We start from the raw sequence: 118,148 nt of genomic DNA, 5'->3' as shown, positions 1-118,148 counted from the left end.
CTCTAATGAGGGGAGCCCATCATTTCCTAAAGAAATCCATTCCACTTTTGGATAGCCCTAATCACTAGCAAATTTGGTTTTTGTTCTTATCCACTTAGAGTGGATAACCTCAATCCTAAATTGACTTCTTTGCAGCTTCCACGAATTGCTCCCAGTTCTGCCCTGTGAAGTCAAGTCCAATCCCTTTGACATGTGACTGCCCTTCAAATATTCCAAGATATCTACTGACTCACCCAAAACTTCTCCAAGATAAACATCCCTCATTTCTTCAACTAATCCTAATATGGCAATGTTGCAGATCATTCACCATCTCCTTTCCCCTCTGCTGGATGTTGTTCATCCTTTATTCTTGAAGAGGACATTGGAGTGATGTCATGACTTGCAGTGAATTGGATTTAAGTGAGTGTGGGCTGTGCAAAGTCACCAGCCTCACTTTCTCCTCCAGAGCCATCTGGGTCCAGTGGCAAGTTATAAATCAGAACCACTGGAGATGGCCTCAGATGTTTAAGGCAATTGAGGATAAGTGACTTTCCCAGGGTCACAGAACTAGTGTCTGAGGTAAAATTTGAACTCAGGCCCTCCTGACTCTAGGGCTAGTGTTTTATTCTCTGGATGCTGAACTCGGAAAATCCAGGTTCAAATCCTAATTCTGCCTCTTACTTGACCAAATTGCTATTTTCTTGGACTTTAATTTTCTTAGATGTAAAATGAAGGAGTCAGACTAGATGATCTCCAATTTTCATTCAATTAAACAAATTTTTATTAAGCATCTACTATGTGCAAAGCACATTGTTAAGCATTGGGGTTTTACTGCTTTGAAGTACTCTCTCACTTTAAAGAATTTACACTCTACAGAAACAGGTGGCACAGTGGTTAGAATGCTTGACTTGTATTCAAGAAGACTAATTTAAATCGTATCTCAAATGTTTTGTAGTTATTTGACGCCAGGCAAGTCAGTTAACTTATTTGCCTCAGTTTCCTTATCTATGAAATGGGGATCATGGTAGCACTTCCCACTCAGGGTTTTTGTGAGGATACAAAAAAATTAATATTTGTAAAGCACTCTATAAACCTAAAGTGCTATGTACATACCGGCTATTATTATTATTATTATTATTATTATTATTATTATTATTATTATTTTAGTGAGGCAATTGGGGTTAAGTGACTTGCCCAGGGTCACACAGCTAGTAAGTGTTATGTGTGTGAGGCCGGATTTGAACTCAGGTCCTCCTGACTCCAGGGCCGGTGCTCTATCCACTGCGCCACCTAGCTGCCCCCCAGCTATTATTATTAATAGACAATGTATACACGGATAGGTATATACAAGGCAATTTGACAAAAAAGAGAAAACACTAATGACAAGAAGGATTGGGACAGGTTTCTAGCAGCAAGTAACTGTCCTCAAAAAAGAAAAACAACAGCACCAAAAACCAGAGAAATAGTATGGTTTAATCTGTATCCATATTCCACAATTCTTTTTTTTTTTTTTCTGGATTTGGAGAGCCTTTTCCATCATGAGTCCTTTGGAACTATCTTGTACCATTGTATTGCTGAGAAGAACCAAGTATATCACAGTTGATCAATACATAATGTTGATGATACTGTGTACAATGTTCTCCTGGTTCTGCTCATCTCACTCATCATCAGTTCATGCAAGTCCTTCCAGGTTTCGACAGAGGAGATTCTTGACCTGGGTCAAGAGGCAGAGGATAGAAGAACATCATAGAGAAGAATAAATTTGAAGTAAAAATTAGAAGGGGCAGCTAGGTGGCACAGTGGATGGAGCACCGGCCCTGGAGTCAGGAGGACCTGAGTTCAAATCCGGCCTCAGACACTTGACACTTACTAGCTGTGTGACCCTGGGCAAGTCACTTAACCCCAATTGCCTCGCAAAAAAAAAAACAAAAACAAAAACAAAAATTAGATACAAGGCTCTTCTCAAAGAGGAAATAGATAAACCCCCTAAAAAGAAAGCAACTGCTTGTTCTCCAAGAAATGATACTATTGCTGCAAGTAGTGAAAGCATCTAAGAGAGACCAGAAGAAGACAGTGGTTTTTGCTAAGTTGCAACTGAAGGGTGGTGTCATTGGTCCTCTTCGAAAGCAAAGGACGAAAACAACAACTGAAGGGCACTAAAGGCAATTTAATAAAGAAAAGACAGAGAGACCTGCTGTTTTCCTAAGGAAAATAGCCAAGACATGATAGAGATCCTTCCAAGAGTCACTAAACCAGAATACCTTCTTCTGATGACTCACGTGGGAACAAATGACACAGTCAGAAGGAACTTAGAGACTGAAGACATTTGGGGCACAAACGGTGTTTTCCCCACTGCTTTCCACTAAAGGCAAGGGATTCAGAAGCAAAAGGCCTGAAAAATGAGCATCTGATTAAGGAAGATAGTATGTCTAATGGTATCTATCTCTATGTTGGGGGTGGGGGAGAGGAGGAGGAAAAGGGGGGGGAGGGAATACATTTACATAATAACTTTATCATATATTTAAAAGGAATAGCAAGTAGCACATGATAGATTTGCAATTTCATGTTGTGAGGGGCTAAAATTCTAGCTAGTCTGTCTAAAATATCTAATGAGTGGTCGCCAATAAATGATAAGCTTTAGCAAGAGTTAGACTTTTAAGCATTTATCAAGGAGAATAAGAATTTGGTAAAGAGAGAGAGAAAGGCCTGATTCATCTATCTATTAAAGGGAGAGAGCATTCCTAGCTCCACTCTCCACCAGAGTTCTTAGGCAAGAGAGAGAGTCAGAGCGCTAGGCTCCCTCTTCTTCCTCCCACAAGCAAACGTCACTTCCTGACACCAAAGAAAAGACGCATGGTCTTGCCCTCAAAGACCTTCACCTCATGGCGGAGCTTTTCTATGGTAAGTCTCCAGCAGGTGGTGTCATTCCAATTGTTACAATGTGCAATCATCTTTGTTTTACTATGCTATGAAATTGCTTGTTTTATTCCATAAATTAAAAATTAAATAAATAAAAATTAAAAGAAGAAGAAGATAGTGCCAGAGAGTAATATTTGGATTTCTGGATCACAGTTCAAAATATAGGAAGGACAAGTTTCTGCCAATAATGCTATGAACTCGACAAGAGCTAGTATGATACAGTGTTGTGAATCTAACCTAAGGGCTTTAAACTAAAATGGAGGATGCCAATAGATAATAGCTATCAAGTTAAGAAAAATAATAGCAGTAAAAATACTCAGAAGTTTACAGGAGACAAAAGCCAAGAGAGAAACCTATAAAACCTATGGCCTTGGCCTTGTTATTGTTTGTCCTTTGTTCTTGAAGAGGACCATGACATCTGGGTGATGTCATGACTTGCACTGAATTAGATTTAAGTGAGGGAAAGCTGTGCAAGGTGGTCAACTTCACTTTCTCCTCCAGAGCCATTTTGGGTTCAGTGGCAAGATATACATCAGGACCACTGGAGATGGCCCCAGACATTTTAGGCAATTGGGGTTACTTGCCTAGGGTCACACAGCTAGTAAATGTCTGAGGAAAGAAGTCAGGTTCTCCCAACTTCAGGGCCAGTGCTCTATCCACTGTGCCACCCAGCTGCCCCCATGACCTCAGGAAGTTATACACAAATTCACAAAGTGCAGCTTATAAGCAAATTGAACTAGCAAGTCTAACAAAAGGAGACAAATAGGATGTTACAAGTATCACTGAGACTTGGTGGGGGCTGCTTTTTAGTGGAATATGCTCCAAAATATCAAGAACCCTAGGTTTTTAACCAAGGGTCTGTGAGTTCCCACCTCCCACTCCAGGCAACTAAAGTTAAGTGATTTGTCCAAGATCACACAGCTAGTAAGTGTCTGAGGCCATATTTGAACTCAAGTATTTTTAAGTGTAAAATGGGGGGGGGGGCGGAGTAAAGGGGGTACTACAGGTGTGGAATGTTCCAGGCACTTTCAGATGAAGTCACTGAATTACTAGTTTTCTTAACTATTTTATTTTGTTACAAGAGACTTTTCACAAAGTGGGAGTAATCTATAAATGTTTGTAATGTGAAAATAAACACATCAATCGAACTTAAAAACAAAACCCCCGTTCCAATTCTTTGACTACTCCTTACCTATTTATGATAACGACAAGCTGTCTTTTTCTAAACACTCTTCCTTTTTGTCTTTACTAACACATTCTAAAATCTGGGCCAAAGATGGAAATCAAGCTCTCTAACTTAAGCTTTGTGGTTCTAATCTCTTCCAGGAGTTGGCTGGAACCAGTTAATCAGGACTCTTAAATTTTCAATGTGGGGGCAGCCGGGTGGCTCAGTGGATAAAGCACTAGCCCTGGATTCAGGAGTACCTGAGTTCAAATTTCAGCCTCAGACATTTGACATTTACTGGCTGTGTGACCCTGGACAAGTCACTTAACCCTCGTTGCCCTGCCCCTCCCCCCCAAAAATTTCAGCATGAGCATTTACACTGTGGAAATCTATACACACTACAAATCAGGGCTTGATTTACTCTTTTGTTGATTGTGTAGACAAGAAAGTGGTGGCAAATATATTAATAATGATAATTAAACTATAAATTGTGCCCATGGAACTTTTTTTTCAGCCATCTGGTTTTAAACATTTATAAGCATATCCCTGCTCTCTTCCCTCTTAAAAATCATGGACTCTTTTCTGTGTCATCTCTCAAATTCTCTGTGTTCTTTCAAAGATGAATAACATTGGCTTGGAAGTTTCATCTGTTGGCTCTTTCGTTATCCTGGGATAAAGTTCATTTTAATCTGGTGTATAATTCAGGGTAACTAGGTGTCCCCTATTAATTCCTTACTTAACTTAGATTTTAATTCCCTATTAGCCATTTTAATATGTTCTTTTACATTCCACAGATTATCTTGCTTGGAAGAAAAAATAGGAAAAAAAAACCTCAATAATTGATTGCTCATTCTTCTCTTTATTGCCTATTATCATCATCCAAACCACATTAGTCAACAGGCCTTTCCCTTCTTCAACCATACTTAGTATGGCTTTAAAAAATACTTTTTATTGGCCTTAGTACTCTTCTCCAACCTCAGATTATTCTGAGTTTTAGTATTTGGGGCACTATTCTTTCATTTCTGTGTCACACTTTTATATTCGTCCTTTGTTACCTGATACCTTTTGTTTATTTTCATTTTTAAACAATGTAAGTTGGAAAATTAGTTCCCTATGAATCCACATCCATTTCCTTAGACAATTCCCTTTTCCCCTCTCACTGAATTTGTTTCGCTTTGTGTCTTCAGAGTTTTATTCTTGACAGATTCCCATTTTCCCTGGACTGACTTCTCCCGTAGAATTTTAGTCCCTAGCATATTGACTCTGAATCCTTTAAAGTCTGATTCTTAAATGTAGGTTTTATGATTGATGGAGCTAGGCTTTCCTCCCCTCTGTTACAAATTCTAAGATGGAATAATGACTTCTCCCCAAGGTTGTCATTTTTTTTTTTTGCAGGGCAATGAGGGTTAAGTGATTTGCCCAAGGTCACACAGCTAGTGTCAAGTGTCTGAGGCTGGATTTTAACTCAGGTCCTTCTGAATCCAGGGCTGGTGCTTTATCCACTGTGCCACCTAGCTGCCCGGTTGTCATTTTTATAATAAGATTTTATTGGTATCTTTTATTTTTTACATTTCTTAAAATTTCCCCACATCCTTTCCCTTCCCTTCTCCTAGAGAGATATTCAGTTTAACAATTTTTTTTAAGGAAAAAAGAAGAAAAAGAGGAAGAAGAAAGAAAAATCAACAAAACTAATCAATATGGGGGAAAATCTGACAATAAATGCAATGTTCCATATCAGTGGACCTCTTATCTCTGCAAAGGAGTGTGTGTGGGAGTGGTGGGGGGGGGGAAGGTTATCTTCTCACAGATTATCTTTGAGGCTATGTTCATTCTTTGTAATTTTGCTGCATTAATTGTTGTTCTTTTCATGTATTTGTGTAGTTGTGTGTAATGTTTTCTTGTCTTTTGGTTTTCTCTTTACTTCAAATAAACTCATATTTGAGCTTCTTATAGCACAATACTATTCCATTAAATTTATATACCACAGTTTGTTTAACCATTTCCCAATCAATAGGCATCTACTTTGTTTCTAGTCCTTTCCTACCACAAAAAGTGAATATTTTGCTGTAGACAACGATGTCTTTGGGGTATATTCCTAATAGTGGAATCTTAGGGTTAAAAGCAATGGACATTTTAGTAACTTTATTTGCATAATTCCAAATTACTTTCCAAAATTTGCACTTCTACCAACAATGCACTAATATGCCCATCTTTCCACAGTCCCTCCAACATTGACCTCTCCCGTTTTTTGTCATCTTTGCCCATTTACCAACTGGTGTGAGATGAAACCTCAGGATTGTTTTAATTTGCATTTCTTTTATTATTGGTGATTTAGAGCATTCTCTCTTATTGTCAGATTTCCCTTATTTCTACTTTTGCAATGAGTTCTTTCTTATTGGCAAGAATTAGATCAAGAACAGCAATTCCTATCTTTGGTTCTTCAACCTTTTGTAGATGCTTGTTGCAATTCAGAGGCAAGTCAATAAGTGATTAACTTTACTGCTTTCAGTAAAAACAGAGCTCTAGCAGATCTCTGGATAATGAAAATCCCCATCACTATTATAACATACTTCAATGATGAGCTTGTGATTGGTTTTTCAGATTGCTCATCTCTCTCCTTTTTGTTGTTCAAGTGGTCTTTAGTAACTTTTGTGGCGGTATCATTTCTGTTCTACCACAGCTGATCATTCAAATGCACTTCACCAACCCCCCTCTCCTCCAGTTCCTCTAAGTCTTCTGTAATGCCAGGTTTTGCTTTGTAAGCCCAGAGTCCCACTCTCCTTAATGTCCTGAATTACACAGAAAAACAACAGGCTAGGCTCATAATCTACTGGAACAGAATGAAATGCCCAGGATCATAGTCATTCAGCTCTTGGGGGTTTAGTTATTAAATACATGAATGGCACATGATTATGCCCTGAGTTAGAGAAAAATATACTCTCCAACAAAAGACTGGAGTTGGGATTTCAACTTTTTACCAGGAGAGAGTCTTCTGTGTGGCTGAGAGAGTTGTCCCTTATACGCAAATTAAAACAACTCTGACATATCACCTCACGCCTATCAGAGTGGCAAATATAACCAAAATGGAAAATATTGGATGTTGGAAGGGATGTGGGAAAGCTGGGATGCTACAATAAATATTGGAGATGTGGGAAAATTAAAACAGTACTGCATTGTTGGTGGAGTTGTGAAAAGATCCTACCATTCTAGACAGCAATTTGGAACTATGCCCATAGGGCTACAGAACTGTGCACATACCCTTTGATCCAGCAATACCACTGCTGGGTTTATAAGCCAAAGACATCCCCCAGAAGAGAAAAAGACCTATTTGTACAAAAATATTTATAGCAGGGGGCAGCTAGATAGATGGTTCAGTGGATAAAGCACTAGCCCTGGATTCATGTGGACCTGAATTCACATCTGGCCTCAGACACTTGACACTTACTATCTGTGTGACCCTGGGCAAGTCACTTAACCCTCATTGCCCTGCAATACATACATACATATATATAATATATATATATATATATATGTATATTTATTTATTTATTTATTTGTAGCAGCTCTTTTTGTGGTGGCTAAGAATTGGAAATCAAAGGAATGCCTATCAATTGGGGAATGGCTAAACAAACTGTGGTATATGATGGTGATGGAATATTATTGTGCTATAAGAATTGACAAGCAGGGGGGCGGCTAGGTGGTGCAGTGGATAAAGCACCGGTCCTGGATTCAGGAGTACCTGAGTTCAAATCCGGCCTCAGACATTTGACACTTACTAGCTATGTGACCCTGGGCAAGTCACTTAACCTCCATTGTCCCACAAAAAAAAAAAAAAAAGAAATGACAAGCAGGATGACTTCAGAAAAACCTGGAAAGACTTGTATGAACTGATGTATAGTAAAGTGAGCAGAACAAAGAGAATGTTGTGCACAGAGACAGCAATATTGTATGATGAAGAACTGTGAAAGACTTGGCTATTCTCAACAATACAATGATCCAAGACAATCCCAAAGGACTATTGATGAAACATACTATCCATCTTCAAAGAAAGAACTGATATTGATGGAACACAGACTGAAGCAGGTTATTTTTCACTTTCTTTTCTTTTTTTCTTTTATTCAAGTTTTCTTCTACAAAATGACTAATATAGTAATGTTTTACATAATCATATATGTATGACCTATATCTAATTGCTTATCACCTCAGTGAGGGGGGAGGGACAGAAGGGAAGGAGGGATGAAAATTGGAACCCAGAACTATAAATAAAAATGTTTATTACTTTAGAAAAAAGAATCAGTGGACACAAGGAATACACATGCCTCATTCAATCACAGGAGTTTGTGAAGGTTAAAACCTATTTTGTAAAACACAGTTTTTAACAGTGTAATGGAACATGCCTAAAAAGGGGTGGTGAATAGGAATAGTTCATGATAAGCCATTAATCAGAGCAGTATATACCTCTTTGGTCAAATCCCCACACCTTGCATTTTTTTTTCTCTGTGCCATGGAAACAGAAAACCCACATTTGGCTGAGCTTCAAATTGTCATAGGAGCTTACTCACTGCAGGTTCATGGTGTCTGCCATGAGAGAAGCACTGGGCCCTCTCTTATCTGGATGGATTCCTGGGTACCTTTCTAGTCCCACCTCCTTCCCCAAACCCTATCATAATTCCTTGATTCAGGACATAAGAGAAAATTCCGAATCCAAGCAATCTATGTGGGTCCAGGCCATTCCACTTCTGTCTAGGGGAGGTATTATACCATTTTCCCACCATTCCTTTAGAATAAGGAACCAAATCCCAGACTTCATCTAAGGGTCTAATGCCACCAAGTCTCAGTGATAGCTAAGAGATCAAATGTGTTTCTTTTTATTAAGATCTCTAGTTAATCTGAAGTTTCCCATTCTTTATACATTTATATATAGGCGCCTGAGTCCAAGACTCCTTTTTTTAGATTTTCTCATAAATTTCTAGGCATCTCTCAGTCATTTCAGTCATATTTGACTCTTTATGACCCCATTTGGGATTTTCTTGTCAAAGATACTGTGGTGGTTTGCCATTTCCTTCTCCAGCTTATTTTACAGATGAGGAACTAAAGGCAAACAGATTTAAGTGACTTGCCCAGGGTCACACAGCTAGTAAGTGTCTGAGGCCAGATTTGAATTCATGAAGATGATTCTTCCTGTCTCCAGGCCCAGAACTCTCTCCACTGCACCGCCTAACTTCCCTACTAAATAAATGAGGTGGCATTTGATCTCACATATTCTTGACTCAACATTCAGTGTCTCTCTTAATACCATGTTTCTTAATGACATAAGAATAAAAAAGAAATAGAAGGGGGCAGCTTGGTGGTGCAGTGGATAAAGTACCAGCCCTGGATTCAGGAGGATCTGAGTTTAAATCTGGCCTCAGACATTTGACACTTACTAGCTGTGTGACCCTGGGCAAGTCACTTAACCCTCATTGCCTCACCAAAACAACAACAACAAAAATCCAAAAAGAAATGGGAGTCACAGAGGCCTTATTTATTCCCCTAAATCAGCCTGCATAGGCTACATACCAGGTCAGATCTAGTGCCTGTTTGGAAAATAGGGACAACCGGTTAATGAATGAGACCCTGTTAGTCACCTTTGCAAAGCTAACAAATCCATTCATTGGTCCCAGTCATTGAACATTCTGATGCTGGTATTTGGTGGTCAAGCATCAAAGCATCTATATTATCTGGGAACCAGGGCTTCACATCTGTGTTCTGAAAAGGAATTCAAACATTTCAGTGGTGGCCTAGTTTTTTTTTTCTTTAGATACACACAATATCCTAAAACAAAATAAAGCAGCAAGTGTCTGGTAGCAATTATGCAAGAAATAAGGAAAAGTTGTTTCTTCTGGAATAAACTTTTCAGATTCACATTATTTGGCTTAGGAATTACAGCCTGCATACTGTGCACTCCTGGCAACAGGAGAGTTCAGGACCTGATTGATCCTAAACTGTTCCTTGGAATTGCTATGAAATTAATCCAAGGCAGGGAAGAGATATGTGGAGAAATCCATAAAAATGAGACTGCTCATTTAATACTGTCCTACTCAACCACTGGACACCATTCTTAATTGATTTTAAAAGGTTTTCAAGGAACACTGAAACTAGCATTCATTCAACAAACATGATCACGCCTCTATTATCTACATAGCACTGGGGCTACCCAGACAGACACAACTTGGACTCCAATCTCAAGGAGTTTGCAATCCTTCATTCTTTCCATTTGTATCCCCATCGTCTGGCACAAAGTAGGCACTTTGTTGGTTAGTGCCAATGGGGAAGGACAAGTATATAAATAGCTATCTTACATGGGAAATTGAAATAGATGCAAAGGAGAAGTTGGGTCAAAGCTCTAAGCAATTTAAAGAGGTTGCAAGAGGAGTAAGGAAGGCTTCCTGGAGGATGTGGCTCTCAAGTTGGACCTGAAGGAAGTTAAGGATTTGAAAAGGTGGAAATCATAGGTGTCAGGGCCAGAGTCCAGCAGTTCTGCTACCTTTCCCTTTAGGGAGATTAAGACTCATTAAAAAGCCCTGGTACCTTTCAAAAGTCTTATTATAACCTAGCGTATAAGTGCTCCCTGAGAGACAAACCAAACCAATCCCCAGCCACTGAACATTCCAATCCCAGACCTATAAGAGAAGAAACCCAGATTCCTGGTTTGCTCTCCAAATGATATATGTAATTTAACTGAGTAAAAAATGCATTAAATGTCGATTAGGGATTGAAATTTTGGACAGATGAGGTTTATGTTATCATTATAGTTCCCATCACAACTGGGTAACTTTTGGAAGGAGGTGGTGAGAGTTGTATCCAGGAAGCTAGAAAATTCTTGAGCAGAGTAGTACAGTAAAATGAGCACTTCTATGGAGTCTAAAGACCTGGTTTCAAATCCCACCTCCAGTGTTTACTACCTTGTGACCTTGGGTCAGTCACTTAACTCTCTGGGTCTCAGTTTCCTTCTCTGTAAAAAGAAGAGTTTAAACAGATGTCCCTTCTTTGTCAAATTTTCCTAGAACCCTTTTTTCTAGATTTCTTCCTTTTCCTCATCACAATCTACCTTATTTTATACTTACCAATATACTTACTCTATCCCCTTCCCTTCAGAAGACTGTAAGCTCTTTGAGAACGGGGACTGTTTCATTTTTGTCTTTGTATCTCCACGGTAGGTACTTAATAAACGCTTGCTCGATAAATAAACAAATGGTCTGAGTATCCCCCAAGTGGAGCTATGTCCCTAAATCCCTCAGTGTAGCTAGAACTCTGATACCATTCCTCTTCATTGAAATATTTCAATGACTCTACACTCTCAACCAACACTTATTAAGCACCTACTATGTGCCAGGTACTCTGTTTGGTGCCAGGGAAACAAAGACAGATGTAAAATAATAGCTACTTTTGAGGACTTTACAATTTAGCAAGGGGCCATAATGCACACACACACACATACATACATACCTATGTATACACACACACAAGGACATATAAAAATGTGCCAAATAAATGCTAGATAATTTGGGGAGGAAGTCAATAACAGGTGTGAGGGGACATGAAAAGGCTTCATGGAAAAGGTGGTACTTGAGATGAGGTTTGAAGGAAATAAGGGATTCTAACAGGCAGAGGTGGGAAGGGAATGCATTCCAGGCCTGGGGGGTGGGGTGCAGCCAGTGCAAAGGTGTGGAGGTGGGAAATGGGATATGAGAAATAGGGAAGTCATTTTGACTGAATCATAGTATGCAGGTAGGTTAATAATTGTAATGTCTAGAAGAGTCTGTTGGGGCCTGGCTATGAAAAGCTTTAAATGCCAAACAGAGTTTATATTTGATCCTGAAAGTAACAGTCAGTCAATAAACATTTACTAATGTGCCAAGCACTGGGATACAAAGAAAGGGAAAAGCACAATCCCTGCTCCCAAGGACTTCATTGTCTAATGAGGAGATGACCCAGCAAGTTATATACAGGGTGAGCTGGAGACAACAGAGGGAAGGAATTAGAATTGAGAAAGATTGGAAAAGACCTAGAAGGTGTGATTTTTTTTTTGGTGAGGCAATTGGGGTTAAGTGACTTGCCCAGGGTCACACAGCTAGTAAGTGTTAAGTGTCTAAGGCTGGATTTGAACTCAGGTACTCCTGATTCCAGGGCTGGTGCTCTATCCACTGCACCACCTAGCTGCCCCTGTAGAAAGTGTGATTTTAACCAAGATTTGAAGGAAGCTACTCGACAGAGATGAGGAAGGAGAACATTCTGAGCATGGAGGAAGCCCAGCAAAAATACCCGGAGTCAGGAGGTGGAGAGTTTTGTTCAAGGAACAGCAAGAGGTCCAATGTTGCCAGGTTCCAGAGGGTGTGATGGTATCGGAATTGTAGTTCATTGAACAGCAGAATAACATGGTAAGACTTGGGCTTTAGGAAAATCCTTTTGGCAATGCATAGAGAATGAATTTGGGGACAGCTAGGGGGCACTGCAGTGGATAAAGCACCGGCCCTGGATTCAGGAGGACCAAAGTTCAAATCCAGCCTCAGAAACTTGACACTTACTAGCTGTGTGACCCTGGACAAGTCACTTCACCCTCCGTGCCTTGCACAGAGAGAGAAAGAGAGACAGAGACAGACAGACAGAGACAGAGAATTGGAATGAAGAGGGACTTGAGAGAGGTAGACTAATTAGGAAAATATTGCATTAGGTTAGGATAGAAATAATGAAGAAGGCCTTGAACCAGAGTAATGGGTGTGCAAGTAGAGAGAAGGGGGTACAGGTGAGGGATATTATGTAAGTAGAATGAACAGGAGTCGTATACTAATTAAATGTTAGGGATGATGGAAAGGGAAGAGTCAAGAATGACTCCAAAGTGGTAAACCTGGATATCTAGAAGCATAATAGAGACATCATCTGGTGACTCAGTGGCTAAAGCCCTGGGCTTGGAGTCAGGAAGACCTGAGTTCAAATCCAACATAACTGTGCAACCCTGGGCAAGTTACTTAATTTCCATTTGACTGTAAAATGAGGGTAATAATACAGCCTATCTTGCATGATTTGTGTGAAGATCAAATGTGATACCATTCATAAAAGTGCTTAAAGGCACAGTGCCCAGCACATAGTGGACACCACACACATGCTCATTCCATTCCCACCCAACAGAAATCAGGAGGTAAGACAGCTTCAGGGGGAATGGTGAGTTCTATTTTGGACATGTTGAGTTTGAGACGTCTCCGGAGCATCCAGTTGGAGATGTCCTGTTTCAGAGAGAAGCTTGGGGTCATTAAAAGCACTGTGTCATTTCCCAAAGACAGTCCAGCATGCTCTCTCCCTCCTATTCTATCCTGGGCCCAGTTCGTTACCCATCTGTGATATAGGATGTCCTAAAAATCTCACTGTTGGTTTTGGGGGATTTGGGGTTAATATTTGATCATTTTAATTTTGAAATTCACAAAATGGAAATAAAACGAACATTTTACATGTACCACAAAGCAGAAAAAGAGGATTGTACATGAAATAAAAGTGCATGGATTGGCTTTCTTTTCAAGTAATAATCAATTCAAAATAACATTTTCCAAGCTGGCCTTCCTTCTGTTCTATTGCTTGTATTATTACGTCCATTGCCTTTCTTATTGTTTTGGGATACGGAGGATCAGGGGCAGGACAATCTTATTGCTAGGAACACCTCCCATTGCTATTCTCTCCTACCCAAAATTGAAAAAACAAAACAAAACAACCAACAAAATGTTTGTAATGAAAGGATCACAAATTGCCGCACTGTCCATCTCCCAAAATGGACTTTTTATTGCATCCATCACCTCCTGACAAAGACTCAGGTGGTGGATCTTGATAACTCCCTGACATCCTGGGTAATCATTACAATAATAAAAGGTTGGACGTCTTGCCAAATTGTTGCCCTTCACAATGTTGTTATTGTTATCAATGTTGTTGTTATAGGGGCAGCTGGGTGTCACGGTGGATAGAGCACTGGCCCAGAAGTTGGGAGGAGCTGAGTTCAAATCTCACCTCAGACACCCACTAGCTGTGTGACTCTAGGCACTTAACCTGGATTGCCTTAAAACAGTCAGGGCCATCTCCAGTCCTCATAATGTATCATGTCACTGAACCCAGATGGCTCTGGAGGAGAGAGTGAGGCTGTTGACTTTGCACATCCCTTCCTCACTTAAATCCAACTCATTGCAAGTCATGACATCTATCACGGTTCTCTTCCAGAGCAAAGGACAAACAACAGTGATTCCCTGTAGTTTGCATTAGTCCATACAATTGCTCCAGGTTTCACTGAAATTGCTTGTATTTTATGGCATGTTATTGTTCCATAACATTCACATACAATAATTTGTTCAGTTGTTGCCCTATTTATTCTGGGATTTCATATCTTACTTTTTGTTTCTTTGACATAACAAAAGGAGCTACTATCACTATCCCTGTACACCTGGGTCTCTTTATTTTCTTAAAAGGTATGTGCCCCCTAGTGGTATTAGTGAGTCAAAGAGTTTGTGGTTGGGGGAAACCTCACAGCTTCATTAAGTATTTTGATAGTTCTATTCTTCCAGAACTCTTTTGACACCTCTATTTTTTTTTCTTTTCATCTTTGTCATTTGCGTGGGGGTAAAGTGAACCCTGAGAGTTGATTTAATTTGTATTAGCTAAGTATTGATTTGGCCCATGTTTGCTTAAGCTTTTTAAAAAATTACATTTCTTCCCCCATTGATCTTCCTTCTCTGACATAAGACTCTAAGGAGTCTGGTACAATTGCAGATTTAGTCATTCTCTGGCTCCTTCCAGGAAGAGAAAAAGAAGCTAAATGAAACAAAACTTCATGGATGTCCTCTTGTAGTAACAATTAGCATTAAATAGAACATATCACTTTGTAGTCAACCCCACTTCAAACCTGGTCTCTGCACTTGGATAGGAGTTCCTTGGACCTCTTTGTTCTACCATCCCCAGTGCTGGAAAGGGGAGTTCAAATTTTCTCTAGAAATTGGAAGTCCCACATTCTCCAGTATGACCTCCTTGTACAGCTCTTTCTGAGAATGGTCCACCAGGCACCACTCCTCCTTGGCAAAATCCACAGCCACATCCTTGAATGTCACCAACTCCTGGGATGAGGGTTTCTGGGTCCCAGGGTTCATTCTCTCTGGTTCCAGGCTCTCTCCTTGGAATAGGTTTTGGTTGTCTGCAAACTGACCTGGCACCTGCTTGTGCAGAGCTTGCTCCCAGAAGACAGAGAGATATCAGGTCCAGGGAAGGCAGAGAGATATCACCTTTTTTTCTGGCCAATGACTCTGAGTTCTTTGAAGTCTTCTTGGTCTGGCTAGAGTTGAATGAAAGTGGAAGCAAAAAAAGAAGAATCCGAGGAGTCTGATGATAACATGAGCTTTGGTCTGTTTGACTAAATATATTTTTTGAAACATTAAATAAAAAACTTAACTTAAAAAAAAAGAAAGTAGATAGTGGCTGATCTAAACTCACTGTTGTTTTCAAAGCTTTATATATACCAATACACTACACTCTCAACACGAGTCAACAGCGTGATAGAATAACCCAAGAAGTTAATGGACTGCAGGGAAAGAAACATAACTCCCAGGAATAAGGAGGGGATGTTTTTGCTGTGCTCTTCCCTGGTCAGACTACATCTGAAATATTGTGGTCAGGTCTGGGCGGCACTTTTTAGGAAGGACTTTGATAAACTGGAAAGTGTCCAAAAAGGAGAGTCAGGATGGAGAAGGGCCTCAGTTGATACCATATGAGGAGGAGTTGAAGGGACTAGGGATTTATTACCCTGGAGAAAAGAAGAGTGTGTATGGGGGTAAGGGTGGGGGATGGGGTAACTGCCTGGCCCAGGGGCCAGAACCAGGAGCATCCTGGGAAAGCTGCAAAGAGGCAGATTTGTGCTTGAGGTGAAGAAAGCTTGTTAACAATTAGGGCCATCCCTCAGTGGAACAGGCTGCCTTGGAGAAAGGTGGGTTCCTCTCCATTGGAGATCTTAAGGCAGAGGCCAGATGAATATTTAGGGATTTGTAGAGGGAACTTCTAGTGAGGTTTTGGTTAGAGTAGATGGCCACTGGGGTCTCCTCCAATTCTGAGATCCTGTCCATTCTTCCCCAGTATCCTGAATGCTCACAAAGATGACCCCAAATGATTATATACCAAAGAAAGTGAATAGTTTGAAAATCTATTGAATGCCATTGATTGCCTTGGAGCTGACTGAACTAAGTCACTAGTTGTAGGCTGGGCAATTTTGCATTGAGCCCATATCAGATCTGGACTTAAGCCAGAATCTATAACCATTCTTATATTAAAAATCAGCCTTCTTTGACTATAACCCCCTAAATTTGCCCAATACCTTTTTATTCCTACCACCCCATTCTACCTCCTCTCATCAGAAAATTCCCAAACACCAAACTCCTATTGGAAACACATAGTCCCAAAAGAAATCCTTCACATATCAGAAGCTCCACATTAAAGGGATCTGCACTGCCTCCAACTCAACTCAGACTCCCAGCTTCAGGAGGGTAGGTAGGATAGGAGACAGATAGGGAGTTTGAGATTGACACTTCACGTATGGGGGTAACCATTATGACATGGCCAGCAATAGCCCAGGGAGCAAATCTCATGTCACTCTGTGCATATTTGGAAAGCAAGAAGACCATAACACATGGAAAAATGGCTAAACTGCAAATACCTTGAGTTTATTTACTTAGCAACATAATGTGGTTTCTACAGACTTCCTCGTACAACTTGTTGTTGCTAATTCATCTCTTTCTTGCCAACAGAAAGCAGGAAACTGAACAGTTTCCATATGGACAATTGAGATCTGTTTGTTTTATCTAGAAGACAATTCATTCCTGAAGCTGAAAAAATCCTGAAGAGTCCCAGATTACATAACTGTGTTCAGAATCGTACATGGCCTTGATTTTATAGGACACACAGGCTTAAGGAAAAACTTCCACACAATCAGAGGTATTCCAAAATTCAATGGAGTCCCTAGGAAGGGAATGAGGTCCTGAATATCACTGAAGGTTGTTAAGTAAAGAATGAATGGAGTGTGTTGTAATAGGGCTACTTTTTCAGATGTGGGTTGAACTAGAAGGAAGTCTCTTTCATCTTAGAAATTCTGTAATTCTATGAACTTGTACTATTATAATACCTTGTAAAACACATTTTAAAAATGTATAAATCAGGGGCAACTAGATGGCACAGTGGATAGAGCACTGGCCCTGGAGTCAGGAGTACCTGAGTTCAAATCTGGCCTCACACACTTAACACTTACTAGCTGTGTGACCCTGGGCAAGTCACTTAACCCCAATTGCCTCACTAAAAAAAAAAAATGTATAAATCACTCAGAGAATTAAAGTCATCTTTTCCCTTCATATAAATTGTATTAGAGACCAGGCTTTTATAAAAACTATAAAGGATAGACCTCTAGAGGCAACTAAGTTAAACAAGTAGATAGAGCACAGAGTCTGAAGTCAGGAAGACCCAAGTTCAAATCCAGCCTCAGTCACTTACTAGCCCTGTGACCATGGACAAGTTATTTAACCTCTGTTTGCCTCAGTTTTCTCAACTTTAAAATGGGGATAATAATAGTACCTCACTTGCAGGGTTGTTGTAAGAATCAGATCCAATCCAATATACATTGATCAAGTCCCTACTATATGCTCAGCACTATGTACAACATACAAAAGGAAGCAGGAAAGCAGGGGCAGGGGTCAGGACACCAGGAGGTACCTGGCATGGGGGCTTCTTGTTCTGTGGAATTGAAACCATGCAGACGGGAGGGATCTGAGAGTCCAGGTCCTGCCTTCTATAAATGAAGGCATTGGGAGGAGTTTTGTACTCCATCCTCCAGCTCTCCAGTCGGAGAGGAGAGGAGACTGAGAGCTGGTGTCAGCCAAGGTTTGAGTGGGCAGGCAGCATGGTGATGAGATTAGAAGCGATGAGTTTATCCTCAGAGGAGCAGCTGAAACCAGGTAGGTAAGCAGATGCAAAATATCAAATGAGATAATATTTGTAAAAGCTCTTAGCACTACTATGTGCCTGTAGGAAATGTATTGAAGCTTCCTCTCTCTATCCCTCTGTGGATTTGTACCCCTAAAGAGGTTGGGGGAAATAGGAGGCTTGTGCATCTTCTACCTAACAAGAAAATGGTCACTTTCCTTCTATCGCCTATAGGGTATTAAGGGGTCCACGTGGCTCTTGGAAATTCTCCTTATCTGGCTCTACATAACTTTTAAGCACAAGTCTCATGTGTGGGCTCACGGGTATCAAAAACAGTGGATGTGCCCAAGATCAGAGTAAACCTCTGCCTTAACTGGAGAACCAAGGAGAGAATCTGGATTGTAGATCATTTGCAACATATGGGCCTGAAAAGGAAAGGCTAAAGAACATTGATTCTTTCTCTTTGCAAAATCCCTTCATTTCAAAGACCCAGAGGTCCTCAGAAGCAGCTAGATGGCAAAATGGACAGAGTGCTGGGCCTGGAATCAGGACAACCTGGCTTCATATCCAGGCTAACATCCTTACTAGCTGGGTGACTCTAGACAGATTACTTAACCTCTCTTTCCTCAGTTTCCTCAACTGTAAAATGGGAATAATAATGGCATCTACCTCCCAGGGTTATTGTTATCAAATGAGATAATATTTATAAAAGTGCCTACTACATAATAGAAACTTAATAAATGCTTGTTTCTTTCATCTTTCTTAGCTTCACAATAATTTTATTTCCAGCCCTTTGTTCTCTCTCCTTTGGTATTACTTTCTTTTACCTAAGGTTTCCATGATTTTGCTCAGAGAGAATCCCATGATACTCAATACAGGTGTACCCTACACAATATTACCCCCCCCAAAAAAGAACTCATTAAAAATGAATAATCAAATTCTGCCATATTGTCCTCAACCCAACTCTCTCTCTCTCTCTCTCTCTCTCTCTCTCTCTCTCTCTCTCTCTCTCTCTCTCTCTCTCTCTCTCTCTCTCTCTCTCTTTCTTGCTATAAGACCAGTTACCTGAGACCAACATAACTCAGTCCTCACTCTGGCTCCTCCCAGTAGGATTGAGACCATTGGATAGCTCATGCTTCCACCCCACTAGCTCACTGTTGTCTCGAGCCAGGCAGCTTCCAACCTTCCCAGTTAGGAGATCTATGGGACTTCTCAGGACTCTCTCTCCCCGTATTGTGAATTCAAACAGTCTTCAACCCGTTCTGCTTCTATCTTACCTCAAGTCCTTCTAAAACCCAGGAGTTTCTACCTACACTCTGTTCATTTCTGTTTCTATGAAATTAGCTATCACCAATAATTTATTGCATCTAATATTATGCTTTTGTGGAACTGATTGTTTATGTAAGAGCAAATATTCTTATGCTTTTCTTAAATATTGATTGATGTAGGATGAAGGATTAGAAACTGCCCATTCAATGTCCAAATGTCACTCGTAAAGTGACTGTTTCCTATTTATTTTTGCAAAATCTAGGTGATACTTCATGGGCATAAATAGACTGTAGTATAGTACTGTATGGAGCAAACTGCCTCAGTTTACCCAAATAACTCGAGGAGACCACCAAGTCAAGCAGAGACAGATTTATTACATTCCCATAGGAATGGGCAAGCTCAATACCTGAACCGTGCCAGCTAATACATGCCTTGACCTTATATAGGAATGTCAGTCAGAGGGGAAGTCCCCACGCACACTAGGTCGAGCTCACAATCTAACATCCAATCCTGTCTCACCCAGGGTGCGTGTTCAGCTTGTGATCAATGTATGGAGACATGCATACGTGTTCCAGGAACAAGGGGGAAAAGGGGAGGGGGAACAAGGTCAGACCGAAGGAAGAAGAAACAGGGGAGTGACAGTCAGATGTTTCAGATCACACAGTTCCCACTGACTCCCCTCTCCTGGCCCCTGTCTCTAAAGATATTCAACCTGAATAACAGGAAGAGTCACTCAGGTGCTTCAGTATTGTTCTGTAGTCGTGTTAATTCTAGAAGGATGACAGGGTTAAAATTTATCTTCGGCTATGTTGGGAAGTCAAAGAAATAGAATAAAGAATAAAAGAATAATACATTGTTGGGACCCTAGGGTCAATGAGATTCTGCTCTGAGAAAAAGAGACATGTCACTTAACATCTGGTCTCAACTCAATTGCTGCATCCTGTGCCGAGCCCCGTCCTTTCTTCTTGAGTCCTGAGTATTGAATTGGTGGGCTAACTCCCTGACCTACTGACTGGGGTTCTGACACATGATGGATTGCAGACAAAACTAGTATGTAGCTGACAAGTAGGGAGACTGAGCAGAAGTAAAAATACTGTTAATTGGCAATAAAACTTAAAGGAGACAGTGAGAATTTGACAAGCAATAAACTTCTAAATGAACTATACTGGGGCAGGGCTGGGTACCTTCCAGACCCCATCCTCAGAGTTTAATCTGACTCAAATCCATAATCATATCATACAGTACTAAGGAATGGAATAAAAAATGTCAACCAGAAAATATATGATTAAAAGGGAGGAGGACTAGCCATATATAAAAAATGAGGGATGAAAAATATGAATAAAAATGTTTAATCTAGAAAGGTTGGAGAGAGGTGTGCTGGGAAGGGTACAGGAGGTATATATGTATTTATATACACACATACATATATACATACATATATATGTTGTGCATTTATGAGTTATTGAGGTATTATTTATGTAGTAATTATATTTAAACAAATTTGTCATAGAAATTATTTATATAAATTGATATGTATTGGTTATTTATAAAACAGTTATTTAAGGAATTAAAATACTAAATTATATGTATTAGAACATATCTAGGTATATCTAAATGTAATAATGTAGAAAATTTACATCATATGTGTCACATATGTGTCTTTGTGCATATTACATCTATGTTTGATATATGTATAAAATATAATTATATATCACAAATAAAAGAAAAAATTTGAAGAAAAAAATGAGGGATGACAGATGGCTAACCTGAATGACATTTAAAATTTAAAAGAAAGTCTCCAGTGTGCTAAAGAATTAATAGAAGGGGGTGCAGCTAGGTGGTACAGTGGATAAAGCACTGGCCTTGGATTCAGGAGGACCTGAGTTCAAATCTGACCTCAGACACTTAACACTTACTAGCTGTGTGACCCTGGGCAAGTCACTTAACCCTAATTGCCTCACAAAAAAAAAAAAGAATGAATAGAAGGACTTAGCTAAGAGTCACAGGATGACAAGGCATGCATGGAGTACCTGTGTTGATGAGATCACAGAGCCATTCAATAATGGATTAATTGTGGTATGTTATGGTCCCATATTACTCTCTGCTTTGTCCTCTTTTGTCTCTAAAATGCTTTGTCCATGTTTTCAGAAGACTGGTCTTTACCTGTTGGCAGAAGAACAATTTGTATCATACCTTCAGTATTATAAATATGAATGATTTCAAGGACATTTATAAACCGATATAGAATGAAATGAGCAAAACCAGAACAATTTATACAATGACAACCTGTGAAGATAAACAACTTTGGAAGCTCTAAGAGCTATAATGAGCACAATGACCATTCAGGGTTCCAGAGAATTGATGATGAAATATGCTATCCATTACAGAGAGGTGATGAATTTAGGATGCAGAATGAGACATATATTTACACATACACACACAAATACACATACATACAGCCATAAGGGGAATTTGTTTTGCTTGATTATGCGTATTTGTTACAAGAAATTTGTTGTTGTTGCTATTATTGCTTTAAATGGAGTGGAGGGGTAGGAGAGAACAAAATTAGATTCCCATTCATGTTCTAAAATAGAGATGTGGGAGGGTGGTACAGATATTAAATGTTAATGCTCTTTTAGATGAGATCATATTATTAATTTTACTTAACTATTTTACCTTTTTTACAAGAGAACTCTCAAGAAGTGGAAATAATACATTAATGTATGTAATGTTAAAAAAAAACTACATCAATAAACCTGAAAGTGACAAAAAGGAAATACAATAAACAAAGTGCTTTGTAATCAGAAAGCACTGCAAAAAATAATTAAGATAGTATTGTTATTATTATTATAGACTCACACTAGAAATGATTATTTTATGACAGGTGTGAACAGGGATTAAAGAAGGCATGCACAGAGCTGCCATCCTGTGTCTGGACAAGCACAACATAGCATTTGAGTATGCTGGGAAGATGGACTTCTTGGCTTCTTCTGGCTCAGTGATCCATGAGAGGATTGCTTTGTCATCTCAGAAAGAAAAAATCCTTGAGCTTTGAAGTCACATTCGTAATCCCCAGTGTGCCCTAGAGCAAGTTTCTCATATGGCTAGGAACAGGAAGGATTCCTTAGGGCATGCCTGGTTCGATTCCCAGTTACCTAAATATTAATACAGAACAGTAGCCAATCCTTCCCTCTGTTAAAAGCTTCTTTCTTCATGTAGAAGATTGCTATGCATAGTGTTGAGTGACATCCCTAGGAGTAGGGAGATGGACACAATTCAGGGAAAGATAACACCAAACCAGTACCAAGAACACCCCCACTTGCTTTCAGTATAATGTAAATTCCTGGAGAGCTGGGCCAAATTTTCATTTTGCTTTCAAATCCCAAGCACCTAGCTCAGAAATACACATAGTAAGTACTTAAGAAATGCTTGTCGAGTTGAATTAAATTTCATAAACACCTCAAATCCTCCCTTCCCCCATGAAAATGGTGGGGATTGAGAGAACACCTTTTTTTTTTTCAAAGAATTCCAGAGATGCAGCCTTGTTTACTATCCCATAAGTCTTCAATAAATATAAGTTTTGTATCCCAGCTGTATCCTACACACAAATATTTCAAATTTATTTCCCTAGCTGTGTTTTTTGGCAGGTATTTTTGTTACATAATAGTATAAACTAAACTTTAATCATAGGCTCCCTGAACAAATTGGTGATTCAGCCCCCACCATGGCTGACAAACCAGCCATTCTCCAACCTCCATATGTCCGGAGAGCTCCAGCCAATTGAAACTTCCTTGTGTAGTTAAACTCAGTTAGGTAAACCTTAAGTCAACAGTAATGCCCCTTATTTCAGCCAAATGCTCATAAAACAGTCATTTTAGAACATATAAGAAAAAATCTCAGTCCCTGTGAATTCTTGATGCAGTTGGAGACTGAATGTCTGTCATTATGCTGTAAAGAAATGTTCACTTTTCCATTTCAGTCATTGGAGAGGGTATGAGTGAAATCCCTCAGGATAGAATCCCCAAGTGAGTCCCCTCTTTTATCCATTTAGCAACTTTTTGGATTCAATCCTTTTTATACTGGGGGTGATTCTAGGCTTTCTTGACTTTCTACAGCTGTGTGTAGATTATACATTTTCACACTGTTTTGTCACAGAGAATTCATTCATTCTAAAACCTTCCTCTGCTGGCCAAGTCTTTCCTGGACTGGTAATTGTTAAAACAAAAGAAAAGGCCATGATCTAATAGAGAAGAATCAGAGAAGTTTCACTGAGAAAAATTTCCTTCAAATATAAATGTGGATTTGATATTATAAAAGAAGACTGGTCCCCTTCAAAACTGAATGACACACAACAACAACACTCACAGCTTCATTCCTTTGGGTTATGAAGCCTTTTGAGTCTTTAAAAATTTTTTATTAAAGCATGCAAACAACTAACGTTGAAGTTTTTCTTTAATTTTGTTTTTAAGTTACCTCCATTTCAAAATATATCCTTTCTCCAACCCAGTAAGCCATCCCTTTAAAAATGACAACCACAACAAAGAAAGAAAGGAAAAACACGATCCAGCAAAGCTAATCAGCACATCAGCAGAGGATAATAGTTTGAGAATTGGATGGTTTTCTGGGATTTGGAGTTCAGTGAGACAAACATTCTTTCTCACTTTCTCAGTCTTTTGACTGATTTGCATTATCTGAGCCTTTAAATAGATTTGAATCATATCCAGGAGTTTTTAAAAGAGGGACTCGGTCTAAAAGAGAAAAATTGAGCTAGAAGGGAAAGAGAAATGATATCCCCAGTTCTACCAAGAACTTGATTGGCTGAGCTGGAAAGATTCGGTGATACAGGGGCAACAGGCAAAAGGAGAGCTGAGCCACTGTAGAGAAAGGAAAAATTGAAGTAGGCTATCAGGCCCCAGGAGCCTTAGTATCTTAGTACAGAGTAGCAAGACAGAAGCTGTCAGATATACTGCTTCAAAGACTGAAGAGAATTTCCAAAAACTCTACTGTTTCCCAATTTCCTCTACCCATGAGAGTCCAGTAGCAGGCACTATCATATATTCTGCTCAATTTTCTATATCCTGATTTTTCCCAAATGTAAAGAAACTAGCAGGAAAAAATTTTAAATTAGGGCAGAAAACCAAATTTCTATATGAATATTAAGAATTTTCCTAACTGGGGGCTCTAATCTATTATAATTGCATTAATAACTTTTTTGTCTGCTATAAAGTCTAATAGAGAAGAAAAATAGACCACATGGATCTGAGGGCAATTATGTTGCTCTCCAAATACAATGATTCCACCAAACAATGCTTGAACAAAAAGTGAATTATTGTAAGAGTGTAGCTAAATAAATATTTAGAAGGGAAGGGGGAGGAAAAGGAGAAGATCTGAAAGTTCTGAAAGATAAAGCCTGGATGAGATTAAGCTCTACCTTTGCCAGAAATAAGAAGAAAAAGATAGGATCTAGTACCTTATACTAATGACTGCTCAGTGAATTGTAGCCCTAACAATGGGAGAGCAGCAAGCATTATGACAAGTCTGATTCTCTGCAGGACGTTCTGACTTTGTCCAGTGTTTGTCTTTGACCAGAGAACCCCTGAATTGTGTGACTAGACCAGAGGGTGAGATCATACAGAGGGTGACAATATGCAGAGGGTGAGTGCAAAGGATTGTTGTTCTGCCAAGCTCCTTCCATGTATAACAAGAATATCAAAATTTATATTATCTAACAAGTTCACTACTTGGTCATCAGATAAGGATAGATATCATTTGTAGAATACCAACAGTTGACTTAAACTATATTGGTGGTCTAAACCTCATGGGATGATTGGCATCCTCTGTCACTTTTCTTAATACTTGCCACTGTTGCTAGAGAAGAAGAAGGGAGTGCATTGGACTGAGTGCATTTAAAATTTTTTCTTTGTTTAATGGGTTGCCATAGACAAAAAAATCATTCATCAGTAGATTGCCGGCCTTTTGTGATCTGCTTCTCTGTAGTTACCTGGAACTATTTCCCTCTTCATGTCTGCCTCAGCTTCCCTAGTTCCCTTCAAATCGCCACTAAAATCCCACCTTCTACAAGAAACTTTGCAGTCCTCCTAACTTGTAGTAAATCTTCACATATCCATATCCATATCTATATATCTATCTCTATATCTTATATATCATGCTTGTCCTTAATTGTTTTCATGTTGTCTCCTCCATTAAGCTGTGAGCTCTTTGAAAGCAGGTAATGTATTCTGCTCTTCTTTTGGGTCCCCAGCACAAGGCCTGACACATAGTAGGTACTTTAAAAAATGTTTGTTCACTGACTTAGAGAGTCATTTAGGAGGTTCGTAGCCTAAAAGAAGAGTTTGATTGGGTATGAGGTCTTCAAATATTTCAAAGGCTATTGTGTTGGAAGAGGGAGTTTAGTTATTTTCTATGTATCAAAAAAGCTGATGGGAAGAAGTTATAAGGAGACAGATTTCAGTTTACTAATAAGGAAAAGTCTTTCATGAATTAGAGCAATTTGCAAATGAAATGGGCTGCCTAGGGAAATAATCAGGAATCGCTAAATAAGTTGTGGTATGGGAATGTGCTCGAGAAATTAACAAATAGATGATTTCCCAAACTGAGATGACCTCAGTTTTCTTATCTGTAAAAATTAGAGTTGGAATAAATGGTGTCTAAAATCTTTTCTGGCTCTACTATTCCATGGCTCCATAATAAGAGAAGTCAGTTATCACCTCCATTTAGTCAACGTTCACTCCCAAATGTTGGGCAAACTGTTACTGCAGAAGAGTCAGACCAAGATTAGACTTTCCTCATGAAGTTTCCCCAAACAACTCCAGCTGCAATGATCTTCCTCTCTCTGAATTTTTACAGCACTTTTTGACTATGTCACACCTTTTAGGACTTAATTATCTTGTCCCGTATTGTTCTCTGTTTAATGTTTCTAACTCCTTTTCTGTCCAACTAGTTGGGGCACTTCTTGAGTTTAGGGGCAAAGTTATCATGTACTAAAATTGCTTTGGATACTCAAGTATTAGGTTCAGGCCCAGGCAAATAAAAACTATTCAATAAAAGCTTTTTATTCAGTCATTTCATTCATGTCTGCCTCTTCATGATGCCATTTGGAGTTTTCTTGGCAAAGATCCTGGAGTGGTTTGCCATTTCTTTCTCCAACTCATTTTACAGATGAGGAAACTGAGGCAAATGGGGTTAAATGATTTGCCAAGAGTCATATGGCTAGTGAGTGTCTGAGGCCAGATTTGAATTCAAGGAGATGAGTCTTCCTGACTCCAGGCCTGGCACTCTATCCACTGTGCCATCTAGCTGTTTTTAGTCTAATCTAATTTGTTTGTGAAGCATTTATTAAACACCTACCACATGCAAGGCATTGTGCTAGTTGCTGGGAATATAAACAAACAAACAAACAAAAAGAAAGAAAGAAAAAAAGCAGTCCCAGTCCCCAGTCTGATTCAACTGACTGAATTGAATTGAATTGAATACCTCTATTTAAAAGCCCCCATGAATTCTGATCAGATTTTGCTGCTTAGGGTATTTTAAAGATGCTTGTCCAAATCCATCTTTGTAAAGATCTCCCATAAACTTTTCCATATCCTCTAACCTACTGATGAGGAATTTAGTTTAATTCTTTACATACCTTGTGGTGAAATATCATACCCCCTCAAGGATTCCAGGTCTTAGAGAAGAGGGCCTGAGATGAGCAGTCAGAGATTTCTATTACAGTGTAAATATATCCATTGCCCTGACAAAACAGAAGATCCCTGTCAGTATCTGTCAATATCTGCTCACATCTAGAAGACAGGATTGTAAAGTCATTCTACAGACAGAAAGAAGCCCAGGAACAAAGAGGACAGGAAACACCGGTAGGCCTACATCTATGGTATTTTCAAGGTAGAAAGGACTCTGTAGCAGACGTTTTCAGACAATGAAAATGTTGGCCAACAAAGGCTTTCTTGAAATCATGGAATTCCTTATTTGGCTCTTCCTAATGGAACACAGGACACCATCTTTGAAAGAGATGAGGTGTGATTTCTTGATAGTGATTACCAATTCCCATGGAGAGTGGAGCAGAAGCATCATGCAGTATCTCCAGTAAATCTTGGTGAACTGAGAACAATTCACATTGTGTGAATATCAATGCAGACATCATTGGACTTCTCATGGATCTGAGAGTCATGGGATCTACTCTAACCTTGCAAGTATGTGTATTCCTGCAAGCATGTTCCTTCCTGTTAGAACTTTTCACATGTTCCTTGAGATGATTCATGGATATGCTTATGAAAACATTATTTTAATCCTCTCTGGATTGTGGAATAGTGCACATAAATAGACATGCTAATTTGCTCAAGCTGTCCATTTGGAAATATATCATCAGAGAATAAGAATTCAGATATTTTGATGAATAGTTCCCCATAAAATGTATTTAACTATACAGATTCAGTATTGGATTCTGATACTGCTTTACTTCTATAATGGCCATTGATAACAGTCATCATTTTTCTTTTGTCTATCACCATCTTTTTTCATCATTAACATCATATGTATATGCATATATGTGTATATATGTATATATGCACACATACATACATATAATACATACATACATACATACATATATATATATATGTAAAACCCTTTTTATCCCCAAACCCATGCTTTAAGCAAGGACTGTGCTGAGAAACTAGTAGTATGTGTCCAAGGCAGAACTTGAGCTTACACCTTTCTGATTATGAGACCAATTTTATCCACTAAGACATTTTCCTTTGGGCTAGTCTAATTACCATTGAAAAAGAAATGAGGTTACTCTGGCATAATGATGCCATCAACCATCTCAACTGCAATGTCCTCTGTATACCCACAAGTGTCATCACACCTTAGGCCTCATCACCACCCAAAACTGTTTAGCTTCAATATTTTGAATTCTGAAATTTCCTTTTCTGTTCAGTTTCCTATATTTCTGCTTCTTCCATTTCCTTACTTCTAAATTTGGTCGGCACCACTCCTGCAAACTTTAGTCCTTTCATCTCTCTAGTTTTTCCATGCCATGACCCCTATCCTCCTTTACTTGTCATCTTAGTTTTGAACCTGTAGTTAACTTGTTCAAAAAAGAGATGACCTCACTTTATCCCAAATTCATTGATCTCTTGTTCTAACTTCCTCAACTCTGAATTACTCCCAGCATCCATATCACCCTTCTCTCCTCTTCCTCCTGAACCTGGATCAAACCTAGAGGAAGTCAAGAGACCAAGCCCAGAAGTTCCACTAAAAATTCATGTTGTCTGATCTCAACTCATCATCTTTAGCCATTTTGATGCTTTCTACACTGTCAACCACCTCCTCTACCTAGTTTTGGGGCAGCTAGGTGGCACATTGGATAGAGTATCAGGCCTGGAGTCAGAAAGACTCATCTCCCTGAGTTCAAATCTGGTCTCAGACACTTCCTAGCTGTGTGACCCTGGGCAAGTCACTTACACTATTTGTGTCAGTTCCTCATCTGTTAAATGGGCTGGAGAAGGAAATGGCAAACCACTCTAGTATCTTTGCCAAGAAAACCCCAAATGGGGTCATGAAGAGTCAGACATGACTGAAAAATGACTGAACAACAACTACTTGGATACTTTCTCCTCATTTACTTCCCATATCAATGCCTTCTCCTAGCATTCTTCCTGGCTAATTGCTACTTCTTAATCTCGTGTGTTCCATTTCTCATGACCTAAGTATATGTGTTCTCCAAGACAATATCATATACTTTCTTCTCGTTATATGCTCTCCCTTAGTGATCTCATCTGCTCACATGCTTTTAATTATCTTCTTCATACAGAAGACTCCAAAAGATACATACTCTCCCCCCTCCCGATAACATTTCTAAATACCAGGCCTGCATCTGCAGCTGTCTTTTGGCCATCTCTGTCGGGATATTATACCATCAAACTTAGTCTGTCCAAAATTTAACTCAGCATCTTCTTCTCACCATATTTTTCCATGATTTCACAAGCTTCCCTAGCTCTGCTGCTGGCATTACCATCCTCCCAGTCATTCAAGCTCCAAACCACAAAGACATCATTGGATGAGGGTCGTATAGGGAAGAGGGAAGAGTTAATTATTTGCCAAGTCATGACAATTCTGTATTTACAATATCTCTTGCCTATGTCCACTCACATGGCCATCACAGTAGTTTAAGGTTTTGTCCTTTCTTGGTTGGTCTCCCATATTTTTCATAGACTCCCAATTTTTCTCCTTACTTCTAGTCTCTCTTCCTTGTGATTCAAACTATCAGTGGTTCTTAATTACCCATAATACAAACTACAAAATCCTTCTTGCCATTTAAGACCTTATATAATTTGGGCCAACCTATCTTTATAGTTTTTGCTTACATTGCCCCCTTTTCACAACCTCAGCAAAACTGGACTACCAGCCATTCTTCACACCTGACATTCTATCTCCTGCATTAGTGAATTTGTCCAGACCATGACCCCATTACCTGGATTCCATTCTTTTCTCATTTCCACCTTTCAGAATCTTTATCTGTCAGATGCCACTTCATGGATATCTTCCCTTCCAGTTATAAGTGCTTTCTTTTTCTTCAAATATTCCTAAAGAATCTTGTCTGGATCTGTCCTTTGTCTTCATCACTCCCGTGCTTATCTTTTTTTTTTTTTTTTGATGGGGCAGTGGGGGTTAAGTGACTTTCCCAGGGTCACACAGCTAGTAAGTGTCAAGTGTCTGAGGAGAGATTTGAACTCAGGTGCTCCTGAATCCAGGGCTAATGCTTTATCCACTATACCACCTAGCTACCCCCCCCCCATGCTTATCTATATACATGTTGTTACACCTCTATTTTCAAGTAGAATATAAACTCCTCAAGGCCAGGGACTTTTTCTTTTTATCTTTGTATTCCCTGTGACTAGAATCCTAGCGTACATATGTATTAATTGCTTAATAGTGTTTGTTGAATTAAACTGTTCATCCTTTATGGACAAATACCCCTTTGTGAATAAGCCTCAAAAGGAGAGCAAATGTAATTGTATTATTTTTTATTTCAGATCAAAATCCTCTTATTTATTCAGATAACTCATGTGAAAAATATACATGCATAATGGAGTGTTTGGCAGTTAATAGACAGAAACACAGATGAATGAGGACCCTCTCAGAATCAAGCAGAAGGTATCTAATTGCTAAAGGTGGTGATGGTAGTAAGAACTATAACTAGGGTGGGACAACGGGAGTTTGGTCCCAAGGTACCAAAAGTTACAGTTCACTTACAGCATTTACACTTTCTTGAAGTGCAGAAAACAACTGAGCTTAACACCTACTTCACAAGAATAATTAATTAAAATAGGAAGCTCCCAGATGACATTTCTTCCCCCACCATGAGCACACCTCAGGTAAGTTCCTTCTTGTCCTACCTTACTGTGCTTCCTTCCCCTTCTATGGAAGTCTTCTCAAAATTAGTCTCATAGTTTCCTGGGGTCAGTCTCCCCTATGATGGGATGATGTTTGAGGATTTTAATTCAACTAAATTGCCTTAAGCACTTTTTCTTACAGTTATGTTGATGATGAGGAGCTGACAGTATTGAATGTTTCTTTCCATTTTTTCAGTCTTCAATCCTAGGCTGTGTCCTACATGGGGCAAACAACTGGCAGCAGGGAGACAAGTCAATAACAAGACTAAACTGATTCCTCTCTATAACTATGCTTCAACCAAGTCATATGGGTAGGGCTATAGCTGCATCCTTTAGGCTCTAGCTTCTTAAACTGTGGGTCATGACCCCATATGGGGTCACGTAACTGAATGTGGGGGTCACAAAAAGTTATGTATACCTATTTTATATACCTCTATATTTGGGGTCATGTAAAAAGTTCTCAGGCAAAAAGGGGTTGAGGGTGGAAAAAACTTAAGAAGCCCTGCTTTAGACAATGAGGACTTAAAAAGATAGGTCTGTTATACTGATGGCTTATTACAACTATCAATATAACACAGCAACAGGTTCTATAATACCGACCTAAGATAATAGTCATTTCTAAATAATGATATTATCTTCTTTACCTGCAAAAAGTAGAGGCAGTGGTTTGTCAAGCAACAACCTTCTCATAGCTGACTTGCAATTCCCTTAAAGCCTACAAAAGTAATAATATTCTTTATAGCCCTTTGTCAAATTCCTTTCCTGAACCCAACAAGTTTATTACAATGATTTAATATTATTTTGTCCTTAGATCACAGGATTTTGAGTTGGAAGAGATCTTGCAGCTCATTTAGTATAACCCCTTAATTTTTACAAAGAAAATGATTTGGTTGTGAGGTTCTTTTTTAAATTTGCTTTTATTTCAAAAGAAAAAGAAAAGGCTTTTAAGAGCTCAGCCTACTTTCCATTATTCAAGAGCCAATTTTCTAATTTGTACATTGTGCAGACCCCTCATGCTTCCTGTCCCTTATCCATTCAATATTATTTTATATCTTCCAGAGAAAGAGAGTCCAAGAATAAGCAAATGAGGCAAAAAACAACTCAGACCTTTACAATACTTATGTTAAAAAATTTTTTGAGATATCTTGGGTGAAGAGAGAAGGTTGAAATATTGATATCACATGTAATGTTAATTCATGGAGGTCTTTCTGTTCTCTTATTGGAAGTTGTATGTGGCAGGATAATTCAGTCCTTAGGACAGCAGTTCTTAGCCTTTTTTGTGTTATGGACAGCCTTGACAGTCTGGTGAAGTCTTTGGACCCTTTTTTAATAAATCAAAGAAAGTGCTCACTTTCATATAGAAATTAGTGAAAATAAAAATGTAATTATTTTTTTATCCAAGTTCACAGATGCTCTGAAATCTGTCTACAGACTTATGTATGCCAGACTTAATGAACCCTTTTGCCAATTTTCTTTAAAAGTTAAATTGTTCAGTGTGTCTCTCCTAAAAATGCTACTCTCATCAATAAAAATAAACAATATTTTTTCTTATTTTGTGTGGAATGAATGTAGATGATTAAATGTTGCTGTTTTTTTATTTGAATTAAATAACCCAACTTTGTGGTGAATTTTTAAATGGTTTCAAGAAATTCTGCCCTCTAAAGATTTCTTTGATGACCAGTATTGTATTGTTCAATCCTAGGAAGGAATAAAAATTAAGGTTGAAAGTAGGGATTGGTAAGGGAAGATATTACATTCAACCCATCTAGCTCAAAATCTCTTGTTCCATGACCTGTGACTGTTGGGCCATCTTATTCATTGGAACTTCCTGGTTACAGAACTGCTTTTTCCAGCTAGATGTGTGGCATCCTCAGCAACTGGGTAGGGATGTATCTGAATTCCTAAGCTTGTCTGATCTCGTTCACTACTCTCAGAAGATGGAGTAACTTTGTGCTAATTTTTATTTGGGTAGAAAAGCCTCCCAGACCATTCCCAATATGATTTATACAAATTTGCCCCACAAAGTTCTGTAGTTTCTTTCTAGGACACTCATACAGCTCTTCTTTTATGGCTCACAGATCAGTGATTTGACTTTCAAAGAACTGAGCTCGTGAACTCAACTGGGCTTCACCAGTTCCTTAGTATTGAGTTGTCAGCACCATCCCAAAGTGGGACAACACCAAAGTCCCTATAGCCACGGGATGTAGTAGTGGCATCTCACCCCAAACCCTTTCTGAGCATTGCATCCTGAAAGATATTGGAGAGAGGCATAGGTTGCCCCACATAGCAGAATACCCTTTACTCCCTCAGTATAGCTACTCTCACTCTGGGAGAAAAAGAAGAGTACATGGTAAAGTTTGGGGACTAGCAGGCAGTTTCAAGAATGTGGGGCTCAAGAAAAATAGGCTTCCATCTATGTAAAGCTGGTCATTGTCTAGGTGGAATTATTTATGGTGTGCTAAAAAGGCCTATCTGATGCCCAGATATCTCCTCCATCAACCTCTTATAGTACCTGAAATGCCCATTATTTAATCCACTCCTGAATTAAAGCACCATGTAGAGAAAAGCCTAATAAAATTCAAATATGTTCCTCAAGAGGGCTAACATTAGCACCTGTTAATATGCACTAGTTTATCAGTGAATCTAGTATTCACCTAGAAGAGACCAATGGGACACCAAAAAGGTATTTATTTGGGGGAAGATTTATCAGGTTGGGGTGCTTCTGAGGAGAAGAGACCTAAGTGCTATACTACAATTGAAATCCCAGCAGGAGAGCACAGGTAAATGGAAATTCAATAAATGTTTGTTAAATGAATGAATGAATGAATGAATGAATGAATGAATGAATGGCAAAGGTGTCAAAAAGGAGAAGGCAGAATTTGCAAAGATAAAACAATGCCTAACTCAAGATTTCATCTCAGGCTGGCCCAGTTATAACAAAGTGTCTACATTAATGGTAGAAAAGGGGATGGGAGAGGGCCACCAGTGACACAAATATAAAAAAAAAAACTGAGTGCAGCTACAAGGAGCCAGACTTGAAACCTCCTAAGCTAATGATATTTTCCTGAAAGAGAAAACCATTCAAAACTTCTTGTTTGACTTCGATATTGCACTAGGATAGTTCATCCTACAGTCTTCATTGGCCACATGAGCCCTTCCCTCCACTAAAGACCATGATAGACTGAAATGAGGAATCCCGTTATATGGATTCTATTCATTATTTAAGATGCCTCATGTATCATTGGGATTATTTTTCATTTCTAGACAATAATATTGTCGTTAATACCCGCAAAAGCAGAAGTGCTTTATTGGAAGCAACTTATTCATATCTAATCTGTAATTCCTAATTTATCTGATTTGGCAAAACACAATACAATATATTGAGGTACCAATCAAGTCTGAGAAAATGGGAAATTCAGAGAAGCAAATTTGTGGGGGGAAGTCAATGATGTCTGGGAGTCTCATTTTTTAAAAATATTTTTTGTTTGTTTTTTGGCAGGACAATGAGAGTTAAGTGACTTGCCAGGGTCACACAGCTAGTAAGTGTCAAGTGTCTGAGATCAGATTTGAACTCAGGTCCTCCTGAATTCAGGGCCAGTGCTTTCTTCACTGCACCACCTAGCTGCCCCGGGAGTCTCATTTTCTAAAGAAAATTCTTGTAGGAAGAAAAGGAACATTTTAAAATCAATTCATGAGTGGAACAGTCACATTTATAGTCCAAGATAATGTGACAAATGAAGATATTTGTTTTCAATAGGACCATCTCATCTCCAGGACTCCCAGAACTACCTCTATTCTTCCACTGGGGCGAGTAGAATTGCCTCCAGTTCCAGATACACAAGGACTGCAATTAGGGTTATGATTTCATTTTTAGAAGGTTCTCTTAGGTAAGGGAACAAACACCCTCCAACAATGGAAGTCAGCACCTTCTCTGCAGTTTTAAAAGGTGACTAAAAGGCTGAGTCATACATCTAGTACATGTTAAAGGCAATATTTGAATCCAGGTCTTCCCGATTCCAATTCTCTATCCACCATGCCACATTGCTTCTCAGTGTCAGATAAAACTTAAACAAAATATGATCAAGAAAAACTTGAAAAGTATTTTTTTAGATATGTGCTCTGAAATTTCAATAATGAGGTTAAGGAAAACTCTTGAATGCACAAATATTCACAATTTTCCCTTCCTATTATTTTTTTAGTCACCTGGATAGCATCACTGTTTGACTTACCCATGGTTGGGAGGCAACCACATGGGGGGAAATGGCAGCTGGAGCATTTTTTCCATAAAAAAATCTATGACAAGATGATGGGCTTCTCAATCTTCAATATAGGTAGACTTTGGTATTGAGATTCTTATATAAAAATCAAGTATTCATCAACATATTACCCTGATTGTGTGCATTCTTTCTGATTTCCATGGGTTTCTTTGAGCTAATCCAACAAGATGAGGGCCATATTAATGCATTTAAATGACACCATTTTGTTTTATGGGCCAAAGTGAGGAGCAAAGGCCAGAGAAGCAGAAACAGCTTCTTCAACTATAAAATAGGATTATTAATTTATAGCTCTGCTTCTCAGGAAGTGTGTGCCTCTGGCAATATGAAGATCTCTTGTAGCTATTATAGATATATCATTTAGCTTTCTTGGTTCAAATGAGTATAAGGAACATTCCAAATCATCCTCTGCTTCTTTGATTAGTGTACTAATAGATCTACAGTGGAACTCCATAATAGCTGATGTTGGGGAACAAAGATAGAACCCATGTTAAAGATTCTGGGCATTATGGGAAGGAGAAACACATGATATTTCCTACATATTAAGGAAATGTGATCTAGCCTGCCACATTACTAAAGCTACAAGCTGGCAAGCCCTCTATTATAGTGTTTTATTCTAGCATAGGAAATATTTGAAAGTCATCAGAAGAAATATATTTTGCCCTTTCCTACCCCCAACTGACTCCAAATTGCATTACTGTTGGCACAGTGTTTAAAGAAGCTCTTCATCTCCTGAGGAAGACTTGAGAAGGTTAGTACACAATCTACCAGAAGAACATTAAGGCAGAGACCATTCAGTGGCATCAGTGTCTTGATGACACTTCAGCCCCATCATGTGGAACAGTGACATTACAGTAACCAAAAAATCTTCACTGCTAAGGAATGAGTTTGGTTAAGAAGGGGAAAGAGGACTTTAGAAGCAGTGCTCAGAGCTGAGTCTTTGATGAAGAGAAACAATCTCGAGCCATTGGTGCTTGTGACCATCCCACTTAGTCCTCTTAGAAGTCATAGGGTGACACAAAAACAGTGATCTTGGACACATGATTAGCCTGGAAGGTGCGATCCAGATACTCTGACATGTCAACGTCCACCTCTAATGTCTGTGGCCCTTTCAGGCTCTGGACGAGGATCAGCTCTCCAGTCTGTCGGTCAGAGCGCTGCATCACAAAATGCCCTCGGCTGTTTCCTCCTACAATCCCAAAGCGCAAACTGTCAGGCCCTGGCCTCCCAGGAGCTGAAGCTGTAGCCATGCGGAAGAGCGTGATTGGTGTCTTCAGGCTGGAAGGCAGTGCAAGATAGTGAAAGGAGATGGTCTTGGGAGCATGGTGGCAAGATTTACTATCCATGGGGCAGGGGTTACGTTCACACTGGCTGCAAAACGAAGGAACAATAAAATGTTAAGACACAGGGCAGGTGTTGTTGTTGTTGTATTTGGTTTTATCCACATATATACTGGGACAGATTCCCAAAGCATAATCACTCACACCCCCCCCACCACCTCCCACACACTTATTTTGTCCCTTGTCCCAACTTGTCAGTTTCCCAACCGCTTGTTCCAGAGAATGGTTATCCAATGAGCTATCTATAGCCATGTTTCTACCACATCTGTGTATGTTGGTATTGTTTGTCCTTTGTTCTCGAAGTGGGCCATGTCATCAGAGAGGTGATCTCATGACTTGCAGTGATTTGGATTTAAATGAGGCAGGGCTGTGCAAAGAGACCAGCCTTACTCTCTCCTCCAGAGCCATCTGGGTCCAGTGGCAAGATATACATCAGGACAATTAGAGATGGCCCCGAATGTTTGATGGCCCCAGATATTTGATGGCAATCAGGGTTAAGTGACTTTTCCAGGGTCACACAGCTAGTAGTGTCAAGTGTCTGAGGCCAGATTTGACTCCAGGACCAGTGCTCTATCCACTGTGCCCCTAGCTAGCTGCCCCTGTATAAGTATGAATTAGACACAAGCATATTCAAATCACTTAAAGGGGTAGTGCAATGAAGATGTCCCTTTAATTACCTGTTCCACCACTGTCTTATCAAATCCAGAATTTATCAGACATCATCAGTAATGACATGTTCCACATACTTTTCTATATGCCACACTTTCCCACAAAATATAGTTTCTATAAAATAGGCATGTAGTCTATAGTTGGTGTTATTCCTCTGTATGTATCTACATACAGTGGCAACATGACACAGCATCATAGAGCATGGGACTTAAAGCCAAAAAGATGTAGGCTGAAATTTTGCCTCTAATACTAAGTATGTGGCCATGCATGAATCACTAAACCTCTTTGAGCCTCATGTAACAAAGGGGAGCTAGCATTTACAACTAGCATTTATAGAAAGTTTTAAAGCTTGCAAAGCACCTTAAAAACATTATGTCATGGGGGCAGCTAGGTGGCACAGTGGATAGAGCACTGGCCCTGGAGTCAGGAGGACCTGAGTTCAAATCGGGCCTCGGACACTTAACACTTACTAGCTGTGTGACCCTGGGCAATTACTTAACCCCAATTGCCTCACCAAAAACAAACAAACAAACAAACAAAAATTATGTCATTTTATCCTCATAGCAACCCTGGGAGGTTGGTGCTATTATTATCCACATTTTACAGATGAGGAAACTGAGGCAGGTCATGGTTAAGTGATTTGCCCAGTATCCCACAGCTAGTAAGTGTTTGAATAAGGATTTGAATTCAGGTCCAGCATTCTATCCACTGAGTCACCTAGTTGCCTCTAGGGAGAGGAACTGGACCTGTGATTTCATTGGTAATAGTGAGTTCTCAGATGAGGACACTTCCTCTATTAGTGCAGGTTGGCACCTTCTCTGTAAGTTATAGTCTTAGAAAAAGTCTAAATCATGAGGTGAAGGCACTTGTCCATGGGTCCATAACAAATATGCATCAAAAACAGGTCTTAAACCCAGACCTTCCTGGCCTCCAAGGTTACCTTTCTGAGACTATTTAGATGGGTTGCAATCTGCTTCAGTAGAGGGAATTCCTAGTTCAATAAAATCACAGGTCCTTGACATACTGATATAACATGTTTGTATATATGTACATTTTCCTTGCAAGGGACCTCCGTTTTATGAGCAGAAGCATTATTTGAGTGGTCTATTTTCAGATCATTAGTGTCAGAGTATTTTTCAAATAACTGAATTTTACTCCTTTAACCACAAATACTTTTTTATTTCAACCATTTTGGGTTAAAATCTGTCATGGGGTGCAGAGCACCCCAGAAGTTCTCTGGGGCACATCAAGGAACCTTCTCCTTGAGAAACTAAACCAGAGGACAGATAACGCCTAGAGAGATAAACTGAACCAAATCGGACTGAGCTAGCTTGGGATTCCTACCCTTCATTCTGGTCTCCCTTACCCCGGGGAGATAAACTTGGGTTTGGCTGCGGCCTTTGTGTCCTGAAGAGGGATCTGTAGCCACCCCTCACCCAATTCCCCCAGCTACCACCAGTGGGGGATGGTCCTCCACTCCTCACCCAATTCCCCCAGCTACCCCCAGTGGGGGATGGTCCTCCCTCACTAAAGGAACTTTTCACAGGCAGATGGTCCACCCCCATCAGTCCTCTATAAAAGTACCTTCCAGTCTCCTGTTCGAGGAGATTTGGTACCTCTGAGCCATGTGCTTTGTGCCTATCTCCCCATGAGAAGTCCAAGGATTTCTTTCATGGTTTCCCTCCCCCCACCCTTCCCTTCCCTTGGCCCTAAATAAACTACCACCTTATTCTAATTACTTTTGTGTGCAAGAGGGTGTAATTCTTTAAAGAGGAATTCCGAAGAACCCCATCCCCTACCCCAAATCCGTACCCCATTTTCCCCCATTACAAATCTAACTAAAATCTATTAATTGTGCCTCCTTTATTAAACAGATATTTTTGTTTAATGATAGCCTCCTTGCTGGTCTTCTTGCTTCTAGTCTTTCCCCAGTCTGAGCCCTTCTCCAAGTCCAATTATATCGCTCTGGTCCTCTTCAAAATATTTCATTGACTCCTATTGTCTAATAAATAAAATAGAAACTCCTTAGCATTCAAGGACCCCTGTGGCCTAATTCCATCTTTTATTCATTTATTTATTAAATTCCTACTATGTGCATTGCACTGTGCTATGCCTTGAGGGAGATACAAAGGTAACCTTTTCAAGCTTACCTCATGCTATTCTCCTTTGTCCATCCTAGGTCCCTACAAAACCATTACTTTCCCCAACTCTGTTCTGCCCTGTCTTTGTTTCTTTGCTCACAGAATCCCTCTTGCCTGGAGTATACTCTTCCTCTCCATCCACCATCTCAACCCATTAAAATCCTTCCCTCAGGGCCCAGCTCAAACTCTCTTTTCTCAAAGGATTCTCCATAAATTCTACCAGGTGAAATTATCTCTCCTCCCTCCCTTCTTCATATCACTTTGGACTTTTCATACTCGAATTTGTAGCGTGCTTATTTGTATCCACACCTTATCTCTCTTATTAGATTATGAACTCCCTAAGGTCAGGATGTATACCTTGATTCATCTTTGTATTCCCAGTGTCTGGGATATAATAAAACAATTAATAAATTCTGGTTGTTTGATATTTGTACTCCCAGTGCTTGTCACAAAGTAGGCACCTTAGAAATGTTAGTTAGATTGAATTGACTACTAAATCTCAATTTTATATTTTTGGGATAGAGTTATTGTTATGAACAACAATTACTGTACCATACTGTGATTTAAGGATGCTTTAAGGGACTGTTTGTATGTATATAACTGTTTACCCTGATATTAAATGATCCCAGATTTTTAGCTGGTTCTGTTATCCCCCCACCCCAATCCCCAAACCTCCTGATACCTGTCATTACAAGTGCCTCAGTTTCAATCAATCCTATACCTTTCTTTACAGCTTTTAATCTATCTAATTTAGGAGGAGGCCAGAAAACTGTTAAATCAACAAGCTGAGTTTCACACACAATTCTAAATCTTCCTCTTATCCTGAGAGGGGTTCTGGTTTTTTCTCTAGGGTGAAGGACATGGGTTTTATGGTAGCCATTGTCTTCCCTGAACCCCACTGAAGAGCCAAAGACCACTAAAAAAGACCTTTGGGCCCTATTGGCTAAAGCAACCCCATAATAGAGACATCTTTAACTTTACTTACAATGAGGATGTTTTCACATAGCTCACATTACCACTGCCTGTTGGACACTCTGGATTGACACACTGAAAACTGCCACCTGTGTTGATACATGTGGTCCCCCGGGTACAGGTATGTTGGGAATCTGCACACTCATCGATATCTGTAACACAAAGGGAAAAAATAGCCCAAAAAGGGAAGAATCAAGATTTTCCTCCAGCATCACACAAAATCCATGAGAATTCCCCCCCCCCCAAGGAGTTAAATTAGGTGATAGAGAGGAAATAAATTATCACTATTGCTGCCAGTTCTCCCAGACCTCTATCTTTTCTTTTATAATTATCCTTATTTGTTTGTTTGTTTGTTTTGCGGGGCAATGGGGGTTAAGTGACTTGCCCAGAGTCACACAGCTAGTAAGTGTCAAGTGTCTGAGTCTGGATTTGAACTCAGGTACTGATGAGTCCAGGGCCGGTGCTTTACCACTGCACCACCTAGCTGCCCCTATCCTTATTTGTTTTAACATTAATTTTTTATATTTTTGAGTTTTAAAGCACTTCCTCCCCACCCATTGAAAAGGCATGTGAAGTCATGCAAAATATATTTCTATATTAGTAATGTTGCAAAAAAGCAGGAAAAATAAAGACATTTCAATCTGCACTCAGGGTTCATCAGTTCTTTCTCTAGAGGTGGATAGCATTTTTCATCATGAGTCCTTTGGAATTTTTGTGGATCATTGTATTGATCAGAGTAGCTAAATTTTCACAGTTTATTATTATTATTATATTGCTGTTATTGTGTACAATATTCTCCTAGTTCTGCTCACTTCACTTTGTAACTGTTCATATAAGTTTTCCCAAGTTTTTCTAAAACCATCCCCTTTGTTATTTCTTATAGCCCAATAGTATTCCATCACAATCATATACCACAGCTTGTTGAGCCATTTTTCCATTGATGGGCATCCTTTTGATTTCCAAGTCTTAGCCACCACAAAAAGAGCTGCTGTGAATATTTTTGTATAAATAGGTCCTTTTCAGTTTTATTTGATCTCTTTGGGATACAGACCTAGTAATGGATCAAAGAGCATGCGCAATTTTATAGCCCTTTGGGCATGGTTCCAAATTGTTCTCCAGAGTGGCTGAATCAGTTTACAACTCCATTAACAATGCATCATTAGTGGGGGCGGGGCAGCTAGATGGCTCAGTGGATAAAGCATTGGCCCTGGATTCAGGAGGACCTGAGTTCAAATCCAGCCTCAGACACTTGATACTGACTAGCTGTGTGACCCTGAGCAAGTCACTTAACCCTCATTGACCCACAAAAAAACAAAACACAATGCATTAGTGTACCTATTTTTCTACATCCCTTTCAAAATTTGTCATTTTCATTTTCTATCATGTTAGCCATGTTTAGCCAAAGTATAAGACAGTACCTAGGAGTTGTTTTAATTTGTATTTCTCTAATCAATAGTGATCTAGAACATTTTTCCATGTGACTATGATAGCTTTGGTTTCTTCTAAAAACTGTCTGTTCATATCCTTTGGTCATTTATCAATTGGGGAATGGCTCTTATTTTTCATAATTTTGGTGCAGTTCCTGATATGGTTGAAAAATGAAACTTTCATCAGAGAAATTTACTGTAGAAATTTTTCCCCCAGTTTTCCTGCTTTCCTTCTTTTTTTTCATTTTTTCCCTGCCTTTTTTTGGGAGGGGGTTGCACTGGTTTTCTTTGAGCAAAATCTTTTTAAGTTCATGTAATCAAGATTATCCATTTTACTTTCCATGATCCCCTCTATTTCTTATTTGGTCATAAACTCTTCCTTTATCCATAGATCTGATAGTAAACCTTTATCATTTTGCATCAAATTCTGTCTGGTATACTTCTTGATCTTATCTCCAATAATACACATTCTCCAAATAAAGTCCCTTTCTCAATGTCACAGAATTATTTGGTGGAAGAGCAGAGAGTAGAACAAGTCTTATGACAGAAAGTATAATGTACTTCATGTTTTATTCTGCCATCTCTCTAACCCCTTCATTTTATACTTAAGGAAACAAGCCTAAGGAATTGAACTGACTTTCCCAGGGGCCCACAGCACTCAAATCCACATATCCTTGGCACTAATCTAGTGCTCTTTCCATTACATTATGGCATATTCCACAACATTACTTTGAATTTTGCTCTTAATATCTGCACCTTCATTATATGCTATAATGCACGATCCTTGCATATGTGTATATTTTATCTTACCAATTAGACTGTGAATTCCCTGAGGATACAGTGAATATGTTTTCTAGTTCTTACATATCCCTGTTAGTGATCGCAATACTTTTGGGTATGCAAATTGATGATACACTTATCTGCGCAAACTTATGATTAGGCTTTCCAAAATGAAGTCTATAGATTTAGAGACTTTAGAACCAGTCCAACACCCTCATTTTACAGGTAAGGAAACTGAGAACCAGAAAGTAAAGTGACTTACCCAAGGTGACACAGGTATTTAAATGACAGAGATAGAATTTGAAGTCAGGTCCTCTTACTCAAAGCACAGAATCACAGAATTTGGGAGTTGGAAGGGACCTCAGTAGCCATTGTCTAGTCTAATTGGCACAAAAGGAATCCACAACAACAACACAACAAGTGGTTATATAATACAAAACCTCTACTTTAAGACTTCCAAGCAGAGGAAGTCATTTTGGACAGTTCAAATTATTAGGAAACTTTTCTTGACATTAAAATACAATTTGCCCATTTGTGACTTCCACCTATTACTGTTCCTGGGTCTTCCCTCTGAGACTAAACAGAAAGTCTGATCCCTTGTCCATATGATGACCCTTCAAATGCTTGAACACAGCTATCATATTCCTCCTGAGTTTTCTTTTCCCCAAGTGAAACATGTTCACTTTCCTCAATCAATTCTCATGAAAGAGACTCAAGGGGGCAGCTAGGTGGCACAGTGGATAAAGCACCAGCCCTGGCTTCAGGAGGACCTAAGTTCAAATCTGGTCTCAGACACTTGACACTTACTAGCTGTGTGACCCTGGACAAGTCACTTAACCCTCATTGCTCCACAGAAAGAAAGAAAGAAAGAAAGAAAGAAAGAAAGAAAGAAAGAAAGAAAGAAAGAAAGAAAGAAAGAAAGAAAGGAAGGAAGGAAGGAAGGAAGGAAGGAAGGAAGGAAGGAAGGAAGGAAGGAAAAGAAAAAGATAGATAGATAGATAGATAGATAGATAGATAGATAGATAGATAGATAGATAGATAGATGATAGAAAGATAGAAAGAAAGAGACTCAAGACCCTTCACCATTCTGGTTACCCTCCTTTGGACACTCTCTAGTTTATCACTATCCTTCTTGAACCATGGTTCCCACAACCTGAACAAAGTACTCCAGATTAGGTCTGACCAAGGGTGAGGATAGGAGGGGTATCTCATCAATATTTCTGGAAGCTATGCCCCTCTCAGTGCAGCCCAAGATCACATCAGCTTTGAATGGGGGGGGCTGCCACATCACACCCCTGACTCATATGGGTTTTGCAATCCGTTAAAATATCCAGGTCCATTTAGAACTATTGTCTATTCTTGCCTCCCCCATTTTATGCTTGTGAAGCTGATATTTTGTACCCAAGCACAAGACTTTACATTTATCTCTACTGAATTTCATCTCTAGATTCAGCTTGGTACTCTAGACTGTCAAGATTGGATCCTGGCTCTGTCATCTGATATAGTAGCTCTCCCTCTCAGGTTTGTGTCATCTGAAAATCTGATCATCCACTTCTCTTACCATTGCACCACATAGCTTCTGCTGGCAAGGCTGGTGCTCAGAAGACGGACTGTAGGGCTCATACTAATCAACTTCGAGATACAAATGGGAATTAGTACTATCATTGCCATTTAAGGGTTATTGGCATTCTGCAGTCATGAAGAAATATCTCTTCCTCTTCCTATCCCCAAAGTACTATATATTGCTTATAAATTGGCAATGTTAATTCTCATCTCAGCTACCTTTAAATTTTTTAAAATAAATTTTGAAATGTTAGGATAACAGCCTGAAATTCTAGACCCAAAATTCCACTAGCAGTGAAGATAGCAAATGGCAAATGGCTATTATTGAAGTTACACCTTCAACCTTTTTGTTTCTACTTGGCATAAACTCTCCTCCTACTCCTAGAATCTGATCTGTCTAAGAAGACAGTCAACCCATTTCACTGAATAATTCTGCGATGTGCAGAGGACTGTCTTACATGGTGAGGTGTGCAGAGGCTGTCATCAGTCCCCTTCCATTTCTCATTCTGGAAGGGATATCTGAGGACATTTAGTCCAATCACTTCACTTTACAGGGATCAGGAAACTGAGGCCCAAGAAGGCTGTGGCATCATGAAAACAATAATCACTTTCTTTTCTCCTTCAGATTATGATACCATCTCCACTGTCCTCTGGGATAATGGTCTCCAAAATAGGTGTCAGGACTCTCTGGGGAGGTTTATGATCATTCTGAGTGGAAAGAGGGGTCATTTCCACCCTCCTTGAAATAGCCAACTATGAGTTTTTTTGTTAATATTATTATTAGTGGTATTAGTATTATTATTAATTATGGGATTTTCTGCAGCACAATTATACATATTCATATTCCCCCCTTTATACCCTCCCACTGTTGTGTTAAGCCTCTCCCTTCTGAGGCAGGGATTAGCTCTGTAGAGCAGTTACAACCTTGAAAATGGTTACATGCTTGAGAATCTTTTATACCAGATTAAAAAAAAATTTTCATGAAACACCCATGTAAGCTGGAATATTTGGAATGTAAGTCTGTAAGATTGATCATTTCCATTCCTTTGCCTCGCCCCCTCCCCACCCCTATTCTTTGTCTCAGAACCTAGAAAGTTGAAACAACAGAATGAGATAGAAATGGGGGTCTTCCTGTCTACTCTTCAGTCTCTTCCCCCCATTTTTAACCAATGACCTTTTCAATCAACAGGACACAACTCACCTTCACAGCTTTTTCCATCCTCAAGAGTCCTATAGCCACTTGGGCAAGAGCAGCGGAAGGATCCAGGAGTGTTAATGCAGTTGTGCATACAGAGCTGGTTGGCCCCCTCCAGCTTGTAAACCTCACATTCGTTCACATCTGTGAAGAAAAAATTACCCCCCACCCCCCACAATCCACATCCATGAGTCTGGGGCCAATGAAAGTTGTAATGGCCTGGGCCACAAGTGTGCCATCCACACAGCTATTGCCACTTCTGCCTAGTATAGAGGTTCTTAACCTGGGGGCTGTAAAATCGCTTTTTCAAATGTACTTCAATATAATTCGGGGTTTTTTTTGGGGGGGTAATTCTATGTACTTTATTTTTTGCATGTAAAAACGTTATTCTGAGAAAGGATCTATAGACTTTACCAGATGGTAAAGGGACCATGACATAAAAAAGGTAAAGACCTTGACCTTGGGAATGTCCTTGAATGCTACTATCAAGCCCTCAGGAGACTCCCAGGCTGGGATGTAGTAACCCTTGAAGCATCGGAATCCTTTGTTGGAGGCTGGACTATCCACAAGGAGATCTTTAGGAGGTTCCAATGAGTTGCTTTTTTCTCAGAAGCTCAAGGGAAAGTAGAAATAAGGGTGTGGGGTGAAGAGAACAACAGGGGAAGGAGCCGATGGGGTTAGAGAAGAGGACAGTTCTTTCCACTCATCTATTGGGAGGGAGAGCTGACTCAGTGCCCTCCCAGGCAGCCTGGTGTTGACAGGCAATGAAAGTACATACATTTCTCAGCCTGCATGCCACTCTCTGGGTGTGCCCCTGTTTTGTAGCTGGCAAGTCTCAGAGGGCATATTATCTCTATCTAACACAGTCTAATCTGGAGCAAAGCAAGGGACTTTGGGACCCTTAACTGTTTCCATCAAAAGAATTAAGCAATTCCTACCATCAGTTATGATAGGGGAGAGACTCCATTTCAACAGTTGTAAAATGGAGTGATTTTTAAGGTTTTAAATCCAGGCAAAATCTCAGAGTAGTAGCCCTTTTTCTCTTTAGAATAAGTCCCTTGGTACATCAGGGTGTGCTGGAAAAGGAGATCCTGGTGTCAGTGAGGTACATGAAAGGGCAACAAATGGAATACATCAAAGAACAGCAAAGGAATTATCCTGCTGCCACTGCCCACATCAATGGAGACTGGAACTACATCACACACACAAAGTGCAATGGAGATGTAATGGACATCCCATTATTTTAATCAATGTACATTGTATGAATAATTCGGTCTCTTTCAAACTCTACATTAGAGCCCAGATATGGTGCTGACTAGAGAAATTCACTTAGAGATGACTGTAGATAATGGTGCCCTAAACAGTACTAATGAAAAGAGGGGAAGGATTGGCGAAAGGGGGAAAATAATGAGCTCTGTTTTGGACATGTTGATTTTGAGATGTCTGCAGGAGGTCCAGCTCAAAATGTTCAAATGGAGGGAATTGCTGATGCAAGTGACTCAGCTCCTTGCTTCATTAAGACACCACCACTACTACCACCGGAAGGAAACAAAAAAAGCATGTTGCAGGCACAAAGGTAACATTCAAAGTCATTCAATTGAGTCTATTCCACCCTAAGTCACTCCCTGATGGTAGATAGCTAAGACCAGGGGGAAGCTTAGATGTTCTTTCAATCCACTAAGACCCAGGGTCTTAAAGAGTCATGAATGCTTAAAGGCTTAAGTTCAGCCTGCTAAAGGGTGCCCTGAGCACTTACCCTGACATATGCTGTTATCTGCTGTGCCTTTCATGTGGAAACCTGCCTCGCAGCTACAGTGTTGAGTCCTATCCACCTTGGCACAACGTGGCTTGCGACTAAAGGCAGGATCATTGGTCACACTCCCATCAGGTACCACTGAAGAGAGAAAAATCAATTTTAAATCACTCTTGGAGCATTTTATCTTGAGTCAGTGGGGAAGCGCCCTATTCTCAACTTAGTATAGCCAGGGAGAATATAGCTAAGCATAGGTATGGAACTGAGTCTGGGAGTCAGCAGGAAATTGTATTGAGAGGAAGCATGCCATTGGGCAAAGAACAAGGAACTTGGGCTTAGGAAAGACCTAGGTTTGAATCTTGTCCGGGACACTATATTGTGACTATAGTTGTCACTTAACCTCTCTGAGACTCAGCCACTAGGGATAGTATTAAGATAATATGAAATCATGTATGGAAAGCATTTTGCAAATCTAAAAGTGTTATATAATTGTCAGTGGCTGCTCTCACTATAATTGTTGCTAATGTTGTTATCTCTTCTCATCCTGTTTGGGCAAGATGACAGTGATTACTGTTTTTAATCTTGTTCTCATCTTTTTAGAGTAATAGGCCTTTTTATGCTTAACTTCTATGGTAAAGTGGATAAAACGACTGCTTTTTGTAACTGAATAAAAGTCCTGGAATGTACCTTCTAATAGAAACAGAAATGTGGCTTTGGTGCTGGACAAAAGAATGACTAGCGTGCCATTCCACAGGGGACACACTTCTAAGAAACATAGAAGGGAATCACCAGGAAGCACAGTGGGAGAATTCCATGACCCTAAGCATGGGCAAGAGTATAAAGGCAAATCAGTGGTTTAAAGCACTAGGATTTGGGCCTTCTCTGCCAGTTTCTTGCTCTGTTTACCCACTCACAAAATTGTTACATACCTGTCTGTGCTTGGTGCTGACAGTTGTTTCCAGTCCATCCTTGTGGACAAGTGCATTTGTATTGGTTGACTCCTTCCACACATGTTCCGCCATTTTGACAAGGATGGCTAGCACATTCACTGATGTCTAAGAAAAGAAATTATTTTCAAGTATAATAATGTGGGTTTGGGCACTGAAAATGACTAGATTAACACAGGACAGGGTCCAGAAACCCCTAGCACATGTTGGTACATGGGTGGGTTTTCTTTGTCACAAATGCCAGTTGCTGTTGCCATATTCCCCTCCCCAACAATAACATGAACTTCAACAGGCTGTGAGAATTATAACCAAACCCTGTCCTGCTTTACAGTGAGTGACCAATAAGTGGGAGCTCAACTTCCATTGCTTCATGAGTGAACACTCTTTTCCCTCCCCCAACTTTTCCCAACATCCAAAGGAAAGGGCCTAGGATTTTGACATCTCTCATTTAAAGGTTTGCCATATAATTTTGGAAAGTATTGATGAAATCAGCTTTCCGATTCCCTTCAGAGATTGTCCAGCCTTAAGTAGCATTATTCAGTATCTGGCTAAAAAGAGATTGGATCAAAGATAGAGCTGTTGGTGTTGGGAAGGAGAAGGTACCTGAGTGGGTGGTTGGTACAAGTTACTTCTTTCCTCATACAATCCCTCAATTTTACACTTCCTGTTGATCAGGAAGTATCAACAACTACAATTACATCTCCCTGTCAATTTTATAACCCCAAAACTCAGTGACTCCTGGTTAAAGTGTAACTATAGGGGCAGCTAGGTGGCGCAGTGGATAAAGCACTGGCCCTGGATTCGGGAGGACCTGAGTTCAAATCCAGCCTCAGACACTTGATACTTACTAGCTGTATGACCCTGGGCAAGTCACTTAATCCTCATTCCCTGGCAAAAAATGCATATATACAAACATACATAAAATTAATCTTTCCCAAATAAATAAATAAAAATAAAGTGTGACTATACAGTCTCTCAGTGATCAGTCAATAAGCACTTATTAAGTGCCTCTTATTGTACCAGGTACTATGCAAAGTGATGGAAATACAAACAAAGGCAAAAGACAGTTTCTGACCTCAAGGAGATCACAGTCTAATGGGGAAGGCAACATGAAAACAACTAAATGCATGCAAAATATATAAAGGATAAATAGGAGATGTTAGAAGGATGGCACTAGCATTAATGGAGATCTGCCCAACCTGACAACTGTCCTGGAACTCTCAGTGTCAATAACACCCACGACCAGGGATGTGCTAATAAATGCTTAGTAAGTAGGTGGTGACAAGGAATCCACACATGACACACTCTTAAATTTAATCTGTATTATTACCACTTTCACCATCACCTTATTAAGTCTAGACAAGCAACAAACTAATAAATTAAGCCCTGCTCTGCAGCATTTTCCAACTTCTGAGGTGTAAATGATCATACTAAAAATTTAATAATTGGTCTCCTGAGCCCAGACAAGCTAGTTTTAGGACAACCTTGCCAACCTACTTTTCCCAAGACCAAGGCTGCCTCAGGTGTAGAGGGCATGTCTACTGATTACAATGAACTTTAATTTGACCCCACTTTTCACAACCGCATACACTTGCCAGGATATTCACAGATCCACAAACTGCTGAAGTATTTACCAATCTGTTGTTTAAAGGAGGACTTCACATGTTGGAAGATATTAACATAGCCATTTGGGGTCAGAGTTTGCTATATCGAAACACAGTCCATATTAGACTCTGATAAATCCTCCTCACCTGTTTCTTAAAACCAGGTGATTCCCATTCAGTAGATAGATAGATTATAAGCTCCTTGAGGGCAGGAACTGTTTTGGTTTGTTTTTGTTTTTAGCATGTAGCTCAGTTCCTGACACATAGTAGGTGCTTAATATATGCTTGCTAAGTTTGTTGAATCAAACTGGGAAGATAGTTTGAGGACTCAGTGTCTTTAGAACTGTGAGACATTTTAGTAAATCACTGGATGCCAGGTACTGTGCTAGGAAATGGCAATACAAATGCCAAGAATAAAGCAATCTCTACCCTCAAGGGTAACATCCCTAAGATGAAGGTCATTCAAAGGGAGGCAAGAAAGACAGTGAAGGGCCTTGGAGATAATGAGGCATAATGGGAAAAGCACCGGACTGGGGATCAGAAGACCTGGGTTTATTACCTATATAATCTTTACTACCTGCATAGCCTTGACCCTTTTACCATTCTTCATATGGCTAGATGTCATGGGATCACAGATTTAAAACCAGAAGGGAACTTCAAGGTTAAACTTCTTCATTTTGCAGGTAGGGAAGGCATTTCTTCTCAGTGGTCTTCACTTTCCTGCTGTGAGATCTACCCATATGAGGAATGGTTAAAGGAAGTGGAGGTATTTAGCCTGGAGAAGAGAATTATTGATGGGGGAAAGAGACACTATATGTTTAAGTTTTTGAAGGACTACCATGTCGAAAGAGAATTGGCTTGGCTCCAGAGAATAGAACTAGGAGAAATGGACAGAAATGGCAAAATTAGGCAATTTCAGGTTTTAAAGAAAAATATCCTGGTTAGAGTAATGTGGTACATCAGGAGGTAGTGGGTTCCCCTTCACTAGATTAATTGTAGAGTATGTTGTTGAAGGGATTATTATTCAGGCACGACTTGACCTGGATGACTTCTGAGGGTGTCTCCAACTCTGAAATTCTGTGATGGTTTAAGAGTCCAATGTTCTCATTTTACAGATAAGGAAAATGAGGGCCAGAGAGGCTAAGTAACTTGCCCAAGTTCATGCTAGGAATCAAACTCAGGTACTCTGACTCCAAATTCAATGTTCTTTCCACTGTACAACCCTGCCTCCAGATGCCAAGTTGGGTCCCTTCGTTCTCCTTTCCTTTTTAAACCAAAAGATACAATGCCATAAAGTTTAGTAGCACTGAACACAATGCTTGGCACATTGACTGACAGACTGAAAGTTTGTGTTCCCACAATGCACTTGTCTTAAAAGGATCATGAGGAAAAAATGATTATCCACTGTTAACTAGTTAGTAAGAAAGCCTGGATATTTGTCTGGATTCAGTCAGTCAATAAGCATTTATAAAGTATCTGTTAAGTTCCAGGCTCTGTGCTAAGCTCTAGAAATACAAAGCAGGCAAAAAGATGGTCCCTGCTCTCAAGGATCTTACAGCAATGGGTTAGGGGTACAACATGAAAACAACTGTATATGAATAAGTTGAAGATAATAGAGGGAAAGCGCTGGTATTAAAGGAAAATAAGAAAGGCTTCACATAGAAGATGAATTGGGAGAAGTCTTAAAGAGTGAATTAAGCTTCATCTAAATTTTGAAGGAAATTATGTTAATGTTTTTAATAATAGAAGGGGAAATTCCAAAACCTGTATTTAGCTTTGATACTTATCTTTTTGGAAAGAATGCTTTCAACTTCCTATTAACCTAAGCCCTGCTTTAATCTATCCCCCATGCTTTATGGTACCAAATCACTACCACTAAGGAATGTCAATAAAGACAGTCGGCAAATACCACAGAGCTAGGAATTCCTCTGTTCTTACCCGTATACTTCCCAACAGCATAGCCTAAATACTGGCTGCTTGCTAGACCATGAAGATTTTGACAGAAAGCCAAAGAGTATTAACCCTAATGTCCTTCAACTTGACCCCCAATAGGGACTCAGCTACATCACCTTTTTCTTGCTTTGGCTAAGGTGGAAGCAGCAAGCCATGACCACACCTTGAATGCGGGCCCAAGTGCCAAATAATTAACAGCTCCTTATTGGAATTCGAGGTTCAGCCCCTGTACAGTGTTTGGGGACAGAATATAATATTTCTCTCTCTGGAGTTGGTTGCCAAGAATTTTCATTTCATGAAAGGCATCATAAATGACTCCTCTGTTCCTTATCTCACTAAGGAGTCTGGGAGAATTTAATGGCCCACTGACCTCAATCTATAAGTCCCTCTTGGTCTCTTGCTTTTCTTGTAAATGTGATATAATCCTTTTGTGTTCCTTATCCTCCCCACTCCCCACTCCTCTCTGGGAACCCTAGGAAGTCCTAGGTCTCTGCAGCCCAGCTAAGCTATCCCATTAACATGTCAGTCAAGACAAGACTGTGGAATGTGGTGAAATGCTTAGCAATTTCAGAGATCCCAAGTAACTCCTTATTCTCTGGTTGGAGAGATGACTGTTAACAGCACAGGCATTTGACATATTACTAAATATTAAGCTCAGTGGGTAGGAGGGAAAAGCAGCATGTGGTCTACTGGCATGGTTGATTTTATTGAATTATTTTATTTATTGCATCTTTTGCATTCCATTGGCCAGGTTCTTCAATGCAGGGTTGCCCTAGGTTTTTTAAGGCTATGCCCATGGAATACAAGCTCTGGCAAGTCTTACATAGCTGAGAGGGAGTCAAACACAGGCTTGAAAACACACTGAGTGTCTTCTGTCAGAAGAACAGCCTAGATGAGTTTGGAGAGGCAGATGGGAGTTAAGTGATTTGCGCAGAGTCACACAGTTAGTATCTAAAATTGGATTTGAACCCAGGTATTCCTCATTCTAGGCCAAGGGCTCCATCCACTGTGGCACCTAGCTGCCTTGTGTCTACAAGAGCAAAGGTAATATCAGGTATGAGATATCAGTTATCTCACTTAATTATACAGTTGATTCTTAATATTCTCATGTTCAACCTTCATGACTTCAAGATTCATGTGATTTTGTTAGTAACCTCATTTTCATGTTGGCAACTGCACACATTTGCAGCTATGTCCAATAGAGAAAAAAATAAAAGGCATGATATGAGCAGTCTTTGGAGTGACTGGTATCCTACTAGCAGCTTCACCAGTCTTGTTCACTCTACTGTTGTAAAGACCTCCCTGTGTAGTCATTGTATGTTTTCACAGTTTGCATTTAAAACACAAGTTTTGTGATAGAATTATGCCCCCAAAGCTTAGTGCAAGTCCTTTGGGCTCTAAGCCCAGGAATACAAAGTCCATGAAGTGGCTTAGTGAGAAAATTAAGGTCTTAGATAAACTTTGTGCAGGAATAGTTGCAGCCACTGTGAGCCAGGAGACCTTTAAGGATCTCAAATAGGACACGAAGCAGACAAGCCTGACCCTAAATTCACTGAGATTGTTTCAAGCGGATGCCTCCTTCACCATCTCCAATGGCATCTACCAGCCTAGAAGGACAGAGGGCTAGAGGTGATGTCAAGACTTCACCAGCCTCTCTATCTTCTTCTGACAGTAGCAACTAAGGTCCCAACAACATCTCCCTTTGTTTTCATAGAATGGCCAAGGTAGAAAGGTTTGCAGCAGTATAGTAACAATGCCCTCACACTGCTATCTGACACAGTGGAAGGTAAGATTCAGGTTAAAAAATTTTTTTAGCTTTAAGAATTGCATTTGCTGTACAGTATTTATGATACTGTAGATTTCATGTTATAAAAAATTAATATTGTCTCAAACCAATGTGGTTGTTTTTTAAAATTGAGATGTTAACATGAGAGGCCACAGAATTCTAGAGAATCATTAGTAAGAAAAAATGTTTTGCACATCACAAATGTTATTTTGTGTACTGCATTTTATGGGTTATTTCATGGTTACCGTGTTAGGGAAAGGATGTATTATTAGAATTAATATTCTGTTATTTTTATTTATTTATTTATTTATTTTGCGGGGCAATGGGGGTTAAGTGACTTGCCCACAGTCACACAGCCAGTAAGTGTCAAGTGTCTGAGGCTGGATTTGAACTCAGGAACTCCTGAATCCAGGGCTGGTGCTTTATCCACTGCGCCACCTAGCCACCCCCTTAATATTCTGTTATAAAGAATTGTATGCAGAAAATGTGTTTTCAGCAATCTCTAGCAAAAGATTATAGTTTTTCACTGCAAGAATCTAACCCCCTATTTCCTATAGGTTCAATGTATTTGAATTTGTATTTTTGACTTTTGAGCCATTTTCTAGGAACATTACCCCTGTGAAAGTTGAGGATTGACTATAGCTAACATAATATATTGTGCTTTAAGGCATTCAAAGAGCTTTACAAATATTAACTCATTTAATCCTCACAACATCCCTGGGAAGTAGGTGCTATTATTTACCCCCTGTTTTATAGATGAGGAAACTGAGGCAGATAATTTCTGCCTCAGTTATGCCTCAGTGTTACCCTAGAAAAGTGATTTGCCCAGGGTCACATAGCTAGTAGGGGTCTGAGACCAGATTTGAACTCAAGCCTTCTTGCTCCATTTCTAGCTTTCTACCTAGGAAAAAAATTTCCCTGTCCATCACTGATAACTGGGGGAAGATAGAAGGAGCTGATGGAGGGGAGACCTTCCAAATCAGTGAAAAGACTAGGAAACCATCCAGCAGTGTTAAAACAGATCTTACTGGTGTTCCTGCTTTTTTATTCTGATACCCAGACAAATGCTGCCAATCCAATTCCGTGTACCTCTTGGGCCCAGTGGTCATAGGCAACAATTCACATCCTGGTGCCAACTGAAACACTTAACACTTAGTTACTGTTGGAGTGAAACTGGGTTTGGATTTGAGATATAACAAGATGAGCCTAACTTTCCTTGCAAGTAGAAGTCACTAGAAATCACACATTGCTTTCACGGGCTTTCATCTTCCTTTGCCCTGCCCTCACCCCTCTCCCTATTCTCCTTTTTCTGCTGCCAAGCTGAGTGTTCCACATCAGGCTTTTGTAAAGAGCTGAGCACCTCTGATCCCTTCTTCCAGAGTAAGTTCTTACAACCTTACATGAACCCAGTGCTTAGTACTGGGAACATAGTAGGCACTTAATAAATGTTTATTGATTGATTGATTGAAACATCCTCAGCAGGCCCACCTTCATTTATATTGCAGTCTCAGAAGGTACAAACAAAGCCACTGCTCCCCAATCCAAAAAACACTTGCTTTCTCCATCTTCTCCTTGAAGTCTGAAATTCCTCTAACAGGAATTTTCAGAAACCGCTTTCCATATTGCTGCTTTTTTGTAGCTATGCTTTAAAAAAGAAATATACAAGGAAGAAATATATTCACTAAATTCCCACTAACATGTAAATGTGGGTACATTTCCTCTCCCCGGTACTCCACCTGCCTCCTTTTCCAGCTCCCTTTTATGCATTGTCTTTCTCCATTAGAGTGTAAGCCCCTGGAGGGAAGAAGTTGCCTTTATTTTGCTTGTATTCCTATGCCCAGCATTTAGAATAGCACTTAGCAATAAGTGCTTAATAAATACTTTGTCTAGCTAGGTGTACCCCAAATGTCTTGCCCCTGCACGTGTACCCCTTTCCCTTTCCCATTTTCCTTTACTTATTCTGAGAACAGTGATCAAACAAATCCTACCCACGTTTGCTTTTGGAAAGGGCACGACCATAGATTGTGCCTTGGTTCCACTTGCTGTCCCTGGGACTTCTCAATCAAAAACTCACTTACTTGGCCTTCAGACCACCATATATTTATGTCATGCTCCTCTATTAGGATATATGCTCACTGAAAGAAAGGACTGTCCCAATTTTGTAATTGTTTTCCAGAACATAGTAGAGTGCCTGGCACATAGTAGGTATTTAATACATATGCTTTCTCATAGTAAGAATACAGTAGATGCACAATCATTCACTAGAAAGGGATCCTGGGAAAGAGAAAACAAAATAAGCTAGAGCTGGGTCTGGAATCAGTGCTGAATGTTTTAGTAGAATAAAGCAGTGTTACAAGGATCAACCTGTATTTCTTTGTTTGTCATGGTTGGTCGTGGTTTTAGGGGGACAACTGATAGGGATATTATATACCAGCTTCAGGCAGGCCCTAAATTTTACAAATGTAGCTTTCAGAGGAACAAGAGGGGAAAATCTGTTGGACATTTAAGATGCCAAATGACTGCTCTCCATCATGGAGCCAACCTCTGCCCGCTAAATTATTTTTAACAGGGTGTAATTATATGTAATTTTCTTCCCTGCCAAGTTGGATCAGTCATATGCTGACAGAAGCATCTTTCCAAATAGGTGTCTGGGGGCAGGTCGAGAGGTTGGCAATTAGTATTAATGTGTCTTGTCAGTTTCTTCAATGATATTGATGTTGTGGGTTATGAAATTAATTCTGATTAACTTTTAAATTAATTGATTCAAAATTACTTTGCTTCCCCCCTGAGGTCCCTGAGTACAGTACTTAAGGTTAACACAATATAGAAAATGAAATTAATGCAATAGCTATTTCTTGGATTCCAGGGCTCCTTTCCTAGAGGCCACTTAGCACTGAAACTCCTCCCCTTATCTTTCTACCCCCAACCATTAGGTGTAAGAAAGAAATTATAAACATAAACACTATCAGGAGAATTATAGGCAGTCAAATATTGCTGCTTTTTTCCAAAGACAATAAAAGGAATCAGACAAAAATTTCCCATACCTACATGGAGACAAGGTATTATCACAAAAACCCTGTGTGTTTTCACATGTGGGAAACTTAAACAGGGACATGATGTTCAGGAAATCTTCTGCTTTCCCCCGTGATGAGATTTCACCTCTTTCTGAACTTGGCTATCAATTTATGTGCTCCCTTAGAAGCTGTCCATTTGGAACTGGCCCAAGTAGTCACGTTCTGCCCGTTTGTTCCCGGGTGAGAAGTAGATCCCAGGTGGGAGCTTGTGAGAAGGCAACCCAGGCCCACACAAACACCCCAGCCACAAGAAGAAGATAGAGGACAATACCTTTGCACTCAGGTTTGTCTCCTGTCCAATTCCCATTGGGCTGACAGAGAAGACTACTGGGGCCAATCAGCTGGAAGCCAGGATTACAGGTGAAATGGACCTCATGCTCCACCAGGTACTTGCTGCCAAATTTTCTCCCATTGGGTGGAGCTTCCAGAGCAGGGCAGAAGACTGCAAAAGGAAGGAGAGGTGAAATTACTTCAGTGGTGATCTAGGCCCCCAAAGAAGGTGGGATTAAACTGGGTCTGAAATAAATTTTATAGATTGAAAGGCAGAATGGAAAGGTGGGGTACTCTCTGAAAATCAGTAGGAATCGGTTTCCAAGTTAATCAGGAGAAATGCTGTTTAAGGATATGAAAAGATGGAAGCGAAGGTTTTGCCCCTGAGTTTGAGAATATGAAAATGACCAGGAAATTAGATTTGACAAACAGAATTCCAGAGCCTGCAGGAATTCAGAGGACAACTTCAGAGTCCATCTGGAGAAGCCCATTCCTGGACAAGGAGCCCTTGTGCAACATACTGGACAGGTGGCCATCAGGCCTCTGTCTGAAGACATCTAGTGAGGGAGGATCTACTACTTCCCAAGGCTCTAAGTATTAAGAAGTTTTTTTGTGTTTTTTCCCAAATTACAGTGTGATTTGTCAAAACAAATAAAAATGGAAAACCCAGAAGGGACTATAACAATAATATTGATAGTGGTAGTAGTAGTAGTAGTAGTAGTAGTAGTAGTAGTAGTAGTAGTAGTAGTAGTAAATACTAATACTAATATACTAATACTACGAATAATAAATAGTAGTAAATAATAATGGTAATAGTAGTGGTAGTAGCTATCATTTATATCAAGTCTTAAGGTTTATGAAGCACTTTATATATATCATCTCATTGGACCCTCAAAAACAATTGTGAAATAGATGCATTATTATTCCCATTTTACAGTTTGGTAAAATGAGGCATAGTTTGTTCTCTAGTCCACTGTCCTAAACAAGGTATTCACTAGGTATTCTGAAACTCTTCATGAACACACTCAAATTTGACATGGGAAATAGCAGTGCTTATATCTGACATACAAACTTTAAGGTCTTTTGATACTATAGAGATTGGCCATTGTGGCCTTAGTCAAGTTTTTTCAATTGTTTGTATCTATTCCCTCAATTATAAAGGGAAACTGATAATAGTTCCCCATGACCTGTCCCTAACTCATACATCCTGATGGAGTAAATGAAACCATATGAAAGAAATGCCTTTAATTCCTATTCAGAACGATGGAAACTATTACTGGAATCGTTAGATGATAGAGGTAGAAAGGACCAAACCTCTTATTTTACAGATGAGAGAACTGAGGCCTAAAGAGGTTTAAGAGACTTATCCAAGGTCACATGCTGAGTTAGTAGACTCAGGACTAGAATTCATATTTTATGTGCCAGAGCCTATTGATCTTTACATTACATAACTACACTGGATCCTAATTATTATCATCATAAGTAGAAAGGAATTCAAGAAAATACAATAATAAAGAAAGGAATTGCCACCTGAAGAGAGATGTCAAGAAGAAAGCTCTATCTTTACTGGCCAAAGGAAGTGTGTTATTTACAAGTCTTTTGGAGGCTTTGTGATTTTTAAATCTGAGCAACCCCAATTAGAGAAGGAAAGCAATGCCCCCAAAGCATTCCTAGGGATGGTCTTGGAATGCAGCCTGTCATGGGCTGGTGGTAGGGAGATGGTCCCATTAGGCACATATCCTTGGCTAATTCTGAGCAATTTGTTGATGCCTGCCCAGGTCTCTCAGCTACAAATTAAGGAGCATTTGGGGTGGTTGGGTATATAATATGTTGAGGGTGTGTAGGCACACATAGCCCAAATAATGTACCCACAAGCAACATCATTTTGGAATAGTGTCATTTCTGCATCATAACCAAACACCACCATAATGTCACAAGATATTGCTCTAATGTTCTTAGATAATTATCTGTATACATTTTTCCTATGGAACTAACTCCCCCCATAATGTCATTTCACTTAGAATTTTCAAGAGAGCAATTAACAGCTTTAGACAGATCATGACAGTAGTTCCTTGGGGAAAGTATGTCTAATTCTATGCTCAGGATGTTGAAATGACACCAAAGCTAGGATAAAACATAGGGCATCCTATTTGAGGAAGGTCACTGGTAGTGATTTGATCAGAGTTGGGAAAATTCAATTGAATTCAAACAACTAGATAGTATAATGGATAGAGTGCTGGTCTTAGTCTGGAAGATCTGTCTCATGTACTTACTTACCCAGATGTGTTACTGAGGTCAAGTGACTTACCCTGAGTGTCTTCCTTTGTAAAACAGGATAATAATAGTACATATTTCATAGGGTTGTTATGAGGATCAAATTAAATACTATAAGTAAGACACTATATAAATGCTAGCTATTACTATACAAGCATCTATCACATTCCTAATGTGAGGAATATGATGGATAAGACAGGTGGTTTCAATGACAGCAAGAATGGGCTTCAAGTCTTACTGCTGACATATACCGCCTATTCCTAGATTGATAGATAAATAGATAGATATATGGATAGATATAGATTTAAATATTAGTAGATCCATCTATCTAAAGGATAAATTGAACATAATCAACAGAAGGAAGGCATTAGCATTAAGAGGAATCAGGAAAGCTTCCTGTAGAAAGTGAAATTTTGTTGTTGTTGATGATGATCTTTTATTCTTGAAGAGGACCAATGACCTCACAGGGTGATGTATTGATTTGTACAAAGTCATCAGCCTCACTATCTCCTCTAGAGTCATAGGAGTTCACTGGCAAGATATAGGTTGAGAAGACTGGTGATGGCCCAGGATACAGTGTGCGACCTTGACCTTTCTAAATTAAGAAGTCCCAATTAAAATCTTACCTTTCCTGACTCTCACCTGGGAAAGGTGAGATTTTAGGTGGACTTGAAGGAAGCCCACAGTCTAAGATGGGGAGGGAGAGGATTCCAAGCAAGGTAGAAAGCCAGTAAAAGTATCTTATTCAAGGAATAACAAGGAGGCCAATGTCACTGGATCACAGAGTACATGAGGGTGCTCCCCAAAGGGGTTAAGAAGACTAGAAAAGTTAGACTTTGAACACCAAAAAGAGGATTTTATTTTTGATCCTGGAGGTGATAAAGAGTCATTGGCGTTTATTGAGTAGGGAGGAGGAAGGAGGGGTAACATGGTCAGACTTGCCCTTAGGAAGTGCATTTTGGCAGCTTAAGTGGACAAAGATCTCAGAGGCCACCTGGTCCAAACGCCTTCAACTGAGGCTCATGGAGGGTAAGTGACTTGCCCAGTGAAGACTACCCAGGAATTAAGTGTCAGAAGTAATATTAAACTTAGGACCTCTGACTGCATCCAGGGCTCTTCCTACTTATATATGCTGCCTCCTCTTTAGCAGATTAGTGTAGAGATGAACCTGGGTGGTTGAACTTTCTCGGCTTCTATGGTGAATGTTATTATCCTTTATCTAATACCTTCTCCTAATACCTAACATGGAATACTTTCTCCTTTATCTAATCAATTCTTTTTAAATAAAGTGTATCCTCATTGGTGAATCACATCTCACCAAGGCTCAGTAATACCTCAGAGGCAGAATTTGTTTTCTTCATTGAAGATCTCTAGTTCAGTTTGTTAATTACTTATATGCTGTGCATTAGTGAAGAGGTGTCTCCTGCAAATTATTGGGTCTTCCTTCCTGATATTCTTCCTATCCTATTTCCTACCATTTCTGATATCTGGCATTATAAATTAATGTGGGGGCAGCTAGGTGGCGCAGTGGATAGAGCACTGGCCCTGGAGTCAGGAGGACATGAGTTCAAATCCGGCCTCAGACACTTGACACTTACTAGCTGTGTGACCCTGGGCAAGTCACTTAACTCCAATTGCCTCACCAAAAATTAATTAATTAATTAATTAGTGTGGATGGTTTTCTCTTTCCCCTTCCATTTTTAATTTAAAGCCATTTTGATCAGAATCATGTCAATGGCTATATATATATATATATATATATATATATATATATATATATATATATATATATATATATATATATATATATATATATACATATATATATATATATATATATTCTTGCTAGCCCTTACCCAATCCCTAGTCAAGAGTCCATCATTACTGTATCTGAAGCCCTGGCCCAGGAATCTAAATTCTTTCCTCATATACCATCTTCTTAACCATTCTCTTCCTTTCCTTTATACCTTTCTCTTTTGAGAATCCTATAGTACCTTCAACTGGCAACCCCAGTGAAAACACCACCTGTATTCCAAAAGTCTTCAGGGTTGTGTTTTTTGGGTTTTGGTTTTGGTTTGTTTTTGTTTTTGTTTTTGTTTTTTGCTTAGGACTTCATAATCCCTAGAGATCCTATTTAACTTCTTTCTTCTAGTAGCACTTGCCCCAAGAAAATCCCTAGAAGTGAGCATTAGTACTCAGATTTGGCAATGATACAGTAGGCTCATAGGATCACTTCAGAGGCTATTTGGTCAAATACCCTTCATTTTATAAATGAAGAAACTGAGGTCTATGGCAGCTATGTGACTTGCCCAAGGTTACATACATACTAAGTCTTGGGGTGGTCTTCATTATATCATAGATACAGATCCCAGGAAACATACCTCCCCCTCATTATTCATATCATATGACAATGTCAACAACCCTTAGCAAGGAGTTACCAACCACCAAGACTTATCTCTTTCTTCTTTAACCAGTAGAAGATATTCTGTCTCTTAGATGAACCTATGGATAATCCTCATCATTTTGTGGAACAGGGAGAAATGCTTCCTTATTAGAAAATCTACATCCATCCTCTTTGAGAGGGTAGAACCTCCAAACAGTTATATAGTTCTGATGGTTTGGTGGTCCATCATCTTTCCTTTTTTTTTCTGTGTCCCATTTTTCTACCTTCCCACCACCTAATGTAGGTTTAGATAACCCTGTGCTCCTTGGATTCTTCAGTCTTTCTGATTCCTTCTTTCTGTAGTGTGACTTTTTTTTCTCTACAGGGACATTTCATTTTTCCTGATAAGCCTTAGTACTCTAGGATTCTTTAGAGAAGTGGTATCAAACTCAAATAAAAATGGGGGAGACCAAACCATACATAAGTATCCTTGCAGGCCACATATTGACTTAATTTTTAGATGTAATTTCTGTTTGATTGTATTTTTATTTATTTTGTTAAATACATTTTAATTTGGTTCAGGCCATACTTGAGAGTGTTATGGGCCACATGTAGCCCGCAGGCCATCTGTTTGATATCTCTGCTCTCATGACATTCTAACACTTTTACCTTTTGCTCCAACAAGGAGACTAATATGCCTTTCGCACAGATGCAGTTGTTATTTGGCACTGGAAAAGATACAAATATAGCACAATCTTGGGCCCTCGCTAGCATGTTCTCTTTCAAAGTTTCCATAGTTGGGATGCAGAAGATTTTTATGACACTAGACTTCCTTGCCTATTCCCTAGTTATTTGGCTTCTCAAATTGCTTAATGTGTATAGTATTGCCAAAGTTATAATACAAACAATAAGTGTTCTTGACTTTATCTTTGGAAATGTCTTCTAGAGAAATCCTGCTTTCATCTACATTTCTATCAGACATTATCTGTCTCCATCTTACCCCTCAGTTGGCCATTATCTTGGAAAAGAGCCCCAAGGATAATTTTTCCATAAAATGTCGCTCCTTCCTTCCTTCCTTCCTTCCTTCCTTCCTTCCTTCCTTCCTTCCTTCCTTCCTTCCTCCTTCCTTCCTTTCTTTCTTTCTTCCTTCCTTCCTTCCTTTCTTTCTTTCTTTCTTTCTTTCTTTCTTTCTTTCTTTCTTTCTTTCTTTCTTTCTTTCTTTCTTTCTTTCTTTCTTTCTTTCTTTCTTCCTTCCTTCCTTCCTTCCTTCCTCCCTCCCTCCCTCTCTTCCTCCCTTCCTCACTTCCTTCCTTCCTCCCTTCCTCACTTCCTCACTTCCTTCCTTCCTCCCTTCCTTCCTCCCTCCCTCCCTCTCTTTCTCCCTCCTTCCCTTCCTTCCTCCCTCCCTTCTTTCCTTCCTTCCTTCCTCCCTCCCTTCCTTCCTGCCTTCTTTCCTTCCTTCCTTCCTTCCTTCCTTCCTTCCTTCCTTCCTTCCTTCCTTCCTTCCTTCCTTCCTTCCTTCCTTCCTTCCTTCTTTCCTCCCTCCCTCCCTCCCTTCCTTCCTTCCTACAATCATGGTTAAGTGACTTGCCCAGGGTAACAGAACTAGTAAATATTTGATTCCAGATTTGAACTCAGGTACTTCTGACCCAAGGGTGGGTGCTCTATCCACTACAACCATTTCTGCTCCATAATTACCCCAAATTTCACTTATTTCTGGAAGATTCCAAGTTGCTTACGTGCACACTTAATGCTCTGTTACTTGGTAATTGAACACTAGCGGCATGAAAGAATGATCTGAGTGGTGGAGATGAAAAATCACTAGGAAGTTAGAAATTACTTTCTTTCCCCAAAGAGAAAAATATCAAACGAAGCACTGACACACTCTCTAAAACTATGGAATCATCAAGAACGGATCCCCTCTGGCATCCTCTGGCCAGTTCTCCAGCAGAAAGCTAAAAGCTTATCTGTGGAATCTGGACAATCCCAGAGATCATTTGGGTTTGGGGATATTTCTAACCACTTCAGTAAAGACTAAGGCAAAGAATTCAACCTTCGTATCAGTGAGCTTCTGTGAGATTATTTTCCATCTACTCTGTCTATTCCTCATATGTACACAGTTTGCAGGTTGTCTCCCCCTTTAGAATGGAAGTTGCCTTAGTCCAGGCATGGACTGGCCTTTCTTTGTATCCTCAACTTTTAATACAGTGCTTGGAACATAGCAAGAACTTAATAAATGTCTATTGACTGACTGACTTACGAAGCCCACTCAGATGGATGTATTTTTGGCCCAGGCAATCCAATTGACTTGTCTTGCATAGCTACAATTCACCAGCTCATTGTTAAGTCTTTTCATAGCTTTTGACTCTGAGTCTAGGCCCATCTCAATCATAAAATCCATGGCTTGAATGGACAGCTAAGACCTGCCATGCTTGGACTGTTCTACGTACAATCAGAAAAACAATCCAAAAAATCCTTGATTCCATGAGACAGGACAGTATGAAGATTCAAAGCATTATATTTTACATTTGAATTATGTACTCTTTTTATACCTTTTTTTTTTTGTGGGAAATGAGGGTTAAGTGACTTGTCCAGGGTCACACATCTAGTAAGTGTCAAGTGTCTGACACTGGATTTGAACTCAGGTCCTCCTGAATCCAAGGCCAGTGCTTTATCCACTGCGCCACCTAGCTGCCCACCAGTATGAACATTCCGTGGGCGTTCCAGCACTGGAATCTCTGAAGATTATTTCCAGGATGTTGTAGAGATTCCAATGTTGAAACACCAGAGCAAACAGATACCAGATATTTCTGAACATTCACACTTGGGGACTTCATTGTATGTTTCATGAACTCCAAAGACAAAGTACCTGCTCAGGGGACTGAATATTTGCTTTAATTAGAGCCAGGAGTGTGTTGCTCCTCTAAATGTTGGGGAATAGCGCCACTGTGTACAAGAGTACACAGTGGCGCTATTCCCCAACATTTTTGTTTTTGAAAGCAAAAGAACTTAGTCTTGTCAAGCTCTCTAAAGTTCAGATCACTTGTCTCTCTCTCTGGTTACTATGACATCAGTAAGATACATTTTTTTCAGCTTAAGGGAAAAAGCCAGTTTAAAAAAAATTAATTGATTTTAAAAGCTAGAGCTTCACAGGATGAGTCAATTCCTCAGGGGGGGAAATGCAGCATAATGTACCAGCACCTGCTCATAATTGTAACAAAGGAAGAAATGTCCTCTTGGCTTATCTATGCTGTGGGCACAGACTCCACAGTGTACCACTGTTCACAAAGGCCAAGGGGAAGGGTGGGAATGGAGCTGTGACAAGTCAACCACAATACTGGGTGGGGGAAAGGAAATTGCAAAATGGTGCCATCCTCAAGGGGCATTCTTTTCTCAGGAGTACACCCATCCTGGGCCATAGCACTATCATCATGGCAACAGGTCAGTGATTTCAGAGGAATTACTAAAATGAGAATTTAGTTCATAAGTCACAGGGCTATTGGATCATCAGATAATAGGAATCAGAACCACAAGACACCTTCAAGATAATTTAATCTAAATGCCTCCCATTTTACAGATTATCATGATTTTTTAAGTGCCCACTATGCCAAGGCCTACACTAAAGTTCTCCTCTAAAGCCTCCACGTGGAGTGGGGACCCTAAGATCCTGCCAGCTATGCTATCAGAGCACAAGCTCAGGAAGGCCCTAACAGGCCTTCTGTTTAAGAAACTCAGCTCTGCAGACAGACTGTATTGTCACACAAGTATAACTCCTTTTTTGAAAGCCTATGTCACCAAGATTATAAATATGATTACCGTCTCTTTAGGAGTATTAGGGACAGTAGGGTGGCACAGTGACAGATCAGCTCTAATTAAGTTCATAGAGGCTGATCACAGGCAGTCTAGCCTAAGGGAAATGATTTTTTTTCAGCCAGCCCAATTCATGAGCATGGAAAAGTTGTGATCTCTGAGGTGGAGAGAGTTCCAACAACAAAGTAAAGGGGCAGCTAGGTGGTACAGTAGATAAAGCACTGGCCCAGGATTCAGGAGGACCTGAGTTCAAATCCGGCTTCAGGCACTTGATACTTACTAGCTGTGTGACCCTGGGCAAATCACTTAACTCTCATTGCCCCACCAAAAAAAAAAAAGTAAGGACCTTTGTGGTATAGTTATGTGCAGAGTACTTCCACAGTTCCAGGGTATTTATTATTATTATTATTATTTCATTAATATTATTATTAATTAAAGATAATAAAATAATAGATAGCATGTATATAGAACCTACCATGTGCCAGGCATATGCCATGTGTTAAGTGCTTTACAAATATTATTTCACTTGACCCTCACCACAAGCCTGTGAGGTAAGTACTATTATTATCTCCATTTTACAGATAAGGAAACTGAAGCAAATAGAGGTTGAGGGACTTGCTTAAGGTCACATAGCCAGTAAGTGTCAAAGAATTAGAGGTGCTCTAGTCCGGGACTTCTTTAACTTTTTCTACACACAACCCCTTTTTGGTCGAGAAATTTTTCACAAACCCGGGTTTATAGGTATATAAAATAGGTATATAAAATAGGTATACATAACCTTTTACTGCTGCCAAACTTTTCTCAACTCCCACATTTGCAACCTACAGGTTAAGAAGTTAGGATCTAGTCCTACCCCCACATACAGATAGAGACAATAAGGTCCAGAAAGGTTAAGTTGGTAATTGGCAGACTAAAAATTTTAAACCAGGCCTTTTGACTGTTCCACTAAACCATGCTGTCCATGGCATGGAATCTGTGATAACAGAAGCAGGAAACTGCCTGATGCCAGAGTTTTTTCTTATCTTATTTCCTACTTTTTATTCACTTCTATTTGCTATATCAGGAGTCGGCAAACTAGAATTCAAGGGTCAAATCTGTCCTGCCACTTCTTTTTGAACAGTATACAACCTAAGACAAGTTTTTACCTTTTAAAAGAAAGTTTTGTTGTACTTATTGTGTCATATTTTGTGGGATTGGCTTTTACATTTTTAATACAGTTTTATTACATTTATTGTATTATTATATAATATTTTATTGTATTTATTGTATAGTTTCCCAACCCCTGATCTAGATAATGACATGTTTCCATTGCTGAAGGGGATAATGGGTACGTTCACTTCAAGGACAAGGGAGCTGTTTCAATCCATTGGGAAGAAGACACCAGAGAACTGATGTGCTAAAACCCAATACTTTTCACCAAGTTAGACAAGAAGCCACACGTTAGAGCTTTAAAGGACCTTACTGATCATAGAACAACTGTGTCATTTTACAGATGAGAAAACTGAGGTCAACAGAGATTAAGTGACATGATGAAAGGCACACAAGTAGTAAGTGAGCCAAAATTTAAATCCAAGTGCTCTCTTCATTATACTACCTCTTCTTCAAGAGCAGGAAAGCTAAAGGCCTATGGAAATATAATAACAAAAACATTCATCATCATCACACATTGGCATAGCAATTTAAGGTTTACAAAAGCACTTTCCCTCACAACATCCCTGCAAAACAAGCAGATAGGGCAACTGAGGCCCAGAAAGGTTTATTTTGCATTTGTTCCCTTTCAATAAATGTCACATAGCTAGAAAAGAGAAAAGCCAGGATTTGAACCCAGGTCTTCCTACTTAAGATCCATTGCTCTTTCTACTGCACCAGAGGTATTTGGCAACATCCTCAAAATTGGGTCAGTGATTACAAGGACCACATAGGCTACCTTGAGAAAGAAAAACAAATTTAAAGTTTTCATAGTACTTGAAAAAAGCCACGGATGCTAGTTAGCACCACTGCTTTGCAGCATATGGTAGCTGGTTTGCCAGTTTACCTGCTGGGACATCTGGAAGGGCTTTGTTCACAGAATTCTGGAGCATAGTCAGCCGATTCTTCATGTTGCGAATACCTTCAGTGAAACGGGTCTCTTGGCCCTTTAACAACTGCTGCATTTGACGGATAGCGGATAGGAGCTGTTGTTTATTGAGACAGTTCTGCAGAAAGAAAGGGAAAGCATTTGGGTCAGTCCAAAGGCCATGTACTATGTTTCTGAGCATTCCCTCAGTGATCTAGCCCTGTTTGTAGCCAATATAGCCCCAAACTACACTAGCCACAGGAGAGTCAATGTTACTTACATACAGCTGTCTTCCCTTCACACTGCTCCTGTTGCTTTCAATGTTTGTCAGAACAGGTCACCAAAACCATCCTACCTTGTGTAAATGGCTTACCTCCAACTAATCTTTCCAAGAAAAAACAACATACCAATCTTGGGAAAGTAAGCAAATAAAGCTGGTCATACAATATTATTAGATGACTGGGAATCATTTTGGATGAAAGATAATCAATGCTTTCATATGTCAGTGACACCACGTTCTTTCCTTCAGCCTACCCCAATACTCTGAAAACTGAATCTGAGATGAGCTTTTTCTTTCTTTCCTTTATGGACATTTAAAATGTTAGATTTTTTTCCTATTCTAATGATAGAGACAATATGTAAATAATTAGATCCATACAGATGGATGATAATATGGGAGAGAAAGGTATTAGTGGCAAGAAGGGCAAGAAGAAGTAAGATTTGAGCTGAGTGTTGAAAGAAGCCAAGGAAACAAAAAGGTAGAGGTGAAGAGGAAATGCGTTCCAGGAATGGGGAATAACCAGTTCAGAGGTGGTCAAGAGGCAGAGTATCATGTTTGAGGATTAGCAAGTGGCCAGTGTAACAGGACCATAGAAAGCAGAGTGCAATCAAGTTTAAGATGATTGGAAAAATAGGAAGGGGCCAGGTTACAAAGACTTTAAATGCCTTACAAAAAGTTTACATTTGATCTTTGTGGTAATAGGGAGAACCTAGAGTTTATTGATCAGGGAAGTGACAGTGACAGACCTGTTTTCTTAGAAAAAATCACCTTGGCAGGTGAGTGGAGGATGAATTGGCAGGGGAGAGACTTGAAGTAGGGAGACCAGCTAGAACACTATTGTAAAAGTATAGGCAAGAGCTGATCATGGCCTGATCTAGGGTGACAGGGTAAGAGAGAGGCACATAAGAGATGTCATTAAGGTAGAAATTCTAAAACTTGGCCATAGATTGGATATGTGCGGTGACTTTGATGTGAAATTAAGAATAACCTAGAGATTGTGAGCTTGAGTGACTAAGGGGATAGTGGAATTAGGGATGGGTTGGGAAAGAAAGACATTGAGATTTGTTTTGGATGTAAGTTTGAGATGCCTATAAAACATCAGTTAAATATGCCCAAAAGGCAGGTGGTGATACAAGACTACAGCTCAGGAGAGAGACTAGGGCTGGATCCATAGATATGGGAATCATCTACAGAGAGATGAGAGTTGAACCGATGGGAATTGATGGATTACCAAGTGAGATAATATAGAGGAAGGAAACTCAGGACAGAGCATAAGGGGAAGACCCATGGTTAATGAAGCAAGACATTAATAAAGAACCAACAAAAAAGACTGAGAGGGACCATAAGACAGATAAGAGAATCAGGAGAAAGTGTCATTAAAAACTCTAGAGAAGAATATCTAAAAAGAATAGCAAAACACACTTTGTTAAATGTTTTGCTAAAATCCTGGTATATCACATCTGTTGCATTCCCCTGACCTAGCAATTACATCAAAAAAGGAAATTAATTTAGTCAAGCATGACCAACTCTTGATGAAGCCAGGCTCACTCTTTGTGATTGACATTTCCCCTTCTAGATGTCCACTAACTATTCTCATAATACTTCTAGAATTTTGCCAGCTATTGACAAGTTCACTGGCTTATAATTTTTAAACTCCATTTTCTTACTTTTTGTAAAAATGAGGACAATACTTGTCTTCCTCCAGTCCTTTAGTACCTCTCTTGTTCTCCATGATCTTTCCTTTTTTTTTTTTTTTAAGTGAGGTAATTGGGGTTAAGTGACTTGCCCAGGGTCACACAGCTAGTAAGTGTTAAGTGTCTGAGGCCGGATTTGAACTCAGGTACTCCTGACTCCAGGGCCGGTGCTCTATCCACTGCGCCACCTAGCTGCCCCTTCTCCATGATCTTTCAAAGATCAGAGGCTCATAGATTTAGTTGGAAAGGACCTTAGATGCCATCAAGTCTAATCCCTCTCATTTTACAGATGAGGAAATTGAGGCACAGAAAAGTTAAGTGACTTCCCCAGACTCATACAGCTAGTAAATGTCTGAGGTGGAATTAGAACTCAGGACTTGATGACTCCCAGTCCAGTTCCTTTTCTCCTGTACTTTGCTGCCATGCTAACTGTAAACAGCTCAGCTATCACAACTGCTAATTCTTTTAGTACCTTAGGGTGAAGTTTATCTGAGCTTGGTGCTTGAACTCATTAAGAATAGGTAATAGAGGATGAGTAATGCAAAAGCTTGGCAGAAGGAATTACAGACAAGCATGATGGCTTTGAAATCTACATGTTGAATTTATTATACTTAAAAAGAAAATGAGCCCTCCATAAGAGATCCACAGTTTCATATACATTCCTCTCCTTCTGTTCTACTCTATATATGGACATTCTGAATTTAATCTATTTGGCAAATTCAGAATAAAAGTAAAAGAAAATTTTGTATATGTGTGAGAATACACACATGGAATGTTTAACATGGCAAATAAGGAGTTAATAGTAAAGATTATTAAGGACATAGTAAGATCACCTAGTTGCCCTCAATGAGTTCAAGTTAATCACATATTTTTCTTACATTTTTAAAAATAAAAGTTGATGTTTTCTTTATATATCTACCCAAGGCTCTAGATATCTCCATTTTTCCATCATAAAAACTATTTCTTTTCTATCTCCGTCAATTCATTCTCAAAAACTACCTATTCCTCTTCAGTTGTCTTCCCCAAACCATTAAAATTCTGCTCTCTCCAAATCTATAATACATCATACTATTCCCAACTTCCTCTCCTTTGTTATCAAAAACAATTAAGAGATAGCAATCTCTTCCTCAGAAGGTTCCCATCATTTCTTTCCTAGTAACCAGTTTTTCCTCATAGGATTATTAATTTAGAGATGGAAGGAGTCTTAGAAGCTATCAAGTCTATAAAATAAGGCAGAAACAACTCAAGTGACTTGGCCAGGGTCACAAAGCTAGTAAATATCTGCAGTGGGATTTGAGCAAAAATCTTCCTGAATAAATGGCCAATATCCTAAACACTAACCCCTCCTGCCTCTGGAGAACCTGGTCAAGAATTGAAGTTATCCTATCTGGTTCTTTTACCTATGAAGGTGAAATTATCACTAAGACAAGCCAAGAAATTATTAACATCTATTTTCAGAGCTAGAGAATATTTCTTTACAGATTTTCTTGGTTTATATATTATATTTGGCATGCCATGGTCCTGAGAATATTCACCAGATACTTGATAAAATAATTTTGAATTCAAGTCAAATTCTATGATTTCTAGTGGGAAACAGAGGCACAATAATAGTCTGGAGGAAACCTAGAGAAATATGTTGCTAACAAGGTCAGACGGTGCAAAAGCTCTGTTCCCATCTCTCTGGACAAGGTTTGCTCTGGTTCCATGAGCAAACCATTCAGCTTGGTTGTTTACAGAATGAACAGGAGGTGTGAGTCAGTTCTGCAGAGCCCTGAGCCAGGAGGCTGCCAGTTGTCAGGGGGGAGGCTGCTAGGGAAATGAGAAGGATGTGGGGTTTCCAATGAGGAATTTCCAGTTCTCTTGTTGGATGATTATTGGCAGCAGCTGCTTTGAGCCTTGTTACTCCCTGAGCTCAGAGAGCTTAGTGAGAATTGAAAAGGCTTAGGCAAGTCGCCACACAACCCGAAAGAAAATAATTTGATGGGCATAAACCTCCAACCAATGTATTTGTAAGCTAGAGTCTTTTGAAAGTAACTAAATAATTAAACTTATATTGGAACAACTTGATTTTATTATCAAGAAGTAGGTGGTGAGATTTGGATATCAATATGCTTTCTGAGAAGTGGGTCGTGCCACACATCAGTACAATGGAAGGAGCATGGGAACTGGCTTCAGAAGACCTAAATGTAAAACCCAGTTCTGCCATGAACTCGTGGTGTCATCCTGAAAAAGATAATTCACATCTCTGTGCCTTGGTTTCCCTCATTTGTTAATGGTGGAATTGTTCTGGGTCAGTTGTTCTTGAACATGTTTTTTGCATGGCACAGTAATCTTTGCTGTGAAGAATCATGGCACCCTGAACATTTAAGATTGAAACCCAACAGGAAAGTCAAGAGATCTGCATGTATGGCAGCTTCCCTTTAGTAAGAGCAGCCATTTTAATTGTTTTTCACAAATGCAACATTTGACATGCTTTGAGTTTAGTGCATATGTGTCATGGGCAAGTTTGACACATTTTGCAAATGCTTTGACAGGCTGTATCAATGGAACGAGTCTAAGAAATGTAATAGGGATAAAACTAAAATCCTACATCTGGTTTCAGAAAACCAATTGCTCCAGTATAGTTTATATAAGGAAAATGGGACTAGAAAATAGTTCATCTGAAAGAGACTTGAAAAAAGGACATTATATCCTTGTAGAGTTGTAATGTAAATGAGGGATTGGATTTCTTTTGCTTAGTCCCACAGAGGTTAACTAGGAGCCATTTATGGAATTTGCACAGAGGCCAATTTAGAGTCAATATGGAATAGAGCTCCCTGACTATTTAGGTCTATACAAAAGTAGAATAGGAAACCTCCAGAGATCATGAGTTCCCCATCACTAGAGGTCATTGATTTAGAGCTGGAAGTAACTTCGGAGATCATACAATCCAACTTCTTCACTTTTCAGATGAGAAACTGAGACAAATAGAGGTTAAATGACTTGCCCAAAGTCACACAGGTGAAACGTAGCAAAGCAAAGATTTGAACCTAGATCTTCTGATTCCCAATCCAGCACACTTTCCACTATACCACACCACAGTGTCTAAAGACAGAAGCTAGGGGGAAGCTAGGTGGCACAGTGGATAAAGCACCGGCCCTGGATTCAGAAGGACCTGAGTTCAAATCCAGCCTCAGACACTTGACACTTATTAGCTGGGTAACTCTGGGCAAGTCACTTAACCCTCTTTGCCCCGTAGATATGGATAGATAGATAGATAGACAGACAGACAGATAGATAGATAGATGATAGATAGATGAATAAATGAGTAAATAAATAAGGAAAGAAAGAAAGAAAGGAAGGAAGGAAGGAAGGAAGGAAGGAAGGAAGGAAGGAAGGAAGGAAGGAAGGAAGAAAGAAAGAAAGAAAGAAAGAAAGAAAGAAAGAAAGAAAGAAAGAAAGAAAGAAAGAAAGAAAGAAAGAAAGAAAGAAAGAAAGAAAGAAAGAAGCTAATGGAAATTTTGTAGATGTTGGGAGATCAGATGGCTTATGGTGTTCCTTGCAATACTAGGGATCTATGTTTCAATGGCATTACTTACTATTTCCATAATTATCTTTCCCACCACTCACACAACCAGTCCTCACTCTTAACACCCACCATATATTAGGCTAGAGAGGATTAGGTATCTGGACAAATGGTGTTCTTTGCTAAATTAACTGTGTAACTTAGCTACAAAAATGTCAGTTAGGCAGTCTCCTGCAGTCTATGGTGATGTTCATTAGCCTTTGGACTGCAGAGTGTGCTGTGGCCTTTCAGATGGAACTATTCATTATGTCTAGGAGAAATGGCTTTCACAAAAGGGAGACAACTCCCTCCTTATTATTAGATTGTTGTTAACAATTCAGTCATGCCTGACTATCCGTGATCTCATTTAGGGGTTTTCTTGGCAGAGATACTAGAGTGGTTTGCCACTTCCTTCTTCAGTTCATTTTACAGAGGAGGAAACTGAGGCAAATAGGATTCAGTGACTTGCCCAGGGCCACACAGCTACTAAGTGTCTGAGGCCAGATTTGAACTCAGAAAGACAAGTTTTTCTGACTAGAGGCCCAGTCCTCTATCCACCATGCCACCTAACTGCCCTGTGATTTGGGGTAAGAGCCAAAAACAGATGTTGAACTGCAAATGGAGTTTGCATTTATCTACATACAAGATCTTTTTTTGTTTGCTTTTTAAATTTTTATGTTGTTTTTTTTACAGGGCAACGAGGGTTAAGTGACTTGCCCAGGGTCACACAGCTAGTAAGTGTCAAGTGTCTGAGGCGAGATTTGAACTCAGGTCCTCTTGAATCCAGGGCTGGTGCTTTATCCACTGCGCCACCTAGCTGCCCCTTACATACAAGCTCTTTAGACAGTTTGTAAAGTTAGCTTACCAGAGAACTTAGCCCATCATGGGGTTTGACAATAAACAATGAACTCTCTTCATTTATGTTGATGACTGACTTGAAAAATGACTAAGAAAAAACAGACAACATAAAAGTAAAATATCTATAAGAGGGAAAGACAGAAGTTGACCAGCTCTTTTTAGGAATGGTTCATGTTCTTTTTTGAGGCACCATGGCAATATTTCAATAGTAGATGTTGTGAACTATCATGAGATTTTAAAAGAAACAAAAGAAAAGTATTAGTCCCCATGGGCCTGGAGTCAGGAAGACCTTATTTCAAATACAGCCTCTGACATTTACTAATTATGTGACCCTGGGCAAGTCACTTCAACCTGTAGGCCTCAGTTTCTAATCTGAATGAGGTGGAGAAGGAAATAGCAAACCACTCCAGTATCTCTGCCAAGAAAACTCCAAATGGGATCACAATATGTATGAAAGAACCGAAGGACAAACCTGAAAGAGCTAATCATCTGCCTACACATAGGACTTTAGGCACCCCAACTTCAGTTTCCTCTTATGTAAAATGAAAATGTTGGATTGGATGTCCTTTGAGGAGCCTTCCGGATCTTAATATATGATCCTAGATATTCCTAATGAATACATTGATTAAACTAAAGAAGAAAAGGTTAAATGGCTTATCCTGAGATATACACACAGATTCAGCTATAACAAGAGTCCAAAAATAATGAGATTTTAAGTCATAAGACTTTGGTTTCAATCCTACCTTTGCTACTTATCACCTATGTAATCTTCATTGAAGTTCCATTTTTTTTCTCTGAAAGATTATACTCAGTTTTGCTGGGTAGGTGATTCTGGGTTGTAATCCCAATTCTTTTGCCCTCTGGAATATCATATTCCATGCCCTCCAGTCCTTTAATGTAGAAGCTGCTAGATCTTGTGCTATCCTGGCTGGGGCTCCACAGTACTTGAATTCTTTCTTTTTGGCAGCTTGAAATATTTTCTCCTTGACCTGGGAGCTCTGGAATTGGGCTATAATATTCCTAGGAGTTTTCCTTTTGGGATCTCTTTTAGGAGGTGATTGGTAGATTCTTTCAATATCTATTTTATCTTCCATTTCTAGAATATCAGGGCAATTATCCCTGACACTTTCTTGGAAGATGATGTCTAAGCTCTTTCCTTGATCATGGTTTTCAGGTAGACCAATAATTTTCAAATTATCTCTCCTGGACCTATTTCCAGGTCAGCAGTTTTTCCAAGAAGATATTTCACATTGCCTTCTATTTTTTTATTCATTTGGATTTGCTTTATTGTGTCTTGGTTTCTTATAAAGTCACTGGCTTCCATTTGTTGAATCCTAATTCTTAGGCAATTATTTTCTTCAGAGAGCTTTTGTATCTCCTTTTCCATTTGGCTTTTCAAGCTGTTGGCTTTTTTTTCACGTCTTTCCTGCATCTCTCATTTCTCTTTCCATTTTTTCCTCTACCTCTCTAACTTTATCTTCAAAGTCTTTTTTGAGAGCCTCTATGGTCTGAGACCAATTCATATTTTTCTTGGAAGCTTTAGATATAGGGGCCCTGACATTGCCATCCTCCTCTGAGGGTGCCCCTCGATCTTCCTTGTCACTAAAGTAACTTTCTATGGTCCTCACCTTTCTCTGTCTGCTCATCTTGACTTTTAGCTCCTTAAAGTGGGGCACTGTTTCCAGGCTGCATTGTCCCAAGTTTCAGGGGGTCCCAGGTGGTATGATTTAAGGAGCTGCAGATTCTTCACTCACCTGGACCTTTCTCTGGTCTGTAGATAACCCCAGGACAACTAGCTAATCGACCATACAGCAAAACTTTGTGTGCTGTGGTTGTCAGCTTTGACAAGCCTGTGCCCTTCTCCCACCTGGGCCATTGCTACTCAAGCCTACCTCCTGGTTCCCAGCAGGGGTGAAAAACCGAAGTTCTGTCTCAGCACCAGCAGAGACCTCTGTAATCTACCCCCTTCTAAGGGCTCAGCCCTCTCCCCAGACTGTGAGCTTAGTTACAGACAACACTGGCACTGCAGCTGATTCAAAGACTCTGGGGATCTCTTTCTCTGGCGAGGCCCTCCTGGGACTGGATCTGTATCAGGGTGACTGTGGACTGTCTTGGCACATCAGCTCCCTCCTTCTGACCTTCCAAGCCATCCTTGGTAGGAAAATTATCTTAGCACATTCTTCTGTGGATTTTGCTGCTCCAGGAATTGTCCTACGGCATTACTTGGAGGTTTTTTGGAGTGATCGTGTTGTAAGTTCAAGAGCTCACTCTACTGTGTGATTTTCTTCACCTATGCAATCTTGGGCTTATGACTTCTGTTGGCCCTCTCATCTTCTCTGCTACCTGATCCAGGAGTGGAAGATCTGACATGATCATTATCAAGGCCTCTGACCTCCATTCAAATAGATCCTTATAAATTTAACAATATTGAGTAATGGTAATGCTGGCAAGGTGGGAAGGGGCAAGGCTATAAAAATGCTAAATATCAAATAATTTACATTTGATCCTATAAGAAAGAAGGGAGCCAATGGAATTTATTGGGGAGGAGGGATGATTTGGTTAGACCTATGCTTTAGGATAATCACTGCCGGCTGTGAAGAATGGATGGGATCAAGGCTTGAACCAGGGTGGCACAGTATTGATGCTGGAGATATTATGGACTTAAAATGAAAAGATTTGGCAACTGACTGGACATGAGTTGAGACTGAGGACTTAGTTTGCAAATCTAGGTGATTGAAGGATGGTTATAACCTTGACAGCAAGAAGGAAGCTTGGAGAAGGGATGTGTTTACTGACATGAAACAGGGAAATGATGAGATGTTTTGGAAATATTGAGTTTGAGATGCCTATGGGATATTCATTTTCAAATGGGTAATGGGTAGTTTGTGATGGGGAATTGGAAATAGGCTAATTGTAGAATAGGTAGGTGTGAATAATCTGTATGGAGATAGTAAAACCCATAGGAATTGATGAGGTCACCAGAAGAAATAGTGCAGAAAGAAAATAGAAGAAGGTCCAGTACAGAGTTTGGGGGACACCCAGCCTTGATGGTCTTGACATAGATGATAACTCAACAAAGGAAACTGCAGAGTGGTCGGGAGAACCAAAGAGAGATGTGCCATGAAAAAACAGAGAGAAAAAAGTATCTGGGAGGGAAAGTGGTTATGGATCAAATGCGGATAGGTCAAGAAGGGTTAGGATTGAGAAAAGGCTATGAAATTTGGCAGTTAAGAGATTACTGGTGACTTTGGGGAGAGAAGCTTCAGTTGAGTGAAGAGGTTATAAGCTAATATTAAAAAAAGGAGAGGAAGTAAAGGCATTAAATGTAGACTGCTTTTTCAGAAAGTTTTTGCTGAAAATAGAGAAAGAAATAGAGACTGATATGGAACAAAGATGGTGGGATGAAATGAGGAATTTTTAATGGATGGGGGAGATTTGAGTGCGTTTGTGAGCCATCAGGGAAGGAAGACATAGACAAGGAGAGATGAAGATAAGCTGGATATAAAGTGTGCCCTATACCCTATTCTCTTTTCTTTCATTCTCCCTTTTAACAGTAGTCTCATCAGGTTCCATGGGTTCAATTATCACCTATTCAAATGACCCAAATGAATATATCCCACCTATTTTCTTTCGTGAACTGATAATATCAATTCTCACTTGGCCATCTCCATCTAAACTTCTCAAATTCAGGTACTAATCACCTCCTTCCCAAACTATTTTTTTGGGGGGAGGGGCAATGAGGGTTAAGTGACTTGCCCAGGGTCACACAGCTAGTAAGTGTCAAGTGTCTGAGGCTGGCTTTGAACTCAGGTCCTCCTAATCCAGGGCCAGTGCTTTTTCTACTGTGCCATCTAGCTGTCTTCTCTTCCCACCACCCCCCCCCCCTCCAGCCCAATGCCTCCTCAGTTTGGTGTTTAAGTCCCTTCACAGTTTGGTCCCAACTGACCTTCCTAGTCTTATTTCAGATTATTCCCCTTCGTGTAGTTTCCACCAAACTAGATGACAAGTGCCTCTATCTTTTCTCTCTGCGCCTTTGCACAAACTGGTGTAAGGGAATGTCAGATTTAGGAAAGGTATGAGGCCATTTCATTGATGGATCCAAATCAGCTACCATCCAAATCAGCTTAAATGGCTTCCACTGGAACCTTTTGTGTTATCTCTGATAAGCCAGGAAATGATCTTTGCTTTGGGGAGGGTTCCAGGTGGCTTCCATTGAACAGGAATTTCTGTCAGCTAAAAGCTGTTTATACTACACCACACACACACACACACACACACACACACACACACACACACACACACGTAATATTTCAGTGACCACTGGGTCCTAGGAACAACTTTTCTTTCCTTCTTGGTTCCCATCAATCATGCTAACTCCAGATTACCTTTCTTGTTTAACATTCCCATCCTTTACTGTTTATATACTTTTCCTATTGGAGCAGAAATAGATAAATGTGGCTCAAGAAAAGAAGGTAGTAACCCACACCTGTAATCATTGCTGGGACTGGTGGATTGATTGAGTTTGGTCATTTTGAGCAGCTGTCAGACTGTTACTGAATGGGCGTCTGCACTAAATACATGATCCCTCCGGAGAGGGAAGAAGTACAGGAGGGAAAAATCAGGAAAAATCTTCCCAGTTTATCAGTATTGGGATTAGGCCCATGACTGGCACTTTGAGCCTGGGGAGGAGAGTTAGGGAGACCCAGTCTCAAAAAAAAAAAAAAAAAAAAGAAGGGAAGGTCATTTTGTGGAAATCACAGGACTCAGATTTACTGTACAGAATGTGAACTCTGAGATGATCATTTAACAATACAAAGCTTTTATAAAGTCACCAAGGGACTAATTCAGCAGGCTTCTGAAGCTTCCCAGGATTTTAGTACATATTAGGTTTTTCACATGACCTAGCCAAGAGGTCCAAAATAATGAAATGCCTCATGCAGGAATGATTTCCCATAGATTTCTTTCATTTCTTTGTGAAAGAATAATCCTACCTCTGAGATTAAAGGCAGAAGTCATAATCACTTTGCAGCTCCTTTGTAGCATGACTTTGTGGATCGGAGCCCACAACTCATGCTAGCCTTTTTCCAAGTCAGAATTATATTTCATTTCAGCATTTTTTTTTAAAATAGGAAAACAGATGTTTTGATGCCTTTAGTGTTCTTTAAAAGAGCCAAACACACTTGCAAAATGTCTACCTTGAAGCCAAGGGTTTAAAGACTTTGGAGTCTGAGTCATGTAGGAATTGTATATCTTTTCCCCAGCAGGAGTCTCTTTCTTTCTTTCTTTCTTTCTTTCTTTCTTTCTTTCTTTCTTTCTTTCTTTCTTTCTTTCTTTCTTCCTTCCTTCCTTCCTTCCTTCCTTCCTTCCTTTCTTTCTTTCTTTCTTTCTTTTTTTCTTTCTTTCTTTCTTTCTTTCTTTCTTTCTTTCTTTCTTTCTTTCTTTCTTTCTTTCTTTCTTTCTTTCTTTCTTTCTTTCTTTCTTTCTTCCTTTCTTCCTTTCTTCCTTTCTTTCTTTCTTCCTCCCTCCCTCCCTTCCTTCCTTTCCTTCTTTCTTTCTCTCCTTTTCTCTTTCTTTTCCTTTCTCCCTTTCTTTCTTCCTTTTTTAAAATGTTGAACTGCTAAGCCAGAGGAGTGTTATAACACAGAAATCTCCCTTTCCCTTATGATTTTCACTGCCAGAATTCTCAGAGTTCCCAGGAGAGCCCTCCTTCCCAACCAACCCCCCACTCAAAAGAAACAGAAACAGACCATTCTGTGAAAAGGGAAAGACTGACTTGTTCTCAATGGGTTGGCTGAAGTGTTCACTCTTTGTCTGGGGGTCCTGGATACCAGTGGTCTTGGATAGTAGACTGTTGCCTGGGTGACACTATTGCCTGTTGCAGTCTTGGTAAAATGCATACAATTGACATGTTGCCTGACAATAAAACTTGTGTGTTTCTTTCACAGATTTCTGTTCATTTTATTATCTCTTTTTCAAAATATTTTCATGAGGGTCATTTCCATCCCCTTTTTTTGTCCATGGAGATTCTGAAGCCCAGAAATGGAGAGGGAATGAGGTAAAGTGGAAAGGACTCTGGATTTGACATCAGAAAAGAGTTCATATCTTGTTTCCTCATCTATAAAATGAAGATGGACAAGAAAGTCCTCAAGAATGTGTGATGACATGACCAACATGGAAATACATTTTGCATCATTGTACATATGTAACCTATATCAAATTGTTTACCATCTCAGAGAAAGGAGAAGTGAAGGAAGGAGGGAGAATATTTGGAACTCAAAAAAAATTTTTAATGTCTTTACATGTAATTGGGAAAAAATACTATTTAAAAAAGAATGTGTAGTACTTCTGATAAAGGCCTCATTTCTAAAATATGTCAGGAATTAAATCAAATTTATAAGAATCCAAGTCATTCCCCAATTGAGAAATGGTCAAAGGATATGAACAGGCAGTTTTCTGGTGAAGAAATCAAAGCTATTGCCATATGAAAAAATGCTCTAAATCACTATTGATTAGAGAAATGCAAATTAAAACAACTCTGAGCTACCACCTGACAAATATCAGATTGGCTAATATGACAAAAAAGGAAAATGATAAATGTTGGAGAAGCTGTGGGAAAATTGGAACACTAATGCATTGTTAGTGGAGCTGTTAACTGATCCAACCATTCTGGAGAGCAATTTGGAATTATGCCCAAAGGGCTATAAAGCTGTGCATACCCTTTGACCCAGCAATACCACTATTGGGTCTTTTTTCCAAAGAGATCATAAAAAAGGGAAAAGGACCCACATGTATAAAAATATTCATAGCTGCTCTTTTTGTGGTGGCAAGGAATTGGAAATTGAGGGGCTGCCCATCAATTGGGGAATGGCTGAACAAGTGGTATATGAATGTAATATGTATGTATGTGAATTCTATTGTGCTGTTTCAGAGAAACCTGGAAGGACTTGCATGAACTGATGATGAGCGAGCGAGATGAGCAGAACCAGGAGAACACTGTACACAGTATCATCAACATTATGTGTTGATCAACTGTAATAGACTTGATTCTTCTCAGCAATACAATGGTACAAGATAGTTCCAAAGGACTGATGATGGAAAAGGCTCTCCAAATCCAGAAAAAAAGAAAAAAAAGAACTGTGGAATATGGATGCAGATTGAACCATACTATTTCTCTTGTTTTTGGTGCTGTTGTTTTTCTTTTTTTAAGGTTTTTTCTTTTTGTTCTGATTCTTCTCTTATAACATGACTAATGCAGAAATATGTTTAATGTTATTGTACATATATAACCTATATCAGATTGCTCGCTATCTTGGGGAGGGGGGGAGGGAGAGGAGGGAGGGGAAAAATTGAAACTAGAAATCTTATAAAGACAAATGTTGAAAACTATCTCTACATGTAACTGGAAAATAATAAAATGCTTTCACAATTAAAAAAAAGAATGTGTGATGATGGTACAGAAAATATTTCTGGATACATCAGAACTTGGGTCACTATATTGTCTGAATGTGATTTCAGAGGCTTGATAGTGAAGTATGAAGCCATGCAGAACAAGCCATTCATTTTCAAACATGGCCAATATGCTGATTTGTTTGACTTTACTGTACTTACTTGTTACAAAGGAAATTTCTGTAGGGAGTTAGACTTGCATTAGAAGTGGCTATGACGAAATAAAAAGCATCAATATTTTTTTAAAGAAAAAGTTTCTGGGGCAGCTAGGTGGCACAGTGGATAGAGCACTGGCCCTGGAGTCAGGAGGACCTGAGTTCAAATCCAGCCTCAGATACTTAACACTTACTAGCTGTGTGACCCTGGGCAAGTCACTTAACCCCAACTGCCTCACTAAAAAAAAAAAAGAAAAAGTTTCTTAGCTATATTTCAAACTCATCTCCCAGACAATAACAAGCTGTTGTAAAACTAACTTCATAAATCCCATTTCATATTTCAAAGAAGAAAAATATCAAAGATTTAGAAATTGGTTATTTTGGGTATCTTACCTCAAAAAAAAAAAAAGATACCAGAGGTTTACAGATTGGCTACCTGGGGATGTAAGGTTTTTTGGGTTTTTTTTCCCCCCCCACTACTGAGGACCTCCCAAATTTAAGGTCTCACATGTAGTTGCTCTTTAAATTTTATTATGTTTTTCATTCTTATACTCCATTCATAAGAACATACATAGGAACTGGGAGGGACCTTAGAGGCCTTTGAGTCTACCCCCTCTTATTTTACAGATGAGAAAATGGAGATATAGAGAAGTTATGTGACTTGACCAGGATCACACAGCTAGTGTCTAAGGCAGGATTTGAACCCAGATCTTCCTGACCTCAAGTCCAGGGTTCGAGAAAAATGTAGTGTCCAGAATGAGGGAAATGATAGCCCTACTGTATTCTATCCCTATCAAAGAATATCTTGAATTTTAAAATACTAGAGCCAGAAGAGGTATTAGAAATCACTTAACCCGACCTCAAACCCCCTCATTTTATGGGGGGAGGAAACTGAGGTCACACAGAGAAGAGGTGATTAAATGCCTAGCAGCTCTAGTCAGTGGTAGCAGTGGGTATGGAACCCGGGTCTCCTTATTCCAGTCTGATATTTTGTCCACTGCACAATACTACCTATATTAAAGGTCAGGGACACATGGATATTAGGATTGGCATCTTTTACTTGCAATTAGAAACTCTGGGATCATTTCAAACTCTAATATTTACCAATTGTATAACCTCTGCTTCCTCCTCAATAGAATGAAGTTGGGTACAAACAATATCATAGAAATAATAGGTAGTTTTTACATAGAAACTTAAGATTTTTTGTGGGTTTATTTGTTTTGGTTTTGGTTTTTGTTTGTTTGTTTTTCTTTGCAGGGCAATGAGGGTTAAGTGACTTGCCCAGGGTCACACAGCTAGTAAGTGTCAAGTGTCTGAGGCTGAATTTGAACTCAGGTCTTCCTGAATCCAGAGCCAGTACTTTATCCACTGAGCCACCTAGCTGCCCACAACTTAAGGTTTGTGAATCACTTTACATACACTGTCTCATTTGTTTCTTACAACAACCTCAGTGGTAGATACTAGTATTATTCCCATTTTACAGATGAGGAAACTGAGGCATAGATAGGTTAAGTATTTGTCTAGGGTCAAACAGCTAGTAAATTTCTTAGGGAAGATTTGAAGTGAGGCCTTCTTCACTCAAAGCCTAAGATTGTGTCCACTGACTCCAGCACTTCACTGCCTTAAATAATCACTAGAAATCCTAGATCTTGATATTCTATGATTTCATGAAGGAGAGATCCTCTCAATTCATCTCATCCCAAGAACCTCCTCCCTTTTCCTTGACCTTTTAAGGAGATAAATGAGCCAAATGTAGCCTTCTAAACCAGTTTGGTCTTCAGGCCCCACAGAATCTCTTTGAGCTATGTTCATCTGTTTGGCTAAGTTTCCTAAACACAGATGGCCTATGTCTTTTCTTTCTACATTCCTTTAAAAGAGATGACCAAAAAACAAAAGCAGTAAAAAAAAAACACCTTACCTTTCGTGACAAATGAACACAGAGCTTGGTGTCAGGAAGACCTGAGTTCTAATCTAGCCTCAGATACTTACTGACCCTGGGCAAGTCAGTTAACCCTCTTTGCCTCCATTTCCTCATCTATAAAATGAGCTGAGGAAGGAAATGGCAAACCACTCCAGTATATTTGCCACAAAAACCCCAAATGGGGACCTAAAGAGTTGGACACAACTGAAATGACTCCACAATAACTAGAACGATGAACACAGTGAATTTATCTATATTTGGGGCCTTGCTCGTCCAACAGTTTTGTTGTTGTGCCCCTCTCCATCATATTACTTCTGAGGAAACTAAAGCCCAGAAAGCAACTTGGCCAAGGTCACACAGTCAATAAGAATCAGAATTGGAAACCAACAACAGGCCTTGTGGGTGGTAAGCTAGTACTCTTTTTGTATACAGTACCTGGAAAGGATTCATTATCAGGTAGTTAACCTATCATGGGAAAGAGGACATTTCAGATTCTTTCTAGAGAGTGTGTTTCAAAAAAGGAAGGAACAAGCAAAAAGAAAAGCACACAAGCTACTTGAGTAAGGTCAAATATTAAATCCTTGAGGACAGGGATTTTTTTTAAAATTCTGTGCATAGCACAGTGCCTGGAACATAATAGGTGATTTATCAAAGTAGTGAATTGAATTGACAGGAACAAAGTCTTAATTAATATTTGCTATAGATTAGATGCTTTAAAATATTCCTTAATACTTGATGTAGGGGCAGCTAGGTGACACAGTAGATAAAGCACTGGCCCTGGATTCAGGAGGACCTGAGTTCAAATCTGGCCTCAGACACTTGACACTTACTAGCTGTGTGACCCTGGGCAAGTCAATTAACCCTCATTGCCCTGCAAAAAAAAAACAAACAAAAACAAACAAAAAAACCTGATTTATTTTGAGGGGAGATCCATGAAGGGAGAAAGGGGTAAGAATATGTGTGGGGTGAGGAGAGGGAATAGACTTCAGGGTCTTCAAAAATCTCATGGCCCCACCATGACAATAACATCACTTTTCTTTTGTATAGCTCTTTATTCTAGGCCAGAACACTCTTGGATCTCATTTGTTTATACCAATTCAGTGGCCTGATATCTTGATCACATGATATCCCATGTGGCCCAGACCCCTTATATTTGCTTCCAGCTCCCCTGAAAATCAAGGAATGAGCTGTTAAATTGCTTCCCAGAAAAGTAGATCTCTCTCCTCCAAGTCACTCAACCCAAAAGTTTTTCCAAACCCCAGTTCACCAAATACCCTTCCATAGAGGATCTAAGGATGACTTCATCTCAAGAATGGAAAAATCGGATCTATCTGCGTCCAACCATATGGGTACATATTTTCCCACACACGAGGCTGAGTGTACTCAAGGAAAAAAAGATTAATTTCTTGGGATGCAGATTTTACTTACTTGGAAATGGATACATTTGGTTCCTGCCAAACCATGGGTTGTTTTTAATAAAAATGTGTTTATTTTGATGGAGTTGGGTAGTTACTCACCATTCAAAGGAGGAGAAAGGAATATCGGAGGCAGAAGAATGGCTAATTCCCCAGATGCTGATGATGAGCTAATGAGATTTCATTGCACACTTTGTAAGCACTGTCTCAGTTTTTCAGTTTGGTATTTTGCTTTTGCTCCTGTATTTACTTAATCTTACTCCTTCCTAGGACACTAAGATTTAGGTTGGGAAAGACTATTTTATTGTCTCCCCCTGCACCCACTCCCCAACTTTTACTGTTTTCTAATACATACTTTTGTCAGCACTAAGTATAGAATATATAACCACCATTATTCTTCACTTTGTAGACAGCAAATATTCTTATCTCCAGGCATTCTTGATAAACATCATCAGGGGGCTCTGAATAACCTAATACCCAAGCCTGTCCTTGCATAGGGTACATCTATTGCCCCAACCAACTGTGAATCTGGGTGAAGAATGAGAATCTTAATTATGGAGGGATATATTTCCATCTATTGACAGGTCATACAAAAGATTCCAAAGTAGAATCCAAACCAGAGCCATAACTAACACAGGGCAAGTGGAGTTTTGCACCAGAATATAAAAGTGGGGAAGGAGTCGTGCTTCCTCCCTATAGCAACCACTGTAGCTGCATGAGGACCTCATAATCATCAGGCAGCCTACAACAACTTACAATATGGTGCTCTTCCCTTCTCCCCAGATCACCACTCTTAGGGACCTTGGCTCCCCTCTCTCAAGGAGAGGGCCTACCTCTGGCCCAATTCTCAAAGGGGTCTCAGGATGCTGGAGGACAGGCAGCTTCCTCTTCTAACACAATTGCACCCATTGTTGGACTGCTTTCTTCATTGCTACCATCCCCCGCTCTCCAAATACCCTGTATTTTCCCGAAGCACAAGAATCCTTATTTATGGCTTTGGCCCTCTATGTAGGCCTTGGTAGGAATAAGTATCAAGTTTCAGGTAATTTGAGGAGTACAGAAAGACCTATTGCCTCAAAACCATTTCTCTTGTAGGCCCTCAATTCATATAGGCAAGTCATATCTCTAGAAAGTCCTATTAAAATGAAAATGTGTTAGTCTTGGTTGATATATTGAATAGTTTTATTGAACCACTGTTTTTTCTTTCTCTTTATTCTTTGTTGTAAATGATGGCTTTCTGGGCAAGGGTGGGAAATAAAGATTACATAAAAACTGGGGCAGCTAGGTGGCGCAGTGGATAAAGCACCAGCCCTGGATTCAGGAGTACCTAAGTTCAAATCCGGCCTCAGACACTTGACACTTACTAGCTGTGTGACCCTGAGCAAGTCACTTAACCCCCATTGCCCTGCAAAAAAACAAAACAAAACAAAACAAAAAGATTACATAAAACCAAAATTTATCGATTAAAATTTAAAAATAAAATGAAAATTTGTTATTTGGGAAAGGAATATTAATTCATTGTCATCTGTCAGCATGATCACTATCACAGAATTGCAAAGATCTCAGAGGTTCCTCCCTAGGTCTCAGTTTCCTCATCTGATAAAATGAGTGATTTAGACTAAAAAAATTAGCAAGTTCCCTTCAAGTTCTAAATCTATGCTCCAAGGTTACCTAGTCCTACCTGTACTTGAATGAATCATATGCTAGCATATTTACTAGTGTCCTTGTAAGGATTATTGCCATACATTCAACAGTAATATAATATTATACTCAATCATGAATTTATTTAGTTAGGCCCATGTTACAGAGGGCAGAGCCCAGAAAGAATAAGGTACAAGGCAAATAAAGTTTGAGTGCATTAGGAGGAGATGAGGCAGGAAACAATGGAACGAAAAGGTGGAGAGATCAGATCTGAGTGGGAGATCGAATGGTGGTGTTAACCAGCAAAAAAAAAAGGGAGAAGTTGAGAACATATTCCACTTATAAAAAAACACGATTTACTGGACTTGGAGTCAGGAAATCAGACTTTGAGTCCTTCTGAATCGCCAGCTATAATAGAGGGGTGAGAACTGGACTTGTGGATTTCATTGGCCTAGCAAACGCCTGGGTGAGGAAGCTCCTTTCCTTAAATTTAATAAGGAGAGTTGCCTGGCCTAGGGTACTAAGAAGCTAAGTGGGTGGCCCAGGCTCCCACCACTGGCTCCAAGGCCAGCTTTCTATCTACTAAATCATCCTGTCTCCATGTGACCCTGGGCGAATCATCCAACCTCCCTAAGTCTTAATTTCCTCATTTACAAAATGGACAGTTTTGTAGAAAGTGCTTTGCAAACTTTAAAATCCTCTAAAAAATAGGAAATCTTCCTACTTTACAACTTTGCCTCGGGTTGCTTCTGCCTGTAAATCAAATCTGATGCCCAATAAGGATACTTTTAGGGGTGAAGCTATTTAGGACAAGATTAGGTTTCTGGTTTGAAAAAAAAAAATGCGGTTAGCATCAGAATCAGCCCGATCTATATTTTGCTTCTTCTCAACCAGCCTGTCTGGGTTTCATCCCTATATCCTTCACCCACCAGCAACTGTCTGAGTCAGAAATAGTTGCAAGGGGAAAAGGAAGAAACTTAAAAAGACACAAGGACACTGAGGTTCACAAAGCTTTCTAGAAAAGTTTCCATGCCCATGAAGCCAGGGCTGACTCTCAGAAGTGAGGACTGAGGATCTGGCTCCTTTTCTTCATAAGGGGAACCGGAAAGAAGCCACCACTCAAAACTATCTCCATTATAAATGTCTCACATGGTTATATATGTATAACCTATATCTGATTGTTTGCTATCTGAGGAATAGGGAAAGGGAGGGAGGAAAGAATAGAATTTGGAACTCAATATTTTTTTCTTAAATGTTAAAAAATTGTTTTAACATATAATTGCAGGGAAAATATATTTCATTAAAAAAACTATCTCTACTATGCATTCTACTAATTAACAAGCTCTTCTTTTTTTGTGAGGCATTTGGGGTTAAGTGACTTGATCAGGGTCACACAGCTAGTAGGTATTAAGTGTCTGAGGCCAGATTTGAACTCAGGTCCTCCTGAATCCAGGGCTGGTACTCTATCCACTGCGCCACCTAGCTGCCCCACGAGCTCTTCTTTTAGAGCACAAATATGTCCTCTGAGGGTTAAGCCTATGAACCATTCATTTCTGACATCAGTCATTTATAAAAGATGAATGGGAGTGTTGATCGGCAGGGAAGGGAAGCCTTGCTCTCAAGGAGTGTGTGTTCTAATGAGGGAGACAACTTTGATGAAGGTGACCCGAAAGGGGAAGGCATTAGCAATTAAGAGGACAAGAAAAAGCCTACAGAGAGTGGAATGTGAGCTAAACCTTAAAGGAAGCCAAGAGAAGCTAAGAGGCCTAGGTTAGGAAGCAGAGCATACTACACATGGGAGAGAGTCAGTGCAAAGACAACAAGAGGGATGATGGACTATCACATTCAAGAAACCACCAAGAGGCCAATGTAAATGGATTGTAGGATTTATGGAAGATGGAAAAAGTAGAAAAGGGACAGATTCTGAAGAGCTTTCCATATCAAACAGGATTTTCTATCAGGTGAGGTGTTAAAATAAAATTGGAGATTCTCTAGGAAGTTTGGAACTCAAAGATGGGGATCCCAGTTTGGATTTGCAATACAAATGGGTCTTCCCTTATCTCCCAGGCATTCAGCCAACAGACATTTAAAACGCTGTATATCAGTGCTGTGTTAGATACTGGATACAATAACATGTGCTTAACGTGAAGGTACATGCCTATGATCCCTGCTCCTTCGAAGGCTGAGGCCACTGGATCACTTGAGATCAGGAGTTCTGAGCAGCACTGGGGTTAAAGGTTATAGAGTGTCCACACTAGTCACCAATAGTGGGGAGGGAGGAAGAATCAGGTTGTCTAAGGAGGATGAACTGGCCTGAATTGCGAAGGGAGCAAGTCAAAGCTTCTGTGCATATTGGCAATGGGATTAGGTCCGCTAATGAGTGACCGCTCATTGCATTTCCAGCCTGAGCCAGAGTGGGAATCCCATTTTCAAAAAACAAAAGAAACAAACACACAAAAATAATACTCAAGTCATTCTGACACGGAGGTGATCCTGGGTTCCTAAAGGTGGTGCCAACATAACAGAAGCTCTGGCAACCCTGCCAAATCTGGACAGATTCTGAGCACTTGAAACTGAGCAAGTATCACAAATGCACTCAAGGCATGGATGAGAACACTCGGTTGAGTGGGAGGATGGGGGCGGAGGTGGGAGTGGGATCAGGGTTGTTGTTGTTTGTCCTTCATTCATGAAGAGGACCATGACACCCAGATGATGTTATGACTTGCACTGAATTGTATTTAAGTGAGGGAGGGCTGTGCAAAGTCTCCAACTTCATTCCCTCCTCCAGAGCTATCTGGGTCCAGTGTCAAAATATCTGTCAGGATGACTGGATATCACCCCGGATGTTTAAGGCAATTGGGGTTAAGTGACTTACCCAGGGTAACATAACTAGTGTCTGAGGTGAGATTTGAATTCAAGTCCTCTTGACTCTAGGGCCAGTGCTCTATCCACTGTGCCACCTAGCTACCACAAGTTGGGACAAGATATTATCATCTCATGGCAAAAGAAAGACATAGAATAGTGCAATCTGCTGCCAAGAAGGCCGTAGTGCAGAGAACAGGGGAGATCACCCCAAATGTTATCTGGCAACTTCCCATTTTAACTAATTGCTCTTGCTAGATGCTAAATGTTAAGTGTTGTTGTTTCTATGATAATGAAATACTGCAAATGCTGTTTGCAGCACCTGTGGTCAAAGCTCTATCCATTCTGCCCTAGTTAAAGCTCTCCCTGCAGTCATGCTGAATTTGGTGAGCATCTTCAGCAGAAAGTTAACAAAGAAGTAATAACCTTTAAGTTTTTTCAGCCACAGACATTCATGAAGCTATCTCCTCAAGTGTCTCTGTGGTCCACATATGAGGAGAGAAAGCCCACTTCAGAGAAGGCACAGATTTTAGGAAGTTGAAATGGACTGCCTGTAAGCTCCAAGCTTTACCCTCTGAATCCTGGTTAAACAAAGTGACAACATAAAACAGAAAACACTCCTTCGTTAACCCAAACCTAATTATTAACCGGGAGTAGAAGAGAAAATAGATTCTGCTACCTCAACCCTAATAGTATGTGACATGCCAAGTAGTAAGAAGCAGGCAGGCCCTCTGCTCCTAGGCAATAGGGCAGATTGTGCATACCATTTCAGCTTATAGGACGCGTTGGGAAGGATTTCCCATGTGTTGTGTTACAATTCAGATACAAAGAGCTATACATATCCTACCTCATTTGACCTTCAACATAACCTTGAGAGGTCACCAAGACAAATACTGTTTACCCACTTTTCCAGGTGAGTACCAGATGCCCAAGAGGTCAAGTGAATAGCCCAAGGTTGCCCAGCTGATGAGGCCCAGGGCTAGAACCTGAAGGTAAATGATCTGACTCTGAGCCCAATACTTTCCCCACTAGAATAAGGGTTCTTAAGAGTCATGGATCCCTTTGGCAGTCAGTCTTCTGAACGGCTTCTCAGAATAACATGTTTAAATACATAAAATACATAGAATTACAAAGGAAACCAATTATTTTGCAATAGAGATAACAAATATACATACATATATATATGTATATATATATATGTATATATATATATGTGTGTATATATATATATATATATATATATATATATATATATATATATATATATATATATATATATATATATATATATATATATATATATATATATATATACACCAAGTCCACTATCCTCAAGTTAAATGTCCCTATACTATAGAAGAGAGAAGAGCACCAATTCTGAGCACCAGTCAGGCTGGGAGCATGGGCCCTCTGAGACACCACTGGCCCTTGATGAAATTTAGAACCTCTCAGTAATGAGCAGAAGTTCACTCAGCCTGAGACAAGCCTTGTTGTCTCCAAAGAAAATGACCTCAACCAGGAGTATGTTGGAGTCAGCTCCAGGCAAGAGAGCTAATTGTTAAATTTTCAGTGTGAGCATTTACACCTCAGAGACCAAATGCTACAGATCAGGCTAGAGTTATTGTTTTGTTGAATACCCAGACTTAAGAAAGTAATGTAGAAAACGTTAATAATGCAAACTAAATTTTAAATTGTATCCAGAGTACTTTTGGGGGGGTGGGTGGAGAATCAGTCATAAATACTGGCACACCACTTGGTTTAGTTATCTAAGCCCACAGAGCCAACCATTTAATCAATGATAACATGGCAGGCTTAGCATCGCGGTCTCCCCTATAATGGAGCTTTGGTCTTCCAGGACCAAAGAGATTATTTATTCTACCCCTGTCATGTTCCATAGGAGAGAACAGAGACCTGCTATAATAGAATTTAAATAACACGCCCAGGAGCACAGCCAGGATTTCAGCCTAGGTCCTGCTCTGCCTCCAAATGCAGTGTCCTTTCCACTACTCCAAATTGCCAGGCACTGACTTAGCTCGAACATTTTCCATTACACGGAGAAGAGTTTGTAAAGTGCTTCCCCTACTTTGTTTGCTATTTTCTCAAGGTTCTGGTTGGGTAAAACCTGGCCTTGACTGTCATTTCCAGTGCTGGCTTTGGGGGCGGTAGAGAGGAGAAAAAGGCCAACTTTTCCTACAGTTTAGATTCCCTTTAAGGCAATTCCCAAGTGAGAAATGCCATTAAGTCTCTGGGGGCACTTCACTCTGCTTGAAGCTAAGACTCAAACCTCCTTCCCTGAGCTGCGTTACGCATTTTGTTTTCCACACACTGGGCTATAATAAACAAGCCAGGGATTCAAGTTTGAGGTCCAGCTAAGATGCCCATAATGACTTCTTGTGTCTTGGCCAACAGGCTATGTTTGGGATTTAAAAAAAGAAAAGTGGAGTTTTGTGAGCTTTCAGAAGACTGACTAAAGGCAAAGACCAGGGCTGGCAAAAGGGTCAGAGTTCCAGAGTGCATTTCACTAACTCAGGGTTAGTACTACCTAAGGAGGCAGGATGCAGACAAACACTTAACCCCTTTTAGTATGACCCTTCCCTTCTGGGCTTACTAGACTCTCCTTTGTATCACTGCTCATAGGAGACCATTGACTTTAGAAGTATAATGGTCTAATGGTAACCATCTCCAGGGGAGAGGGGAGGGGGAAAGAGAAAAAAAGAAATTTACATGGTAACTTTATTATATAGTTAAAAGGAATAACAAGTTGTACATAATCGATTTGCAGTTTCATATGAAATCATCTTTTTTATTATGCCATGTTATGGAAATGCTTGTTTTATTCCATAAATTAAAAATTAAATAAATAATTTTTTTTAATCCTAAAGGACTAATGATGAAGCATACTCTCCTCCTCCAAAGAAAGAACTGATATTGATTGAACACAGACTGAAGCATGTTATTTTTCCCTTTCTTTCCTTGTTTTTCTTTTATTCGAGTTTTCTTATACAAAATGACTAATATGGTAATGTTTTACATAATTGCACATGTATAACCTACATCTGATTGCTTACTGTTTCAGGGAAGGAGGGAGGGAGGGATAAAATTTGGAACTCAAAACTTTAAATTAAACATATTTTGTTTTGTTTTGTTTTGTTTAAGTACAATGCCTGAAGCCCAGAGAGAAAAGTTGAAGTGACTTGAGTTGAACTTAGTGGAACTAAGGTCCTAGGGATCTACCCTCAACCCTATGCTGTTTAATATATTTTTCAATGTCTGGAATAGAGGCATAGATGACATGTTTATAAAATTTACAGAATAACACAAAGCAAGGAGGGGGTAATTAACAGATTAGATAACAAAAGCAGATTCCAAAATGATCTTAGAACACAATTAGATGAAATTCTGTAGAGGTAAATGTGAAGTCTTACACTGGGTTCAAGTATACAATATGCATCGTTCATCTGTGTTTTCACAAGTACAGGATGGGAAGGCTTGGTTAGGCAGCACTTCATCCGAAACAGATCTAGGAGATTAAGTGAAGTCAAGGGCAATGAGTCAGCTAAGTGAGGAGGCAGCCAAGAAACAGAATGCAATCTTGGGCTGGGAGGCAGGGCTTTCGGGAATAAACCGATTGCTAGAATGTGATCTCTTTGAGCACAGGGACTGTTTCTTTCTTTGTACCTGATGCTGCAGTATCTAGCAAGATGTGCTTAGCAAATGCTTCTTGGTTGGTTTATTGAGGAATTGATTAATTCAAAGGTAAGCCACTATTAGACTATCAGCTCCCTAAGGTGGGGATTGCGTTCTGTTTCCTTCTTCTCTGTATTCCTACCACTTAACACAGGTACCTGGCCATAGTAGGTACTTAGGAAATGCTTGTTAGTTGATTGACTGTTAGCTCCTCCGTGGTCTCTACTAGTCAGACTCAGCTGATAAGCTGGCAAGTGTCTTGAGGAGAGGCATCTAGGATAGTGGAAGGACTTAAGGCCATGTCATATGAGGAGTGTTTGAAGGAACTTGGGGTGTTTAAATGGGAGAAAAGATTTGAGAGACACATGATGACCAACTTCAAGCATTTTGGAGGGTTGTCGTGTGTCAGAGGGATTAGATTTGTGCTCTTTGGCCCTAGATGACAGAACTAGGAGCAGTGGGTGTAAATTTCAAATGAACAAAGTTCACTTTCTTGTCAGAAAAAAACAAAGAACAAAAAACAAATAAAACTTTCCCAACAATTAGAGATAGCCCAAAGTAGAAGGACCTGCGTTGGGAGGGAATGGATTCCCCTTTCTCTTGGAAGTTTGCAAACAGAAGCTAGAGGACTCCAGGATGGGTGTGTTATAGAGGGGGAGCCTGTATAGTATGGGTTGGGCAAGATGACTACTTAAGTCTCTTTCAACTATGAAATTCTGTGATTCTAAGTCATAGATAGTAAGTAGCAAAGTTCAGATTTGAACCCAGGCCCTCTTGCTCCAGACCCAGTATTCTCATCACTAGGTTCCTGCTTCTTCTGGTGAGATAAACATCCTTTAATCCTTTTTTTTTTCTTTTTGACAGGGCAATGAGAGTTAAGTGACTTGTCCAGGATCACACAGCTAGTAAGTGTCAAGTGTCTGAGGCCAGATTTGAACTCAGGTCCTCCTGAATCCAGGGCAGGTGCTTTATCCACTGTGCCACCTAGCTACCCCCCTTTAATCCCTCTTTTTTTAAATTTTTTTTAAGGAAGGCAATTGGGGTTAAGTGACTTGCCCAGGGTCACACAGCTAGTAAGTGTTAAGTGTCTGAGGCCGGATTTGAACTCAGGTACTCCTGAATGCAGGGCTGGTGCTCTATCCACTGTGCCACCTAGCTGCCCCCCCTTTAATCCCTCTTAATAAACAAAAGCTCCAAAAAAGAAAAAAGGAAACCCAGTCAGAGGTTACATACAAAGTCACATACAAAGAGCTATACATACACTACCTCATTTGACCTTCATCATAAACTTGAGGGGTCACCAAGGCAAATATTGTTTACCCACTTTTCCAGGTGAGGACCAGATGCCCAAGAGGTCAAGTGAATAGCCCAAGGTTGCCCACCTGATGAGGCTCAGGGTAAGAACCTGAAGCCAAATGATCTGACTCTGAGTCCAATACATTTCCCACTAGGATAGGGCTTTTTAACCTAAGAGTCGTGGATCCCTTTGGCAGTCAGTCTATGAACCTCTTCTCAGAATCATGTGTTTAAATATATAAAATACAATGAACTACAAAGGAAACCAATTATATTGGAATAGAGATACCCGCAAAAATATATTCTTTTTAAACCAAGTCCACTATCCTCAGGTTAAGTGTCCCTATATTAAAGAAAGGGTAGAGAGACAGATCTTGACAGATCCAAGGTTGGGACTACTTGATGAGATCACCAAAATGTAGATTGTATTCTCTAATGAAATGCTGAAGGGCTAAAGCCCATCATACTTGAAAAATATCCACCTCATTTTTGGATTCATGACAACAAGTATTTATTAAACACCTACTGTGTGCCAAGAATTAGGCTAAAATGAAACAAACCCACATTTACCAAAGCCAAGAATTACTTTAATCCCAACAAAACCAATGTATTGCTTTCATACACTTCTTCATCAAATGCTTAACAAAAGGTTAAATGGCTGGCACCTACTATGCCCAGTAGTAGGGGAGACAAAGATGAATAAGATACAGTTTATCAACTAATAGGGAAAATAATTAAGGGCACAAATAATAATTTAACATAGAAAGACAGATTACTATAGAGAAAATACAAAGTTCAGTGTGAGAGATTGCATCTGGCTAGGGGGCATCATGGAACACTGGAGGGCAGTTGACTTGGGCCCCAAAAGATGGTTAAGAGATCAACAGTTGTACATTGGAGGCCAGTGGTAGAATGAAGGGAGCAGTAAGATAAGCAGAGGATCCTCTCAAAGTCACAGAGAGAGATAGAATCACAGAAGGTTGAACCTGAAAGGACTTTGAGAGGGTATTTGGCCCAACTTGTATCTGAATGAGCATCCTCTCCGTGTTATACCTGACAAGTGGTCAGCTAGCCTTTCTTTGCCTGAAGACCTCAAGTAAGGGGCAACCCCTTGCCTCCTGAGCCAGCCCATTCCAACTTAAGATCACTCTAATTGTTGTAAGTTATTGAACCTAAATCTGCTTCTCTGCAGTTTCTACCCACTGCTCCTCATTCTGTCCTCTGGAGTCAAGCAGAACAAATCTGATTCTTCTTCTTCTTCTTCTTCTTCTTCTTCTTCTTCTTCTTCTTCTTCTTCTTCTTCTTCTTCTTCTTCTTCTTTTTTGCAGGGCAATAGGGCTTAAGTGACTTGCCCAGGGTCACACAGCTAGTAAGTGTCAAGTGTCTGAGTCCGGATTTGAACTCAGGTCCTCCTGAATCCAGGGCCGGTGCTTTATCCACTGCGCCATCTAACCGCCCCAAATCTGATTCTTCTTACACAGGATAGCACCTCAAATGCCAACCCCAAAGTCTTCTTGTCTCCAGCCTAAATACGCCCAATTCCTTCCAATGAACCCTGTAAAACAGGATTCTGAGGCTCCTCCTGCATACCTTACTGTGAGCTCTCTCCAGCCTTTCGATGTCCTTCCTAGAAATGGACACAACACTCCATTTGTGGTCTGGCCAGGATACTGTATGACAGGATCGTCATCTCCCTAATCCCAGACACTCTGCCTAACTTTTGCTGCAGCCCAAGGTCACTTTATGTCTTCCAACTGCCACATCCTACTACTGACTCATATTGAAGTTCACTAAAACCCCTAGTTGTTTTTTGCTTGTTTGTTTGTTTGTTTTCAGAAAAACTTCTATCTGGCCACGTTCCCTAGTGAAGCTGATGTTTTCAACCCAAGTGTGAAACTGGATGAATATCTCTATTAAATTTCATCCTCTTAGATTTGGTCCGATTTTCTGGCTGGTCAATATTTTTGAATCCTTTCACCTATGATCATTGTTATCACACACACACACACACACACACACACACACACACACATCTTTATGACATCCAAATCATAATAATCAAGCAACCAATGGTTTTGTCCTACTCAGTGACAAAGACAACAGCCAAGTACAGATCCCCGAGGCACTCCACTGGCCATGTTGACATCGAACTTAATTGTTGCTCATTTGTTGAGTGAATCCAACTATTCATCTAACCCACATCTCTGAAAACTGCCCACAACAATAGCATTCAAAACTATGCCAAATATTATGCTAATTAATTTCATCTTTAGTATTCCCCTTGTCTTCCACTCTAGAAAACTTGTCCAAAAGGGCAGTGGGGTTAGTCTGGCAAGAATAGGTCTTCCTCACAGTGGATAGAGAACCAGCTCTGGATTCAGGAGGACCTGAGTTCAAATATGACCTCAGACACTTGACACTAACTGTGTGACCCTGGGCAAATCACTTAACCCTCATTGCCCCACCCCACCTAAAAGTCTAAGAAATCAATGGGTTCCCTGTAGACAACTCTGTCATATCCTGCCCATTAGAATTATTCTTCTTGGTGCCTTCAGAATTTCATCCTCCCTCCAACTTCCCAACCTTCCTGCTCCGGCTTCCCCTGAAGAATTCTATACCATGAGGACCTGTCAGCACTTTCACTGAGCTCTCTGAAACCTGCTCATGGGAGTAAAACTCGGGATACATTGGGAGAAATGGGAGCAAAATGCAGACTGTAAGGTGCATGAAAGGGAGTAACAAAAGATAAAACTGAAAAAGATGGATCACAGAAAGTTTTGCTGGCTGAGCTAAGAATTTTAAGATTTTATTCTGTCACTGATAAAGAATTGAGTACAGTTTTTGATCATGGTGATATCTTGATTTCAAATGCAGTTTAGAAGGATCACGTTAAAGTCTGGCTTTTCCTCAAACTACCCTAATGATGTTCTCTTCACTAGTACCCAGGCATGATCATTCCTCCTACAAACACCCATAATAGCTTCTTTTTAGTCTTGTCTTTCCACATTAGCAAAGAATATTATTTGTTTGACACAATTCAACACCAGGGGGAAAACTCTACCAAAGAGTAGAATTTGGTAAGAATTTGGAAAAACAAAGACAAGAACCAGATCATAACTGGGATGTGAAGGACAACAGCTGTTTCTAAAAAGCAGGTCTTGCCAGAAACATCTGAACAACAACAAAAAAAGGAATTATACAAATTTTCAGGATAAAGTTGATATAAGGTAAATCTCTCCCTTGTTGGAAAGGATAGGAACAAACAGCCCTTCTCTTCTCTAGCATCCAAATATGTATGATTCAGTGTCTTCATGAAGTCGTACTTGGAAATAAAGATAGTTAGGACATAGAAAGAGTCAGACCAAAGGACTGGAAGGAAATGGGGCTGTCTACTGGCAATGGATCAAATGGGAGAGGGGTTCAGAGTTCTTCTTGGCTGGATTTGGGGGAACTGATATGTGGTTTTTATTAAGCTTTCTACTTCTGGGAGATTGATTTCGTGATCCTGGAAGTCCAATGAATTACTCTGTCAGGATTGCTTTAGTGGGGTGGGAGGGTGAGCTAGATAACTTCTAATCCCCTTCCAGCTTGAAGATGCTCTGGTCTTTCCTTTGAGGGAATATTATGTAAGCAACTTATCATGATATAATGAATGTCTTAAGACATTGATATGGGAGCTCAAGTGAAAGGAGCCACATTCTCCAGACCTCAGTGGGTAGGTGGGGGGTCTTATGGATCATCTGTGACTGATTAAGTGCTGGAAATAACTGTAATCATAAAACGCCTTAGCAACAAGTAGGAATTTCAACGTCTCATCTTTGCTGAATTTCTGAGTGACTTTGGGAGAGGCAGCATGGAAGATAGGATGCTAGTCCTGGATGCCAGGATGGCCTTGGTTCAAATATCACTTCTGACTAGAGTTAAGGTTACTTCACATTTCTGAGACTCAATTTCCTAATAAGTAAAATGGGAATATTAGTATTTACCTCAGCAATTTATTACATACCTATTGTGTGCCAAAGACACAGCCAGGTACACAGAAACCAAAGGAAACATTTAATTGTGAAAAACAAACAAATATGTGAGGAAGCTGCTGAGAACACACACACACGCACACACACACACACACACGCACACACACACACGCATGAGACAGTTCCTGCCCCCTTGAGCGTATATTCTGTTAGAAGAGTAACTATATATGTCAATAGATACATGGTAATTTCAGGAAAGGGAGGAGAATTGAGGGAGGCCCTAGCAGCAGGTGGCTCTTGAGCTAAAGCTTAAAGGAATCTAGGGATGCAAAGAGATTGATATGATGACATCCCAGGCATTCTGTAGAAAAGAGAAAAGAGAGGTAGTGCCATGCATGAGGTAAAGTAAAGAGGTTGGTTTGGTTGGACTAGAGATTCAGTTAAGGGGAGTGATGTGAAATAAAGCTGGAGAGAGATAAGTACTAATATTCTCATTTTACATATAAGGAAACTGAGGCTCAGAAATATGAAGTAACCTTAACTCTAGTCAGAAGTGGAATTTGAACTCAGGCCATCCTGACATCCGGGACTAGCATCCTATCTTCCATGTTGCCTCTCCCAAAGTCACTCAGAAATTCAGCAAAGATGAGTGGTGTGAAAGCTTTTGGCTTCTCCATGCTTACAAGTGACCAGGGTCATTCTGACATCTCACATTATTAGGCCTATGCCAGGACCCTATTCTTTTGGGCTTTTATTTTGTTTTGTTTTTGTGGGCCAATAAGAGTTAAGTAACTTGCTCAGGGTCACACAGCTAGTGTCAAGTATCTGAGGCTGGATTTGAACTCAGGTCCTCCTGAATCCAGGGCCAGTGCTTTATCCACTGCGCCACCTAGCTGCCTCAGGACCCTATTCTTTACTACCCCCTCTCCATGACATTTAGCTGCCTCCCTAGCTGGGGTCTTCCTCTCCCAGTCTAGGACTTCCAGTCCCTTCACCCTCATCCAAGGGGTTTACCAGCATGGAAGCCCTGTCTTCTCCTGCCCCCCAATGCAAGACACATACACACACATGCCCTCTTCGCTAGGAAGCTCATACCCTAAAGTAAGCTCTTTGATGGAGAACTAAGCTTTGCTCAGAAAACCTTCACTGAGACCCCACAACACAACAGCTAGGACAAGAGGCTAATGCAAAACAGTCAGGATTTATCTTGATGGTTAAGCGTTAGGACAGGTTCTAGAAAGAGGGTTTCTGTTGTGGGGGAAATGGGAGGGGTCTGGGGTAGGGGTTCTTAGAAATTCCTCTTTAAAGAATTACACACAAATCTAATTAGAATAAAATAATAATTTATTTAGGGCGCTAGGGAAAGGAAACCAAGAGAGAAATCCTTGGATTTCTCATGGGGAGAAGGCATGGCACAGAGACGTGGTTCTGAGATACCTATCTCCTCTAGCAGGAGACAGGGAAATCCTTTTATAAAGGACTGATGGGGGTGATCATCTGACTGTGGAAAGTTCCCTTATTGGGGGAGAACCGTCTCCCACTGGTGGTGGCTGGGGGATTTGGGTGAGGGGCAGCTCTGGATCTCTCAAGCCATCTCTGTCCTCCTCATGCCACAAAGGCAGCAGCCATACCTAATCTTATTTCTCCGAGGGCTGGGGAAGACTAGAATGAAGGGTGGGGGTCCTGGAGCTAACTCAATCCTGATCCAGTGCCACTTATCTCTTTAGATGTGTCTAGCCTTTGGTAAAGTTTCTCAAGGAGAAGGTTCTTTTGATTTACTCTAGAAAGGGTACCCTGGGCCCATGATAGTTTCTAAGGACTGCCGCTCACATGCCAGCTCTGCTCTGAATCACCGAGGTGACCTTGGACAAATGACTTAACTTCACTCAAACTTTTTAGCGCCTCTCATTTTCACCTCTTTACCAACACTTGGAGATACCTCCACCCTGCAGCCCCCTCTTTTAATTTGTTAGTGACCCAGACCACCTTTTTTGCACACAGTAAGTGCTTAATAAATGCTTTCCTTCTTTCCCTCTTTCTCTCCCTTTCTGTCTCTGTCTCTCTGTCTCTATCTCTGTCTCTGTCTCTCTGTCTCTATCTCTGTCTCTCTGTCTCTCTGTCTCTGTCTCTGTCTCTGTCTCTTTCTCTCTCTCTCTCTCTCTCTTTCTCCATCACCAAGAATTTTCGTTCATCTAAAAAGAGTTGAGGTAGTTCAAGTAAAGGAAACTTTAACTGATCATTGTCTTATAAAGGTGGAAAGCACCCAATGTGCTAATCTGACCTGGTAGAAAGGAAAGATGCCAGGGTGGGTTAGCAAGGATAACTCCTTGAATGTAACCTCAAAATATTCAGAGAGCTGGGGAGCTGGAAAAGAGAAGATCCAGAAAGGGGGGAGGTTGAACCTAAGCAAAACTATAAATTAGACAGTTTTTTAGTCTCCAATGCTACTAATGTAGGAGGGGGAAAAAGGGGGGGGTAACAGAAAAACCCAAGACAGAAGCTCTAATTTAGATCTGAGCTCTGTAACGATTGGAATGATGCCATCTGCTGGAGACTTACTGTAGAAAAGCTCCGCCATGAGGAAAAGGCCTCTGAGGGCAAGCCATGTGGTCAAGGTCCTTAGCATCAGGAAGTGACGTTTGCTCGTGGGTACTGTCTATCAAGGCTACCAGCCAATCAACTTGAGGAGCCTCCCATTCCTGGAAGGAGGACACAAAGTAGGAAGCAGACACTGGTGGAGAGGTTTGGCCTCTTTTTGGTTCCTGACCTTGCCATGGTGGGTGGGATGATAGGGCCTCTTAGAAATAGTTAGATTTTTACCTTTCTCTCTGATCCTAATGCTCTTGAATAAATACTTAAACATTTAAATACTCTTGCTAAAGCTTATAATTTATTAGCAACCACTCATTAGATTTTAGATAATATAGCTAGAATTTTAGCTCCTTATAGCTCGAAGAGGGGCTATAACTTACAGACCCCAGCTCCAAAAGGGATTAATGGATAACTTAAAACATGGGAAACAAGTCAGAAACTAAGCTCTTGTTACCCACATTAATCACCACCCATAACAAGAACATAAAGAGGCAGGTCATAGAGACCTTAACTAAAACAAAGACAGCTTATAGAAATTTTAATTGATAACCCAGAAACTAAGCCTGAGAATGAAACATGGGGACACTCTGACCTTGGCAGGTTGAAGTAACATGGGCAAAAAAGGCCAAATTTAGGGGGCAGCTAGGTGGCACAGTGGATAGAGCACTGGCCCTGGAATCAAGGAGGACCTGAGTTCAAATCTGGCCTCAGACACTTGCCAACTTACTAGCTGTGTGACCCTGGGTAAGTCATTTAACCCCAATTGCCTCACCATCACCCCCCCCCAAAAAAGGGAAGGGAATAAGCATTTTGGGGCAGCTAGGTGGTACAGTGGATAGAGCACCGGCCCTGGAGTCAGGAGTACCTGAGTTCAAATCCGGTCTCAGACATTTAACACTTACTAGCTGTGTGACCCTGGGCAAGTCACTTAACCCCAATTGCCTCACTAAAAAAAAAAAAAAAGGGCCAAATTTGTTCCCAGATCACCTTATGACATGTAAACCCCAAAAACATACCTCCATGGAAAAAGGTACCTGCCTCAAGGGTTGGTTTAAGCCCCCAGGAACTTTAAATTAGGATAAGCCCTCCCTTGTACCTCCCTAAAGTGGAGATTATTATGAGACTGATAATCAATGTATCCATGCTATAAATATAACTGTCTTTTCTTTCCCTATTCAAGAGGTACTTCCATGATGCTCTCCCTGTGGTTGCTCACAGTATTGCAGTAAAACTTGAGAAACTGAGTCACTGAGTCTTGTAATTCTTTTGGGATGACTCACCATCAATTTGACCCTAAATCCATCCCACATCACTACCATCTTTGCTTCCTCCAAACACACCCCTGCCCCACCCCTTCAGGCTTACATACACATTCAGTGTTCTGATATTACCTGGGTTCCTTTTATCCTACAAAGGAAAGTTATCTGATTAACTTCTTCCTCCTAAGGTGTTACCAACTTTAAGTGATTCCTTCCTGTTTTCTCTTCTTCCATTTTTTTTTCTTGGTCCTTTGTTAATAAGGGGATAGTCCTCCAGGAGGGGGGGAAGGGGGAGGGAGAGGAATACTGGGGAAAACATAGGCTATGTAAAAACAAAAGATATCAATAAAATCTATTTTCAAAAACAGTGCTAGTCAATAAATGTGCAAGGTCCACTTTTTTTTTTTTTTGGCCAGGTCCACTTTGTATACTGTAGAGCACTACCTAATATAAGCTATTATTGTGGGTATTCACATCCTAAATTAGAATGTAACAATTTGTCTCACAGCAAAATAGGCAGAGAACTCTGGGACTTGCTATTTGCCCAAAGCACTAAAAACCACTGGAATGTCTCCCCCTAGTTTAAAAGTCCTCAACAGCAACCTAGGTCTCTGACTAAATCATTCTCTGCCTCAGGTCTCTCTCCATGATTCATCCATGACTTTGCCCATTGGCAAAGTAGCGACTCAGAAGGACTAGAATAGAAAGGATCCCTCGGACTACTCATTTAATGGCACTGCTCTCTTCCCCCCTCCTTTACTCTTAGCTGCTTTTTTTTTTATTTGACATTATGAAAAATAGGATCACAAGAAAGATGAGAAATCTATATCAAAGGTAAGATATCTAGTGCCTTGCTCCTGAGTGCTGGCAAAACCTGTCTGGGGCACATTTCCTACCCCACTATATCCTCCCCATAACCCTGGCCCCAAACCCACAATCTCTCTCTGGAGCCATCCTCCTCCTTGACCCAAGTACAAAAATGTCTAGTTATAGTTCTGAGGTGAGGAATACACAGGTACATGTGGGAGAGAGGAAATGAATAGGTATGACTCTAGGTAGGGGAATACCGTGAGCAACAGAAGAGTTTGTGAAAAGTCCTACAATCTCAGCTTTTCTATTGGAAAGAAAGAAAAGCAATCTTAATGATTGTTTCTCCTTGTCACCATTGTTATGAAACAAACTCAAGTCAGCCACCAAACAGAAAACCTCTGAGGGAATTTCCCAGGGTTGCTCTGTTGGGTAATTTGCTGCTACTACCAATTGAGAAACCAGTGGAGATTCCACCTTCAGAATATCAAATACACAAAATCTCCCTTTCCATCTCCCTATTCCCATCAGCCTCAAAGTCACTTCAAATGCACAAACTACTTTTTACTATAGTATATTGAAATCAAAGCACTGATGCTGAATAATTATAAATGAATAGAGCAAAAGAGAATTTGTCTTCGATTTTGTTTCCTAAGAAGTTTAGCCAATGTAAAGCAAATGCCACCACAAGGAGGCAAAAATAGCTCAGAAATTACTTGAACCAGCAAACACTAGCTCTTTTCAAGGAAAAAAATGGCAAATAACTTTAGAAAGTAAATTCATAGGGGCAGCTAAGTGGCACAGTGGACAAAGCACTGACCCCAGATTCAGAAGGACATGAGTTCAAATCTGGCCTCACACAGTTGGCATTTACTAGCTGTGTGACCCTGGGCAAGTCACTTAACCCTCATTGCCCCGGCCCCCCCCAAAGAAAGTAAATTCATTTGTGAAATGTTTCAGGAGAGGATTATGGGGAGCATCATCTCACAAGCCAGTGAATAGCAATGGGGTAGTAGGGTCAGAAATGAGTCTATATAAAGTTTAGCATAAGACTCATCTAAGGTAGATCACCCCAAGAGCATTTAGAGATGAAAAAGGAAAATAGCAAATACATTTTTTAAAAGAGTAATGTTTCTATAGCAATCTGTTTTCAGTGATCTGCTTTCACTGATGTCTGTACCCATAACAATGAATATGAAGTAAAGATGAGCCGCTAGACCAGATCAAATGCAAACAGAAGAAATTCTCCAGGAACTGATACAATTTTGAAAGTACCGATGAGAGATGGATCTCAAAATGTCTGAAAGAAAGAACCTAACCAAATGACTGGAAAAAATCATAGACAGTATCAACAATCTTAAAAACTGTTCATAAAAACATGGGTGACCTACTTTCTCATTTGATAAAATACAAGAATGATCTATACATATATTGAACAAATCATTGCTGATAGTTTGAGAAAGGAATGGAGGGCAAGCAGTCCTAAGATAGTACACATCTTTACAGTCAAACAACTGGTTGGAAATGAAAAGAATATAAGATCCCATCCTGTTTATTCTTTTATGGTGTAAAAAAAATAAAAAGCATTTAACTTGACAACACAAAATGTGGCTTTGAGGTTTCTCCTTCAACAAGATGTCTCTCGTGTCTTTAGGAAAATATTTATTCCTCTGCATTTTCCTAGTTTCACTAAAGCATTGTTATTACTTGTGGACTCATGCAGAGAACTGGATCATGGACAGACAAGTAGATCTCACAGCCGTGCTCCTCAGTTAACTGGGGTACAACTGGTCAACTAATAGTTTATGCCTGGGCCAAAGAGATAAAGCATAAATTGGGAGTGATTGAGAGTTGAAAGATGGATGGGGGTGAGAAAGTATAGGAAATGCTGGAAGGAGGTAAAGAGTTAGGAGACTAAAGAAAATAAGGATGGAGGGACACTAACCAAAGTATAATCAGAACATTCTAGGAACAGTACTAAAAACTGAGTAGGTACTTTCCATTGCCCTGCTTAGGGACAGTTTGCTTTCCTTTGAGCACACATTTTCCTATAGTTTGTTCACAATATTTAGCCTAGTCACAGGCATTAATGGTGATGCCAGGCTCTCTTGCAACTTGACAAAATAAGGTAGGCCTGTGGTCCTGATTTCATGCATGCCCATTATGATCATTTCAGATTCTTTGAGAGAAGCAATCGTTCAATGATCCTCTGATTGTCAATAAAATCACCAAACAGAAGAGGGAGACACATACTCACAAAAGGTATTTTTCACTGGCATGGAGCATGTTTTTTGTGTAGCACAAATGGTCAAGGTATCCCTTATTGATAAGGAAGCTCACTGTGCTACTTCATCAAGACCCATAATACTACCAGGCCTCCTCAATGAAATCTATTGCCACTCAAAAAACCATTTGACTTAGCCTAACCATTCATACAGGAAAAATCAAATGGATGAACAGCACCTGTTGTTCAGACTAAGACATGTATGTGAGCCATGTTAGGCAGCTAGATGACACAGTGGATAGAGCACTGAGCTTAGGAATATCTGAGTACAATGCAGTCTCAAACATTCGCTAGCTGTGTGATCTTAGGCAAGTCACTTAAACTCTATATACCTCAGTTTCCTCATATGTAAAATGGAAACAATGATAGCACCTTCTTTCTCGGGGTGGTTGTGAGGATCAAATGCAATATTTGTAAAGTGCTTAGCACAGGGTCAGGCACATAATAGGTGCTATATAAATGCTATCTATTAGAATTATTGTCATTTGCCAACACATTGAATTAATCTATCAATGCATAAATACTGAATGGGTGCTGTGGTTAAACAGTGACCCAGTCCCAAAATGGAATGGGAGGAAGAGAGCAGGCTGAGATGCATTTAGGAAATTCCACAGAGCCTTCTGCAATCCCAAGCTGCCACCTTGTATAAAAATTCATGTCTTCTAATATCAGTATTTTACCAGTGTTGCTACATGGCTGCAAAAATAAAGTGCAACAATCTCTGAAGAATGAGAATCAGAATTGCAGGTGACCCACAGAGCAATGAAGAATAGACTAGTGAAATATAACATTGTTTGAAAGCACTGAGTTCAAATCCTAAAGCTAAAACAAAGACAAATAAGTCACTTCAACCTTTCTCAAATCACTTCCCCAGATCATTGCCTCTTCTCAGGCAAATAGCATCTCTACAACTTAATTCTTAAGCCTTGCCCTGATCCAGGTCAACCCGGAAATGCTTTCAAATCTAAACACTACTGGAAAAGGGTGGTGGGGATGGAGGGAGGTGGGTGGAATTTTTCATTTTTTAAAAAAATCAATTATCTTTTCCTTTCCTTAACCTCATTCTAGACCCTATCCCAAGCAACACAACTTTCCTATAAGGAAGAAAAAGTCCTCCTAGCCATCTCTCAACACTCTTCATTTTTATTAGCTTCATTGTTAATAAGACTCCACAAGGCTTTTCCCCAAGATCCACATACATGTTCCTAAGATAATTCTAAGAGAAGACTCAATGGACACACGTCTATAATTCCTAGCCAATAGATGGCACTATAATGTTACACAATATACAAAATTAATTACCCAGATTGCTGCCATCAGGGCTGCTGGTCTTCCTTCTCCTCCTCTCCCACCCACTCACCATAATTACCTAATTTTCCCCTGTGAAGTCTAGGACCACTGCAGCTTCTCTTTTGTCCCCTATATGCTTCATAAATTGTAGAACTCAATCAATAAGTATTTGTTAAGTGCTTACTATGTGCCACAAACTGGGTATGAAGAGGGGATAAGACCTGAAACTATGATTTAATTAATCTAGAGAATTCCCAGAGGATGGAAATTCTCCCATCAATGCAGGCCAGCACCTTCTCTGCAATTTAAAGAGGCCCCTAGGGGGGCAGCTAGGTGGCACAGTGGATAAAGCACAGGCCCTGGATTCAGGAGTTCCTGAGTTCAAATCCGGCCTCAGACACTTGATACTTACTAGCTGTGTGACCCTGGGCAAGTCACAATCCCCATTGCCCCGCAAAAAAAAACAAAAAAACAAAAAAAAAAAACTGTATAAAGAGGCCCCTAGAGCACCAAGGGGTTAAGCTCTTACCCCAGCATCATATAAATAATGCATATGAGGGAAAGGACTTGAACCCCAGGTCTCCTTGGTTGCCCTGCTTCTCAGAGACCAAAACAAATCATCCCTTTGCCCTTGAAAAGCTCACATGCTATTGGGTTAAATTGTTATTGTTTGTCCTTCATTCTCAAAGAGGACCATGACATAGGGATGATGTCATGACTTATGCTGAATTGGATAAAAGTCACCAACCTCACTCTGTCCTCCAGAGCCATCTGGGTCCAGTGGATAGCTAGATAGATAGCTAGCTAGCTAGCTAGATAGATAGATGATAGATAGATAGATAGATAGATAGATAGATAGATAGATAGATAGATAGATAGATAGATAGATAGATGTAGATATCAGGACACCTAGAGATGGGCCCAGATGTTTAAGGCTATTGGGGTTAAGTGACTTGCCCAGGGTCACACAGCTAGGGAGTGTCTGAGGCAAAATTTGAATTCAGGTCATCTTGACTCCAGGTTCAGTGCTCTATCCACCATCTAGCAGCCCTTAGGTTAAAGAAACAATCACTTGAAGACTGATCCTTTCTGGAGTTCTTATTCTTCCTAAAATCTGGGCTAGTAAGTAACAGGATCAGCAACCAATTATTTGGGTCCAAGTCCTAGCTGCAGCTCCAAGACATTTTTTCCTGATTACTTTAGTTTTCTTTGTAGTGGCTAGCACATGGTAGACTCTGATAAATATTTGCTGACTTGACTTTTTTTACTTCCTGTAAAATGGGAGAAAGAGCTCAAAGAGAGAGTAAATGGATGAAATGAAGTCACAGGTCAGAGCCCTGAGGTTCTGTCCAACTCAAATTCTGTGATCCTGTTGAGTAATTCCTTGGGGAAAACAGTGATTTCAGTAATCTGCCCGTCTTTTAGGCATTCATAGTCCCTAAGTGTTTTAAAGATGTTGATGTATCTGTCAAAACAGTCTACTTAGTCTTAGCCAGCAGATCACTTACTCAGGAGATCCAGTCCAATATATAAAAAATTTTGCCAAAGTAATGACAGATGAAATATTGATAGCCTTAGTATTATAACCAGCACATTTCCACAGCAATAGCCACCAGTCCAGCAAATTCACTAATACCCACAGGTGTAGGGTTTTCCCTGTATTTGACAGCTCAGGTGCATCTAAGGAAGTTCCATTCTTATCCTAACCTGGAAAACCCATTGCATAACCATCAGACCAACAATTAGCAGAAAAAGAAAACTTTTCTTTTTAAATATGGTCTAATCACTTATAATTCTTTCAATGATCAAGAGCAGCCAGATTGGAAAATCAAAAAAGCAAGCTGTCTTTTTCCCTATGTGAAATAAAATTTAAATCCCAACTCCAAATGTCCCCATAGAAAATGTTGGTCACCTCTCTCTACTTCTCCTGGTAGTGATACAAACACAGAGACAAGATGTTACTTTGGGGAAGTAATAGGAGCTAGAACTGTGTTTTCCTTGGTATGGGGATCTCCTCCCTCAGGAAATTCCTTCTATCAGTACTGATCAGCATCTTCTCTGCAATTTATAGTCTTAGAAATTTGCCTAGAGCATATTTAAGTGACTTATCCAAGGTCACACAGCCAGTAAGTGCCATTAGTAGGATTTCAATACAGATCTTCATGACCTTATTGAAGGCCAGTTCTCCATCCAGTATATATACCATGCTGCCTCTCACAAGAGACACAACATATTTATGATAGTACTTTCCGTAGGAAATAAGCATCTGTTCAGGGTAGGGAATATTTCAAGTTTAACAAGAGGACAGGATTCCTCATGAAGCACTGCAAAAGATAATGAATTATAAATCTCCCAGAAATTACCAAGTTTGTGGGCACTTTTCTATGCTTGTGAGAGCATTTTCCAAGTCCCTCTCTTTATAGGGTTGATCAATTACTAGTTGGCAAATAGTTCTACCCACCTGTAGGCAAGACCTGTGTCCCTCATGAGGAGAATGTTTTTAAAAAGATGCTGTCTAAATTCTTTTCTAACCTTTCCCCATCACCTCAGCCCCCAACCAAAGCACCAACATGGAATATGGGGGGGGGAGGGAAGCACAGGATCTCGTGTATATGGAGCTCGAATCTTCCACCTGTGAAAGATGAGTGGACACCAGCCTCTCAGCCATGAAATCCTCCAAGTGGTACAGTCTATGGAAAACCTCCTTACCTGAGATGCCGGGAATCCTTGACAGGCAGTGAAGGACAAGAAAAAGAACAGGGCACACTGAGATCCTGAAATCATCTTGCTAATTAGTGAGTTTCTTTTCAGGGATGAAAAGTGCTTTTTTTCCTTATCCTCCCTCAAGATTGTTTTAAACGTGTCAAAAGCCCTGACAATAATTAGAATCCAGCAGTGTGCTGGTCTAGGACGCCTCTGCGGATTCAAACTGCTTGTTAATCGCGCTGAAGGCGAGAAAGCATCAGACTGCTCTTGCAAAGCCCTATTCCGTACACCCGGCTTTTTTCTTGGTCCGGGTCCTGGTGTAGCTGCTGCTGCCGCCGCCGCCGCTGCTGTTGGTGTCCCAGATGCAGAGGCGGCTGCTGCTGCTCCTGCTGCTGTTGCTTCCCAGATGCAGAGACGGCTGCTGCTGCTGCTGCTGCTGCTGCTGCTCTGAGGGCTTATGAGCTAACACCTAAGTGCCTTGGTTTGGCTCCGGTTCCATCCCTCCCACTCAAATACCCAGCAAAGTCTATGCCAATGCTCTAGTTGTAATCCGGGGGAGAGGTGGGGGGTGTGGGGGAAGGGGGTGGAGAGGACAACACCAGCATATGCCTCTGCCTGCCAAATTGCTGGTCCAGTCCCCAGGCCCTTTCCTGGATGCGGGGGGAGGTGCACATGGGACCTTATTGCGGCCTGCAGTGGCTTCAAGGGGAGCTGAAATGCTCCTTCCCTCCTTGTCTAGTTCAGAAGAGAAGGGCCGCTCCTGCACAGGATGCCTCTCAACCAGCACATTCTTTAGGCATTCGAAAGACAAGAAAGGAGAGAAATCTCTCCGAGGAGAAAGGGACACATGTCCTTCTTGGCTTGTTAAAGTCATGCCGGTTGGTGAATTTTGGGGGGATATAGAAAGAACCACGAAGATGACTAAAGAGTCACAAATTAGCACCCCAGAGAAAAGGCTAAATAGCGGGAGTTCTTCTAGAGTTCCCAGCCCTGGGATTGATTTCATAGGGGGTTGTGAGCTGTAAGTGGTCTTAGAGATCAATTAGTCCAACCCCTCTACTTTAATGAATGAACTGTGACTCAGGGGTGAATCGATCGGCGTTAGGTCACACGGGTGTTAAGGGGCAGAACCAGGATCCAAGCGCAGGAGACTTAGATATTAAATCTTCTGCTTTCTTCCATTACATTACATCAAACTACAATTAACTTACTCTTGATTTTTTTATCATTCTTTAAAAGATGAAAAGTCCAAATCCCTTAAACCAGGTGGATTATATTCTCTCTTAGACCTCAAAGGAACTAGTTTGTATTTATATCCCCAGCATAGCACAGTGCCTTGAACATTTAGGAACTGTGATGTCATCACATCCAAAAGAGGTTAAACACTTTGCCCATAGTTACACAACTAGTATATCAGACAGAACTTGAATCCAGTTCTCTGTGACAAGATTGGCCCTCTATCTGTGACCCCCACCCCTACCCACTCTGCCCAGTCAGGAGCTACTCTATTTTTTGTTATTCAGTCATTTCAGCAGTGTCTGACTTCATGACCCCATTTGGGCTTTTCTTGGCAAAGATACTGGAGTGGTTTGCCATTTTATTCTCCAGCTCACTTTTCAGATGAGGGAAACTGAGGCAAATAGGGTTAAGTGACTTGCCCAGGGTCGTGCAGCTAGGAAGTGTCTGAGATTGGATTTGAACTCAGGGAGATGAGTCTTCCAGACTCCAAGCCTGGCCCTCTATCCACTGTGCCACCTAGCTGCCCCACTCCACTTAGGGGCAATAAAATAATTGAAGGGATATTCTAAAAAGAATGACAACTAGCTGTTCTTCCTTCCTCTCTAAAGAGAGAGCAAGTGATTACAGATTTACAAGGCACAACTGCATTTGTTAATAACAAAAGCAAAGGAACATCATTCTCTGCTAATTTGGGGAAGGAAAAAACAACAACCCTAACTAGACAGTGCTCCTTCTGGGGCAGTCAGGTCCTTCCTATAGTCAAGGATGTAAGAGATTCCTCTTTGACTCTGTCTTTCTTTGAGAATATAGCATCCTTTAATTTGGAGAAATGTTTTCCAAAAGTACCTGGTCAGGATCCAAGTTTGATCCTTTTTGTGGCATCATTAATAGAGAATATCATCAGTGCTTGAGAAGTTGGAATAACTAGAAATGGGCATACATAGCTTTAAAATCAGTGCCCTTTTAAATCAGAAAGATGCAATAAAACTTTGAATCAAAAGGGACTTACTTGGTGAAGAGTCACCCAGAAAGCCACTTTCCCATTTTAGTAAATATGATCTGGTAAATAATCAAACCAACTCACTTTATTAAGTGTTCAGCACATGCAGAACTCAACACGAGGGATGCAAATACAAAAATGAAATAAATCCTGATCTCAAAGAGCTCATATTCTATTGGGGAGATTATGACAAACACAGGTAAGCACAATACAAAGAAAGAAGTACCCACATTAGTGAGATCTCACATCCATTAGAATATTGTAAGCAAAAAGAACTATGGAATCTAGATGCAGATTGAACCATACTATTTCTATTTTTTTTTGTTGTTTTCCTTTTTGGAGGTTTTTCCTTTTTGCTCTGATTCTTCTTTCACAACATGACTGATGCAGAAATATGTTTAATGTGATTGTACATATATAACCTATATCAGATTGCTTGCTGTCTTAGGGAGGGAAGGGAGGGAGGGAGAAAAATTTGAAACTAGAAATCTTATAAAAATAAATGTTGAAAACTATCTCTGCATGTAACTGGAAAATAATAAAATACTTTTATAAAAATAATATTGGGGGGGCAGCTAGGTGGAGCAGTGGGATAAAGCACCAGCCCTGGATTCAGGAGTACCTGAGTTCAAATCCGGCCTCAGACACTTGACACTTACTGGCTGTGTGACCCTGGGCAAGTCACTTAACCCCCATTGCCCTGCAATAAATAAATAAATAATATTGGAAGCAGTGAAGGTACTGAGGACAAATAGACAACAAAACATCGATAGGTAGGTAGATTGAAAGATAAATCTAGATTGTTGATTGTCCTTTGTTTTCTAGCAGAGTTTCACAAAGTCATCAGCCTCATTCTGTCTTCTAGTCATCAAAGTCCAGTGGTGAGACAAAAATCAGAATGACTGGTTGCTTGGGATACAGTGCATGACCTTGTCATCTTCAATGTCTAATCAAACTCTAAGAGCTCCACAGCACCTGCTTTCACCACCTTCATAGCAGTTAGAACAATTTGTTCTCATACACCCATTCCACTGGGGGAAGTCTTCACATGCTTGGAGCTGACATCCCCCTAACTAGCCAACAGGTTAGAGGCCTGTCAATTACACTCAGCCTGGTCTGATGAGATGGTTTATTGGGGTGTAGCTGCTAAGCATACTACAGCTTCTTGGAGCCACAGATGAGAGAGAGTTAAGTGGCAGGTGGACACTAAAGGTAGATAAGCAGCAATGAAAAGGGCTCAGCAAGCCTCACACCAGGATACTAGTCTTCCCAGAACACCCCCTTAGATATAGATATTGATAAGTATATAGATAGATGACAGATAGACAAAGATAATTGTGTGCACATGCACATACATACACACCTGTATATTGTATGTGTACATATCCAGGCATACATGTGTGCCTCTATATACTGTGTATATGTGTGAACATATGTATGTTCCCAAATATGTAGATTCCTAAATAAAAATGGCAATGCCAAGCAAAATATAGTGGAAAGAAGTCAATAAGGAATTAGCAGAGCTGGATTATATGTCCGCTCTCTGTTAATTGTGACTTTGGACAATTCCTTCCCAGCCTGAGATTCAGTTTCCTCATCTATAGAATGAGGGGATGATTCAAGATTAGCTTTCAGGTCCCTTTCAACTCTAGCCCCTATGGTCAGAAGGAAGAAAAGAGGGGGACAAGGACGGAAGATGTTAATTTTTTTGTGAAGCAACATGGTGTGGTGGGAAGCATGCTGCAACTGGAGGCTGAAGATGCCAAGTGTTGAATCTGGCCTCGGACATCTGCCCATTGTGTGACCATGAGCAATTCATCTAACTTTTCTGAGCTTTAGTTTCCTTTTCATTAAAATGTAGATAATTATACCAACATCACCTACCTCCTAGGATTGTTACAAAGATTAAATAAGGTAATGCAGTTTATTCTCTTTGCAAACTTTAAAGCACTATATAAATGTCAACCATTATTATTATTATTATTATTATTATTATTATTATTATTATTAGATGGATGTTTGATAATTCAATAATTTGAGAGCAACAGTGTGAAAGCACTTTGGCCTCGATAGAGGAAGAAGTTTATTTGAATATAGTTTACACAAAGAGTTCTACTGACCAGATCTTTGAGAGGCAGCAGGATATCCAAGTTCTTACCACGAAAGGCCTTGGCACTGTTAACTGGTTCTATATCAGAGACAGATATGTTGTATCAATGGAAATGAAAGTAAAGGAGATGCACCTCTACCTTTATCCCACCCCCCCACCCCCCACACACACAGAAACACATACACACAAACATCCCTGACAAGAGGTCATTAAAGAAAATACTTTAGAACAATTGCATTATTCACTTGCATCCTGGTGAACTCTTTTGCACACAAATGATCTCTTTGTTATACTGTATGATTGCAAACTTTAGAGTTACTACAGACTTTGAGAAAAAAAATTTCTGATTTCTGAGGTTCAGTCTGAATAAGTCGGCTTACTCTGGCTCCAGTACATCCATGATACAGGATAAGAAAGTGTTGAATAGGCTACATGAGAATGGTGCCACTGGATGAAGTACCCTTAATGATGAGATCACAGATCCATTGAAGCACTGAAATTCTGAAGCATTCATGGATCACAGTAGGTTCTTTTTTCATCCTTTAATTATTTCATGAGTTCTGAATTCCATATCTTTTTATCGCAATGTATTATGCTGAAAAAAAAACCTTCCTTTTGAACCCGTTATGTTGAAAAAAACCCTTCCTGTTGAATCACTATTTTAGTGATTTGTTAAGCTAAGGGCTTTCCAAAATGTAAAAGGAATCAGAACAAAGCAGAGTCCCATTTAAGGCATTATATGGCAATGAATTATTATAAAGATAAAGAATTACTTGCTTTAAAATGTTTCTAATTGGGCAGCTAGGTGGCGCAGTGGATAGAGCACTGGCCCTGGAGTCAGGAGTACCTGAGTTCAAATCCAGCCTCAGACACTTAACACTTACTAGCTGTATGACCCTGGGCAAGTCACTTAACCCCAATTGCCTCACTAAAAAAAGAAAAGAAAAGAAAAGAAAAAAAATGTTTCTAATCAATACCTTTCTATATAGTTTCAAATTATATCTTTCTAAAGAAAAAACACACACCATGGAGTTGTGTGTGATATATTATGTCTTAAATATGGCTATAGTTGTCATGTTCTTTTTTACTTAACATGTTCATGATCAATTTTAGTTTTTTTAATTCATGAAACCATTGTTAGCCCACACTAAAAAATCTCTAGACTCAGAGAATCTCAGAGTTAAAAGGAAGCTTTGAAGCCATCCACTCTAACTCATTCATGAATAAGATTCCCCTCTCAAACATCCCTGGAAAATGGCATCCTTAGAACCAAAGATTCGGAGCTGTAGGGGACCTGATGGGTAACTTGACATGGATTTAGAGTTAGGAAGACCTGAGTTCAGATTCTGCTTGTGACACCTACTAGATGTGTGACGATGGGCAAGTAAATCACCTAACCTCTCAATATTTAGTTTCCTCTTCTGCAAAATGGGGGGGGGTGATACTTGCAGTACCTAACAGGAACAAATGATGTAATATATTTAAAGTTCTTTCCAAACTTTGTGTAAATACCAGTTATTATTATATATTGAGTTCAACCTCCACATTGTGTAGAATTGAGTAAACTGAAGCCAACAGAGATGAAATAATTTGCCTTAGATCACACAAGTAGTAGAACAGAATTTGAACCTGACTTTCTCTGACTGCAAGTTTGGTGTCTTTTCCTTTACACCCTGTACTTTTCTACTTGAAAATCTTGTGTGACCAAGAATACCTCCTGAGGTAAAATGTTCCCATAATATATTCCTAGCATCCAGTGGAAAAATTGGTTTCTCTTTGCTTCTTTGGTGCATCTAAGAAAGAATGTCAAGAGGAACCAGGAGAGTATAAAGGAGAATCATGCAACTTTAGAGATGGAAGAAATTTTTGAGATGATACCGACTCATTTCTTCATTTTCCAGCTGAGGAAACTGAAGCATTAGTTCCGTTCATTTATTTATTTTTAACATTCTTTTTTTTTTTAATTTTGCATTCCAAATTATCTCCCTCCCTCAAACCCTTCCCTTACTCCTTGAGAAGGGAAGCAACATGATATCAATTATACATATGAAGTCATGCAAAACATATTTCCAAATTAGCCATGTTGCAAAAGAAAACACACACAAAAGAACAAGAAAAAGAAAAAAATTAAAGTATGCTTCAATCTTCACTCAAAGTTCACCAGTTCTCTCTCTGGAGGAAGATGGCATTTTTCATCATTAAGTCCTTTGGAATTATTTTGGATCATTGTACTGCTGAGAATAGGTAAATCTTTCACAATTGATCATCTTTATAATATTGCTGTTTCTATGTAAAATGTTCTTCTGGTTCCACCCATTTCACTTTGCATCAGTTCATATAAGTCTTTCCATGCTTTTCTTAAACCATCCTGCTCATCATTTCCTATAGCACAATAGTATTTAATCACAATCATATATGACAACTTGTTTAGCCATTTCCCAATTGATTGGCATCCCCTGGATTACCAATTCCTGCCAACACAAAAAGAGCTTCTATAAATATATTTGTACATATAAGTCCTTTTCCTTTTTTTTGATCTCTTTGGAATACAGATCTAGTAGTGATATTACTGAATCAAGGGATAAGCACAGTTTTATAGCCCTTTGGATACAGTTCCAGACTGTTCTCCAGAATGATTGTACCAGTTCATAATTTTACCAACAGTGCATTAGTGTACCTATTTTTCCACATTCCCTCCAGAATTAATCACTTTCCTTGTCTTTCATGTTAGCCAATCTGATAAGTGTGATGTGGTACCTCAGAGTTATTTTAATTTACACTTCTCTAAACAATATGAAGCAATATTTTTTTTAAAAAGGTAGGAATCTGTCAAGTAGCAGAACAGTTGCTGTTCTGAGAGGAAAAAGGTTCAGTTTATTCTAAATGAAAATGAATCCTTTGGAAGGCTCTGTCTAGTTAACCATCCACGGTTTTTTTTTTTTCTTTCCTTTTTTCTTTTTTTTTTTTTTGGCAGGGCAATGAGGGTTAAGTGACTTGCCCAGGGTCACACAGCTAGCAAGTGTCAAGTGTCTGAAGCCAGATTTGAACTCAGGTCCTCCTGAATTCAAGGCCAGTGCTTTATCCACTGTGCCACATAGCTGCCCAATCCAAGGATTTTTAAAGCACATGCCAGGTGCCCAGCAGTGCCCTAGATACCACTGAGGGTAGAAAAGAAGGAAGAGAGTCTAACCAGGAATACAAAATTAAGATGTGAAATTATTAAAGAACAGAGTTGGTTGTTGTTGGTCTTTCATTCTCAAAGTTAGTAAGTATCTGAGGTAAGATTTGAACTCAGGTCCTCCTGACTCCAGGGCCAGTGCTCTATCCTTTGCACCACAGTAATTAAGACAATAAGGCACTGAAGAAATACAAGCCATCACTCATACCTGAAAAAGCACTTTTCCTGGGCAGCTAGGTGACGCGGTGGATAGAGCACCGGCCCTAGAGTCAGGAGGACCTGAGTTCAAATCCAGACTCAGACACTTAACACTTACTAGCTGTGTTACCCTGGGCAAGTCACTTAACCCCAATTGCCTCACTAAAAAAAAAAAAAAGAAAAGAAAAAGCACCTTTCCTTCCTGCCATTCAAATTAATACCCTCATTAAATGTAAATGTCAAACCATTCTGGCCTGGATTTTTTGCAAAGGCCCTGTCCAATGTAAACATTGGAAGTCTCATCTGCAATGGAGGAGTTGGTGGACCTAATCCAGGAGCTGGTAGTGCTGCCCCTGCTGGAGGTACTACTCCTTCGAGCACAGCTGCCCCAGCTGAAGAGCAGAAGAAGCAAAAAAGAATCGGAAGAGTCCCAGGATAACATGGGCTTTGATCAGTTTGACTAAATAGTTTTTGCTAACATTAAAGAAAAAGCTTAACTTAGCTATAAAAAGAGTCAACTCAGATGCCACTTCCTCCCAGAAGCCTTTTCTGACCCCCCCCCTTCCTCTGCCTCAAATGGAAGTATTCTTTCCCTGCTCAGATTTTCGGTTAAGTGACTTGCCCAGGGTCACACAGCTAATAAGTGTCAAGTGTCTGAGGCCAGATTTGAACTCAGGACCTCCTGAATTCAGGGCTGGTACTTTATCCACTGCGCCATCTAGCAGCCCCCACATTCTAACTTTTATTAGACTTATCTGTGAAATTGGTGTGTGTCCCCAGTAGAAGGTAAGCTCCTCGAGGGCAAGGACTATTTCTTTTTTTTTTTCCTTTGTATCCTAGGATACATCTAGGATAATGTTTTGCATATTAAAGGTCCTAATGTGCACCGGATAGATGACAGTATGCAATTGTGTGATCTGGACGAGTGCATAGATGGCAAGTTTTATCAATTGTGCACGTGAAGCAAAGTAGGGAAGGATAACAACACATTGGATGAGTCAGCTTCCAACAATATATTGATGGGCTAGAATGCTCAGACAAATCCATTACAGTGAAACTGGATGGAGATAAATGGAAAGTCCTACATTTGGCTTAACAAAAGTCTTCACAAGTACAAAAAGGGAGAGGCGTGACAACTGTTCTTGTGGGAAAAGACTGTGTGTGTAACATGGCAACAAAAAAGCAACATGGTACAGCTAGGCTTTGATTGCAATCCTCTGACTTCAAATCTAGTGCTCCACCTCTCTACTATTTTTTTTTTTTTTTTGGTGAGGCAATTGGGGTCAAGTAACTTGTCCAGGGTCACACAGCTAGTAAGTGTTAAGTGTCTGAGGCCACATTCAAACTCAGGTCCTCCCGACTCCAGGGCCAGTGCTCTATCCACTGCGCCACCTAGCTGCCCCTCTACTATTTGTTTTTGTTTTGTTTTTGGCAGGGCAATGAGGGTTAATTGACTTGCCCAGGGTCACACAGCTAGTAAGTGTCAAGTGTTTGAGGCCAAATTTGAACTCAGGTCCTCCTGAATCCAGGGCCAGTGCTTTATCCACTGTACCACCCAGCTGCCCCCTCCACCTCTCTACTATTAAAATGATGAATAAGAGTGATGTTTTTTATTGCTATTGTTTAGCCATTTTTAGTTGTGTCCAACTCTTCTTTTCTTGACAGAGATACAGAAATAGTTTGCTATTTCTTTCTCCAGCTCATTTTACAGATGAGGAAACTGAGGC

At 39.9% G+C, this 118,148-nt stretch overlaps 1 protein-coding gene across 1 annotated transcript; it reads right to left on the bottom strand.

Moving 5' to 3' along the window:
- Nucleotides 1–34,347: 34,347 nt before the first annotated feature.
- Nucleotides 34,348–108,989, bottom strand: FBLN7 (fibulin 7). Its single transcript, XM_043987935.1, has 8 exons — nucleotides 108,700–108,989; nucleotides 66,965–67,124; nucleotides 56,464–56,634; nucleotides 47,758–47,883; nucleotides 46,832–46,969; nucleotides 45,082–45,219; nucleotides 40,124–40,262; nucleotides 34,348–36,359 (listed from the first exon to the last, which is right to left on the bottom strand). The coding sequence occupies exons 1-8, from the start codon at nucleotides 108,772–108,774 to the stop codon at nucleotides 35,987–35,989; spliced, it is 1,320 nt and encodes a 439-aa protein (XP_043843870.1). The 5' UTR covers nucleotides 108,775–108,989; the 3' UTR covers nucleotides 34,348–35,986.
- Nucleotides 108,990–118,148: the final 9,159 nt, after the last annotated feature.

Source organism: Dromiciops gliroides, chromosome 2, assembly GCF_019393635.1.
Source record: "Dromiciops gliroides isolate mDroGli1 chromosome 2, mDroGli1.pri, whole genome shotgun sequence".
NCBI classification, from domain to species: Eukaryota; Metazoa; Chordata; class Mammalia; order Microbiotheria; family Microbiotheriidae; genus Dromiciops; species Dromiciops gliroides.
This window is presented reverse-complemented; position numbering and strand designations above follow the sequence as displayed.

Excerpts from the sequence above, each read along its gene's own strand:
- FBLN7 (XM_043987935.1), bottom strand. The coding sequence starts at position 108,774 with ATGATTTCAGGATCTCAGTGTGCCCTGTTCTTTTTCTTGTCCTTCACT. Across the intron at positions 67,125-108,699 it reads AAGGATTCCCGGCATCTCAG|AACTGTCTCAATAAACAACA; the intron begins GTAAGGAGGTTT and ends TTCTTTCTGCAG. Across the intron at positions 47,884-56,463 it reads AGACAAACCTGAGTGCAAAG|ACATCAGTGAATGTGCTAGC; the intron begins GTATTGTCCTCT and ends TTCTTTTCTTAG.